This window comes from Dipteris shenzhenensis, chromosome 32 (assembly GCF_047967505.1).
Source record: "Dipteris shenzhenensis isolate YYH24624 ecotype China chromosome 32, Dip_SZ_1.0, whole genome shotgun sequence".
NCBI lineage: Eukaryota > Viridiplantae > Streptophyta > Polypodiopsida > Gleicheniales > Dipteridaceae > Dipteris > Dipteris shenzhenensis.
The window spans coordinates 12,415,331-12,554,854 of NC_141627.1; the positions used below are offsets into that span (position 1 = coordinate 12,415,331).

At 41.6% G+C, this 139,524-nt stretch overlaps 2 protein-coding genes across 3 annotated transcripts; one reads left to right on the forward strand and one right to left on the reverse strand.

Annotated features, from left to right (window-relative positions):
• Nucleotides 1-288: 288 nt before the first annotated feature.
• On the reverse strand, nt 289-40,090 carry LOC147880313 (mitochondrial import receptor subunit TOM20-like). 2 transcript variants are annotated; one of them, XM_087371176.1, is made up of 6 exons: nt 39,753-40,090; nt 39,397-39,475; nt 23,153-23,322; nt 21,921-21,968; nt 2,040-2,120; nt 289-1,150 (listed from the first exon to the last, which is right to left on the reverse strand). In XM_087371176.1, the coding sequence occupies exons 1-6, from the start codon at nt 39,861-39,863 to the stop codon at nt 1,025-1,027; spliced, it is 615 nt and encodes a 204-aa protein (XP_087227302.1). In that variant the 5' UTR covers nt 39,864-40,090; the 3' UTR covers nt 289-1,024. The 2 variants fall into 2 exon arrangements, with proteins under 2 accessions (XP_087227302.1, XP_087227301.1); XM_087371175.1 differs by having other exon boundaries at nt 289-1,147; nt 2,031-2,120.
• A 34,567-nt stretch (nt 40,091-74,657) lies between these two features.
• Nucleotides 74,658-77,729, forward strand: LOC147880314 (pentatricopeptide repeat-containing protein At1g06140, mitochondrial-like). The gene is made up of 3 exons (XM_087371213.1): nt 74,658-75,146; nt 75,253-75,320; nt 75,411-77,729. Exons 1-3 carry the CDS (start codon nt 74,918-74,920, stop codon nt 77,340-77,342), a joined length of 2,229 nt encoding a protein of 742 aa, XP_087227339.1. The 5' UTR covers nt 74,658-74,917; the 3' UTR covers nt 77,343-77,729.
• Nucleotides 77,730-139,524: the final 61,795 nt, after the last annotated feature.

Genomic DNA, 139,524 nt, shown 5'->3' on the forward strand with positions numbered 1-139,524 from the left:
TTCAAAACAGCACGTACTTTAACTGTTGATATACACAAAAACATGCTTGCCACAGGTTTATTTTATGTCCATATGATATTTATGTATTTCATGGTTTGCAATCTCTTATCTGTAAAATATAATATGATATTTCTACTCACAGCACAGCCATTAAAATACCACCAACAGTGTTGTGCAGCCTACAATATCCGTTCTTATGTCCATTTGCTATCTACTTTCAAAATCTGAGAGACTTGACGATAAGCTACACTAAGAGGTTTTTATTCAAGAAAATGATACCAAGGTAGGTGTTCACAATCTTCGAGACTTCAGAAACATCGAAACAGTCTGAATGTTCCCTCAGGGAATAAAACTGAGGTAGGTGTCCACAATCTTCGAGACTTAAGACACTCTGAGCTTTCCCTTTAAAGAAACGTACAGACCCAGCCAGGGACAAGTCATCTCAGCGCTTGAGTAGAAGCTGAAAATTTTTCTTCAAAACAGTAACTGATTCCAACACAAAGCTATAAAAATCATCAACCAAAAAGGCTGGCCATTACACACGACTTTTGCATGCTTGCTGTGCAGCAGATGCATATACAAAATGAAAAACCGTAGTCTCGTTCCTCTACTGTACGACATCCCCGCCCCCCCTTTCCCGGTTGGTGAAATCTTAATTGTGAGACTTCTCTCACATAGCTTTACATTGTCAAGAACTCCATCCGTCATTCAAAAGTTCCAGAATTCACTTGTCAACATGAAACCAGAAATGACGATCAAGTAGGCTTCAATGACATGACATCACCTCATTGTATACATGATCGTAAGATGGAACTTAAAATATTTAAAACGAGGGGAGGTGGCATTCCTAAAATAATAAAGGCCGGTTGCAAACACACCTGTTGTAGATACAATCCTCTCCTAAAACCTGTCATTGTTTGATAAAATGCAACCCAAGAACAAAAGTTCACAACCACTTTCTCATTCCCCCCCTCCCTCATCTGCAAAAATAATACACTTAAGGCAAGGCAAGGCATGTCTTTTGTTATGTGACAGGAGGGGGATGTGGCATGGCTGATTTGGCCATTCCAACCCAAGTTACAACCCCCACAGTGAGTACAATCCATCCAAGAATGTCATACTTCAGATCACTCTTATTCTTTTTCTTCTTCTGCGACACAAGTACAAATCCCAAACATTAAAATGTTAGAAAAGACACTCACACGTGGATATTAACAATCTTTTAAAAGAGAGATTTCCAAACAATTACATAACCCAAAACGTAGGAACATCAGACATAGGAGAATAGTATTTGCATTTAAGAATCTCTGTTAAGCAAAACCTCCGGACAATTTATGTTAGACCATCCATCTGCTGTTGTTTTAATTTTTGGCCCAGGGTAAGATTATTGCAGTCTAGATATCCCTTTTAGCCTGCTACAAAAGTACTGCTATATGGAACGTCTGTACAATACGGACTGTACTGTCTGAAAAATGGCGCTTGGGTCAACCAGTAATTGGAGCATACAGTGGCAAATATTTCTAGATGAATCCAGGAACATGCCCAAACTCGCCCTCTAAATACACAACACAAGTGCAGTTTCAATCTCAAGTTCGAAACCCATTAACATCCATCACGCATGCCCAGACTTTCCGTCAGTCCGGTTACCTTCATGCGTTCAAGTTTAACTTAATGATTTCAACACTGATTTACACACCCTGAATTACTTCAAGGCTAGCCGTACAAGACAAGCAACACTCAGAAGAAACAATTCCAAAGAACTCAGCCCCCATACATGAATATAACTGCTTAATAAAAAAGCATTCCAGATCTCATTGTAGCTGTTCTATCAACACTCTCAGCTAGCAGATGCAATGACCATTCTTCTTAGTCATACAAGAAAGAGCAGAACGCCAAATATGCTACAAAGTGGTACCTCTTTTTTCAAACAATGTTTAGCCATATTTCCACTAAAGGAATCAGTTAACTCTCGCAAAGATATAGTCCAGATAATTTTTATCGTGTTCTTTCATTGGAAAACTAGGGAGCACAATAATCACCTTTGACGAACCTCCACTCGTGGAACCTGGAGCCTGTTGTGAAGCCAGCTGCTTCTGAAGTTCGTGATACAAAGATGGTGCCTGAGATACACATATGAACAGAAGATTCCCGTGCTCTTAAGAGAGGTCAAACGTTAAAAAGCAATCCACTCTTTCAAAAAATGCATTAATATAAATGCATAGAATTCAAACCACAAGCCCTGTTCTGATTCCTCTTACACATTATGAGTACTCGTGCACAAGTACAATTGGCCAATTGACACAGCAAGTAAACATACATATAGTATTACCTTCCTCCCAGACTGATTAAATGCACTAAGAGCTTCAGCGGGTGAACAATCAATGTTAGTGCCAAGGCTTTTTAAGATAGAGACTAAACACCTTGAGCCCCAAATCGAACTCCCAGCCCATAAATCACAATCTGACTTCTCATCCATATAACACGAACAGTTATCATCCCACTAATGACAAGCTGAAAATAACAGGCCTAAGCAAGCATTGTGCACGGGTATACTCTGCCATTAGTCAGAGAAACACTATGCAACCATATCCACTATCTCCACAATTGCAAAGATAGATGCAACTAGATTCCCACACAAAAACTAGATACATGCTTGTACAAGGCAAGGGTTGGTTATTTGAAATTTTTGGAGAATAAAGACCTCAGATTTACTGGAAAAGAAATGAGCCATTAGACACCATTCCTTCCCTTTATTATCATCTTAACGAATCAAATAAACTTACAAATGGCATCAGGGTAGCTTTCTGAAGCCTCTAGAAGGTCCACTTAATGCCTTTCCCCTTCTGCCAGTGGCGGGAGGGCCTTGAGAGCTCCTCATCTATGAAAGGTACCTCCACCTTCTACTAATGCACATGTGACCACCGAGGGAATTGTGCGTCATTTTCCAAGAGTCTCTCTATGGTGGGCAGGCCATGTCTTAGAGCTCTCCCCCGCTCATCGCTGGAGTGCCTGCGTCTCTAACTCAACACAAATACTTAGTATAGCATAGCTACTCATGTGGTCAACTATCCAGCGGAGGATCATCCTCTTGCTGCCAAATCCCTGCTATGGGCTGCTTCCTCCTCCTATGGCAAGGCATCAGGATCCACACCTCCTTCTGAGGGAGTCCTCGATGTGGCTTGGGGGGGGGCAAACAAGGCCTTCCTATTGAGTGGAAGCCTATGTGACAATCGTAGATTTCTGGGACTTCAACGGGAAGTTGGACGAAGAGTAGTTTGTGTCCGTCCCGACGGCAGCCAAAGGCATGACTAGCTCATTCGAATAATCAATTCTTTTAGGATTTAGCTTTCTTTCAATCATCTATGCCATTTTAAAGGCTCCATGTAAGGTAGTAGGGACATGGACTTCTACCACATACCTTATAATAGTTTTTTAGTGATGTGAGATATTTGGTCAAGTTATCACTTTCAGCTTTTCCTTCTCACATTGCCAAAGTCTATCCCATTCGAAAGCGAGGTTCTCTTGATAACTCAAGGGAAGGAAGGTAGCTTTGAGGAGACATAAAACTTGCGATTTCTCCATAGGATTCTCCTCACTTTGACCGACTAGCATAATAATTATAACTTCAATGTTGCCTAATGATAATTTTGTGAGAGATTGAAGAGAGAGAGAGAGCAAGAGAGTGAGAGCTTGAGAGCTGAGTTGCAATAGAAGAGTGTAAAGAGTACAACTCAAAGAGTGAGAGATAAGGTTTTGTCCTAGTGACAAAACCTTAGTAGTCACTAACCATAGTTAGTGAACTAACTGCGGTTAGGGGAAAAAACCTCTTAAAGAGGGAAAAGTGCCCCTAACTAGCTTATTAAATTACATTGGTCACTGCTGAATCATATCTATAATTCTAACACCCCCCTGCAGTGCCAATGTCATGTACAAGGCTGATCAATCACCAAACGGATATAAGTTCAGGGCACTGCGAAATGCCTCAAACTTTTCACGTGGTAGTGCTTTGGTGAAAATATCTGCAACGTTGTCATGTGTGGACACAAAGATCATACTGATCTCTCCTGCATGCAACTTCTCTCTGACGTAGTGATAGTGAACCTCAATGTGCTTTGTGCGAGCATGAAACACAGGATTCTTTGCCACTGCAATGGCACTCTGACTATCAGTGAGAATTGGAGAAGGACCCTCCAAAGACAGATGAAGATCAGCAAATAGACGTCGCAGCCAGACACATTCAACTGTTGCTGTGAAAGCTGCCCTGTACTCAGCTTCACATGATGAGGTAGCCACTGTAGATTGTTTCTTGCTTAGCCAGGAAATGCAAGATTTACCCAAAAAGAAACAATTGCCACTAGTGGACTGCCTAGTGTCATAATCACCAGCCCAATCTGAATCACTGTAGGCATGCATCTGCAAGTCACCCCCCCTGGGAAATAGCAAGCCAAAAGACTTCGTGCCCTGCAAATAACGGAAGATGCGCTTAACTGCCTGCCAATGCATAGTTTTTGGGCTGTGCATGTACCTGCTCACCTGAGATACTGCAAACTGAATATCAGGTCTAGTGTTGCAGAGATATATGAGGCATCCAACAGCCTGACTGTAAAGTGTGGCATCAACTAATTCTCCTGCATCATGCATTGTGAGTTTCAGCCCCGGCTCCATGGGAGTGGCTATGGGCTTACAATCATGCATGTTAAATCTGTCCAAGAGTTTCTGCACATACTTGGACTGAGACATAACAGTGCCACGTCTCTCATGAGAGAACTGGATCCCCAAATAAAACTGAAGCAGCCCCAAATCTGACATGTCAAAGTGAGGTGGTGAAGAGAGAAGGAAGGGAGCAAGAGAGTGAGAGTCAGAGAGAGACACACTAGTGTGGGTGTGAAGTGAAGAGTGAGCCACACCACAAACTCACTTATGTTTTTTATTAGGATTAGGTTTACCCTATGACTGTCTTAAGACAGTCATAGGTGTCCTATCTTTAATTCTTTTAATTAAGGGTAGGCAATGTGCCTTTACCCCAACAACCTCCCACCTAAAGGCCAATGTGCCTAAAGGGGAGAAAAGAATAAAAATTACAGCAATATACAGTTATTGTATACTAGACCATAAAGTAAGAATGGTCTCATCCTAATCCCATGATGTGGCGGCAATGTGCAAACCGCTCTGTAGGCAAGCTCTTAGTGAGCAAATCTGCAGGATTATCATCAGTATGTACTTTCACAAGCTCAAGACGCTTGTCTTCCAGTACCTCCCTGATGAAATGATATTTCACTTCTATGTGCTTGGTCTTCTGATGAAAGACCGGATTCTTTGCCAACATGATAGCACTCTGGCTATCACAATGCAAAACTGGCATGTCACCTGTAATGCCCAAATCTCCCACCAGCCGAGTAAGCCATATTGCTTCCTTGCAAGCCTCAGTGGCTGCAACATATTCAGCTTCTGTGGTTGACAGTGCAACGCATTTCTGCAACCGAGACACCCATGATATAGCACCTCCTGCAAATGTGAAAATATAACCGGTAGTAGACTTCCAGTTATCTGCATTCCCTGCATAGTCTGAATCTGTAAAACCATGCACCAATGCATCCTTCCTACCATAGCATATGCACAAGTCTTTGGTACCTTTGAGATACCTCAAGACACCTTTCACTGCTTCCCAATGCCGCTTGCCTGGATTTGCCATATACCTGCTGATGACTCCCACCGCAAAAGCAATATCCGGACGAGTGGCAACCATGGCATACATCAAAGATCCAACTGCAGATGCATACGGAACCTTGGCCATTTCAGCCTTATCATCATCTGATCTGGGGCTGTCCTTACTGCTGAGTTTTAAATGTGGAGGCAACGGGGTACTAATGGACTTCCCCCCCTCCATTTTAAACCTCTGCAGTACTTTGTCAATATACTCTTTCTGTGATAGAAACAAAAGTCCCTTGGACCTGTCACGAGTAATACGCATGCCAAGAATATGATTTGCATCACCCAAGTCTTTCATGTCAAAAGACTTATGCAGTTGTTTCTTCAAAGCACTAATCTCATGCTGAGATTTACTGGCAATAAGCATGTCATCCACATATAGAATGAGTAGCATCAAACTGCCATCCTTTGCCCGTTTGGTGTATAAGCAATGATCGGTCTCACACCGATGATACCCTTGGGACTGCATGAAGGCATCAAACTTCTTGTACCATTCTCTTGGTGCCTGCTTGAGTCCATACAAGCTCCTTTTGAGCTTACACACAAGCTGCTCTTTCCCTTTAACAGCATATCCCTCTGGCTGACTCATATAGATCTCATCATGGAGATCTCCGTGAAGAAAAGCTGTCTTCACATCCATCTGACATAAATCCATGTCATCATGAGCAACAAGAGCTAACACTGCTCTCAAAGTAGTCATCTTGACTACAGGGGAAAAAATCTCATCAAAATCAATGCCCTTCTCCTGCTTAAATCCCTTGGCAACCAATCTGGCCTTATACCGAGGTAAAGCATTTGAATCCACTTTGACTTTGTAAACCCACTTGCATGGCAAAACCTTTCTACCTGCAGGTAACTGCACCAAGTCCCATGTATCATTCTGAAGTAGGGAGTCCATTTCTGACTGCATGGCTTTCTCCCACTTCTTTTTCTCTGCTCTTCCCATAGCTTCCTTGAAGCTGGAAGGCTCACCACAATCTGTCAGCATGATAAAATCAGCCACATTATTGGCTCCTGGAACAAACCTGACAGGAGGCCGTTGTGCACGGGAGCTCCTCCTAACAAAATGTTCCGGATTAGGCTGCTGTCCAGCCTGTTCTTCATGCATGACAGGTGGCTGTACCACCATATCTGGCTGTGCTACAGCTCCATCTGCTGGCATATCCAGTGGTACATCATTGGCAAAATTATTTGGCTGATTTCCAGCCTGTATACCCTCTTGAACAGGGTGATCTGCAGCAGGCTGCTGCTGCATATAAATGGGCATTCTTTGCTGTCCAACATCATCATAAATAACCCTCCTGTATTCCACAGGTTGCACGGGTTCCTTGTGTACACTATCTTCTTTAAAGATGACATCATTGCTGCGTATAATCTTCCGTTTAACGGGATCCCATAACCTGTACCCCATTTCACCTTCGTCACCATATCCCATAAAGATGCATCTGATAGACTTTGGATCCAGTTTGGTGCGTAGATCTTTGCGTACATGAGCAAAGCACTCGCAGCCAAATACCCGTAAGTGCTTATATGAGGGTGGCTTGCCAGACCACACCTCCTCTGGCACTTTCAACTCCAAAGCCTTATTTGGTGACCTGTTAATAATGTGAACTGCTGTTTGCACGGCTTCTGCCCAAAAGCCATGGGGTAATGCAGCATAAGACAACATACATCGAACCTTCTCCTGAACAGTTCGATTCATCCGCTCACTTGCACCATTTTGAGATGCATTATGAGGGGCTGTGAGTTCCTGTTTGATGCCCTTAGCTTGGCAAAACTGCACAAAAGCATGTGACACATACTCACCCCCATTATCGGATCTGAGGCATTTCAGCCTACGACCTGTCCGATTCTCAACCTGAGCGACAAACCTCTTGAAAGCATCTAGGGCATCTCCCTTATGCTTCAAGAAATAGACCCACACCTTACGTGTGGCATCATCAATGAAAGTAATAAAATATTTGGCACCCCCTAGTGATAACTGTGGCATCTCACACAAATCAGTGTGCACTAGATCAAGTGGTGCTCTATTCTCGGGAGTTCTCCTCCTATGAGGAGTCACAGAATGCTTGCCAAAAATACAATGATCACAAGTAGGCAAATCTGAAAAAGAGAGAGGCGGCAGATAACCCAAACGTGACAGTTCTTGCATTCCCTTAACAGACATGTGTCCCAACCGGCTATGCCACAATGAAACCTTTGGCAGCTCGGTTATGGCAACAACATGGTTACCCACACTGGAAACATAAAGAGGGTACAAGGTATCACTCTTAAAACCCTCAGCCACTACAGTATGGCCATCAGTAATCACCCATTTGGAATCCCCAAATGTGGTGTGGTAACCACTGTCATCCAATAAGCCAGTGCTAATCAGATTTTTCTTGATTTGCGGCACATGACGAACACCATCAAGCATAAATGACTGTCCATCAGGAAATACTATCTGTATACTGCCAATCCCTGCAATCTGACATGCATAGTTGTTCCCAAGATGAACAACTCCATGAGTACCTGTGTAGGAAGTAAACCACTCCCTATGAGGTGTAACATGAAAAGAGGCACCTGAATCCAAGAGCCAGGTGTGCATGTCATGGCCATCAATAACCAAAGCATGTGCTATTACAGCAGAAGAACATAAAACATCATGTATGTCACTGTCACTGTCCTCTGCTGCAACATTCACTGCATCCAAGTCATCTGCCTTGGCCTTGCCTTTGCCTTTGCTTGCATTTCCTGCATCCTTTGTTTCAGCCTTCTTGGCTTTCTGATCCCGTATGAACTTGAAGCACTTCGACTTCACATGTCCTTTCTTGCCACAATAAAAGCATTCAATGTCCTTTTTGCCACGGGACTGACTACGGGATTTGGACTTACTAGCAGATCTCCCCTTCTGCTGAGTCCTGCCTCTATCCTGTACCTGCAAAGCACTTGAAGACTTGCTGCCCGCATTATTCTTCCTGCTCATCTCCTCCATAAGAAGAGAGCTCTCTACATCAGCATAAATAAGAGTGGCATTTGAGTTTGACAGGGTGGTCTTGAAAGTGTCCCAACTCTCAGGAAGAGTACACAACAAGAAAGTAGCCTTGAACTCCTCATCAAGGTCAACCCCTGTGCAATCAGCTGTGTAAAGATAGCATTGAACTCACTCAAGTGTGAGGTCATAGCTGTACCTTCCTTCATGCGAAGATCAACCAGCTTCTTCAGCCAATAAACCTTACTGGCTGAGCTCTTTTGGGCATATAATTCCTCTAGTCTTTGCCATAGACCATAAGAGGTCTTTTCAGCCTGTACATTGAACACAAGAGTGTCTGATATAGTAAGCATGATAGCTGCCCTCGCGGACAAATCAAGGTCTTCCCAGTCATCAGCTGCCATATCAGATGGCTTGACACCCTTAACCCTTATGGGCTTAGCAATCTTCTTTAACAGAAGAACATTCAAGCACTGTTCTGCCCATAATGCATAGTTATGTGCTCCTTCCAGTTTCTTTATGTTCAGAATTGAAGAATCACCTCCTCCTGATGCCATATCAGATGAGGAAAGTACCTGACTCCCTGGAAGTAAAAAAAAGGACTGAATAAAAGTTCTGATTTCTCAGAAAAGCCTGCTCTATTCAAGAGCCAGAAGCACTCTCAAAGGTGCTGTTTTTTACTGTCAGTAAAATCTGCAGCAAAACAGTAAATGTCCCTGCAAATACTGTACCTTCTGACAAACTGTTCTGAGCTCAAAGAGGCATAAAAACAGTAATTTCAGACTGCTGCTGCTGCTCAAAAAAGAGCCTAACAGTGCATACTTATCTGACAAAACCACCAACACTGCTGTAAACACTGCTGTACTGACTGTACTGATCACTTCTCCCACCTCAGATGAGGTATGTCACTGACTGAAATTGCAGAAACCACTTGACAAACATCCAAAAAAAAAATGATCCTTCAGCCTGTTACAAAGCCTGCAACAGAAAATGGGATAAATCCCAAGCAATCACCCTTATACCAAGGGGAGAAAATGCATCTGAAGATCTCTGTCAGTATCCCAAGTGCTGTCAAACAAGGTTTGGGCAAAAGCCCCTTGATCTGACAACTGAATCAAGTGGAGAACACCTCAACACTGAGGTAGCATGCAAAATGAAATCTCTCTGACACTTATACCTGACAATGTGTAATGCATAGACTGCCCCTGTGTACTCGGTAACAACACAACTCACAACGTACAGACACCAAGAAGAAAATCTTTTGAGCACTGTCAACGATGGGCAGTTAGGGACCGAGTAAACTCGATGCGCCCTGACCAAGCGTGGCTCAACTGAGATTTTCAAAGTGCGTACAAAGAATGTGACCTGCAACAAATGTCACCAAATGCACTGCGGAAATAAAGCAAATGTGTGCTCCCTGGCTACACACTGCCTCAAGGCATATACTGCATACACATCCAGGCAAAAGCCCTTTGATAAAATCACCCAAAACTGAGATTTTCACTCAGTAAATGCATAGACTCCTGCTGTACTGCTGTCCTTCTTGTAGCACGCGCTTCCCCCCAAAAAAAAACTTTGTAGCAAAAAACACCAAGTCCTGCTGTTTCTGTACCTGCTGTTTCGACGCCAACTCAGCGTATCTGCAGATGGACTCCACACAGGTGAACTGTCGTCCGTACCCTTTGTACGGCTGTCCGTACGACTGTACGGACAGTCCGTACAGCTGATGTAAGAGCTGCTGTATAACACAGCAGCTATGCTGCTGTACTGCAGCAGGCTGGCGACGCCCACGCTTCCTCAAAGACCTAGCAGCTAGTAGCAGCTGCTTTGTACGGGTACCCGCGACCAGTGACCAGCTCCGACCAGCGACCAGCTCAGAAAAGGCCTGCAGATCTGCGCCGAAATGCGCCCGCCTACGCCGCTCTGATGCCCTCGAAAAACCGCGCCGTCTGGGATGCACACACCCGCGACCACGCTATCGAGCCCGTGACGAAGAAGCCTGCGCACTGTTCGTCGCCGTCAGTCCGTACAGTCGTACGGACGACGTACGGCAGTACGGAACTGGCCGTACGTCCGTACGTGTGGATGAGGATGAGGTTGAGGGAGAGTGAGGGACAGCTCGATGGCTCTGATACCAGTTGAGGTGGTGAAGAGAGAAGGAAGGGAGCAAGAGAGTGAGAGTCAGAGAGAGACACACTAGTGTGGGTGTGAAGTGAAGAGTGAGCCACACCACAAACTCACTTATGTTTTTTATTAGGATTAGGTTTACCCTATGACTGTCTTAAGACAGTCATAGGTGTCCTATCTTTAATTCTTTTAATTAAGGGTAGGCAATGTGCCTTTACCCCAACACAAAGTTGGTCTGCAAATCAACTTTGAAATCTGCAATTTTGTCTTCATTGGACCCTGTGAGCAGTAAGTCATCGACATAAAGAAGGATGACTAAAATTTTCCCCCCATCCATCTTGATGTAGAGGGTGCTCTCAGTAGGACTATTGTGCAGCCCCTTGCTGGTCAAAAAGGCATGAATCTTGGCATACCATGCACGAGGGGGCCTGTTTCAGCCCATACAAAGCTTTGTGTAGCTTGCATACCTGAAGTGCATTTAATTTCAAAGCCTAGAGGTTGTTTGACATACACCTCTTCCAGCAAGTCTCCATTTAAGAAGGCTGTTTTTATGTCCAATTGATGAACATTCCACTCAAAATGTGCAGCCATTGCAATAACTGATCGGATGGTGGTCATCCGGGATGTAGGAGCGAATGTCTCCTCATAATCTATGCCCTTTTTCTGAGCATAGCCTTTAGCAACCAGCCTTGCCTTGTATCTGTCAATGGAGCCATCTGGCTTCCGTTTGACCTTGAAAACCCATCGTGTACCAATGGCATGTCTACCTGGTGGCAGGTCTGATTTTTTTCAATGGACTGCAACTCATCGTGCATGGCATTCATCCAATGCACATTATCCTTTGCCTTTTCGAATGTGGCAGGCTCCTCCTCATCAAGAAGAGTACCTGCATATGCTGATTCCACTGAATTAGCACCTTCCATGTGCCTTGCTGCACTGCGAGTCCTACCAGGTAACGGAGCATCAATTTTACTCTCCCTGAAGTCTGTAACAGCCAGTTTGGGACTGTTTTTGCTGCATGTATGTCTGCAATTTCTTGCTGCACCACCTGTTCCACTGCCTGTGAAGGTGGCAAGACATCTTGTGGCGGAACTAAAGCATCGGGAGGTGGCCGTAAATTCTGATTTGCATCAAAAATATCAACAGGGGAACCCAAGGCAATGGGTAGCAACCCCTCAAAGACATCCTCTGAAGAAGAAGGCATTTGAAATTCAGCCTCAGTGTGAGCTGAATTTTCAACAAATATCACATCTCTACTGACAATGATCTTGCGTGTAGCAGGATTGTAGAGACGGTACCCCTTGCTTTCTGCACTGTACCCAACAAATATGCACTTAATGGCTTTATCTGACAACTTGTGCCTAAATTCAACTGGCACATGAGCATAAGCAAGGCATCCAAAGACTCGGAAATGATCCACTGAAGGCTTTCTCCCATTCCAGACCTCATAGGGAGTTTTTGTTTTTAAAGCCTTAGTGGGAGCCCGATTCAAAATGTAATTGGCACACATCGGCACACATCAGACCCTCAAGCCAGAATTTGTGAGGCATGTGTTTGCTTTTCAGCATACATCTGTCCATCTCCATGAGAGTTCTATTTTTCCTCTTAGCTTTGCCATTTTGCTAAGGGGTCAGCCTCACTGTGAGCTGATGCACAATACCCTTGCCTTTCAGAAAAGCATCAAAATCTACAGACAAGTATTCCCCACCTCTATCTGTGCGCAATGTCTATATCTTGAGTCCGGTTTCATTTTCAACCATGGCTGAAAAGTGTTTAAACACCATGAACACTTCTGATTTGCGCTTCAGCCCAAAGACCCAAGTGAAATTGGAGTAATCATCAATAAATGTAACGAAGTAGAGATGACCACCCAATGATGGAGTCCTCATGGGACCACAGACATCACTATGTATAAGCTGTAATTTGCGGATAGCTTTAACTGAACCATCCTTTTTGAAGGGGAATCTATGCATCTTGCCTAAAATGCACCCTTCACAGGCATGTGGAGGAGGTATCTCAAGAGGTGGCAATGCATCAACCATGGAATGCTTCTGAAGTGTCATCAAGCTGTTGTAATGCATGTGGCCATATCGGGCATGCCATAATTCTGCATTCTGCATGGCAGCAGTAGTGGTAGAAACTGCAAGAGCATGGGCTGCTCTTTTCTCAAAAAGATCAAGCTGAAAAAGCCCACGCAGCAGAGTACCAGATAATCTTAAGGCATAATCATCTTCCCTGTCTCGGACAGCACATTTGTCATCCTCAAAGATGACCTAAAATCCAGCTCTGTTAAGAGTGGACACTGAAAGAAGATTTTTGGTTATACCAGGCACATATAAGACATCTGAAAGTCTGAAAATTAAGCCATCAATGGTAGTAAGCTCAACATCACCTGTGCCACGTACTGAATATGATGAGTTGTTGGCACAAGTGACTTTCTTACCAACGGGAGGTCGATGCAAGGAAGTAAAAAGACACTTCCTAGAAGTGATATGCTTGGATGCACCGCTGTCAAAATACCAAGTGTTCAGTGTTTCATTGACACTGAAAGCAGATGCATCCGTAGAAGAGTCATAACTATAAGTCAAAAATGCATATGTATCATCATTACAAGTGGCTGTACTATCCCGAACATCTGAAGCAACCAGCCTAGTTTCTGAAATGCAAGATAAAAAGGCATAATCTTGTCCAACAAAGTTGGCTGAAGCATCCCCACTGTCAGATGCATGAGGAGCTGAATCTGAAACAGCCATACCGGAGCTGTTTTTCTTCTCTTTTGCAAGCCTTTTCCTGCATTCTGCAATGTGATGACCTGGCTTTTTGCAGTAGTGACAAAACCCCTTCTTCTTGGGCTTACTTGCATCATTTTTAGCCTTTTGTGAAGGCTGTCCTGACCCACTGGAAGGCTGATTTACTGATGTCTTAGCCTGTCCCTTTGTTTTTTATTTAAACTTTGAGAGCATAGCTTGTTCACCTGCACGTGAAGCCAAGTTTTTCTTGGTCTGCTCTTCCTGAAGCAGAAGTCCTATCAACTCATGAAAAGTGAGAGGATTTGCACCCCCCCTCAATGATAAGTTCAGCAAGGTATGAAAGCTGAGATAAGACTCAGAAAGAGAATTCAAAGTGGTAGTAATCATCTCTGAATCAGGAATAATCTCATCTATGTTTAATAATTGCTCTCTGAGATCCTGTAGCTTTGTGAGGTGGACTGACATGGAGTCACCCTCTTCCATATGTGTATTACTTAACTCTCTTTTCAAGAAAGATACCCTTGCATCATTCCGGGCTGCATACATGCTTTCTAAAATATCCCACGCTGCCTTCGAGGTCTTACACGACCGGATATGCGGAATGATAAATCTTTTTACTGAAAGAGAGATGCATGACAAAGCTAAGGCATCCCGTGAATCCCATCTCTTCTGCTCTGGAGTAGAGGCTATAGCTGCACCAACAACTTGTTCTGCAGCTGCACCCTGTGCACGACCTCTTCCACCTCCTTGCTGAGGAGGGGTATTAGGTGCCATACCTGCTGGTCGGATCTCACCCCCATTCACATAATCCCATATATTGCGAGAAATCAGAATATTGCGTACCATAAAACTCCAGAGGGAGTAGTTGGTACCATCCAACTTGTCTTCCTGTGAAAGACGACCGAACTGGAAGTCATTTTGATTTTGTTGGGCCATATCTGAGAAAGAGATTTAAGCAGATACAAATCTGAATTCCCTTACTGGGAATGAAATGCACAACTCCCAAAAAACACAGCCAAGCACTGGCTGTAAATGCAACTCAGATTTCTGCACTTGCACTGTCAGAAATCTGTCCAAGCATCAAAAACTCTCCAGAATCTACCAAAAGTGCTGCAAAACACTTCAAGAAAGGCAGTATGAACTGAAAACTCCAGAAATTGCTCTCCCAACACAAAAGCCCCAAAATAGGCCCAAAATTGCAACCAGAAAGGGGCTAATTGATCAAAAGCCCCAAATGTTGCAAGAATTGCCCTCTGTCTGCAAAAGCCCCAAATTTTACTGCAAAATTGCAGTGTAATCACAAAATCCCCAAATTTCTTCAAGAAATTGTACTACAAAACTGAAAGCCCCAAATTTCGAGCTTGAAATTGCAACCAGAAAGGGGCAGAAGTACAGAAAGCCCCAAATGTTTGGCTAAACCTCTGAATCTGCCTGCAATGTCTGCTTCACAAGCAACAATGAGCCCGAAAATACCCAAATGACTGCAAAGATCTGCAAATGTCTGCACAAATACCACCAGATCTACTGGTACGGTGACTGTACGACAGAGTACTGATTAGAATGTACGGATGTACAAGAGAGTACGGATCAACGGGTACAATTGTACGGTGTAGAAACGTATGAGGGCCTGTACGGAAGCAGGTCCTATACGGAAGCAGGGACGACGACCTGCTGTACGGCTTGTACGTGCAGGTACGGACGGTGACAGCGAACCGTACGCGCAGGTACGGAACTGTACGACGAACCGTACAGTCTAGCAACGGACTGTACGGCTGAAGGTTTGGTTGCTTCGCTTGTACGGATGACGCAGGAGCGGTACGGCAAGTAGCAAGTACGGGTCAAACTTCGAGCATGTACGGACGGGATGTAGCAGCAGGAGCGTGGGCTGTAGGCTGAAGCTGAACGGGGAAGGAGCAGGGAGCAGGATCAATTGCTCTGATACCAAATGTGAGAGATTGAAGAGAGAGAGAGAGCAAGAGAGTGAGAGCTTGAGAGCTGAAAGCTTGAGAGCTGAGTTGCAATAGAAGAGTGTAAAGAGTACAACTCAAAGAGTGAGAGATAAGGTTTTGTCCTAGTGACAAAACCTTAGTAGTCACTAACCATAGTTAGTGAACTAACTGCGGTTAGGGGGAAAAACCTCTTAAAGAGGGAAAAGTGCCCCTAACTAGCTTATTAAATTACATTACATTGGTCACTGCTGAATTATATCTATAATTCTAACAAATTTATCATGCCCACTCCTTTCTTAAGTAGATACTCCAAATGCCTTTGCCTCGTATCAATTTTGGATAGTCGAGGGCCTACCCCTATTTTGGCCGTTGTTGCTACCAGGCTGTAGGTTGGCTTGCACAGGCTCATTCGCCTTGCTTTCCACACTATGTTTTTGGATCATTATTGAATATCCTATTTTCATCACATGCTTATTGACCACATGTGTAGCCTAGATGTCAATTTGCGCACACACTCCTTTAATGGTCTTCCCGTGCATTAGCAAGCAGGTAGATACCATGTTCACAAATGAGAAGCTCTTGGAGGCCCTCAAGGCCCTCCCACTATATAAGTTCCCAAGAGAGGATGGCATGACACAGCCCTTCAAGTGCTTTCGAGAGAGCATTCATGCCCCCCTACAGTTGGCCTTCCAAGAGATCTTGGACTCCAGATTGCTCCCCTAGTTGCTCAATCGTGGCTAGAATTGTTTGATCCCAAAAAAGGGAGACTGCTCATATATTTGTCAGTGGAACGTAATCACCCTTCATGATACTTAGACAGCTTTTGACCAAGAATGCAGCATCCTAGACCAACGTCTTCACCTTGTGGGAGGCAATGGATTGGTCCTCGGAGAAGTCTCGGCCTATCACGATCGTTTGCTTGGATTTCGAGAAGGCTTACGACATGGTGGAGTGGGCTTTTTGGAGGGCACCATGCAGAGGATGGGTTTATCTAACCGATGTATTTCGAGGGTTTCTCCCCTTTATATGGGAACTGCTAATCAATTATCACATGCTTATAGGGAGTCATACAGGGGAGGGTTTTCTCTTTCTTGCTCAATGCACCAAGCTGCGCTTTTGCTCCCTTTTTAGTCCTCTTCATGGTAGAGGCACACTGTCATTTCCTATGCTCTCAAGCGACGGACTTCTGATGTGCCTTTCCATTCGGCAAGATGAGTTACTAGACTCGGAGTTTGTAGATAATACGGCCCTTTTTGTGTGGAGCATACCACAAAGAGTCTAGCTGGAGTTTAGAGTGCCCTAGAGGTATACTGTCAAGCATCTACAGCTAGGATTTACTAGACCAAAGCAATCAGCTTCGTCGGAGCAACTAAGGAGCTTCAAGATGTCTTGCACTGGGGGGGCTCTCTTGCCTTCTATTGGATCCCGCAGGGCCTGGACAAACTTGTAGTGTGTGGTCTCACTCTAGGACCAGATCCTTGGAAGCTTTTGCTTCAGCGACAGCTTCTCATAAATACCCCCCACACAAGAGGATAGTGGCAATAGTCTCATTGTTGGATCTTCTCAGAGGCCCCCTGACAAGGAACGGTCACCATTGATGCAAAGTTTTACATAGGGTTCGACAGCGCTTGTCTAGGGCACTCATTTGAGCCAACGCTCGAGGTCAAGAGGAGTTTGAGCACCTGCCCCTTCTCTGACATCTGGAGGTCCATGACCAAGAGAGATACATGCTAGGTCTAGACGCACATTGGTCAAGTGCAATGGGACACAGTGGCGCTGTTAGTTCTTTAAAACATGGAGTCGGCTCCCCCGAGAGACAAAGGCACATGTGAAAACCCTCTCTAACCTGAGTGGAGCGGGTATAAGGATGTTGGAGATAGATGCTACTATCCCGGACTGCTAGAGGGTTGGTCTACACAAAGCCTTAGCTCCCTCGAGTTCGTATGGAAAATTCTGAGGCAGTCAATAGAGGGAGCAAGAAAAAGTGAGCAAGCCCAAAAAAGCGAGTGACAATTAGTTGAAGTGATTGGAAAATCAAGCAAGCAAAGAAAGAATCTAAGTTTTTTATAAAATAATTGCTTGAAGTATAAAGTATTTAAAAAGCGATTATGTGTCACATTTCTTGAAATTGAGTAGTCTAAAGTTAAGGACTATTGTAACATGACCCCATTTGGGTTTGGCAATTATCCTGGGGGGTCACTCATAAACATGTAACATACCACTTTTGTGCATTGAGGGGTATTTTTTAGTGGGGGGACGTCATGTTGTTTGTGTGCATGAGGGGATTTATAAAATAGCAACTTAATGTAATTTATGTATGTAGATATTTTAAAATGTAAACACATACATGGGTTCAACCATTTACATGACAAAATGTAAATTGCAAGAATAGGGGTAATTTTTAATACATGCTTGCTTGCATATGCTTTATGGGTTTATGAAGAGTGATCCCCAGAGTGCAATTAAAAGGTAGAGGATGTTAAATTTTGGTTTTTTTTTTGCCAAAATAGACAGTGTCTTCTCGCTCCCCATTATGGAAAACCTTGCTTTAAACTTGGTGCAAAAAATTGGACAGAATCTCACAAAATTCATATTCTGATGCACAATTTTTTTAGATGGTGCAAAAAGGCATGATATTGATCTAAATCATGCCTTGTCATTTGATTTGATATGTATGCCATTTATATTTGACAATGAAAAGATGTAGGGAGATTAAAAACTCATCTTTTGGGCCAAAAAAATCATATGTTGACATCTTGCAAAAATACAGGGATGTGAAAATGCCCTCTTTTGGGCCAAAACAGGGAACGCATTAAACTCATCTTTTGGGCCAAAAAAATCATATGTTGACATCTTGCAAAAATATAGGGATGTGAAAATGCCCTCTTTTGTTAACGCGCTCCCTGTTTTGGTCCAAAAGAGGGCATTTTCACATCCCTATATTTTTGCAAGATGTCAACATATGATTTTTTTGGCCCAAAAGATGAGTTTAATGCGTTCCCTGTTTTGGCCCAAAAGAGGGCATTTTCACATCCCTGTATTTTTGCAAGATGTCAACATATGATTTTTTTGGCCCAAAAGATGAGTTTTTAACCTCCCTACCTGTTTTGGTCCAAAAGAGGGCATTTTCACATCCTTAACGCGCTCCCTGTTTTGGTCCAAAAGAGGGCATTTTCACATCCTTGTATCTTTTGATTTACAAGTCCAAACACGGTCATGTTACATATCAAATCAAATGGCAAGGCATACTTTAGATGATTATCATGTCTTTGTGCACCATCTAGTAAAATTTAATGTACCAAAATATGAATTTGTGATTAATTTGATGCATTGGTTAGATTAGTGGTAGCTAAGAATAAATCATTAGGGAATGATATTTTTCCAATAACAAAGAAACATGGGTTTCATTCCAAGAGTGAACAGAGTTAAAAAAGCTAAGCATTTACATATGCATGGTATCTAGACTAATCCATGCAAGGAGTCCTTGGAAACACCCCACCTGTGTGGAAGGTTGCATTGATGATCTCAATTACTCTAGTCGAAAGAGAGAACTTGATTGCAGTTACTGTAGGGTTTGTCTTCAATACAAACAATGAATTGGAAATTGAACATACAAACTATCTCATGGATGATGTGAAATTAGTGTTAGTGGCTCAGAAAGTTATATGCATATTTAACCTTCTAGCATTGAGGAAACATATGGACTTTTGAATAAGTTATTATTTTTTGCTACTAAAATGGGGGATTTATAAATCTTTTATTGTTTTTTATTGCTCGCTTTTTTTGGCTCGCTCGCTTTTTGTCGCTCGCCTTTTGGTAATCCTCGAACTCTAGGACAGAGGTGTACTTAACAATCATTTTACACACCAAGCCCTCAGCGCTTTCCACACCATGCACTACAGAGTGGAGCCAAGGGGTTTTCTCCAACCAGAGACACAGTTGGATGGGATACTGGATATGCTTGAGTGGCAACAATTCGAAGTAAGTGGCTCGTCTTGGTAAGAGTTGGATAATTGACCCACTTCAGTCACCATGGGGTAGGACTGGACGCAATGGTGGCTTTGATTGTGGGAGGGCCACCCGAGTACACTGAAATCCAACGACACTAGTTCTCTCCTTCGAGGGGCACCCGAACAGGATTACAAAGGTGCTCATACACTACACACTGAAGATGTCATCAACTTGATGCGGGTGCCTGGACCCTTTGAGAGAGCGGCATTTGGCACGGCAACAAGTGTCATTTCCAGATTTTGGTCGCATTTGTGGACTAGCCTCCGCCCACAAAAGGTTACATATTTCTTCTAGATGGTGGCCTAGGGGGGATGACCACGGGCCCGTGATTGAAGCAAGTGCGAGTGGATGCGAGGTGCCACCCATGCGCAGATAGGGAACTCGAGACGATTCCATTGTGCATGTGGAGCTGCCCTGGATCACAAAGGATTTGGCAAGGGGCCATCCAAATTGTGGTTAGGACGCAAAGGAGGCAATAGAACTCCACCTAGGGCATGGCAGCCTAGCTAACACAGGCGGGCAATCTACAAGATCTATGGATAAGGGGTCTTCAGAATTGAGGTACTAGACGTGACTTCTCCTTTCCCGCCAACGGCCTGTATCAAATGCCCCAAGGAAAGTCTTTGGGAGATGGTGTCCAGCATTACTGCTTGGGGATGCACATTGCAGGTTAGTGATGGGAAGACAAAAGGTCCCTCACCAACCACCATAGTTGCCATTTGGTAGAATATCATCAGCAATACGTGAGCCAGGGATGTTGGGATCTCGGACGATCGCCTCTCAACAAGCACGTTTCTACAAGGCTTGGCCTGCATGTGTCTTACACATACTCACGGAGCGAGGCATTCACACGTTGTATCGTCCCCACCCTAGTTGTTGGCACCTATCTCGAAGATACCCTTTTCATCGTCAATTCTTCAATCTTTAGTTTGCATGGTTTGTACGTGCAACGTTGTACTTTTTGTTTACTACTTTCACCACATGTCGCCGATGGCAATTGGATAAATGGCTAACCGGTGCTTGGACATCATTGTTTATCTTTATTAACCCGAATTTGATTCAATTAGTAACTAAATTCACAACATTCGGCTTCAATTAACACTTATTATTGGCACGTTTGAAAATTTTGCAATACCAATGTCGTCTATCTAAGACCAAAATATCTTTGAGTGTTATTGTCCCATTATTTATTGGGACAGTATACTCACCAAAGGTTTTCATTTCTTCGGCCTTAGCTTAGAGTAGTAGAGTAAGACTATCATCCCTTCAATGAAGCTTTTGCTTTTAATGTATCAATCATATACTCTTCCTTCTATGGTGGCTATTTTTTTATGACTATTCCCTTCTACCATTCACAGAAATGCCACCCTCTCATTTTTCCCTTTCTTCATTTAGCGCGCTTAGTGATTCCCCAATAGGGTTGCCAAAATATTGATGCCAAAGAACCATCTCTATGCATACAATAGGGTTGGTTTCATATTACAAAACTAGTGACTCACTTTAGAGTGAAGGGTTCTCACAAAAAATTTACCTATTTTGGCATGCTCGATTCCGGCTCCATTACAAATTATGAACATGAAATCGGATCACCATTTTGCTAAACCTATCTTCCCTACCAAGTGTTCTCACTCCAAACCTCAACAGATGTTGGATTCCACCTTTTAGCATTGTATTGCCTCCTTGCACTCCTCATTCATTTGACAAAAACAAGTAATGACCCTCACACATCCCTAACTTTGTGCACTCCATTTAAAAGAGAGACATTCATTTTATAAATAATGAATTCATGGCAGTTAAATTGTCAGAAAGTTCCACATGCAAGATGCATCGCCGCATGTAGAGGCTGCATGTGTCTTGACATATAGAGGTTGGTGATGATGGACATGTCAAAGTTACTAATAGTGAACACAATACAAAATGGATGTATTTCTTTCAAATGGATGCATAGAATTTATGACACTATGAACACCGGTTATAATATAGAGAAATGAGTGAAAGATGGAGTCTTCGGATGTATGAAAACTCTTGTCTGATAAGTAGTTTCAATTTCATTTTGTCTTTTTCAAACATGCCCCCACACATCTTTGTGTGTTCTTCTTCGTAGCTTCATATCAAGGCTTTGTTGACTTTTCATTATGACTTTTTCAAATATGCCCCCACATGTGTCTTCACACATTCTTTCTTCGTAGCTTCAAACCCGATCTATTGAACCGAGATTGGGGGTTCAACAATGGTGAGTGGCTATGTTCGTGTCTGTGTGTGCACTGTGCAGATGCATGAACGTATTGGCATGTATTAACAAGGACAAAAAATGGCAATTAAGTAAAAAAATCCACTCCCATCTTTGACTCTACATGCAAAAATCATGACAGTAACATAAAAACCAAGATGAAAATGGCATACCTTTAATGACATTTCTAGAGCCTTTAAATAGAGCGAGTTATCTTGGTCCTACAAAAACCAAGGAAAAAGTTAGAGCTCAAGAAAACACCCAAGCTTATACAATTTTGTGCATAAGTCAGTTACCAACAATTGCAAAAGATAGGAAGAACTACTATAAGATAGGACCACCAAGAACACGGAGGAGATGGAAGACATACACCGTTACAATGCAAAGCTGAATTTTATACAAAATGCTCAAAGGGGAAAATCTCACTTCACAATCATCTTCCCATAAAAACTTTGTCCCAAACTACTTCCAAAAAATGCATAATCTCCCTCAAGGAATACAATCAAAACTATATTCACGCAATGGTTTTGCAACTTCCCTATTCAAGGCAAATAACCCACAATTTCACACCAAGAACACGAAGGAGATGGAAGACATACACTGTTACAATGCAAAGCTAAATTTTATACAAAATGCTCAAAGGGGAAAATCTCACTTCACAATCATCTTCCCATAAAAACTTTGCCCCAAACTACTTCCAAAAAATGCATAATCTCCCTCAAGGAATACAATCAAATCTATATTCACGCAATGGTTTTGCAACTTGTCTATTCAAGGCAAATAGCCCACAATTTCATGTGCACACATCCCAAACTAATTCCACCCGAAAAAAAAAGCATCATCCTATTAGGCACAGAAAGAGAACCACAAATGAAGACGACAGGGAATCAGCACCACAATCTCCATCGGATCAAAATATGCTTGCACTACAAGCTGAAAAATCTGTTTTCCAAACAAAAAAGGAGCAACAGCCACCTTTCCAAAACTTACAAAACTTAAAACAATCGTACATCTTTACTAAAAGACTATAACACACATGGAGATAAATCACAATTACGCATTTTCCTAATTACATTTATCATCATTTCAAAGATACAAACTTACTAGTTTCCAAGGCTATACACAAAACACCAAAAATAATATTCTCCTCAATTAAATGGACAGGTTCCATTACCTTCATCAAATTTTTGAATCAAAAAGTAGCACCTTTAAACCACGACAGCATCCACAAATTCTGTGTATGTTGTGCTACTTTAAATCTAACCATACAGATCTCCAACAACATAATCCCGATCTTTTAAAAAACTACCTTATTTTTCACATACCCTTGTACAGGGCATCCATTAATGACAGTTTAAGTCCGATTTTCCAACACTTATAGGGAACACCTTTCCTGGTAAATTACCTCATCCAACGCATTCTGAAAGCACTGGGTCGCCTTTCTAAAAAAGGCATAAGCTTTAGCACTATCAGACAATAGAAATCCTTCAGAAGTATAAGCATTGCCCAAGCACCACATAGTATCATGTTTTTTTGGATCATTCTTTAATGCCTCCTCAAACTTTGTTATTGCCTCTACATTCCACAACAGCAAAAATGTCAGTATGTCCCCTTGTTCAATGAAAAACGTCAGAACATTGCAAGCAAACTAATTTCCAAGGTTGAGTGCAATGGACAACAAGAATAGATCCACACAAACAGAAATGGTCTAACACAAGGATTTTACTATCTAGAGGATTACGAAAAGGACCAGCACAAAGCATTCGACCCAAACAAAAGTAAAAAGAAGAGTTCTAAATGGGTAACATGACAGTTCAGTAAAAAACAAAAAAACAAAACAAACACTATATCATGGGAGCTCCAAACAGCTTCTTGATCCCATGGCACCGCACCTACCACTAGTAGAGCCACTCAGGCTGACACAATACATGTTGATATCCTTGTAACTCTCTCTCTCTCTCTCTCTCTCTCTCTCTCTCTCTCTCTCTCGCGTTAGAAATCACTACAGCCTGAGTATATATTTTGCACATCAAATATCACATAAATTGATAAGACCTGAGCGTTGGCGACATTGTAACTCACACAAACCTGAAACTTACTATCACAACTCAAGGACTCAGGGATTGCTACCCGGCTTTCTATAGCTTACAAGACTTTGTAGATGACTTGACGCCCATTAAAGAACATAGAGAACACCATTCATCCCTACAGGGCTTGTTGTGGTGGTTTACAACGACTCGAAGATTGACACAAAGCAACTAAGATGTTACTACATAAAATGACAGATGTAGATTCCCAATGTAATGAAGGGGGAAAAAGGGCTATGTTAGTGGTCCTATAGGTGGGAATTGGGGAGGGACTATCTAAGTCCCCATCCACCCCTCATTTTGTACCTTTTGATGTGGCATCTAATCCTACTACTCTCCTTCTTGCTGCCTATTCCCCCCCCCCCTCTCTCTCTCTCTCTCTCCCCCCATCCTCTTTCTCTCCTAGCCCTTCTCACTCATCCTCCCCCTTCCTCTCTGTCACGAGCATCCACACACCCGTGGCCATGCTAGCTAGTGCCAGCGCAGGCAGCCAAGTCAACGGCCACGACGTCCGTACAACCATTCCGGAAGCCCTGCGCAATCAGCAATCAGCACACAGTCAACAGGCAGTCAGCGCCATCGCAGGTCAAAAGTGCATAGTTGACTTTTTTGTCAAAAGTCAACGCGTTGCCTTTTTGTGACCGACCTGGTCAACAGTTGGCGTTGACCAGCCGACCAGGTCAACGGTCGACGTTGACCAAATCGGCCAGGCTAACCTATCAGCCTATAAAAGGGCAGCCTTTGGCCCCATTCTTCATCCACTCCTCAGGCCTTCAAGCCTTCAGAGCAGCAAGAGTCAGGCCTCCCCGCAGCAGACCAGCAAGGTAGCCTCAGCCTCTTCAAGGATCTAGTGAGGATTCACCTCCTCTAGGTAGTCTAGTCTTCTAGTTTTGCAGTGAGGGTTTCGGTCCCTCCATACAATTGGATTCAGCCCTTTGGGCATTCATTATTCAGTTGTATCTATTTCCTCTTCGGAGGTCCACTACATTCTCTCCCTCTGATTCTCTCACTCACATCCACAGCTCACTTTGTGTATTGAGTGCATCATCTTACAGTTGCAGTTAGTATTGCACCCAAGCGTGTCCCCTCGTGAGTCACTTCATGACAATGATAAGGCTGCTCAGCATGAGTAATTGCCTTTCACAATGGGTGCATCCATTGGTGGTAAAGAGATCCCTACTACTTAGCCTCTCTCCTCCATCTTGGGATGCTCAGACTTGCACAGACTAGCAAATAGACAATGAACCATGCCAGATACAGAATCCACCAAAATAATTTCCGTAGAGGGGGATTATGTGCACTTGCGTCACCATAAGAACCGTTATGCCTCGCTACAAGGAAATACCAATACAAAGCTTGCTCATAGGTATTACAATCCTTACAAAATCATCCGCAAGGTTGGAGAGGTAGCGTATCAATTGGAGCTACCCGTCCAAGATCCATGATGTTTTCCATGTCTCCTTGCTGAAACCACATGTGGGACAATGTGCATGTCCTACCTGAGTTGCCACCTACTATGGATGAGGAGGGTCATATCCTCTATGTTTCCGAGCGCATTGTGGGTTTCAGAGATCGAGTACTCCGCAAAACAGAGTATACATTGAGTACCTCATAAGATGGAAACGCCTCCTAGAGGATGAACAGTCATAGCAGCCAGAGAGTATTGTTCAGAAGTACCCATTTCTTTTACCGGGCTGATCAGCATCACTTGGATATCCCCGCAACCTTGCGTAGCGGCTAGCACATGTAATTTTGAAGGCAAAATTCTCTGGGAAGGGATAGCTGTAATGAAGGGGCAAAAAGGGCCATGTAAGTTAGTGGTCCTTTAAGTGGGAATTATATAAGTCCCCATCCACCCCTTATTTTGTATCTTTTGAAAATCCTACTACTCTGCTTCTTGCTTCCTCTACCTGCTGCCTACTCTCTCTCTCTCTCTCTCTCTCTCTCTCTCTCCCCCCCCCCACCCCATCCCCCTTCTCACTCCTCCCCCTTCCTCTCTCACCCTTCCACTCTTCCATCCCCCTTCCTCTAATCTACCCCTACCCCCTTTTCTACACCCACTCATTGTCTAACAAAGAGACTTTTCCTCTACGCCACACACGCTCACGTAGGACAGCAACAGATAGGGGCGTCACATAGACTTCATGTCATGTGCACGGATTGGTATCTGACGTGTACTAGGTACACAAGACTAGCTCAGGTAGCCTGGGGAGGCTTAGGGCTAGGCAGGCTTGATTCTCGGGTTGAGTGGCAAGGGTACAAACCAGTCAGAGGTCTTCGCTATTTTTGGCGCTTGGGGCCCAAGTTTATACAAGGGGCCCACAGGTTCAGTTCTCACAGAGCCGATGGGAGCAAGTCTCGTTCCCAAGTACTAGGTTTGATCCTAGATTAAGTTGCGGACGCACGCCTACATCATACCATAGCCCAAGGCCCAGTAGCAGATCTCAAGCTTCACAGTGCCACCTCGTGGTATGGGACACCAGGTTGGTTAGAATCTGGTTGGGAGTTCGTGCTAGTAGCTCAGCTCATGGCTCGGAGGGGACATCTCCTGATTCGGGATCGTATCCCATAGATGTCGTGGTTGGGTGGTGAGCAGCCTGCTCAGTTTCCTCACGTTTGGTGTGTTCTTGTGTTTGCTTGCACATCAGAGGTTTCAAGAGTACTAGGGTCGTGTCAATTGTTGGTATCAGAGCCAATTCCTGAGGTAGAAACTTCTGTTACGAGAATTCTGGACGAATTTTTCTCCAGGTATGCCTCAATTTCGAAATTCATGTTCATTGCCCTGCAAGTGCTTGATTGGTTCATCATTAAGGGTAGTGGTTTAGGATTGGGAAAGAAGGAAGGAGGAAGAGAGAGAGGGTGAACTCGAGGCTGATAAGAGGTGTTAGGTGAGAGAGAGTACGAGGTGTAGCTTGGAGAGAGTGGAGAGGATTGAAGGAGAGACGTGAGAGGAGCCGCTAGGCAAGCGATGGGCTAAGGGGAACCCCAGGGGATCCCGTGTGCAGTCCGGGCTGCGCAGGGGTTAGGTGACGCCATTGCAGGAGAGTGTAGAGGGGTGCGCCATAGGCTAGACCAAGATCGCGTCCAGGCTGTTGTTTCAGGGAGGCTAGATGCTAAAAAAAGCACCACCCCTCCAAGTTTAGGAGGGTGGGCTTTCTTAGAAAGCTTAGCTTTCTAAAAGTTTTACCTTCCACATTATAGCCTAGCGAAACCACAGCTTTGCCCCAGCTCATGCTTGCGCACAAGAAGACCCCTCCACATCCTTATTGCGGATTTCATCACTTGGGTACGGCCTGCAGCAGACATCTGTACGGCACAGCCAATAGCCGGAGTATCAGGGTTTACTAACTCGAGCTGATCGTCAGCTCCGTACCTCTTTCATCGGCCAGCCTCTCTTCTCTTTCGTCACCTCCTATCTGGACAGCTTTCTTATGCTCCACTCTCCTCGCTCCGATCCCACCCATTACTTCTCTTCTCTAAGTTTACTCCCTTCATCAGATCAAATTTTAGATATGTCTGATTCCGTAGACCCCGGGCTCGCTATGGGTGATCAAGATATGAACTACCATGCAAATGATGACCAGGGCCTCTACGATGATTTGATCACAAAAACATCCTTCAGTGAATTCACCACTGTTCTCGATGAAAAGTTCGAGCAAGTTAATACGAATCAAACGGGGTTGACACAAATAATCCAAGGGATTCAGACTTCACTCTCACTTTTGACTAGCACTATTCAGGCACTCACGCATGTGGATGCCTTGGCTTCAGTGTTAGATCCGAATATCACTCCAAATCCTTTTCCTAGAAATCAGAAGTCTCGTACCAAGGAGGTGGTTGACACTTGGTTGCACAAGTGGCAAGTACACTTCCACTTTCACCCTTACCCAGATGACAAGAAAATGCAGCTTGCAACAGGGTATATGTCAGGAAAGGCTTTATTGTGGTGGAAGGAACTCCGACCCCAGCCTGCAACATGGATAGAATTCGAAGAGGTCTTCAAGAGAGAGTTTCTGAAGGAGGAGGAAGATTACAATATCGTAGGCAAGCTCAAAGCCCTCGATATGTCCAAGCTGAATCTGACTTTTGAGGTTTATCTTCAAATGTTTCGGGATTTGCAGACCACAGCTACAAAGATGGATCCAGTGACCTTGTTAGATTTCTTTGTGGATGGTTTTCCTAACTCGTACAAGCTACAGATCAAGAACAACAAGTGTACCACTTTGCAAGAGGCCATGAATTATGCGCGCATCTATGATGATACCATGGCCAGCGCAAGGGGAACCACCATTGCCGACACGAGTGGGAAGAACAAGAGGAAGTTCTTCCACCACTGATATCGGGGAGTTGAAGTCTATAGACAACGTCTCCAAGAAGAACTCGACTCAGACGAAGAATGGTCGTGCCCGTTTCCTCCGTACATTGAAGTTAAAGAAAGAAGGATGTTGCTTCATCTGCGTTGAGGAGGGCCACACTCGGAATGATTGTCCTAAGTGCAAGAACTAGATGCAAGCGCCGGGACCGAAGCTCCATGCAGGTCCAGGTATCAAAGCTAAGGGAGCTAATCAAGTTTCGATGACAAGTATTTCTGTAAATGTCATTACCTGCCCACTTTCTTGTAATTGCACTTTTATTAAATCATTATTTGGTTTCCATGATCTTTTCCGAGTTTATGGAGAAGTAAGGGACCAAAGAGTTCACATTCTCTTTAACCCGGGCAGCTCTCACAATTTTGTTAATTACAAACTTGTGCAGAGAATGGGGCTGTCCACGATACCTAGCGATCACACCTACGAGGTGTAGCTTCCAGCTAGGAAGCAATTTTGGGATCACAAGATTGAAGCACTTTCTATCCAGATTCAAGACTACACGGTTGCTCTTACGTGTTATGTCATGCACTTGGAACATGTGGACTTGTTAATCGCAATAGAGTGGTTTAAAACCCACGATATTCGGATTGGATGGAAAGAGCATACCCTTTCTTTTTTGGATAAAGACACCCAATTTTGTATTCAATGTGATAATATTCCCTCTTCTCAGGGGCCTATTGTATCTGCGATGCAGCTTCAGAATATAATAAACACTTCTCATTATGATGTATATCAGTGTGTTTTGATTCCGTTTTCTTCATTCGTTGTCTCTGTTAATAACAAAAATGATTTAAGCGTGTTTGAACACCGTGAATTGAGGACGTTGTTGGATGATTTCATGGATGTATTCCCTGCTCAACTGTCGGAAGGTTTACCTCCAAAACAGGCAATAGACCATCGCATAAATTTAGTACCTGGGGATCAACCTATTAGTGTTCCACCTTTTAGGATGAGCCCGCTTGAGGAGGATGAGTTCGCTTCGCAGCTACAAGATTATCTGAATATGGGCTATATTCGCCCAAGTAAATCACCTTGGGGAGCACCTGTCCTCTTAAGAAAGAAGAAAGATAGTTCGCGGAGAATGTGTATAGATTATAAACGATTGAATAAAGTGACAATTAAGAATCGATACCCTCTTCCTCGTTCCGATGATTTGATAGACCGTTTGGCCAGAGCGAAGTATTTCACTAAGATTGATTTACGTGCGGGTTATCACCAAATCCGTATCTATGCTAAACACATAAATAGAACTGCATTCCGAACTAGGTATGGCCACTCCGAGTTTCTTGTATTACCTTTTGGTTTGACCATTGCGCTACCTTCCAGCAAATGATGAACGATTTGTTCCGAGATTTTCTGGGCAAATTCGTTGTTGTGTTCTTAGATGACATCTTCATTATTCTTAGACAGCATAAGCTCTATGTGTTGGAATGGTCACCTCCCCATCTGTAAGCCCCCAAATGAGGAGAGCGTTGGGGAGGGAGACCTAGGGCAGAATGTGCCCAAGAGGAAAAGAAGAGAGGGGGCTGCCACATGGGCAGCACCTCACATCAAAGAACATGGAAGGTACCCAGAGCTAGGATGGATCTGCATGGCGCTAACATCAGCAGTGTACGGAATTGTACGGCGCTAGAGAAGAGCTTGGCAGAGGGCAGAACCAGCAGGACAGAAAGGCGCTGACATGGCAGGTCAGGAGCACAGGTATACGGGGCTGTATGGGGCCTGGTGGAGCAGCAAATGGGGCTGCCAGTGGGCAGTGGCATGCCTTATATAGGCTGGGCTCCTGCCTAGATTGGAGGGCCAAAAGCCCTAGAAGTGTGGGCCAAAGGGCCCTCGTTTTGTGAGCCCTTAAAGGGCTGTTTTGGGGCAGACTGGTCGGCCCAAACAGACCAGCCAGTCGGCCCATTTAGGGCTGGCTGGTCGGTTAGTTCAAGGGGCCCTTGGGGCCTATAAAAGGAGAGGCTTGTGGCCTCATTTCTCATCCAGCAACCAGCAGTTCCAGGGCAGAAAGGAGCAGCAGGAAGCCTACTCTCTGGGCCTATCTACAGGAGGTGAGAGAGTGCAACAGGTGCTGCAGACTTAGCTCTAGGGAGAGGCTGGACCTTGGCTGTCTTCTAGGGCAGCAAGGTGCTGAGATCATCATACCTTCTGGAGCAGCCATTCACAAGCAGGTTGGAGCAGTGGAACAGGGATCTATGTGCTGCAGACAAAGCTTGGCAGGGGCTGCCTACCTAGGCTGATTCACAGGCAGTAAGGTGAAGAACACATTGGACGGAAAGTCTACAGACGCTCGAGGTGGAGCACGCGGACTCGAGTCTAGAGATAGCCGGCAGATTGGAGGAGGACCTTGTGGTTAGATCAGAGGACCACACCATTGGTGGGACTCTGGATCTATCTCTTTTGTATTGTGTCCATAGTGTTGGACGGAAATATATATTTTGGTGGTTTCTCTATCTGGCTGGTTCATTGTCTATTGATGAGTCTGCACACCTATTTTATGCACATAAGTAAAGAAGTTTGTGATTCCACACACCCACACCACATTGTGTGAGCTCATGGGCATTACTATAAGTCTTCCGCTATGCGTGTACCCTCTGTTGGGTCATTTCTAACATGGTATCAGAGCCCAAGTAGGAGGCTCACAGGTGTGGGATCCTGAAGGCAGGGACCTTGCTGAAGGACGACCATGATTCAGAAGCTCTAGGGAATCGACTTCCACGACTAGAGGATTGTGCCCTTGCGAGAAGGAGGGTGACTCAGGTTCAGTCAGGTGCATTTAAAGTTCGCAGTCCAAGTGATCTGGAGACGTACGCAGACCTTGCCAAAGGAAGGACGGGTTGACCCTCAAAGCATGGTGCCTGGAAGACTCCAAGTTGTTCACTCATTATGAGGGGGACAACTGGAAGATCGTGACGGCTGGATTGCTCGAGTTCAGAGGCGGGAACGTGACTGAAGGAGGTGGTGCCAAGTGCTGCTACTAGAGATCGACCTGTGTATCAGGATGGTGTGCGGAAGCGGAACCAGACCTGGTGGAGCAGGAGCCATTGGATGAAAAGCCAGGAAAAGATTTCGACATCGAAGAGTTCCAGAGGACTACGACCAGTGAGTTACTGGAGCATCTTCATCGATGTGTTGGCATTGGGCCGAGATGTGTCGGTGAGAGGGGGTGTCGGAATGGTCACCTCCCCATCTGTAAGCCCCCAAATGAGGAGAGCATTGGGGAGGGAGACCTAGGGCAGGATGTGCCCAAGAGGAAAAGAAGAGAGGGGGCTGCCACATGGGCAGCACCTCACATCAAAGAACATGGAAGGTACCCGGAGCTAGGATGGATCTACATGGCGCTGACATCAGCAGTGTACGGAATTGTACGGCGCTGGAGAAGAGCCTGGCAGAGGGCAGAACCAGCAGGACAGAAAGGCGCTGACATGGCAGGTCAGGAGCGCAGGTATACGGGGCTGTATGGGGCCTGGTGGAGCAGCAAATGGGGCTGCCAGTGGGCAGTGGCATGCCTTATATAGGCTGGGCTCCTGCCTAGATTGGAGGGCCAAAAGCCCTAGAAGTGTGGGCCAAAGGGCCCTAGTTTTGTGAGCCCTTAAAGGGCTGTTTTGGGGCAGACTGGTCGGCCCAAACAGACCAGCCAGTCGGCCCATTTAGGGCTGGCTGGTCGGTGCCTATAAAAGGAGAGGCTTGTGGCCTCATTTCTCATCCAGCAACCAGCAGTTCCAGGGCAGAAAGGAGCAGCAGGAAGCCTACTCTCTGGGCCTATCTACAGGAGGTGAGAGAGTGCAACAGGTGCTGCAGACTTAGCTCTAGGGAGAGGCTGGACCTTGGCTGTCTTCTAGGGCAGCAAGGTGCTGAGATCATCATACCTTCTGGAGCAGCCATTCACAAGCAGGTTGGAGCAGCGGAACAGGGATCTGTGTGCTGCAGACAAAGCTTGGCAGGGGCTGCCCACCTAGGCTGATTCACAGGCAGTAAGGTGGAGAAGAACACATTGGACGGAAAGTCTACAGACGCTCGAGGTGGAGCACGCGGACTCGAGTCTAGAGATAGCCAGCAGATTGGAGGAGGACCTTGTGGTTAGATCAGAGGACTACACCATTGGTGGGACTCTGGATCTATCTTTTTTGTAGTGTTGGACGGAAATATATATTTTGGTGGTTTCTCTATCTGGCTGGTTCATTGTCTATTGATGAGTCTGCACACCTATTTTATGCACATAAGTAAAGAAGTTTGTGATTCCACACACCCACACCACACTGTGTGAGCTCATGGACATTACTATAAGTCTTCCGTTGTGTGTACCCTCTGTTGGGTAATTTCTAACACTATGCCAAGATGAAAAATGTGACTTCCTTATGAAGAAGATCATTTACTTAGGACACAACATTTCTTCTGAAGGTATTAGCATTGACCCGGATCGTATCCAAAAGGTCTTGGAATGGCCTATCCCTCAGACTGTGAAACAACTTCGTTCTTTCCTAGGATTCACAGTTTTTCTACGGAAGTTTGTGCGTGATTATTCACACATCACGGCACCCCTGACCAACATATTGAAAGGTCGTGGATGCAGGTCTACATAGCCGATCTCTTGGAATGATGCATTGAACAAGGCTTTTGAAACCTTGAAGTTAACTATCAAGGAAGCACCCGTTCTTGCATTACCCGATCCTACCCGACCTTATGTTTTAGAGGCCGATGCGAATGATTTTGCCATTGGGGCAGCTTTATTCCAAGAGGGCAGACCTGTAGCTTTTGAGAGTAAGAAGCTAGACGACACCCAATATCATTGGCCCACACTAGAAAAAGAACTCTATGCAGTTGTGTATGCTCTGAAGGTTTGGAGACACTACTTGTATGGTTCGAAGTTTCTTGTATTGATCGATCACCAGTCAATCAAGTATGTGTGTGACGGGTCTGAATTGAGAGGAAGAAAGGCTAGATGGGCAAAGTTAATGCAAGATTTTAATTTTGAAATACGTTATCGAAAGGGTTCGTTGAATAGTATGGCGGATGCCTTAAGTCGAGTCAAGTTTGTAAATGCTATGTCATTTACGAAAATATCCTCAAACCTATTTCAATCCGTGAGAGGACTTTGCGCAACTGATAGTCATTTCAGTTCTTATTGGCAGAAAGTCCAAGATGGGAGCTCCATGGTTGACCAGGACTCGGGGATTGTGCCACCTACGGTACAGGCGGCGGGAGGTCAGTGGATGATTAGGAACGGCTTGTTGTTCTGGAATGTGAAAATATGTGTGCTAGATGTTTCGGATCTTCGATCCAAGATTCTCTGGGAGTGTCATGATGCTAGACATCCAGGTATACATCGGACTCTGTCTCTTGTGAAACATACCTTCTATTGGCCTAAGATGCGTGCAGTTATTGAAAACTATGTAGTAGGTTGCTGGGTTTGTCAGGTTACTAAGGCAAAAAGCCTTAGGAGCGCGGGTTTATTACATCAATTGCAAATCTCGAGTAATAAATGGAAAAGTATTTCCATGGATTTTATTACCGGTTTGCCTAGTATGCGCAAGGGTCATGACTCCATTTGAGTCATAGTGGACCAACTGACAAAAATGGCTAGATTCTTACCTACTAGAACAACCATCTCAGCTGTTCAGCTGGCTCACGAGTTTGTGAACCACTTGTTTAAGCTGTGTGGTTTGCCGTCTGACATAGTAAGCGACAGGGACTCAAAGTTTACAAGTAACTTCTGGACACTTGTTTTTGAGAAGTTGGAAACTACTCTAAGTATGAGTTCCTTAGATCATGCACAATCTGATGGCAATACGGAGAAGGTCAACCAATTGGAGTTCTTGTCAAATGATTATTGGTGGACTCTCTCTCGCTCGGTCCGCTAGGGCTGCCCCCTAGCTCCCTTTCTTTTTCTTTTTGTGGTGAGGCATTGGGCTACTTCTTGAGATCGCAAGTGGCGGGCCTCACGCCTTAGAGCCTGTGAAGAAAATGATGGATTTTGTCCAATTGATCCATGCTCCCGAGGCCTTGCAATAAATAGCCAAGGCTCCCCGGACTCTCTCCAAGCTCACTATGGTGCCCTCTACATACAGGGATGTGTCATCTGCAAACTCGAAATCTAAAAGCTCCTCCTTCTGTTTGATTGGGAGCCTCAACCCAGACACAAGATTCGAGGGTGGGGGCGTGCCTTTGGGTTTCATTGGATACCACAGGGCTAGACAACGAGATGCCTTGGGTGCCAGGTGGGTATTGATATTACAGCAGAGCAACAGATCGATCCGGTTCTTGAGAGTCCTTTCTACTGGAGCTCAACCAAACTCTCCCTAGCGGGCTGTGCCTTAGTAGCAAACCAGGTTTGGCCTAATACATTGCCTCTTGATGGTGTTGGAAAGGTCACCTCCCCATCTGTAAGCCCCCATATGAGGAGAGCATGGGGGAGGTAGACCAGGGGATATTGGGGCTGCCACATGGGCAGCATATGCTTCAGGCATATGTTTCTAAGACACAGTCTTCATGGGAAGATTATCTACCTATGTAGAATTTGCTTATAACAATGCAAAGCATTCAAGTACTGGTTACAGTCCTTTTATGCTTATGTACGGTTTTCAACCTAAGTCACCAGTTATGGTTGGGTTAAAGGGAATCCAAAATGATGCTGCAAAGACATTCTTGCAAGACATGCAAGAAATGTTGCAGTTTGCCAAGGAGTCTACTAGAAGTGCCCAAGATCGGGACAGATTTTATGCTAATAGACATCGTTCACCTAGAGAGTTCTCTGAAGGAACAATGGTATATTTGCATATTCCCAAGGAATCCAAGAGCCTAAGTACTGGTTTGGTTCCGAAGTTATCCCCTAGATACTGTGGTCCTTTCAAGATTATTAAAAGAATTGGACCAGTTGCATATAAACTAGAATTGCCTCCAGTGTTAAAGTACATCCAGTGTTTCATGTCAGCCGACTGAAAGAGTTACTGGGTGCGGATGATCAACTTGTTTCTACTCAAGAAATAATAGAAGTTACAGATTTGACTTTTATTCCACACGAGCCTGAGAGTATTCTTGAATTTCATGAAAGGCAGATTCGTAATAGAACTATCACGGAATACAAGATCAAGTGGAAGGGTTCACCACACAAGAAAATATATATTTCCTCTACACCACACACACTCACGTAGAAAAGCAACACATAGGGGCGTCACATAGAGTTTGCCACACAAGCGCTCCAAAAACTGATGACTCCCTTGCAACAAGCAGCATGACCTGAACGATCTGCTCCACACAGGATCAAAACGTCTCAAGGTAAGTCCACCACATAGGCTAGAGAGGGAGGGTGACACATGCCTCACACTCACAGCAGCAATAGCAACCTTTATAGAGTGATACCGCCTCATGAGTTGACGGCAAAGCAACTGCCAGCAGCTCGAAGACTTCCAAAATGATCTTCCCAAATTAGACCTGGCTTTCAGGGTAACCAGGTTTTGCTGGCCACGGAATGGTATTATAGAAGTTGGTGATTAGCCCCGTATAACCAGGTGACCTATCCCAGAGCATTATAGAAGTTGGTGATTAGCCCCATATAACCAGGTGACCTCCAAAGGTCAAGTAGCTCTGCACAAACTCGGGACACATCTCCACGAGACTCTCATGGAAGAGTTGAATGATACAAACCACCAGGAAGGAAAGAACCCTGCTTGTCATGAAGAGCTAGTGCTAGAAAACCACGTAGTGAGCTGCACACCCTGCGAAGTTTACCCAGCCAAAAATGCCAACATCTCTCTCTCTCTCTCTCTCCACATTCATCACATTCACTGAAGCCCTTCAGCAAGACAGCGTGGAGTACAAGAGAGGCATGGACTGTTCAACAGAAGATCTCAGCATAGTAATCATCTAGGATTACTGTCTTGTACCCAGCACCTTGGCTGGAAGTTTTGTGCTCTGTTGAGAGCTGTTGTTCCCACTTTTGTGGATGAATCAAGTCTGAGTTGTGTCTCTTCTTCTCTCCTATCTGCTCTATCTCTTGTCATCAGATCTTGTTATCACTCTGAAGGAAGTAGTCCCTCCACGTTAAAAGGCGACCCCGATTCAAACGGAAGGTGTGTGCTGAGCCTGTTTCCTCGTACAGCTGTAATGATGGCATATGAAATGGAGCTACCCAGTACCTCCAAGATTCACAATGTTTTCCATGTGTCCTTGCTGAAGCCCCATGTAGGACAGCATGTCCAAGTTCTTCCTGAGCTACCACCTGTGGATGAGGAGGGTCACATCCTCTATGCCCCGGAGCGAATCGTGGGTTTCAGAGACCACGTGCTCAGAAACAAGATTTACGTAGAGTATCTTATCAAATGGCAAGGTCTCCCTGAGGATGAAAATTCATGGCAGCCAGAAAGCATTGTCCAGGACTACCCCTATCTCCTTCCAGGCTGATTAGTAGTTGTCATGATCTGTGACGTATTCCTTTCTCTATTTCTAGACTTATGGATGGTTTGATGAATGGACACTTGTGGAAGGGTATGCCCTTTCGACGGGACACTTCCTAATGAGGCACAACCCTTGACAAGAGACATTCTAATGAAGAGACATTCCTATTGTAATGTACCCTCTCATCAAGGGTCACACCCTTCACAAGGGGTACACACCTCTTCATGCACATACCCTTTGGAGTACACACCTTTTCATGTGTGACTCTTCACTCTCTATATAAGAGAGGCCCAATTGTATGGATGACAACTACATCTACCCTACAGATATTCAAGCAATACAATTATTCCTTGTTCTCTCCTATCTCAGTCTCTTTTCTGTTCCTTAGCACATTTCTAAATATAGTAAATCTAGGATTTCTTACAGTAGTGGCTGTTTGCTGCACCGTTTGGACAGCCAGGATGTAAAATTTTGTGGGCAAAATTCTATGGGAAGGGATAACTGTAATGAAGGGGGGAAATGGGCTAATTTAGAGGCCCTTTAGAGGGATTTTAGGTGGGACATGTGGAGGGACTATATAAGTCTCCACCCACCACACATTGTACAACCTTGGATGTCACATCTAATCCTATCTACTCCCTCCTCCTTCCTCCTATGTGCTGCCTACTCTTTTTCCCAATCTCTCTCTCTCTCTCTCTCTTACCCTCACTCTTCCTCTCCCTCTACCCCCTTCCTCTCCTTCTCTAATCTGCCCTTCCCCCTTTCATTGCAACAGCAAATTTCCCACTCATTTGTCTGTGATTTCAGAAACTATGACAACAAAAAATTCCAAGGCTTCCAGATGTGGTTCTTTGGCTTCCGGTGGTGGTGCTGCCCCCGTTCCTTCGATTACTGTTCCACAACCACACCTTCTACAACAATTCCAGAAGCAAGGAAGCTTGATGGGACAAACTATCCCATTTGGAAGGTGAAGATCCGTCGCCATCTAGGCGTAGGAAGCTTTGGAAGACCACAATGGGGGCGGATACGATGCCCACAGACATCAAGGAGGCTTCAGGAAAAATTACCATGGCTATAGATCCAGACAAGCTCGAAGCACGGGAAGACAAAGATGCCCAGCCCTTGCACTGATCATAGGGACGACAGTGTGGCCGACTCTATTATCCCACATACTCAGACAGCTGATACGGTCAGGAGAGGCGTGGACAGCTCTGATTAGTACAAGACGGACAACACATCCAGGATCCTATCTCTCCAGCACCAGTTGTTCAACATGAACATGGAGGAAGGGGATCAGGTACATGACCATCTCACGAAGGTGGAGGTGGTGAGAGATCAGCTGGCTCCAGTTGGTCACACGTGGACTCAAGCCAATTAGCATTGCTGGTACTTGGGATGCTTCCAACGAGTTTCAAAAGCTTCGTAGCAGCTATGACAATAGGAGAGACGACAAAGCCTCTAACATTCAAGGAGTTAGGCCCCTTGTTGTTGAGAGAGGAGACTAGATAGCAGCTTTAAATTACAAGGCATTTTGGCAAAGGACAAAGTCAATCCCATCAAAGGGAAGGCTAAAGAAGACTCCAAGCGCGTCAATTCCGGCAAAGGGAAGGCTAAAGAAGACTGCAAGGGTGACAAGTTCAGGGATCAATCAATCACATCCAATGCAGAAGGCACATTACAAATTTGAGAGATTCTCAAATGATGCTATTGTTCAAAAACCTGTTGGCTATAATTGAAAACTAGAAACACAAGCAAACCTTTGGGACAGCTCCCTTTTACAACAAGAAATGGAAATTATGAGTATTTGCAACTGAGGACGAGAAAGTTTCGATCACATTCAAGGAGTTAGGCCCCTTGTTGTTGAGGGAGGAGGCTAGATAGCAGCTTTAAATTACAAGGCATTTTGGCAAAGGACAAAGTCAATCCCATCAAAGGGAACGCTAAAGAAGACTCCAAGAAGACTCCAAGCGCGTCAATCCCGGCAAAGGGAAGGCTAAAGAAGACTGCAAGGGTGACAAATTCGGGGATCAATCAATCACATCCAATGCAGAAGGCACATTACAAATTTGAGAGACTCTCAAATGATGCTATTGTTCAAAAACCTGTTGGCTATAATTGAAAACTAGAAACACAAGCAAACCTTTGGGACAGCTCCCTTTTACAACAAGAAATGGAAATTATGAGTATTTGCAAGTGAGGACGAGAAAGTTTCGATCGTTATACAACGAGTAAGCATTTCCCAAAGAGAGTCTAATCCACAAGAAGGCCAGGAACAATCCCAAGGCATGAATTACAAACTCTGCAACATATGAGAATAGGGTGGCATCTAGCCAATCCAATCTGAAGAAGGTGACAGGAATACTGAGATGTTATTGTTACACATCCCACAACAGCACAGTATGCATTTAAGCAGAATGAATAACAGAACATGCAAATAAAGTAAGGAGCCTGACACCGTACAAACCATTCTAAACTCTGTTATGAGAGGAAAACGTCACCCAAGAGTTTACAATCCTACTCAACCATACCTCCAGACATACATTGAAGGAAATAATATTGCAATTATTATGTACTCTCTCATAAAAGATGGGCTCTAAAGCTACGCACAGCTTCTGTAGAATCGACATGCCACTTTCCTATTCAGTAGCACTCTCAATCAATAGGTCTGCGTGATGTTGGACAATGCTCATTGCAAGAGATCCAAGTATACTTCTTAAAAAGCTCAGCAAAGAGTTAAAACGTGGCCAATAAACACATTGGGAAGAACAAGGTATGAGGAGTCAGGACAGATAACTTACCTTCGATCATATCTATAGCTGCTTGTCCTTGTCTGAATTGGGCCAGTTCCAGCAGCACTCCACCCCACTTTGTTAGGTTCTGCATCAGATTGAAAAGTCTAAGCAGGTCAAGTCTTTGAAGAAAACGATGCCCATATCAACCAAAGACAAGGCAAATGAACCCCTCGTTCATAATGTACACAAAGGCAGAACCGACATCCGTTAAGCCCAGAGGAGAAACACCATAATATACCCACGCCTCAGCTACTTTTTCGAGCTAGCAAATCCCAACAGTTTCAGGGAGGGAAGGCGGTGAACCTTTAGAGGTGACAAGAACTGCGATTGATAGAGAGGGAAAGAGAGAGATATTTGAAGACCTCTGCATCGAGAGGAGACCGGGCATACTCGGCAGCAGCTTTATCGCGGGCATTCTCGAAGAAAAAAAGGCGCTCAATCTCCTCGCGGGGGAGAAGTGAATTGGGATCCATGGGTTGGGATTCTGAGAAGAGCTCGATTCAGTGATGGGTTCGATTAGATTCAATGTTCTTATATACTAAAGCTCTCCAGAATTTGGTTCATATGACAAAAGGCCTTGCCAGTGGGAGTTCATTGGATTTCTTCTCTGTATAGCTGCAAATGGCAGTAGCTTGCATTTTCTTCTTTCACAAAATGCTGTGGGTACTTGTGTAGGACTGCCCTAAGGGGTTTGGCGTATGGGTTTAGTCCACCTCTTTTAGACACATACGGGATACATTACTAGATAAGAGTGTGTGTGATATCAGGATGACATCCTTGATTATTAGATGCATCGGTGATGTGCATCTTGTGAGTTTTTAAAATTGATCCAAGGTCGATTTACAATCTTTCTTCATTGTTGCTCATCATCATCTTGATCACGCAAAAGAGGAGGAAAGCAAAGGATTGCATGCTAAGGATGCCCACCTGCTTCTTGTACTGTGATTTATTTACTTAAGCTAATCATTGAGGCCCATACCACAAGTTCATTCCCACTTCCAATTAAGATAGATCATTAAAGATTTTAAAGATAAGTGTACATGATTGAAGCAAATTAATGTTATACCTCTAAACAACATGGTTAAAAACACTTGAAAACTTAATCCCTCTAAAATAGGTCCCCCAATTGAAAAGAATTCAATAATGTATTACTTGGTCATTTTTCACAACATCTTTTGTAGCCTAGTGGTAATACCTCATGAGTGGCAGTGCATGTTCAAGTGCCCCCTTTGCAAGAAAATTTAAAGCTATTCCTCTGACCTCGGGTCAATTGGATACTTCACCTTTTCACCTAAGAATCAATTGAATTTCTCAATCACAAAATAAAGGCTTTCTCAATTACCTTTCTCTATAGGTTAAATTATATGTATGTAAGAATTTATAAGTACATGGGAAGTATATATATTCACCTCCATAAGCCATGATCAGAGCCTATGCTCTAGAAGTCTATGCAACACTGCATAGTTTACACATCATGTCCACAAGGCCAGACCTACTCTGATACCCTCTTGAAAGCCCATGTAGGGTCACATCATTAGGCCAAGTGTGTCCACATAAGATATGGTAGCTAGTTATTCCTCAACTCCCAAAAGTCAACCTAAGGGATAGATGAAAGTGAGAGCTTTTAGCTTACAAAGCTGTGGAATACGTCAATCCTACTTACCATGTTCAAGGGCCTTGAACCCCTTCTACAATTATGTACCATATTATTTTATCACGAGGAGGCTCACCTTGAACCAAAAACAAGCATTTCGTGAAAACAAAGTTTTTGTTGAAACCACTTGCTACATAATATAATGGTACTAATGGAAAAGGAAATGTGTTATTCAAGTTAATGGTATGCAATTGATCAAGTTATGTTAAGCTCACTAATATGATGTAATGGAAGGTAGGAAAAACCTGTATTCTTTAGTTCTCTTACCCTACCTCAACATGATCAATGAAATATGGTAAGTTTCTCATCACTTGGCCTTTAGGCTACCAAACTCCATTACTCTCTATTTACCCGTTACAAACTTCCACCGAGAATAAGAACTTAGATTTTGACTTCTATACCTACCCCTCATTGGATGTGTCACTTTCGACATTCAAAGGCTCTAGATTAGAGGCCTTCACTTCTTAAAAAATAAATGCACCAAAATAGACTCCACTGTCCTAGCATTCATGCATTTCCCTTCAAGGTTTTCATGAACCCCTTATGGGGTCCTTATGAGAGGGCAGGTGGGGGGTAGCTAGCCCCCTCATGTTTTTGAGCAAAGTACGCCTATCCCCCCCCCCCCCCAAAAAAGAAAGAGATTGAAAGAGAGGCCACTTTGCCCAATCCGTTGATGCCTACACAAAACTACACTCACTTATGTACATAGAGGGTGCAATGATCCCCTAATGATCCTTACATAGAAGTACAGGGATCATTAGTAGAGGGTGCAACAAGACAGATGCCTTGTCATCAACATCCTTACAATCAAGAGACATATGTTGTTTGGATCAACTATGTGAATGAAAGGCCTCATGTAGACGTGCCAACCAACTATCACATTTTTTTAATTTGCAAACCTAGCAAGCTCTTATCACATTAAGAAGATGCATGGATTCCTTTCATTTCTTCCTTTAAGTGTGTAGCTCCTAGTATTCAACTAATCAATGAGCTTTAAGAGTTGGAGCATCAAAGACCATACCAAGGTTCACAAGGTCACTAAGGCTATTATGCCAAACCCAAGTGTTACAAATTGTAACCACTGAATTGCTCACCCTCCTAGATCATGAGGGGCTAGCCAAGGGGGGTGTTGGACTATATTTATGATTTTAGATCATTCAAATGTGCATATGAGTAAATGAAATTAAAAGTGTAGAAAGCGATATTTGAACCAAAGTCATCCACAAGGGAGACACTCGAAATGATCACATTTTGAGACTAGACTCTAGGAGGGAGAGGTGAGATAATTCCGCATGCCCCATCCACTTTTGGCATCCTCTACTTTGAGAGGCTTAGGTACATCTTCATGGATGCCCACAATAGAGGTACTCTTAGCAAGGGTCCTTAGGAGCTGGCCAATAGACTCCTCCCATGGGTCCCACCTCAAACTCATGATGAGAGAGACAAGTAGTCCATCATTTGGAAGGAGTACTTTGTTGACAACCTATGGTGTCCATGACTAGTCTTCTCAAAATACATGCAATGGTCCATATCCAGCCTCCACAATGTGTGCCTAGAGAGCCTTCAAAGAGTTACCCTTACTCGAACATCACATTATCCCTATGGACTTGTAAGGCATGTATTATAGATGTACTCAGCAAATTGATGCACCTATACCTCTAGCTCAAGGGGAAATTTAGATTGTAGGTGGATAGATTAATTAGTTGGTATCTTCTTAGGTATAGATGCCCCTTTACAGCTTATTTATATCCTTTGGGTCCAAGGAGGGGAGACATTTCTTCATGAGGTGGTATAGAGTTGGAGACTAGTTAGACTAACAGAGCAAGCATTTAATGAAGATGTTATTCTCCATATAATCAAAGTGAAATCCATTTGCTCTACTTCTACTGCTTGTTCAAGTGCCCAAAGAATAGAGCAATAATTGATTGAGGATGCCATTCTCATACAATCAAAGTGAAATACATTTGCTCTTCTTCTACTTCTTGATTTGGGAAAAAGAGATTTAACTCATTCTCAACCACACTACCTACTCCACGGCTTAACTGCATAATTACTCAAGACACACAACAAAGCATGTAGCACCAAAACACAACACCAAGCACACACAAACAAAGCACTCACACACTCACATTTCACCCTTAGGCAAATAGTAATAAAATCAATAAGTCTTATGAGCATATCAAACTCTATGCCCAAAGTCATTGTGCAACTATGCAGAGCTATTAGATACAATAATTTCTTAAGCTCAAGGAGAGTTTTGTGACCAATAAAGAGACAATACCTCATCAAGATTGATTCATTGTGGATGAAACCAATACCATTCAAGAAAGTATCAAACCAATACCCTTACAGAAAGATATTATATAGTATTTGTTGTACATCCAAGAAATCATACTATCAATATGGATTTGTCCAAACAGAGGGAGGAAAGACCTCCCATGGGAGATTGAAGATTACCTAAAGCAAAACAACATGAAAAGAAATTTAATACATCATAAATTATTCAGCAAGATTATGTAGGTGTGGAATATATAAACATTCTAAAGCTCAATGTGTCAGTAACATGTGTTCACATGGGGATAAGCTATGAATATTGTTATTTTGGACATGCTCAATGGTGTTGAACCTTGGAATAGAAGTTTTAGGGGTTCAACTTTGGTCAAGTGGGAGCTCACAGACCGAAGCAAAAAATTGGCAAACAAAGCTCCCATATGAAGAGCGAGGAGGGTAGTTGGCCAAATGGATGGACAAAGCTAAGAACAAATTAAATCCTCTCATCCAATCATTGCCGAATAGGAGGAAGCATGGATGGATGTGCATTAAGGTTACCAAGACCATGCACATTAGGCAACAAGTGGCACAACCAAGGACCACGGCGCTAGGCAACAGTAGAAATGATTGTAAATTATAAAAGGGAGTCGGAGGTGAGTGGCCAACATAGTCACCAAGGCTCATGCCATCACACTGATTGACCCTCTCATCAACCAACTGAATGAAGGATGTCATGTGGACATTGTATGAAGGATATGCTTGGGTGAAGGGTGGCGTGGTGATATGATGCAAAGGTGCCTGATTTTCAAACAAGAGCATGACGAACTGTAGTAAATCTGATGGGTACTAACCATCATGAATGTTAGAACATGTTGTGTATTTAAGAATCTAGATTCCTAGGTGATTGGGTTATTTTTGCAACATGGGTATACTATACTGTGTAACATATTTTTGGGTTTATTTTGCAACATGGGTATACTATACTATGTAGAGTGTAGCATAGAGCTATCATATACTTAGGTTGTGGACTGTAGTGCATAGTTGTTGTATCCAATCATTTTTGGCTACATAATAGAAGGGCTATTAAAACACCATGATTGCATATGTTAGGGGGAGGAACCCCCTTAATAGGGACAATCGGCATGTGACTCAAATAACAGTAGAAAAGCACACAACTTAAAATAGATGGAATAGGTGAATTGCATACGAGCCCCCAAACTAGATGTCGATCATTGTGAAAATGAAAATGAGCATATAATGATATATGTAGGGGTCCTCCAACATCTATTTCAACATTCATTTGACCTTCCACAAATGCAAGGAACCACACTCTTTGCCATGCCAAGATACCACCTTAGGTGCCAAGCTCTAGGCCTTACCCTGGTTGGCACCTAACTGTGGTTGGGAATGGATGGGAAGTCAAATTGTTGGACCATTAGACCTCTTGGGCCTCCAACACATTGGTACTCATGGTGGAACAAGAAATCATTAAACCCACAACGATGCGAAATACAATTGCAGTAAGAGGAATTCTAAGTTATACCCAATTTTAGGACACATTGCCAAGGAATGGGAGCCCTAGAATACCATGTTTATAAGAAAACAACTGGTGGATGAGGAAGTCCATTTATGTAGATCTAGCATCTGCTACATGTGGATGTACCATAAATGGTAGAACATCTCGATCACCATGTCACAATAGAACCATTTTTTGTGGACCATGGATACTCAACAAAATTGTCCATCCTCCCTATTGTGTTGGAAAGCACTAGGAGGGGCATTCAACCAACATCCATTGCATCGTATGAGGAGTTTTGTGGCATTTCCTCCTCAGACACACATTCTTAAAAACATTAAGGGTAACATTGTTGAGAATGTGTTGGAACAGTGTAACATCACGACTATTTGAAAAACCATGGAACCTAGATGATGCATAGCTGGGCACATCTGAGAACTCTTAGCTCTTTTGGTTGTCTTGGTTATCCCATGTAGTCTCCTCCCCTGTCATATCTGGATCATAGAAAAATGGCTACGGGCGTTGGCAAAGTTGGATCCGTATCACCTCCTTGGCACTACCTATGGTAGGGCAAAAATCCATCGCACCCACAACCTTGAAAATGAGATCATATCATGGAGCCAATACAATGTTGTATTTTGACCACCATCATTGAGAGGTACATGGCCTTTGTGGTTCTAGTTTGAAAGACACCGAAAAATTATGTGCACCATCACACCTGTTGGGGTACAAGCCTAAAATGACTATGAAAAGAAACAAATAAGGAATAAGCTCACAACCTCGTTCTCACCCTGCTCTCTGGCTTTCTCACATGCACTTTTAGCACATTGTTTCCCACTCTAACCACACACAAGGCATGGGCATTATCTTGGGGTGCTCCCAATGGGGTGTTGCCAACCTCACCATACAAGTTCTAGCCATGCAAGTACATATGGTATGGTTGAATTCTGAGGAAGACACTTTAAGTTCAGGTGCAATAAGACTCAATGAAAAGTGCTATGTACAAAATGTAAATTATTGTATGCCCACTAATTGAGTGAATTACCAAAGTGCATATAGTACAAATGCAGAGTGCTATGTGCTTAAGGGCATGTTCCTTGGTCTTATAATTTTTGGAGAAGAAGCGTGCCAACTCTCCTCCCACACAAACATGTGGTTATGTGCTAAATGCAAAGTATTGTGTGTCCAATTCAAAGTGCAATTTGACTATCTAATACAACAAGTTTGGATCATAGGGTAGGAGTATTAGATCCACAAGTATATATCATATGGTTTGGACCATAGAACCACCTCCACATCCTATTGGTTGCAATCCATTCAGCCTCTCATTGTATGCCAACACAGCATAGGGTTACCCTCTTCCATCTATATATTGAGAGCATGGTGGGATGAGTCCTCATTCCTCTATCCCTAGTTTGGAATCCACTCATGTGTGTTCTCCTTAAGTGCTTGTCTCCCTCTTATGAGTCTTGTTTTTTGCATGTTCCTTTGAGAGTGAGAGTCTTGAGGTTTCTTATGTGCATCAAGACTGGTTGAGGATCCTCATGTGATACAATACATCCTTAAGTGTGGTTTAGAGTAGAAGAGTGTCTTGTGTGATCACTTGAGTGGCATTCCTTTCTTCTCATCTTAGAGGTTATTCATGTGCGATGGTGCATGTGGATGGCACTTCTTGGAGACTCAAATACCCATAAAATCAACAACCCTTCCCCTCCTTTAGCCACTGTTTTGTTTTTATGAGTAGTAGCAGCAAATAAGGCGATGGGATAAAAATTGAAGCTTCACTTCCAACACTCTACATATAGGGGAATGGGCCAAGGTAGGCCTTTCCCATGAGGAAAGTGCCCGGCCCATTGCTGAGTGGCCTGTGGCCGCGAACCATGTGGCTACCACTTTTTGAATGGGAAAGGCCGACCAGAGTCCATTCGCCCACATGGAGGGCCTTTGGGACATGGTGGTGTAGTAAGGGCCTTAGCACATGGATGGGGCTAGCATGGGTTTAGGATGGTCTAGGATGGATTTAAAATGTCACTTTTTCTCCCATCCTGGACCATGGCCTCTACACCCTGGCAGCCAGAATGGGTTCCCCTTTTTTAGTGATTCAAAAACATGGAAGAATGACATGTGTCCTTGTCCTCATGTGGTTGCCACCTCCTAAACACATGAAATGATGCCATGTGTCCTCTTCCTCCTAAACCCATTCCTATTTCTTCCCATGTGTTAAGCCCCTAATTGGAGTGGTACGTGGAGTGGGACGCATGTCGTCTTTGGATTGGGGTGGTTGTTTTTGCATGCATTGGTTTTGATTGGGGGCATGGTGTTTATTCTTCATCTTCATGCTGGTATTCATTGGTGCTTCGGGGCTTCATTGTGGTTGCTGCATTGGGACGATTGTGGCTTCATTGCTGGCTTCATTCGTGTTGCTCCATCGGGAGGTTGTTGGCTTTGTTCACGTTGCTTGTTTTGCACTTTACTGGCTTGAGGTGTTGTGATGCTATCGGAGCTGCGTTTTTGTTGCTTTGACATGGTGGAAATGACTTTTTTTAATCTCTCTACTACTGCACAAATGGCTCTGTTGGCATTGTTTCTTTGGGGGAAGTTAGAGAAATGGATGTAGATGGGGGTGGAGGTTCTAGTGTTGGTGATGTAGGTGGCGGGGATACTTTTGATCCTAGTGGAGTCCTGTTTCTAGATGTCGATCCTGAGATGATGTATGAGGTTTGTAGGGGAGGTGAGAATCATAGTATAATAAAGGATGAATGGGCTCATGGGAGGTTTGATGAATGGAGGGAGAGTAGGGGTTTGGATTGCTCGATGCCAATTGAGAAAATGGATTTGCAGGAGTTGAAGAGTCTCTTCCACGTGTTCTCTCATCAAGTGGTGAAATTGAATGGAAAACCTTATACGGCGGAGAGTCTCATGAACATGTTTTGGTGCTTTAGTAGGATTCTGCGTAAAGAACAGGAAGTCCAAATTGCTCCTACTAGTGTGGTGGAGGTCCCTTTCAATATTTGTGTTAATCCTATTTTTTGGTCTAGTCAAAAGAGTTTAGTGCTGCCATGAATCATTTGGTGAGGCAAGGTTGTAGCAGGGGGCGTTCAAAGTGTTATGTGATTGGTTTGGAGGAGGAGAGGATGATTCTTGGCAACATTGATTTTAGTGTGAGTTCTCCTCGAGGTCTTCAGAGGCATTTGTTATTTTACTGTCTGAGCCGGTTTTGTGTTCGTGGTGGTGCGAAGCTTTACATGCTGGAGAGAAATGATTTCATTTATTTGAGCGATGCCGTCGGACATTTTTTGGAGTATGTTAGATTTTTTGGGTGACTTTTGGGTTTGTTTTGAGCATTGATTTGTGTTTAACCGTTTTCATTTGTAATTGTCGCGTGTTTAGAGGTTTGCATGTTTATAGGTATGTTGAATCTAGTATGTTTAATCGTTTCTGTATGAAATGGTTTGTATGTTTGAATGTTCACTTGTTTTCTATGTGGAATCGATTTTGACTTGCAGGTATAGCAAGAGGTTGTCAAATAATTATAAAGTTGATAAGGAAGAGGATTTTCTTCCTCCTGTTCGTGTTCGGGAATCGGATGTGGTGCTAACCTATTCCCAGTATCAGAAGCATTTACTTGATCAGGATGTTGATGATGTGAATTTGAGAATCTTGTTCCTGCAACCTTTTGCTAATCTGCATGGAATGGTAGGAATTTAGGTTTTGACAGGGCCCGACCCTTTTTCCCATGAAAAAAAGTGGTTGGGGCTGGACGACAAGGAAACGTGCTTGCTTCGGTCGCTGCGCTTCATCGGCTTTCTTTCTGTGTGAAATTTCTTTGGTTGGGATCATTTTTTATTGCGTTTTGTGAATGTGTGTACAATTGGAATTTTATTGAGTGCTCGTTGTTTGGGATTTTTGTGCAGGTCTGGTATAATCGAAATCGTGTGGGAAGGAAAACCTTGGGGTCATCGTCTGTGACATGATGCATACCTACGATTTGGAAGTTGCTAATGTTTCAAATCATAGCTTGTGCAGCACGGCTATGAGTCGGATGATGCTTTGTAACGTGCCAATTGATGTAACGATGCTGGTTACGGGTCATAAAACTGTGGATGCTTTTAGGCATTATGATCGCAGCTCTGATTGCCAAGTTCAAGCTGCTTTGATGTGTTGTCGAATCCTTACGATAGTTTTGGTGATTTGAGAGAGTATAATGAAGTTTTGAAGAAGAAGATTAGTGAATACGCAAGCATAGTGGATGGTGTTCATCCTATATCTGGCGGGGGAGGGGATTCTAGAGAAACTGTGAGTTTCATTGATGCAATATTTTTTTGATTATCGTGTATGTTTCAATGATTTTTTGGTTTTTTCATGTATCTATTCAATGGGAGTTAGTGGATAATAACACAGACGGCTCTGTCATTGTGCCATTGGTTGATGCTGATTCACGTTGTGTTCATGTTTCTTCTACACTTGGAAATCTTTGTCTTGGTGGTTTGGGTGTTCGTGTTGATGCTTTTGTGGGGAATTTTCATGCTGGTAGTGCTTTTGTTGGTGATGTTGGTGTTGTGGATGGTTTTGTTGTTGGTAAAGCTACTGGGGGTGATGAGTCTGGTGGTCTGGTTTTCGAGGGCTTTGTTGGTGTGAAAGGTGATGCTCTAGAGGATTCGTGTAATTCTTCTGGTGTTGCTGAGAGTATAATTGCTGGTGTTGTTGGAGATAATTTCGGTGGTGGTGTAGCTGTTGATGTGGAGAGTGGAATCTAGTGTGGGAGTTGATCTGTTAATGTCAACAACAAATCAAAGCAAGGCAGGAACAAACTCAAGCGCGCTAACATAGCATGTTAGGGAGCTGACTTAGCTAATGTAGCACTGTTGGGATAGCTTGGGACACAAAATTTCCATATTAAGTCATCAAATCTCATTTGCCACTTAGGCATGTCCCATATCATATCTTGGCTTAAAACTCCTCCAAGAAGCTCGCTATCGAAACAGGATGTTGACTTGGCCTGCCATCATGTTGGGATAGCTAAGTTAGTCAACCGAACATTGACTTTAGCCTATCTGGATGCTGACTTAGCTAAGTCAGCAATATGTTTAATGAAGGGCCCCATAACCCTAATGAAAAGCAACGAGGAAGCCCAGTGGTAGGGTTGCTAGCCTATCAGGGTAGCGGCCCTCGTTTGATCCCCTGTGGGAATAGAGGCAGGGCGGGTGCCCCTTGATAGCCTCAAACCGTGTGTGTGAGTTGGGTGTGTGAGTCCCAAAAAAAAAAAAAAAACAACAACAACATTAGAATACATATTCTTATCAGGACGTTGGGATAGCAGGTAGGACGCTGACGTGGCTAAGTCGACGCCATTGGTTAGTGCTATTGACATAGCTACCAGGCCTATAAAGTCACCAGGGCCCCCCCAAATGCTAACTTAGCTGTTACACTATTATGTTATCAAAATTTCTTAAAAAATGTTGGCAATGTCACACCAATAACTCTGCCGATGGACACCCACGCTTAGTGTTAATAGAAAACCTATAAACTATATGCAATGGACTTGTAGCAATTTCATTTCACTTGTAAAAAATATTTTCTCAATTTTGTAAAAATTTAGGCAATGGAGTTATGTTTTAGCTAAAAGATTTGCAAATTCTCATGAAAAACCTTCAAAATTTTGAAAGCTCTAGTTTTGTGATTTGTTGAGAAAATTGTTTTTTGGCTTGCCATGTGCAAGTCTTAGTGAAGGTCTCTTTCAGATGAGGAAATTCATTTTTATCGAATTTTTTTGTTGGCTTTTTTTCTTGGTCTGCACGTGTCACGTTTCCCGCCTCAATTGTTTGACTACACATCCACGTCACTCGTAATTTGGTAGGGCCTTTCATTGCATGCACCTCCAAGTGTTGCCTCTTCATTAATATTTACTTGCATGGCTTCCTTGGCTCCATCTTTCTCGATGTGTTACTTGCCTTGCTTCACTTGCTTGTTCCGTTTGCGTGCAATTGACTTGGATTCAGCTTCCGTCATGAAAGCCTGGCAAGCTCTGCCTCTTCATAGCACCTTCATCATGTGCTAGCTTTGATGTTTCTTATTTTTCTATGTGACCTTCGATGGCTTTTTCCCTCCAGTTATTATGTCATGATTGGGGATCTACTAGCACACGGTTTCTTCTCTTCTCTCACGGTTTCTTCTCTGCTAGATGCTCCTTCCTCCTTCCAACTCGTATGCTTTATCCAGTCTCTGTAGACGGTCCTTCCTCGTCGCAGTTCATCTCGCTATGGATTGATTATACAAGTTCAATAGTAGATTCGAAGAATAATTCTCCAATAGTTGAAGTAAGTTATACAATCACATCGGAAGATTTTAAGGTCAGTTTTTTCGAAACCTGGTTTGTAGAATACAAGGTTGACATTGTGTTTGCAGTTCATGTTCATGCGTATGAAAGAACGATATGTTTCCTCTCAAGTTTCATTAAATTGATTTGTTGCTGTCCATTCTGCTATTGGAATGGTATTGCTTCTAAATCTTTCATTTCTTTCTTCAGAAGAGGACAATACCCACTCATTAGTGGCAAATTTGGTTTGAATTTGTTCCAGGTACATTGATCCTCAGCCTAATAGTCGGCTTCCCAAGAAGCCAACTTTGGTCACGGCATTTTGGATATCACGAATCTGACTGATGCATTTTTCTATTGGCATCACAATCAACATGGAGAATCATTCTTTTCATTGATTCTCATGCATCCTCTTGGAGGAGGAGAAGAAGAAGAAGAAGAAGAAGAACAGAGTTTCTACTTGCATTTCGATTGCACTGGTGATGGCGGAACTGCTCGCTCTTCCTTTGTTGTTGGGAATAATTCGTAGCTCTCCCTCGCCAAGCAACACAAAGAATGGATTCAAGACATTTAGGCTCTCATATGGGGTGTGCTTGCACCACAAGGATGCTATGAGGCTCGCCTATGGCTTTGTTCTGCCATCGGCTCGCTTCTTGTTCCTCGAGACATGCAGGTTCCTCTTTTCCTTGATTTGATCCTGCACTTTTCGCACAGAACTAGGACACAAAGCCAGTTTGTGCTCGTTTATTTCTTTCACGTTACATCAATGGTGTAAGAAGTATACTTGTAGGGGAGTATTGTAGAAGCATCTCATATCCTGCAAAAGTAAGCCTTATAATCATCTTACGAGAAGACCCTACTACTATCGATCATTGTTATTTAGCACTCTAGGAGCTATCAAAGTATTTGGTTTTGTGGCCTAGCATTAAATGTGTTGTCAAAGTCTTCAAAACCAAGGCTTAGTACAAAAGGGAATGCCTTTTAATTTGGGAGGCCACGGTGCATGTTTTAAGGTTGATCTAGATTAAATTTTCAAACTGCAAAAAAGTATAAAGAAATAGTTAAACCTCATCTAACATATGTTGCATTTGTAATTGAAGGTCAATGTGTCAAATATATTCACTTCTAACTTCTTTACCACACACACATATATCAGTGTGTCATATATATTTCACTTCCAAATTCTGTACCACACACATATATTAAGAAAAAATGTTAGAATAGAATTCTTATAGGTCACTATATCAATGCAGACATTCCTTACAATATTTACTGCATTTGTAACTGAAGGCCATTGTTAGGAATATTTTCTTTCAATTTCTATTTGTCTACTAAATAGACATATGAAGCTAAAAATTGTCAATTGTCTATTCTATTTAACTCACATATTGCATCTGATAATGTAGTCAATCATTATCTACATTGTTAATCATGCCAAAAACAATGGAACTACTAAAGTGTTGAATTAATACTCTAATTTCTACCTTTCTTGCACATAATTTTGAAATTGAAAATGCTTTCAAATAAAATATTTCATTATTGATCTCCTAATGTAATATACTTGTATGCAATATCAAAATAGAAACATTTAATAAGTATTTTTCTATGCATTTTACCCTCTTTTCCATGTAAATTAAACATAGATTCACAATCTCAATTCTTTGAAAATTTTACTTGATAGAAAATTAAGAGAGCCAACTTTGGTCGATTTCTCACTTAACTATAGTTGCAATCTTCATATCTTCATTACAAAATAAACACACTTGAGAATCTTTTCATACATTAATAAAAGAGAATCCAAATTTTATTTTCTCAACATTCCAATGAAAATACTTTTCTCCAGACTCCAACTTGAATATTAATCGTGTGAACAAATTGAAAGCATTCACTGTAATAATAACTTTTGCAAATACAAAGGAATCCAACCTTTCATTTCTCTTCATTAAAGAGATTGTGCTTCAAAATAAAGAAGCCTACATAATCTAAGTGAATAAGAATGTGAAATGTGGGGGGTTTCTATAATTGTCTATACAAGCAAGAAACACAAATAAGCTTTAACACTTCAGTAAAATATCTCCACTATAATGTTTCCATGTGAATAAAGGGAGGTATTGGTAAGGCATTCCAAGCCACTCATGTTCTTTTATGTAACGTTAGTCTGCCACATTGCAATAATGTTGCCCAAATTCTTGATGTACCACAATGCAACATGTGCCACACAAAGAAAAAAGAGGAATGCTATATATACGTGAAGGACTTATGAAAGATGAAGCTTTCTTAGGGGGATGAACATTAGCTATTCCAATTTTTGAATGCATTGATGACAATATTCAATTATTGAAGTTATAAGAAAAGTGTGTGGACTTGAGCAAATCATGGGTAGATGTTGAAGATGTTGCATTTCTCATGGAGTGAACTTGGGACCAAAAACTCGTGAGAAACTCATGCATCAATTTTCATCGGGCTTGGAACCCCTCAATGACACTACTAGGGAGGGCGTTGCCAATGAGAGAAGATCCAAGTGATCTTTAAAATTTCTTAGATTGATCATGTATTTTCAATCAACTCTAAAGAGTGCATAGGATGCATTGGCTATAAATGTTTCGATCATGTCTATCATAACGTGTATTCTGACCATATCTTACACCTGTATCTCGCGTCTTCCTTGTCCAACTCCAGGCACTACCCAAACACTTCCTCGTTGACTCGATAATATCCAATCGGGTGCTTTCTTTCTCTTCTCCTATGTGGATCATTTAGAAGTAGAATAAGTATGGGTGTTGGGTTCTAGACATTCTATTTCCATCATCAGGATCGTCTTTCTTGGGACATTCTATGTTGATTCCTACTGATAAGAGACAAGACACAACGCCACAACCTATGAGTAGTCGGGATGAGGAAGAGCAAAGGTCGTGTGATTCTAGGGATACTAGCAGTAGCTAGTTCGAGCTAGGTGGTGACAACGTTTCGAAACATATTTTCATTTTTTGTTTTCTTTATTCCAACCCCACTTTATTTTCCATTTCTTCTTTCACCTTAGACATTATGAGTATTGCAAAAGCACGCCCAGACTGTGTTGACGAGGCGACGCCCACCTATCAAGGTAACTTGTACAAGAAGATGTAAATACATTCCCAAATCTCTGTTGCCTATGTCTCATTCATACATTTCTCTGCAGAAGTTGAGTCCGCAATCACCAAAATATGGACGCCGAAGAAGATGTGACCAACAAGATTATTTGCAGATTAGACATGCCTAGACAAGTCGTGACTAAAGGTGGTGCTTTGCTCATCGTTTGGTCGGAATGTCCATACGTCCATAGGCTTCTACTTTCAGTGGAACACTAAAATCTTGTTTGGTTTACGGTGGGGCATTTGTCACTCCTTGTGTTCCCTGTATCAAAGTCTCCTCCCCAAATACATTCTCCGACACTATTTTTTGCCTCTTGCGGAATAGGTTCTATACAATCTTGTTTAAATTCGACATCCCAGTTGTAAACCTGTGCGATTCCTACATCTTCTCAATACATCATGCTCTACTATTTGAACTTCATTTATATAATTTAGCAACTCACAATTTGCAGCGGTTGTGACTGACACTATTCGAGCTCTCGAGAACCAATGATTTGTTTCGATATCTGGCGGTTGTTTGATAAAAACAAATTTCCCTTCTCTAACACCCACAATCGACATACCACTTGTTTTGATGGTCGCTCAAGCCACAAAGAGAGATGGAAGCTTGCTTCCAGAAACCAGCATTAAGAAAGTTGTAAAGAAGACACTAATGACAACATTTTACTTGGTAGCAAACCAAGCAGGATCAAGCACAGGCTGAAGTTCTTTTCGTTTTTGAGTTTGAAAATATGCATACGATGCTTTTTGCTTATAAGGAAGTACCATCTTTGTTGCCAGTCCGGAAAGAGCTTCGAAAGAGGGGGTGTCTTTCAAGGATGCATTGCAGGATAGAGATGGAGCTTGGCCCATCACTAGTGGAAGAACAATCTGATTCTGAAAGCATTGTCGAGTAGAAAAAAAAGACTTACATGCAACACTATATCTACTATAACATCAAATATGTTAGAATAGGCTTATAGTAGCCTTGGTTGTCAAGGCCTTTACTCTTAGCATATTGTGTGTAGAGCAACTGTGGCCACACAAAGCCAAATATAATCATCTTAGTAATGCAAAAAACTTCATGTTTTTCTTTGCAAAGTTGTGTTGTAGTAGTCACTCACGTTAATAGCAATGCTTGCTTCTAGTTTGTAACACTTGTACTATGTAGGGAACGTTCATGTGCAAGCAATCTCACCTTCTTCCCTCATATTTCGGCAGCTAGTTGTAGCTTGTTGCCCAAGTTTTTTGAATCAAAACCAACAACATCAAACAACCAACACAACCTTGCAAGCAACAATGTTGCAGACTCTGCAAAAGGAAAAGCGATAGTGCCGACTCATCCACCTAAAAACCAGCCCAATGGACTCCTAATCTTGGCCATAGAGTCATAGTCACAGTTTATGCCCTATTGCTTTGTCTTTAAGGGTAAGGTTTTAGCCAAGTACGAGACATTCAAAGCACGTGATGTATCGTACACAATCTTCATGCGTGTTAACCTGACGGATGCTGAATGTTATGAGACCATCACTCTACATGTCCCTCATGTTGTGACAGGAAGTTGGGGGTAATAAACTTCACGCACCTCTTCACTTCCTACTACTTTTGAACTGAGTGACAAAGATATTTATCACTGAGAAAGGGACATTAAAAAGAAGCTTTTATGCCAAGATACCACACCATACTTTCCTCCCTTAGATGAGAATGAAGATGGTAACATCCCAAGTAATGTTGTACTCAAGCATAGGGAGAAGGAAAGGATTAACAAAGGCCATAATCTTAGCAAGCCGATCTGCACCAAAGAGAAGAGCGATACATTGTTAAAAGAAGATCTTGTGGCTCAAGATGACATGAACTAATATATATTGAGGAGTTTGAAAGGGCTGATTGGGTCGGATGTGTAGGTTCCGAGGAAACATTGCACCTCCTTCATAGATACCTTTACAATTAGCTTAAAACACTCTGCAAACTGTCATTAGACACAGAGGCCTATAACTTTCAATAAAGACATGATATCAAAGATTCAAACACATATAGAGATGCACCTAGAGATGGGGTCGCTTTGATATACATTTTGTAAGAAACAAATAAGTGGTCAGAAAGTTATGGGTGGTTTACTACATGGGGGTAAAAACTATCATGAAAATAGACTATCAGACACAGAGACTCATAACTTTTTGCTCTAGTATTTGATTCAAAATCTAATCACATAGAGACATGTGCTTGAAGAGAGCTTTGCGCTGATTTAAGTTTCATCAAAATCGGACTATCGAGCGGAAAGTTATGAGCAAAACACTAACAGGGGGTCAAACTATCATAAAAACTGCCCTCCACCCATGCTAATTTCGCTTGAGCAAGATGCTCCCTCAAGACTCCATCTTCATCAATGATCCACCACTCATAGATTTTGCCTAGTAGAGGGTAAGTAACTTTCTTGGTGGCTCAGGAAATGGATGGACCATGTGTGTGCAATGAGCGGCCGAATAGAAATAACTTTTAAGGCTTTGAAAGAAAGAAAAGGGAAGAGAGACTCAATAGAGGGAATACAAAGTGATCTTCATTGTCAATAGAGTAAGACTCCACTCCAATTCAACTCAAAATACTACAAATACAAGGGAGAAGAAGAGGTTTCATATGTACAAGAGGGAGCGAAAGCTCCAAGACTACTTATAGAGAGAGAATGAACTAGAGAGAGATGGACTCAAGAGTCAACATAAGAGAATATCTACAAGAGGGAGAGAAGGCTCATGGAAGAGGCTTGAGGAGACTAGAGCTACAACATGAGGCCTAATTGTGGAAGAGATGATGAACAAGGGAGAGGAGGGCTCCTTTTATAGAGATTTTGTCACCCTCGTTCACCCATTTACAATTGCTGCCTGTAGATTCTTTTCCCCATCAATCACATAAGTCCATATGTCACCATCCATGTCCTTTTTGGCTACTCTTGCCATGTGTCCCATCAAAAGATGCTCAAGACTATTAAAATATTGAGAAAGTCAAGAGTCTCCCCACATGGAGCCCATAGGGACCCTCTCTTTTCCATATGTCCACATCCTCCTTATTCCACATAGGAATTCTAGAAGGATTCCTCTTGACTCCACACTCCTCCACATGCCTTCCACATGCTTGGCATGTGGCCTCTCTTATATTATTGGAACACATGGACATGAGCCCACCTCTTTATATGACTCACTCTTCCTATTTTCTAAAAACCCCATAATATCCCATACACAAATAACTCACCCCATACCAAGGTATTTATCATTCATACACATGGTATTTACAATGATCCATTCCACTCATCCTCTCAATCCCATACAATATCTTAGAAAATAGAAATAAGTGAGAGCTACTAGGCTATCACTTGATACTCAAACTCTTATCAAACATAGAGAAAAACAATACCAATGCCAAATAAAAAAATTCATTCAAGAGTTTATAGATGAGGGTGTCGTCATGTACATTTCCAAGAACATATCCTACATGCGTGCAAGGCATGCAATCTGGGTCTTCAACTTCACCATCCTTGCCGCAATTTCAGAGCACACTTCGAGCCTCGCTTCACAACGCATTCATCAGCCAAGTTTTCTAGCTAGGCCATGGGAAGAAGGTATCATATCTATTCATTGAGACTGTCATTCCATGCATAATTCTTTGCAACAGAGCCCCTTCAAACTCCTCGATATATATCAATTCATGTCATGTTGAGCCGCAAGATCTTCTTTCAACAATGTATCGCTCTTCTCTTTGGCATAGATCGGCTTGCTGAGATTATGGCCCCTGAATGTGCATGTTGACAAACCGTGCTATTTTGCAATCACTGCACTACCCAAGCTTGGGTGCGTTCGAAGCCCACACAAGCCCATGGTCGTGTTGGCTACACCTATTTTGAAGCTTGGTTACAAAGAAGTAGTCCTCTATTGAGCCTAGAATGGTTTCATCTTTCCAAACCAATGTCTTGAACGCTTGGAACTTGTGTGCATAATATTGTGTAGTTGTGAAGGGGTTTGACCGGATCATCTATTGCAAATGTTGCAATGGGTTGCTTTGACTTGCTCTAGCAGGCTCTTCGCATAGCTTTTGCAAGCATGACAACAATGGTTCCCACCTTTTTCCAGTGGCCAACAAAGTAATGAAAAAGGTAGGTGGACCTAGCTGCCTCAGCATGGCGAAGAGGTTTTTTTTTAGTTTTTGCTTGTAATCTATAGATGTGCACATGCAAATGAAGTCCCCGTAGCCTATTCTAGACTTCAAGAGCTGCTCTATGTTTGTGTCGACGAGAGCTGCCTCTACTTTTAGGCATATTCCTTGCATTTGCCCTTTCCTCATTCGCACCCAGCTCAAGGAGAGGATTTGGCGCACTGAGACTTTCATCATCTTGAAGAACAAATTCTCAATGCAAAGTGTGAATCGGTGGTCCTTGTTTTTGATTTCCCATTTCACAATGTCTTGATAAGTTGTCCCTACTCGTATCGTACTATCTCTCGTTGCTAAAGAAAAGGCTAGGGAAGCCTAGCTCCTCACAGTTCCAATCATAGAACAAGCTTAAAGGTTTGAGTCCCTCCGAAGGGGCCACTACAATTGTTTTGTCTTCATGATCCACTACTTGTTGGGATGTGTATATGCCATGAACCAAAGTATCTGTTGCCTCGTGCTCCTCTAGGTTGGTGTCTTGTTGTTCCTTCATGCTACAGACGTGGCCTCATTCATTGGATTGCATTCCTTCTATATGTGCCAACCAGAGCTGATTCATTTGAACATCATTTTGTTTGTAGAGCGGGCTTTGCACTAACTCGTGCATTGCACACATTGTGCTGTTTGGATGCACCAAACCGTTGATGTAATTGTGATTGTAACTCATGCAATGTTTGACCACAACTGTCACTATTGCACTGTCATCTATGAACCGTGGCAACAATTTATGAGCTCTCTCGACATCTACAAACACGTTAACGACACTTCCATGCAGCCCTAGTTGCCCTTCATATGTTAGTTGATGGATTTGAGTAAAAGGTATTTGTATGGAGACTAGTCTCTCTTCGATCTTGTTTAGCATGGAGGTGTGCTTTGTATTTGTAGCGAAGCTTGTCTTCGCCGTGCTAAATTTAGGGAGTCTTTGTTGTTTGATATGGTCATGGCAAAGAGAGTAGAAGTATTGGCCATCCTTTGATGTTGACTCATCCCACAACCCTTGTAGGTGCATGAAAGTTTCATATGTAGTGGTTGTTGGCTTCATCTTTGATTTGAAAACTAGGGACCCACAACAAGAGCATGTGTGGCTAGATGTGTCTTTCAACTTTGCATAGTACTGCTCTTGCGCTTTGTTTGCTCTCGAACATTCAAGTTTACGCTTTCTTTTAAAACATGAAGCTTGGCTACAGGGATGTGGGCCCTTTCAATTGTTTCAAGAAGGCACACACTAGTTGCAAGTGCTTTGTCATTGTTAAACGTGCGTTGCCATATCCTATATATTTTGTTGCAAACACATTTCTCGTTGAACTTTGAGTTGATGTGCTCCTGCAAGAACCGAGTTGCAATCTCCCTTGCTGGGCCATTAGGTATTGCTGCCATCATGTTGACCAAGGCCTCCTCATCCCTTGCATCCCAATGATTATATGAGCGCCTCTTTTTAAGAGCAAGCAAAGGCATGATTGCCATTGGCGTTGTTGTTTCGTTTAGCAATAGATTGTATGTTGGAGGGTTTCCATCGTTGCCAACTCTTAATTCCTCGAACAAGAAATTGGGATTGTATATTAAAACCTTGAGGCTATATCCAATTTTGCATAGCATGCCAACAAACAATCGTGAACTATGTGATGGTGTTCTTTGATGCGAAGACCCTCCCCTTGGCTAGATAAGCACATGGCAGCATTGATATTGAGCTACTGCGAATGTCCTCATGTAAATTCATCCATTGATTCGTGCAAAACATTAGGACAAAGTGCACATAGGCATTCCAAGATGTCTCCATTTTTTAGCATGCGCTTCTTGAAATACTTGTCGCGGGTCAAACTATACGGCGAAATGTCAGGCATTGAACCCATATTTGTCTTCTTTTTGGGGCCTATACGAATAATGCAGACTCGACCAAGCTGACGTATATTTCCCCTGTACCTGCTTATTATTGGATGAAGAAACAAAAAGTAGATGCTACATAGCGATGCTGATGTCCTTGATGTTTGTGTTAAGCTTTCATAAATCTGTAGGTGTTTCTTGCTAAACTTTGCTGTGCATTACACAAATACGTTGTTGCCAACCCACTGAGCTTTTGTTCTTATGATAAATTTGCTGCAAGTAAATATGCAAAGGGACTTTTATTTATTTTGGAGTACAAAAGGTATGTTGAGCAAAGACAATGGAAGTAACATATGCATAAACCTCTCTTGTGTATGTACATGGTAAAAGCATGGAATGTAGATGTTTTGGACTAGACGATATTGACAAGCAAGCAGTAGTTTGGGGCAAGGAGATTGTGGCAAAGACGCTTTCAAAAGCACTTGATATGCTTGCAGAAAAGGATGTCACAAAGTCGGCACTATTGATGGTGAATTCTCCAGATGCTTTCTTGTCGAACAACATGTTGCACATTGCCATGATGCTTCAACTGTGGAATTTTATGAAAGGTTGATGTATTTTGAGGACATTGTCTACATGGTTCCCATCGATCTACACAATGACTTGAGAACCATCTAGTTCCAGCACGAATCCTTTAAGTCATGGGATGCATGAAATGCTTCTCGTGCCATCACATGTGTAGCAGAATGGTCTCACGGGATCCCTACTAACGCAAGAGCCCAGTGCATTGAAATTCGATGAAAGAGTTGTTGAGGCCGACAAAGTGTAGTATGCCACTCACCTACACATAATTGGGTTTTTCATGGGTCAGATGGGTAGGTTCCGATGAAAAATTGCACCTCCTTCATAGATACCTTTACAATTAGCTCAAAACACTATGCAAACTGTCATTAGACATAGAGGCCTATAACTTTCAATAGAGACATCAAAGATTCAAACACAAATAGAGATGCACCTTGAGCAATGGGTGCTCGCTACTACCGACACACTTACGGGACACCCAAACCCATAGCCACAGGAAAATGTGTTCTAAGCATGGCTTGAAGTGTAGATTTGGGTTCCCTCAGGCCCCATTAAGGAATACATGCATTTTGCAACCACTCAAAGATAGCTAGGACTTGCAAAGCCACACAAAAAAATTCAAGAGCATCCAAGCAATGTTACTACTCAAAGAAACAATGACAATAGACCTTGAAACATTGCTCTTTCAGCTAGGTATGGCTAAGGAAGAATATATTACTGCCCTTCAAAGTAGCATCGGTGAGCCAACGTTGTTTCTACAAAGGGAGCCAAAAGACATATATACAAACAACTTCAACAAAACAATGTCAAAAGTGTGGGAGGTAAACATAGATATCCAATTCATGATCAACCCGCATGGGGCGGCATCATACTGCACGTCCTACATTATAAAAATAGACAAGGAGACCAATGAAGCGGTAAAGTCAGCCAAAGCATGGACAACACGCCTGCGAACGAGCTCATATGCAAGGTGGGCAACACAATCTTGAATACACAACACATTAATGCACAACAAGCAGTATATCTTTGTGTGTCACTACCATTGACAAGTGCAATGAGGGAATTCTCATACATAAACACAAGCCTGCTCGACGAAAGAACACTCCTTTTGAAAAGGTGAAGGGAGTTGGAAACATTAGACCTTGCAAGCACGGACATATTCTTCTATGACATTGTCTCAAAATACATCAAACGAGGCAATAGCCTGGGCACGACATGCCTAGCAACATTTGCAAGTGCGTTCAACTACAAGAACGGCCAGACAAAAGAAAGGAAGCAACAAAAAATAATATGGTTTAACAACTATAGCAAACACACTAACTTGCAGAACCACTACAGGGAGCTATGTCTTCTATACCTACCATTTCAGCTTGAAGAGCATTCCCTTGATGGAGAGGACATGAATTGGCATGACAAGTACATGGCAAACAAAGCGGGAAACAAAGCAGAGATCCAATCGGACGAGGAAATGTTCAACAAATCAAGGGGTCTCCCAAAAGTACTCGACAATAGCTAGAGTAGAGCCACCACATCAAAATTAGTAGAGACATCCACCGCTTCAACAACAGTAGCATTCAACTTGTGTGAAAATCAGCAGAGATATCCACTGCTTCAACAACAACAACATTTGGCTTGCGTGCAGAGATGCGCACAAAAGGAGAGCACAGGTGCCACCACATAACTACCAGTACTTGCACAAGGTCCTACCAAACTCAATGTACTACAAGAACTTTCGTGAAACGAACAAAAGGAAGCGTGCAATCATGGATGACATCATGTTGAAAAAGCGTTTGTGCCCAAATAAAAAATTCCACCTCTTCCTGTTTGGGATGTGGGTTCTGGGAAGACACTACACTATTTGCAGTGCAGGCACTACTACAACTATTCTCACACAATGAAACAAATGACAGACAACTACTGCGTGCACTCCTATTAGCATATACAGGAAAAGCTACCCAAGCGATAGGGGGGAGCACAATACACACTGCATTGCACTTGCCACTGCTAGCTAGCATGTACACCTCCCTCTCCGTAGAAAAGCTACATGCCTTGTTTGAACAATACAAAAACATGGAGCTTATCGTCATCGATGAAATTTCGATGGTCGGGTTGAGCACCTTTGCGGCAGCGGACATGCGGATGTGCAAAATAAAAAAAAACCACGACGAGCCTTTTGGAGGTGTGGATGTGTTGCTATCAGGGGTCCTACGCCAAGCAAGCCCGATCAAGAACTCCTAGGTTTTCACCCATCAGCAAAACCAAACATTAATCCTCAGCTCTTGTTGGCGAACACACATACATTACTTTGAACTCAACGAACCTATGAGGCAAAAACAAGGAGGATTCTTGGAGCTACTAAATAGAATACAGTCAGAAGCCAAACAATTCTTGACATCGACAGGCTGAACAACTTGCACAACAAACTGGTGCCGATAAAACTTACAGTACTACATTTGTTCGACACTAACGTAGCCAAGGATGAGCACAACAATTATGTGTTCGAAACATTGCAAGGAGAACTGCACATTCTAAAATCAGTTGACCACAAGCACAAAACATGTAGCAAGAAAATCAGTATACCTACAGGTGCAAAGAAAATACAAAAATTTGTAAGGGGTTCTTAAGCTGAAACCAGGAATGATTATCGAGATATACATCGGGAACTTTGACGTCGAAGACGAGGTAGTCAATGGGGCCGATGGAGTATTCAAAGGATCAGACACAACCGTGAAACCAAAGGTTGTGTGGATACAGCTCATGGAAGAAACAGCGGGAGCTAAAACCGTAGAGAAAACATCAACATGTACAAAGAAGAAACACCTCGTGAGTGGACACCATTAATGCAGATCAGCCGAGAGCTTCAATAGGTGGGAACCACCTCAATAGTGCTATGAGAACACAATTTCCTATACAAGCAGCACCAGCAAGAACAATACACCACTCCCAAGGGCTATCTATGAACTCGCTAGCTTTCAACCCCAGCAACATCCGCATGCATGGGCTGGTTTACACCGCACTCTCAAGAATAAGAACACAGCAAACCTATTCTTGCTCCAGTAGTTGTAGCAAAAAAAAAATAGGGTGGACAAAGGAGTCTTAAACGAGATGGATAGGCTCTAGGCAGAGTCAGCTTAGATCTTCGAACAACAAAATCAGGAGCCAGAAGGAGATGACAAGGACAAACTGCTAAGCCTCAACACACAATCCTTTAATGCCCACCAACAAGACATTTTGCAAACAAAATTTCTGATGGAAGGAACAATCCTCTGCATCCAAGAGACACAGCCACATTTGACAACACGCATCGGATTATAAGGGTACAAACACACCTCGACAACATCGGGTCATGGACTCGCGTCATTCTACCAACACAAACTGGCAGTAACACAGGGGAGAAATGCAAAACAATGGCTACGAGTGCCTACTGACAGTAGGTACACTGCAAAACAAAGAAATTGCGGTCATCAACATTTACAAGTCACCAACAACTCGTACAAACACGCTACTCAAAACATTGGACGAACGCATGGTCCAAATCCCAGACGATAGCCAAATATACATTGTTGGTGACTTCAATATTAACTTGCAAAGAAACAATGCGAACAAAGTGAACCTTGTTGAATTCATGACATTGAAAGGCATGGAACAATGCATCATAGATCCCAAAACAATCCACGGAAGTACCCTAGACCACATATGGACAAACTCAAATCATTAAAACATGAACCACGGGACTAAATTCATATATTGGTCAGACCACTCATGCATGTACACTGAGTAAACAATAACCTAGACATGGGAAAAATTGAAGAAAGGGCTCGCTTTGCCACAAAAACGACTGCTCTACACCATGGCCAGGTAGGATGGCGAACATCGTAAATCATGAGATACTTTATATATTGGCAAGGGCCAATTCAAACAAAGTTATGCACCCCTTTGGAAGGCCTACACATTTTTACTTGGCCAGCACTAGGACGTTTTTTCAAATTCTGAAATCCTGTGCTTCCACATGGCACAATATACACCCTTAGATTTTTTAAATTCTGAAAGCCCAAAAGCTTTGAAAGCTTTTGAAAAGCTGCGTAAAAAGCCAACTGCGTAAAAAGCCAAGGCAAAACCTTTCAAATTCTGAAATCCTGTGCTTCCACATGGCACAATATACACCCTTAGATTTTTTAAATTCTAAAAGCCCAAAAGCTTTGAAAGCTTTTGAAAAGCTGTGTAAAAAGCCAACTGCGTATAAAGCCAAGGCAAAACCTTTAAATATAGGCGAAACGGATGAACGTAAGCCAAAAACAACGTAGATTGCTTTATGAAGGCTATTGGAACGTAGATTGCTTTATGAAGGCTATTGGTTTGTGAAGAGACCCTCACGTATTGGCTTTCGAATGTTCACGTACCGTCACCATCAGGTTTGCTCCTACTTATACTGAAGCTTGTATTGAGCCACTGCCCATGAATCTCCTTCATTATGCTTTCTGTGTCTTTGAGAGGTTCAACGAAGCTTATGGCTATAGATCGGTCTGTTTAAACTGTTGATAAACTTCAGCGAATTGGGAATCGATGGAAGGATCTAGGGACTTAATTTTGTAGTCGGAACGTGGGCTTGCAACGAGAGATCTTCTAGTTCTTTAGCTATAATTTCTACAATTGCTTCTAATTTTGATCTGTAATTCTCGGGCACTAATGATCATGTGCAACATTTGGGTGGGTAGGAGTGTGACCTCTTGAGACTTTGAGTCATAGAAGAACAGCTTGCGAGAGTCAGACATCTCCATAGTTGCTTCCTCGCTTACGCTGCACACCACCTCTGTCTATCATCAACGCTTGTGCATATCCACCTTGAACATTTGCTTGCCGTAGATATATGACGAGTTCTAGTTGCCATTGGCCGTTGTTGCAACCCATGAACGTTCTTTCATCAACCATCTGGAGTTCATCGACGGACATTGTGCACAATATTCAAGTCCATTCATAGTTACTTCATAGCTCTACATACTGAGGCAAAATCTTCGAGCTCTCCGCCGGTTCTAAAATTGTCCAGGATTCCATAATAGAGACGAAATTGGTAGACAACCTACGTTGATTCAAAATAGTGTTTAGTCGATTTTTTTGTAAGAACAGCTCGGAACTCTACAGCAACGTCATGAATCTAAGCCAAAAAAAGACAGCCCGACCCTGTTGCCTAGACCTACACCATGGCCATCTCTTTGCATCCACAATAGTGTTATACTCCTTTTGCCACTCATGTCAAACATAACTTCACGTTAATTGTGGAAATTGTATTGAATCTAGAGAATTAGTAGTAGGAAGTGCAACGACCAGCCGTGGTGTCTGTATAGGCAACAAAACATGCCTCCGCCACATTCTTTGATAATGATGAAAATCATAGTTTGCTTTTTGGGTATGGGAGGCCTATTGCTGCATACATATACTCGTGCATCTAGCCGTGCATACAGTCTACGTAGTTCTAAAATCCTTCGATCCAATCTCAAATTGAGCTTCCTAACTCTAATAGAAATATGAGGCTCAAAGTTGTGGAGCTAGCAGAGGTCTTAGTTCTATCTCATTGCAGAGACTCTTCACCGTGCGGCGTGGATATTACAAAATCCCTTGTAGTAAAAGTAATGCTTTTGAAGCCTTAGGCATAACTTTGAATTCTCATAATTGCAGGACTTTTTGTGATTGAAAGCCCTGCATGATGCTTACATCCCTTGTGTGCATGGATATTACAGAATCCTTGCATCAAAAATTTTGCTCAAAGCCACACAAGATGAGAGCCAGGACTATTTACTCATGCCAAGAATGCTTATGGTCCTCAATCCCAACTAGGTAAGAGAACTACATTCTCTTGATGGACAACCCTGTTGATTACTCTCCCCCTGGCTGCCATATACTCTATCTTCTTAAGATAGAGGAGTCCAGCCCGACTCCGTGTTGCGCTGGGCAGTTTGATTTACTTGTGCAACACGTGGTCGGACATCAGCTTTGCGACTAGTGTACTAAGCAGGTTTTCCAATAAGCCCCGAGAGAACCATTGGAGGGCAGGGATGCGGGTGCTGAAATACATCAAAGGCACACTTGATTATGGCATCACCTATACCAAGGGCAACATCTTGACTAGATTCTGTGACTCGGATTGGGCAGGAGACGTGGACAGCACTAGACACTCTAGATGATCTTCTCAAGGGCATTTCAGCTTGCTGTCCCACTTGCATATCAGCCACATTTGGAAATTCCAATCAATAGTGCATATAGGTCGATAGACAAAAGTACTAAAACGCTGATGAGAAATTTTGACATTCTCTAGCTCGCTACAAGCTCGCAGCATTGACAAATAATTACTAAAGGAACTAAGCCTCCGAGAGATAGATATCAGCACATGGACGATGTCTGACGTTGGATTGTGTATAGCTTTTGTGCTTGAATTTATCATCTTTAGGAAATTGCACATATGCTAACCAACATATCCAAACATGCAGAACATGAGGAATGCATATTGACTAATCATGATTGTTTTTCAGATTCCAACATTCCAGCAAAGAAATAGGTGACTTCTCGTCGAGCTGTGGACGTCACAAAGGATACTCCACGTAAGTAGAATGTATAGTCATTTCAATTCTGAAATGTTTCTGCACCATCTGTTGCTTTGGTCCGCAATAATGCGCTACACCTCCAACACTGGAGGTGACTATTCAAAACGGGGGGATGGCACGTTCCCCTATGATATATAATTTTTGGAGAGACATGTGCCGGCTCTCCACCATACATTACGTATGGTTTTTTTTTTTTTACACCTCATCTTGAGCACGCACACTTCTTCGCACATTCTGTTTCCACACGGGAACATTACATTTGCTTGGTTCGACCAACATACTAATCATGTCTGCAACACTTCTGTTTTTGAGATGTTTGCAGCCTCCAAACGAGTGTCTTCTCCTAAAGGTACGCACAACAAAATGTATTTGCTTGATTTAAGTTATTTTATCAATTCTTTCACCTTCTAAAGATAGAGTTTCAGTCCATTTTGTTTTTCCTGTTGCGTTTAGACAAAACCACGTGAGTGAAATTGTAGCAAAGTTTCGGATGGTTTTTATTATTAATCCCTGTAGGTGTTTAAACCCGAACATAAGACATCGATTCATGTCACGATGTAGAAATGATCACCGGAAACTCCTTCGAACATGACCATTCGTCAACGCTCAGAGCATCCAAAGGTCGAGCTATTCAACTTGATATAACATCAAGAAAGATGTCCTTGAGGCCAGCTACGTCATCGTGGTTGACCATCGCAGATAGATACAAGCAATGGGTTAGTAATTGCGCGGCTATTTTCTCTAGCCTTCAAATCTGCGGTGTCTGTGGCATAACCACGCTACTGTCTGCAAACCAAAGGATCGTTTCTTCGCAAGGCATAGGCATCTCGAGCCACAGTGCCGCACTCGGAAACATGATACTTTTGGATGCTTGCGAGAATATGGGCATGCAAGTGACTTACTGGAAATGCCAAAGCTGCACACGAGATGCCCAGCGGAGCAGATACATTGTGCGGTTGATGCCACAGTACTCTCGACAGTTGCTTAAAACAAACCACCTCCACATGCAACTGCTAAGCATCATAGATATATCCATTTCAGTTACCACGACTGCAAATGCGATTGCTCGTGGCACACTCGATCGAAGGTCACTTCTAGACAATCCTCTGATATCTTGGCGAAACGTCCCACTAAGCTCGGCTCAAGAAATTGTGACGAACGAGCTGTCAGGTGTGCTCGCATAGAACATCGAGAACAATCCAATATTGCGCAAGTACAATTCTTTAGCAGAGCATGCGGACATCAAGATGGGTATGTGCATCTTGAGTCCTCAAACCATTGCAGGTATCTTGGAACTACACGATGAGACAGCTCCCTTCGAGTTAATGTCAATAGCGGAATCTCAGCCTGAGCTCCTGCTTTTGCAAAACATGGTGGACCCCACGCACCGTCGCGCCTTTGATGCAAGGGACAAGCATGAGTTTGCCTCCATACAGCTACGGGGTACAGAAATGCTTTCAGAGAGGGTCGCTTCATTCCACGTCGACGGAGTAGCAGCAGCTGGCAGTGCGTGCGTTGACATAACCATGGAGTCAACAGTGTTCCCCTTCCTGTTCCCTTTCGGACGGGGCTACTATGATGGCTGCATACAGTTCAGCAACTATGTGAAAATGAGAATATGCACCTTATTCTCTATCTACACGCTCTACAAGCCGTACTTGTTGATCATGTTCCAGTTAAAACAGGCAGTGATGATTGCCAATTCAAGCAACTCTACATGCTTGCAACGAGACATCGACCAATATAGGAAAGACAACCCTACCATGACCGATGAAGACGCAATGAGACACGTGCTTCGCTACAGCATGCCATCAACAATGCCGGGGTCCCCATCGTGGCATCGACGGCAACTGAAGGACCTCATAATGATGGTCGATGCTTGGGGCCTCCCAGATTTCTTTCTGACATTCACTGCAGACGAGGTCACTGATACACGGTGGCAAGAAATTAATGTGATCGAGAGCATTGCAACACATTATAATGCGCAATTCACTTGGAAAGACTGTCCTGTTGAATGCGTGGCACTTTTCCACGCATGCTTCCACATGTTCATGTGCAAGCATTTGCTTTCATCCGATGGTCTGCTTGGCCAAATACAACACCATGTCGTCCATTATGAGATACAAAACAAGGGCTCCCTACACGCCCATGTCATATTGTGAAATCACCATGATGACCGTCAGCGAATTGCAAATGAGATTGCGGCTTACGTCCCCAGGGATGAGGCCCTGGATCCTCGAAACACAAGGCTACGAGAACTAGTTCTCAAGAAGCAGTTGCACGTATGCAGGAAAGCGTGCTACGTCGGACCGTCACACCATAGTTGCAAGCACGGCTTCCCTTTCGCAACACAGCCAGAATATGAACCCATCCTCGACCCTCTGACGCAACGTTGGTTGTATTACCGGCCGGGACATGAGCACCAAAACGTCGTCCCTTACCACCCTTCCGTGTTACTGTTGTGGGGCGCACACATGAACATACAGCGGGTGACAAACTCTTCAATCTCTCACTACCTCCTCAAGTACGCGATGAAATCTGAACCAATGGGCAAACTGAACATCCGTTCAGAAGACGCCTCGCGTTTGGGGTTGCAACATCTCGACGAAGTAAAGCTGAAACTCATCGCCGCAAGCCTCCTATCAAAACCAACCTCTCCAACAGAGGCTGCGCTAAATTGCATGCAGATACCAACAATCACAAGGAGCGAGACCCTTCACTATGTCGACTCCTCGCCACCATCTCTAAGACAACACATCATCTCGTGAAACAACAACGTCACCCTGCACCCCGTCGACATATACTGCGGGAGACCGAGCGTCATCGAGGATAGCACGTTCTACGATTACCATAGGCAATATGTGATCCGAAAGCCCAAGGAAACGCAACATGGAACGGTCGGTCTTGACCTCTTAGGCAACAGGATCGCAAAATGTGAGCGAGTAGTCAGATTCACTTACTACCACCCTAGACATCAACCAGAGGGGTACTTCTACAACGTGCTCTTGTGAAAACTCAGCTTCACGAATGAAACGGAGCTCATATCACCTGCCAACACAACTGGATCCTACTTTGTCGAATGCCAAATGCGCAGCCTCATATTGAGCAACGAGGACCTCGAGATGTATGTGACCGAATACACGCAAAGGAACTTGCTAGCGACTGACCACACGGACCAGTTGATCAATATGATATTGCAAAAGGTTGCGATCATCTGAGACTGCCCGATGGAAGCGCCTAACATCGACCAGCAAACCGTCGAAGGGCCAACACGCGCGAGGATGTTGGAAAAAATGGCCGAGTTTCGCACCGTCGCCAATGCCGCATTGACAGTGGAACAACAAAGAGTCTTCGAAAGCCTAGCTTTAACAAGCTCGGGGCTGCACGTTGTCTGTGGAACACCAGGTAGCAGCAAAAGCTTCTTGATACGGTACTATGTTTTGCATCTGGTAGCGCAAAACAAAACGGCAATACTTTGTGCATCAACAGGGGCGGCTGCAACGCGGCTGAGCGGGATTGCAACCACTATACACTACCAATTCAAGATCCCTGTGCGTAGCAGTCAGTACCCACTGAACATCCATGAGACGGATGAGCGACACCTCGCAATCAAGGAAGCCAACGCGATCATCATTGACGAGATTTCCATGCTAACAAGGATGACTTTCGATCTCGTGGTAAGACAAATCATCAATGTGACTAATGGCACATTGCATGAGCCATTCAAACACAAAATGCTCATAATTTTTGGTGACCTGGCGCAATTACCGCCAGTCTGCAAACACCGTGAGGATCTCTACGAGCCGTGCCACATCACGTCCTCTGCGCACTGGGTTCAAGCGAAAATGTACCACATGCAATTCTCGGTGCGACATGCACGAGACATGCCGTTCCTGGCATTCTTGCATACCATAAGACTCAGGACGCCCACAACTGATGAGATTTCCAACTGTTTGGGGCAGTGCATTGTCGACAAGGAAGGTGCATGCTACTTCATCGATGCCGAAACAACCATCATTTGCACACACAGAGTCGATGTCGCTACCTTCAACGATGAGCTTGTGGAGAAATTCAACACTCCCGAGATGATTGTGCATGTTCAAATACATAGTAACGCCGCGAGCGAACCAGCTCTCAAAGAATGGTTGGAGGACAAAAGCTTCAACGAGATAGGAAAAATTTGCGTGGGTGCGAAGGCAATGATAACGGAAAACATCGACCTCGCAATAGGTACCGCAAATGGAGCAATGTGCAAAATCAAGAGCATCAATGCAACTAGCAGGGGAGAAATCAACGGTATCACTGTCGTCGTGGACACAACAGCGGCCATGCTCACATTACGACGCTCGAAGCATCAGCGAAAGGCAATAAATGGAAAATGGTTCCACAAGTCCACATTTCCACTAACCCTAGCATACGCTATCACGGGACACAAATTCCAAGGCGCAACCATATCCAACAAAGCGCTGCTCATATTTCGAGGAGTGTTTGCCCCTGGCCTAGCATACGTGATGTTGTCCAGAGTGACTGAGAGAACGAGGCTACACATACTACATTGCCCACATCCAGACATATTCAGACCAATTCCACGAGAGTTCTCACAACCGACAACACAACCACGCACATAAAGGTATTCACTACCAGAGATTGAAAAAGGCAGAGACAAGTCATGAATATGTTACACCGAACATGCGTGCAAGGAAAATGGTTTTAATATCTTATCTGTTGTCGAGAATAGGTGCAGAGAATCAGAAAGCTGGGGACATTGCAGCATAAGACATGGACGCAGACAAGGTAAATTCCACCAGCATGAAAGAATCTTTTTTTCTTGAAGATTTAAAAAGACGGCTCATTTGAAAAGACGGTGTAATAAGTCGTGCTTGCAAGCAGCTATTTGAGCTATACAAAAGCAACGCAAAGGCAACAAAACCTCCACTAGCAAAGAGGAGGTTCTTCCTAACCACAAAGCAATTCCGGCTAGCAAACAATGTAGGAGAACGTCCGGGAGCTTACATCAACGGCTTCAACACGTATGCGGAACTACGCGACTTCATTGACAACTGCAATAGGCGTTTGCCAGCTAAAAGAGAGCCGGGAGGCTTGAGATTCGCAAATGGTACGTAATGCTTCCGAAAATTGAAAAAAACCGCAACAATTGAGAAAAAGAATTAAAGAGTTGCAAGAACAACAAACTCATCATGGATTGCACTTCTCCTGCAGGACTCCTCAAAGAGATCCTTGTCGAGCTTGACATTGAGTTCAATGAGACCGATAGGATGATGGAAAGTTTGGAGGGGCAGAAGCTACTAGACACGAAGACGAAAGGGATCACAACGTATGCGTGCGAGCTGCTACATTACGGGTACAACGTATCCTTGGAGTTGCTGAGGGACACGACGCGCGATCAAGGAACGGCTATACTCGAACAATTCATGGAACAATTTGGAGGGACGCACGACGCGACGCACCCGGTGACGACAATGGAGAAGCTTACGTATATTTTCGACAGGGACTTATACGAGGAGCGCTTCGGTATTGGAAACGATCCTTTAATGCCAACAGAGAAAAACCAGGGCAAGTAAATAAATGCATTCTATTATGGACCTCAAACGAAAAAAAAAAGACCGAAAACCTCGATGACTAACGTAATTGTCAATGTTTACGCAGGTACGACATTGAAAGACGCGAGCCTCCAGATGAAGGAGGAGCCTCCACTGAAGCGCCCGCGCAAGGGAATCGCGTGAGCCTCATCGTCTACTGCATCACGTGCAAGCCCAACAACAGAAAATACATAGGGAGCACGACGGACCTGCCGCGGAGGATCAAACAGCACAATAAAAAACCACCGACGAAAATGAAAGAGGACTTGCAGCGTTACAAGCCCTTCAAAGAAAATTTCGAAATCAAAGTTTTGGAAACAACAGACACTGTAGACAAAGCACGAACTTTAGAGCAGTACTACATAAGGAGCCACAACACAGTAGGTCCATTAGGTTACAACATGCTCGAGGGCCATCCGGCTAGAGCACGGAAGTACTATTTCCTAAAGCGTAGGAACATAATTTGACCCAAAAAATAAACATTTGTGCCTTCGAAAAAAGGGATCCAATGAAGTTGCAAATGGTGCTGGAACTTTTGTCGTACATGCAATGCAGCTTTGGGTTTGGATTATTCCTATCACACTTGCATGCTTCTGTCTCAATTTGGTTTTGATTTATTATTTATACATTTCTGAAATACATCTCCCCATCGTTCGCTCGAAGTGAAATGACAATAGATTTGCTTATAGTGCAAAGAATAGGAATTTGTCTTCCTTCGAAAAAAAGAAAAACTACGTTTTACTGTCGACATGAACAACATCACAACATCAAGTGCAAGCAGAACTGGATGATAACGAAATCTCTAGAAAAGGTTGCATGCAATTGAACATCAATCTTCTGCATCATTTCTGACAACGTGACTCATGTGAACCTCAACAAGATAGCAAAAGAGAGAAGTATTCATCAAGAGCCCAGCTGGCCAAGCAATCTAGTTTGCTTTGTTCATTTGAACCGTCATACGTTTCCCTCAAGGCGTTTGAGATTTGTACCTAGTAATGCACATGATGACCATTCTCGAACCACGTCCAGGATCAGCTCATGGCAAAACGCCTCGGAATCACAATAATTCGTGCAGGAAAACGTGGTGGGTGCAGCATGATAAACAGTTTCGGATTTGTGCACTTCAAACTTTTGTATGCAGTAGCCGTGGAGGGATTGAGCGATCACAGAAGAGGCAACCGTCATCACAACACGCAACATGTTCTCTGGCAAGAAAGCATCTACACAGTTCACCATCAACAGCGATAGTTTTGTTGAAAATTTTTTCGGGAGCATCTGACTTGTTCTGGTTGTGAAGTTGGGATCAACCTTTTCAGACATTTTTGGATATAATTTGGAATCTTCCACTGAGGAACGGTGGAATGGGATTTTTTGATACTTCTTTAATTGTCTTGATGCCTGCATGTAGCTCTGCTATCGTACGCAAAGATTATCTGGGTTCGTTCATCTTGACAATTGTTTTACTTTGTCAAGATTCATTCATCTCGACAATTGTTTTACTTTGACAGAACCAATTGAAGGCAGTGCTCAGGAGTACTTGTACTCACTTGTTGAACTGCATTCATTCCCTCTCTCTACTCTTCCATTTCTCTCTCTCACATTCACTCTCTCTCCTCCTTCTTCTCTCTCTCTCTTCTTCTTCTTCTCTCTCTTTGTTGATGAAATTCATGTTGTTCCTCTTTCGTTCTTTCTTTCTTCACTCGCCGCCAACACGGCTGGACAAGTCCGGTTCGAAACAGGTGAAACCGGCTCTTGGCCTACTGGCCGGTGGCGAGATTCACCGGTTGGAATTTCCGGGAATCCGCTCGCTGCCGCCGTCCGGCAGGGACATAGTATCTCGTTCCTTGAAACTTGAATTCTTGTCGAGATGATCATCATCAGCGAGAAGATGATGATGATCACAAATACAAGAGATCCCTGTTACGCGTTTGACACTACAGCAACGAAATTCTGTAGCCCTGGCTCGTTTTTTTCCCGTAGCGGAGATCGACAATCTCACTGGTTGGCAGCTCATCTCTGCAGGCAATCCCGCCCTAGCTCTTACATGGCTTCTCTCCAGAACAGTGGAGCGTCGGTGGAGGAGTGTCCCTGCTCAGGTACTTCGATGATTTAGGGTACACCGTTGATGAAAACACCAACTAAGACTGGGATAGAACGGTACAAGGAGGGCTATCCTTATTTCTACGGGTTTTCGTGTTTCAGGGACCGAGCGCTTATGGAAGGAGTACTTTACGGATCCCTCCCAGTGGTGGGACAACCGAGAGAGCAAAGTAAGTGTGCGACGAGTTCTGACTCCTGAACTGAATGACTTGCACAGATCAAGCACTAGATTGACAAGTCTCTAATGATCTTAACAACAGACAAACTCAAAATCACCAGATTTCAAGCATAAGATTACTAAAGAGTTGCTATGGATAGACGGCTGGTACAATCCAGGTTGGATTAAAGACATGCTTCAGAAGAAAGCCAAAGCATCCTCTGGTCAGGCCCAAGAACTATGTGACAAGAGTGGCTCGGAAATGCTCAGCATAGAGGAGGCACTCACGTCGATGGAACGGACGGCTCAGGTGCCTTCAGTTCAGAATCTTACATGCATCTTGCATAAGTGCAGAACATTGAAAAATCTAGCGTATACTAAGCGCTTGTATGCCTACATGTGCAAAATTGGGTTGGAAGATCACAGAGCTTTTGGGAACTACCTCGTCCCAATGTTGATACAAGTTGGAAGCATGTGCGATGCTCAGCAGCTTTTTAACAAGTTGGTTGCTCGGAATGTGTATTCTTGGACTTCTCTCATCACGGGTTATATTGAATGTGGGGATTCGCAGCATGCCTTCATTCTCTACCAGAAAATGCAAGAGGATTCTGTACATCCTAGCAATTATACCTTCGTGGCCATACTGAAGGCTTGTAGTAGGCTGAACGATACAGAAAGAGGCCGTGAAATACACTCTGAGATTGCCAGAAAGGGATTGGAAATGGATTTTTCCGTTGGCAGAACCTTGGTGGAAATGTATTGCAAATGTGGCTCGCTTGTAGAGGCACGGGAAGCGTTTGACAAGCTGCCACTTCGAAATGTAGTCTTGTGGACTGTACTTATGGCAGGATATGCTGAACACGGGCTCGGTGAGGAAGCGCTGAACTGTCTTGAACAGATGCAACTGGAGGGTCTCTCTCCAGATGCTGTCTCATTTGCTTGCAGCTTGAAAGCTTGTTGCAGCATAGGAGCTATAGAGAAGGGCCGAGAAATACACACTGAAATTGCCAGAAATGGGCTGGAACAAGATCTTTTTTTAGGAAGCACCTTGGTGGATATGTATGCCAAATGTGGCTTGCTTGTAGAAGCCCGGGTAGCATCTGACAAGCTGCCACTTCGAAATGTAGTCTCATGGACTGCACTAATAACAGGATATACTGAACATGGGCTTGGTGAGGAAGCGCTGAACTGTCTTGAACAGATGCAACTTGAGGGTCTCTCTCCAAATGCTGTCACATTTGTTTGCAGCTTGAAAGCGTGTGGCAGCATAGGAGCCATGGATAAGGGCCGAGAAATGCACTCCGAGATTGCCAGAAATGGTCTAGAAAGAGATATTTTTGTTGGCAGTACCTTGGTAGATATGTATGCTAAATGTGGCTCGCTCGAAGAAGCACGGGAAGCTTTTGACAAGCTGCGAGTCCGAAACGAAGTCTCGTGGAATGCGCTAATCGCAGGATATGCCCAGCTAGGAGAAAGTGAGATTGTTTTCCATATGCTGGATAGAATGAGAGGAGAAGGGATAAAGCCAGGTGGGGTCACATTTGCTATTCTTCTTACTGTATGCAGTCACTCGGGTCTAGTTGATCATGGCCAGAAGTACTTTGAGGCCATGAACAAAGACTATGGTGTCACTCCAACTATTGAGCACCACACTGGCATGGTTGATCTCCTTGTCCGTGCAGGCCAATTAGACGAGGCAGTAGCGATGGTGACGAAGATGCCGTTCCATCCTAATCGTGCTGTGTGGCATACGGTGTTGAGTGCCTGTCGAAAGTGGTGCAATGTAGAACTTGGAAGACTGGCCTTTGAACATGCAGTACGATTGGATGAAAAGGATGCTGCAGCTTATATTTTGATGGCTAACATCTATGCAGATGCTCACATGCAGGAGGAAGGAAAGAAGGTTGATGCAATGAGAGTGAAAGAACAAGTATGGGAGAAACCAGAACGTAGTTGGTGGACTGATATTGGCGGGATTGTGCATTCTTTTTTTGTGGAAGACCTTCCTGGAGCAAACATGTATATGCAAAGCTAGAAGATCCTTTCCTCAAAATGAAAGGATCCTCAAAATGAGGAAAGGTATGCCTCAGATTTGCATTGGGCATCAGTAGACATCCATTGATGGAAAGAAAGATGGGATTTTGTGTGCACAAGAGAAGCTGGCTATAGTGTGTGCAATAATCAATAAATTCAAGGGGAAACCCAGTTATACGTGTTGTGAAGAATCTTTGGGTTGGTAATGACTATTACACAGCCACTGCAATGATATCAAAGCAACCGACTATTCTGTCAGATATGCGCTGTTTCATGTCTTCAAGGAAGGAAGTGCGTGTCTGATTCAAATTTTATCCTTCTCTGTTACTATTTCCTCATTCTAGGTTAAGCGCAATCCACTAGCATCTCCAATAGTCACTGTTTTTTGTTTCTGTGAGTAGCCTTTACAAGAGGATGAATCTGTGGCTAAAAACATGGTGGGAATTCGAAATGTGCAGTTTTGAGGTCTAGTCTGCAATTTTATGGCAGGATTTTTTGTGATTCCTGCAAATTATACTTAGTGACTTTTGTGGAGGTGGTGCTTGCATTTTGTCTAACTACAAATTTCTCCTATCCTGTTTGGTTTGGTTGTGATTTTCATGATTGTTCTTTGGAAATTTTCACATTACAAGAGTTTATTACCATGTGATCTCCGAAATTGGACCTAAAGAGTTTTTTTTTTTCAAGAAAAGTACTTCATTAAGTATGAATAAAACGCGTTGAGCAAGCTCAAGTGTGGGAGTACATCATGTCAAGCATGAGAAAAAACAGTTCAGAATGAGCAAACAAAAATCCCAGGTGGCGGCTGAAAATGCCACCTCATCCGTGAAGGAGAGTCAGAGAAGAAAGGACAATCCTTTCAGACTCTTGAGAAAAGCAACCCTCCTAGTAGTAGCAGTCTTGGAGGTTCCTTGTATGTTCGCCCAAATGGCCATCAAAGTGTGTATAGTATCTGCCCAGATACTGGCCATAGTCTGAGAAGGGTGAACCTGGGAGTCCTTCAAAGCCTCTGTACATCTGGCTCTCCAAATATGCCATGCTGTAATACTAGCCAGAATCTCCCAAGATGTGTCTACAGAAACATGGGAGCTTTGAATGGAGTAAACGGAATATCCTGGAGGGAGCATGACTCCACAAGGTGTCGTCGGACAAAAAAAGCTGTGTTTGTGTCATGTCCCTCGAAGAAAGCCTGTGGACCAATGAGTGACAACCAAGCAATTGATCCCCAGGTCATGAAGAAGGGTGCTCTATGAAAAATGCAAAGTATCCTAGCAACACCCTTTCAAATTGTCCTCGTCTGAGTGCACTTCCAAAGGCAGTGCTGCACTGACTCAATTGTTGAGTGGCATCGAGGACATGTAGGGTCAGCCCCGAACTTGGATCTCCACAGGTTCACTACAATCCCTTCATGAATAGTAAGCTAGATGAATAACGTGATTTTCCTATTCTTGAGGGATTTCCTAAGTCTCCTTCAAAAGTTTTTCTACATCTCTGTACAAATCTGAAAAGTATCCCAATGAGGAGCTCTAGAGGACCTCCAGTCTCTACAACTGAGCTGGAATCTCTTGGCATTTCTGACTGTGTAATGAAAGAAGGGGATGCTCTTCTCTTGGTGCCCTGCAACTATCCACTCCCATTCCCCTGAATCCCACTGCAAGGATCTAATAGGGGAACCTCCATACAACCAAAGCCTCCAAGATTCAATAGCCAGGAGAATGGGGTCTGGATCAAGATACCACTGTGAGTCTCTGAGACCCATCTCCATGTATCCTGCAATCTTGACAGGCTGAAAAGGAGCCTCCAAAAGAATGTCCTCTGAAGATCTGTGGAGTCTGCCTCCTGCATGAACCTGAAAGACAAGGGCATCCTCATGTGCATCTTGCAAGGCAATAACCGGCAGAGGGATACCTGTCCTCGAAAAAGCCCCCAACCATGTGGACTCAGAAATAGGCAAATGGTATGTATCCATCCACTCCACTGGTATGGCTGCATCTATCTGTTTTATTCGAGCTGCACTTCCTCTGAGGTGACTAATTGAACGAGCTCTCTGATCCTCTGGAAGCATCCTGAAAGCTTTCCAAGCACCCATCGTGGATGCATGTCCCAACTCCCATCTAGACCACTGCATATATAATGTGACATGCCCAGTGATCTGCCGTGCTCATCTAGTATGCAATCATTCCACATGACGGCGGGCTGCTTGTCAATTTCTTCATGAGAGAAGGGTGGAACACTCCAAAGAGTACTTCTGAAGCTGTCCCAAGTTTTCAGAATGGCAGCCATGAGAGGGGAGGTAGGAGATCTGAGACGGGCTGACGTAAAGATTCATCTAGGGCTGTCCATCCAATCTCCTCCCTTAGAAGGTGTGCATGTCTGTATACTACGTAAGAAAAAATCCTTCCAAGGCTCCTAACCAGTCATCAAACCTCTGACCACCATCTTGCAGAGCAAAGCTCTGCACTGCAAGTCTGGATCAATAATATTGAGACCCCCTTTCTCAGTGGGTAGAATAAGAGTCTCCCAAGCCACCTTGGCTATCACATCTGAAGTGCCGTCTAATCCACTCCACAAAAAATTCCTGATAGGTCTCTTGAGCTGAGTGACACTGCTTGTAGATCGGCACCAACAAGAGCAAACAAACCAGGTTATAGCCAATAGTACTTGGTTTACAACTACCACTTTGGATGCAAGGTCAAGTTTGGCCGAACTCCAAAATAGGAGTTTCCTCCTGATGCTCTCCAACACGGGAGCGAACTACTGTGTTGGAGAAATGCCCACCCCAACCTGGCATCCAAGATATCTGACGGAGACACCCCTCTGAATCCAAGTAAAGCCAATATATGCACCCCAATCTGGAGTGTCCTCATCGCTAATCCAGAAACCATTGGATTTGTTCCAGTTAATGTGAGTCCCTGCTGCAATGCAAAATAAATCCAAGGCTGTCCTGAAAGAGGTGAGTGTCTGTGGAGTGGCATGCAAAAAAATAGCCATGTCATCTACTAGATCACTGACCAGCAACTCCTCTTCCTATCTCAATGGAAGTCTCAGCCCAAAAATATCAGCTTGAGCTCCAATATAAAGGCTCATAGCTTCACCAACATCTGACCCTAGACAATTACCCTTATGAAGGATAGTAAGAGCGGTCCTAAATTCTATGTTGGTGAAGCGTGCATCAAGTGAGGCTCTCATACCTCTATCCATCAATGTGTCCATTGCACTTTGGGAGTTTGAAAACCCCTTCATTCTTGAATTTGGGATCATTTTGTTGGATTTCTGGCTCAGTATCTCTACTTCAACGTTTTTCTACTAGTGTGTTGGAACTCAAGTTTCATGCATTTGCAAATTTGTTAGTTCCGGTGGACTTAGGAGGTCATAAAACTTCTGTGTTGCTCATCATTTACACTCCGGTGGTGTTTACAAGTAGAATTATTTGCTAAAATGTTTTTTGGTCCGGTTTGACCCAGTGATTGGGACTGCGGTTTCCAAAACCGCCTATTCCATTGCGTTCCAAAGGCCCAAAAACCCCTACTTGTCAACTCTTGCACGGTTTTGTGGAGATTTGAAGAAGTTTCGTCTCTCTTGAATGTCGAATCATCTGTTTCTCTATCAAAAATCCATTCAAAGTTTCAAACCTTTGATTTTTTAATTACAGGTCAATTGCAAGGCTTGACTCCCCATTTATCTCAGGTCCTATTTTTAGTAGCAGTCATTGCCATGGGGCCATGATTTTTGGGACATACCTTATGCAGATCACCTTGATTGTAGTTTGAGCCAAGTGCACTCATTAGTGGTTTGCATTGAGTTACAATGGATGCTTTATTGGCCATTTGGATGCATTGCGGTCCTTGTTCTGCATGGATAGCCCAGATTGCCTTGTGGGATGCTATTTTGATGGATGCTTTGCACATGGATGCTATTTTATGCTGAGGGATAACTTTGACACATTGCAGTTGATGCACTGATTGTGCTATGTTTTCTTGGATGAGACATTGATGATGCTTATGCCCATGGAAAGTGTTTATGCTTGAGGCATTTGGCTCTTATTGGCATTGGGTTTGCCATTGTTTTGTCATTGCAGGTTGACATTTTCTTTTGGGCCAGATTTGCTTATATGGATGCGTAGTATATGCACATGAGTCAGATGCATTTTGATTCTTTGAGCCTTTGAGGTTTGGTGATGTTACCTTTGTGCACCTGGTATTTGGTGTGATTCTTTCTTGCAAGCATAGCATTTGGGATTTTGCTTTATTTGCATCATGGCATCCTCTTTCATGTCTGAAAAGGAGTTTTTCAGCATTAAAAAGTTTGATGGGACAAACTTTTCTTTGTGGAAAGAACATATAATAGATGTGCTTATTCAAAAGAAGCAAATTAAACCCTTGGTAAGGATTGCAGCTAAACCTGCAGATATGTCTGAGGATGCATTAGGAAAGTCTGCTGTTAGACTTCATCTTGCAAAGTCAGTTTATTTCACAGTACTAAATGAGAAGACTACTACGGAAGATTTGTAGAAGAAATTATGTGCCACCTATGAGAAGGAAGCTGCCTCTAATAAAGTTTACCTCATGAAGAGGTTGTTTGAGCTACAGATGAAGGAAGGGGTCTCCATTTCTTCTCCCTTGAATGAATTCGATATTATTTTCAGCCAGCTTTAGGCTCAGAAGTTGAATTTTGATGCAGAGACTAAGGCAATATTCCTCTTGTGTTCATTGCCATCCTCATGGGATGCCTTCCGTACAGCTATCTCAGTAACTTTGCACCTGGTGGAGTACTGAAGTTTGATGATGTCATGGGTAGCTTGTTGGTCGAGGAGATTAGACGAGAGTCTATGGATGGCAACAAGCAAGATGTAGCCTTAAATGTGCAAAGGGGCAGTCGGGAAAAGTCCCAAGAAAGAGGGAAGTTTCATAGAAAATCCAGGGCACAGAACATTGAGTGTTACCATTGTGGCAAGAAGGGCCACATGAAAAAGGATTACTACAAGCTGAAAAGAGAGCAAAAGGATAAGAAAAAGAATGCAAATTGGGGTGCAAATATGAAGGAAGAGAGCCCAAGGGAGGACAAAGGAAAAGTGAAGATCGAGGATATCAATGCAATCATTGATAATAGTGACAATGACATTCGCTTCATGTCTGTTCTACCTGCAAAGTTGCTTACCACTTCAGATGATGCATATTCCCAGGATTGGATTTTGGATTCTGGTGCTTCATTCCATGTTACTCCCCATAGGGATTGGTTCTCCACTTATGACAATGGAAAGATAGGTTGTCTGCATCTTAGAAATAACTATGCATGTGACATGGTGGGAGCAGGTGACATAAAGTTTTAATGGGTCTGCATTTATTTTGAAAAATGTGAGACATGTGCCTGAGATGACCAAGAGTGTCATTTCAACGGGTCAGCTGGATGATGTTGGTTATTTATCAGACCACCTTTGGCTTTCAGAGTTGAAAAATTTAGAAGGGCTCTATGGTTTTGGATAGAGGTGCCAAGTGTGGGACATTGTATTCCTTAAATGTATCAAGGGTGTTTGATCATGTTGTTGCAATAACCGAGTAGCCAAGTACTTTGTGGCATTGCCGATTGGGGCACATGAGCTAGAATGGAATGAAACTCTTATGCCATTTGGGTTGTGTATTGATTTGAGTTTTTCTAACTTTGAATTTTGTGAGCATTGTTTGTCTCTAAGAGAAGAAAACTAAATCAGCCCATAAAAGAAGGGGAAAGAAAGAGCTTAAAAAGCTTGATCCGGTGCATTCGATGTAGGTTCCATGCCTACACGGTCATTAGGTGGGGTTGAATACTATGTGACAGTCATTGAGGATGCAACTAGGAAAGTATTGGCTTATGCTATAGCTTGGTGATGCGTTCTAGGTATTTAAAAAATGAATAGCTTTGGCTAAAAATCAAGCATGTATAATGCTTAAATCCCTACAGACTGGCAATGATGGAGAGTTCCTCTCTCATGACTTTCAGCAATTCTGTGATACACATGGGATCAAGAGGGAGCGCTCTCGTACTCTAGAGCAAAATCTAGTTGCAGAATAGATGAACCACACCATTCAAGAAAGGTTGCAATGTATGCTTTCCAATGCAAGTCTTTCTGGTGGTTTTTGGTATGAGGCAATGAAGATTGCAGTGCATGTGATCAATAGATCACCTAGTAAGAGTTTGGATGGTGGTTTTCGAAGAGGCATGGAGTGGCAAGAAGCCCTCTTACTCTCATTTGTGTATATTTGGGTGTGAGGCATATGCACATGTGCCAAAAGAGCTTTGAAAGAAGCTATACCTAAGTCTTGGAAATGCATCTTTCTGGGTTATGGTGAAAGTGAAGAGATGGGCTATTGTTTGTGGGATCCAGAAGCAAAGAAGATCATACTAAGCCATGATGTGCTCTTCAATGAGAAGAAGATGCATAAGACACCCACGAGGGATGTGGAAATGAGGAGAATCACTTTCCAAGATGTGAATCCACCTGCATATGTTGATAGACAACAAGTTGTCCATGCACTGAATGTTCAAGAAATGGTGCCACTAGGTACTCCCATAGGTACACAATCAAAATATGTAGGTAGTACAATAAGATGAAATGCCCCTCATAAGATCAGCTAGAGTGTCTAGGTAGTTCCAGGGGTAGACTGTGTGATGCCTATTGATTGCGGGGACTCTTCTTGCTATAGAGAGGCTATGATGCATGAGGATCAGCGCAAGTGGGAGTATGCTATGCAATCAGAGATGCGTTCACTCATGAACAATACGACTTGGCATTGGTTTCTTTACCACATGGAAAGAAAGCATTGCCATGTAAATGGGTCTATAGGATGGTCACAGGTGATGATGTGCCTAAGTACAAGGCCCATTTGGTTGCTAAAGGGTTCAAGCAAGAGAAGGGTGGGGAATTTGATGAGATATCTCTAGTTGTGAAGATGAACACACTTAGATGTGTGCTTGGACTTGTGGCAGTAGAGGATATGGAGCTTATGCAGATGGATGTCAAGATAGCTTTCTTGCATGGGGATCTGCATGAGGAAATTTACATGTGGGTAGATTTTGCTGAGAGCTTAATTTCCCTGGTTCAATATCAAAACAAGCTCTAGCAAAAGATGAAAAAGTGGGTGAGCAAGAATTTGAAGGAAGATAGTGACAAAAAATCAGCAAACCCTATATCTTCCCAATGAGGTGATTATTTTCTCAGTGGAGGCATTTCTTACGATGGGAGCAGCCAAAGGTTGCCAACCCTAAGCATTGAAGATGATAGGTCCAAGAATTTAAAATCTGCAAAATCACTATTGTAAGATAGACAAGAGAAGCTAGATATGGCAAGGAACAAATACGACAAGGAAATGGTGTCACTTGAAAAAGCAAAATGCTAGTTGCATGGAACTTGAGGCACGAGCGTAGCAACCTAGAAGGTGAAGATGGACATGGATAGGGCCATGGAGGCATATGAGATTACAGTGGATGAGCCAAAAGGCTTTGAAGAGAAGGGCAAATACATTTGGTTTGCAAGCTGAAAAACAGTCTCTATGGCCTTAAGCAAGCGCCTATAGAATGGTATCAAACATTTGATGCTTTCATTTGGTCCCAGGTTTTTAGAAGAAGTGAGATTGATCAATGCCTCAACACTAAAAGGGCTAAGGATAATAGCCTGATACTCCTGGCACTTTATGTGTATATATGCTATTAGCTAGCAAGAACACTTATGAGCTAGAGGCATTGGGAGGCAGTTAAGTGGATCATGAGGTACATGAAGGGTACCAAGGAGATGTGCATCTACTTTGGTAGAGGAGAGATGCATGTACTTGGGTACATAGATTCAGACTATGCAATGCATAGCAGGAAATCCACTTCTAGTTATGTGTTCACCTTTGTAGGTGGTGCAGTGTCATGGATGTCTCGCGCATAGAAGTGCGTTGCTTTGTCTACCACGGTGGTCGAATATGTTGCAACCACAGAGGCCGAGTATGTTACAGCCACCACAGAGGGTAGCAAGGAGGCTATATGGCTTGATTGGCATTGGCTATTTGGAGATTTGGGGAGTCATGTAGGTGTACCAACATGGCCTAGTGATTCCATGAGTGCTATTTAGCTATAGCATGGAATCAGATCTTTCATGCAAAGACTAAACACATTGAGGTTAGGTACCATTTCATTAGGGAGCTACTTGAGGACAAGCACATAGAGCTTGTTAAGGTTCATACAGATGATAACCCTACAGATATGCTGACGAAGAGTCTACCTAGTCAGCGGTTTGAGTATTGTCATGTATTGATGGGCATTGGATAGTATGCTCACTGGCTGTTCTCCCTTAAAGGCACATTGGTCTTTAAGTGGGAGGTTGGGGGGGTTAAAGGCCATTGTGCCTTAACCTTGGTTATGTACAATACTCAAAAACACACATATATATGGGTGAGATATAAGATTAGGGTGTTCTGCACCCACCAAAACTTGTGTGGCTCTCTTTTCTGGCTCTCCCTCTGTCTCACCCTCTTTTGTTTTGCTTCCATTGTTGAGATCTCTCACTTCAACAAACCACCCTCCTCCCTACCATGTCACACATCATATGTAACTCTGCAATTTCCAAACAAATTTGTGCATTTTGGAATCTCCGATTGACTCGAAATAATGTTAACTTTATTCATCAAACATTTTATATTTGGCGTTCTCTTGGGACCCAACGCCTCCCTTGTTTGACACTATGTTGCAACCAAAATACAACTCCTTAACTCCCTATGGAGGACTTCCAAGAAGCACATCTCCTTGTCTTCTTGACATGTTGAACCTCTTTTGTGAGACTTGAGACCTCTACCTTGTCACGCTTGAGAGTCCTAGCCTCTAAATATCTATAAAACTAGTCGAACATTTCGTGTAGTGCGCATTGCTTTACACAACGATACCACCCTCATGCCTTGTCTGTCATGTGATTTCTCCATGCCTTGAGTATTCCAAATGGACAAAGGACCCCATTGCTCCACAAATCACAATAAAGGATATGATTTAAAGAACAATATCGTATTAGAAGCATAAACTGACCCAAGGTAAATGCACAAAATTTAAACCTAAAGAGGATTACCATGTAATGTATAATATGTGACTCTCAAGGATGATTTTTTCACGTTAGTTTCGTTAATAAGCGAAAGTTTTATATGGCTTGTGAAAGTTTATATGCTTTTATAAAAATAGAAGCTCAGTATATTTGCCACAATTTGAAACTAAAATTAAAAAAAGATCTAGGTTTAGCTTTAAGATTATAATATTATAAATAAAGTCCATGAAAATTCGCCAAAGTTTTATATAATAAATAAATATATTTGAAAAATTTTGCCTAGCATATTAAATATAACATTTAAAAATTTGGCTAGATCTATTGAATTAAGCACAAAAAAGAAGACTTGTGCAATCAAGTACAATCTAGTGTTAACATTTAATGTTTGCTAGAGTATTATTTGAACATGAAGCGATTTGATATTGCATAAAATGTAAATGCAATGTACTATTGTCACCAATATATTCGAGATAGTACAAATTGAATTCAATACTTAATCAATACCTTAACTGGACCAATGTGTGGCCTTATATCCAATGTATATTTGGCTAACTTAAGCCTATGGTACACCCAGCACTAGCACTATGCCTACCCCTCGTCAAGTCATATAGTAGGTATACATGTCTTCATGCTTCTATCTTCAACAAGGACATGGAATGATCATAGTACAGTGTACATAATAGTCACAGTGAGACACACACACACACACACCTCCCCTTGATTCTCCTTGTACTAATTGGTAATGTGACACCCTTTTAGATAGTAATGGAAACTGCCTAAAAATTTCCCAAGGGGGATACGGTATGAAGATAGAGGATGGAGGATTACCTGCGGACATTTTTGCATTTACGCAAATTGCTTTAATAATTTTAGGCCCTTATAAGCCTCTTATGGCATTGCGTTTATGCAAATTACTTTAATAATTTTAGGCCCTTATAAGCCTCTTATGGCATTTTCAACTCTGAAAAGGGCCGGACTTTGTCTCTCTTATATATGGACCTTAAGGGGATGTGGAGTACTATTGGATTACATGACACTTGAGTAGCCCTTGTATATTGGGTCTTTTATGGCATGGAGCATATGCATAATGGTACCATATGTACAAAATATCCCTATCTTGAAACATGACAAGTGGAAGTCCATAACTTGGTTCCATGGATTGAATTAAATTCATATCATGGATATACGTCAAAATATATTCATTTACATACTTAGCAGTGCCTAGTGAATGGGGGAATACCCCAATGTAAGACAGGGATTCACTTGGAATTCTTCTTGCAGCTAGCTCGTCCCCCTGATCCATAGTGAAGAGTACAGCCTGCGCAAGATTGCCTTGGCGACCATTTAGAGACAAATGAGAGCACATTACCGGGGCTGCTGCGCTCTTCTTGGTCTCGTGGGGCTTGCCCAGCCTTTCGAAGAAGGAAGATTAGCAGCTTGAATTGATGATCTAGCCTGGGAGGAAGGTAGAGACAGATCAGAAGATTGAGGCGTCGAAGGGCCTATGGATTGGAAGGCATGATCAGGAGTGATGGATCACGATGTAGAAACACACATCAATCATATTCCATCCATAGTCCTCCATAGCTTTCGCATTCCGTAAGCTTCGCGATTCTCTTGCCCTTGGATTATCCTTCGAGGTACATGAATCATCAGCTTTCGAACCTCTTCCATCGCTTTTGGAGTCTCCGACGAAATTCGAGTAAATCCGTCGAATGACTCTCGATTTGATTCCTTCGATGATGGATCCAGACGGATTTCGCACTTCCATCGACTTGTCTACTTTTCTACTCCTTCCAAAAGATGAGACTCGACGCAAGGAGATTTCCTTCTCTACGCTGAGGTCCACGCTCCTGCTTATAATGGAGGAGGCCTTCGCATTGCCAATACCAGGCCACCTGTGTTGATCAATTCTAGAGCTCACATTCTGGTAAGGCGTAGAGTTTGAAAAGAGCATGTAAAAGTTCACAACTCTTCATAAGTGACTCGAGTCTTGACAATCTTACCGTTTACAAGTGCTCACTGCTAATGGGCTTATTCTTGGGAATGTTTCAACGCACCAAAGGTCCCAAGACTCAACCGTTGGGAATGTTCAACAAACAGGATTCGTATTAGAGCTCAAGGCTTCCTGAAGAAATGCGCACAGACCTCAGAAATAGAATCATGCTTTTCTATGGGTAAATAGGAATGTATGGATAATGGGAGCCACTCACTCGGCAGTTGTTGAATCTTGAATTCTTGGTTCTTGTTGATAATGTGCCGCTTAAACTATTCTCTTTTTGGTTTGAAATTTTCCATTACTAATTTACTATATAGAAACGAGGAATTAGGATCCAATTCCAAATCCTTGAAGTACTAAGGCTCCCAAGTGAGTCTTCTTTGGTGCTTAAGTGCATAAATCTAACCTAATTTTAGAAATTCATATTTAATATGATGGCGAAAGTTTCAAATATATATATTTATTATATAAAACTTTGGCAATAGGTGTCCCAGTCTGCGATATTCCCAAAAGTAGTTTGTAGCATGGGAGCCAGAGAGATTCCGGACATAAATTCTCTTGGGAAGTGGTGGTCCAAGTAGCACAACTTAGAGTTACTTGGACCACCACTTCCCAATTGATCCCAACTGACTGGGTGGACCTGGTGGTCCAATGTCCCACACGTGCCCTCCTTCTAATAGATAATTTTAACAGGTAAATTCAATCAACTCCATGATGATTAACTCCAAGGGCTGCCATGGCCAATCATATTTGCATGGGTCAAAAACTCCAAGGACTGCCATGGCCAATCATATTTGCATGGATCAAAAACTTTTGCTAGTTACACCCATTAACGTGTGTAAAACTGTATGCACATCCATTGATCACAAGGATCCCCAAGGCTGTGTGTGTGTGTGTGTTTTGTAGTAAGCAGAATGGCAGAATATAACAAGTGAAGTGTTGAGTAAAGTGAGTGTGAAGAAATACTCCTGAAGTTGAAGAAATACTCTCTTGTCATATTCAGGACAGTCCTATGATTCACTTGGACAATCTACAATATAGTGCAAAAATTTTCTTTCTTAAAAAACAATGGTCTAAGATTGTCATAACATATTGTGGTGCCATCTTAATGGCCATTTGTTCAAACCTCCATGGGTACCTATGAAATGTTATCATTAACAACTTGCATTTAAATCCATTTATGCAAAGGAGGAAAGGGCCTAAAGTATTTTCATCTCACTATCATGTCAATTATTTGAATTCTCCCCACTGGGATTCATATAGTAATAAAAATCAAAGGGTTCCAATTATTGTCATGGTACTCCCAATTCACATTACTAAATGGTTCTTTGATGGGGGACCACATGAAATGCCATACAAAATCCCATAAAATGTATCAAAGAATTTCCCTAGATCGACTGCGGTTGCTGCACAATCGATGGTTGCAGTGGGGGTTTGTGAATGCTAGGGTTGAGCACACCATTGACAAACAGAAAGATCTAGCAGAGGTTGGTGAGATGTACTCTATAGCTCGACATGGTTATCATCACCTCATTACTGTATCCTTTGAATACATGATTGTTGATTTACAGAACTCTCCACACCGTTTGCCAATGAAGATCTTAGTTGCTCGCTTCTCTAGCTCAACAAAACAACGCCAACAAAACAAGATCAACAAGCTCTCAAGTTGAATTCAGTGATTCATCCCATGTAATTTCAATTTAAGTTCTCAAGTTGAATTCGGTGATTGCATCCCATGTAAGGCACCTCCCTCTATCACTCTCTACTGACCATACAGACCAAATTGTCTGGATGCAAAATCATTCCTGTCCAAACTCGTAGGACTTTGTCCCATACATCATCTAATAGGTCTAGCCTATAACTTGCAATCTGTCAGTGAAGATGATCAACCTGTATGAATCCAATAGAATTATTTTTATGGCAAAGCAGCTTGTTAACCTCTCCCATTAATTTTCTACACTCCAGGCAATCTATCAGTGAAGCTCAATCTAAGCAATTTTTTGTCTGAAAAGTAGCAAAAGTTAGTAGCAAAAGTTAGCCTATGACATTGTCCATGAATTGTCATCTAACTACAAATTGAATCTTCAATGAAGTTTAATGCTTATAATCCCTGTTCAAGTCTTATCATGTTATGTCTCATGTTTCGCACTTCTTGTGACAAGGTCTGTGATTCCCTTGGTAAAATGCACACAAAATGTAGTCCTCTTAGGGCATGTAATCTAAGCAATTCAACCTCAGGAGCACTCCAGTCTCTTGATATGGTTTACAATTCCCCCGGTAGAGCGCACATGAGAAGAAATACATTTATTTCATTATCTTTAAGCAATTTGTCCTCAAGAGCACTCCAATCTCTTATATATCGTGGTCTACTTATGTGCTTTGCCAATGTTCTGGAAAGGCTTGGTTCAGGAAGTGGTGTCTGATTCCTACGCTCAGGGGCACCATGACCTAGGACCAAGTTTTTTAGATCTAGCTGACAACTGGAAGAAAAATATGCTTATTTGTTTTTTAAAAGTTTATGTTGTGGATATGCATATGCAGCATTGCTGGTATGCATGATGTGATGTGCTTTTTCTTTTTTAATGTATTTATTGGTCCTTTCTATAATGTAAGTTGAAATTGGTTTGGCGTGCTTTATATAGTGTAGTATTATGCTTTCAAACATGAAAGAAGGGCTTGGTTTAGGAAGTGGTGTTTGGTTCCTGCGCTCACAAGGCAAGGGGCTAAGAAGCACCACAACCTAGGACCAAGTTTCTTAGATCTAATTGACAACCTGAAGAAATATATGCTTATTTACTTTTTAAAAGTTTTTGTTGTGAATATGCATATGCATCATTGTTTGTGATGTGTCTGTGATGTGCTCTTTCTTTTTTAATGTATTTATTGGTGCTTTGTATAGAGTAAGTTGAAATTGGTTTGGCATGCTTTATGTAGTGTAGTATTATGATTTTAAACATGAAAGAAGGGCTTGGTTCAGGAAGTGGTGTCTGGTTCCTAAGCTCACAAGGCATAAGGCTAAGGGGCACCATGACCTAGGACTCAAGTTTCTTAGATCTGGCTGACAACCTGAAGAAATATATGCTTATTTATTTTTTTAAAATTTATGTTGTGAATATGCATATGCATTATTATTTGGTATGCATGATGTAATGCGATCCTTCTTTTTTTAATAAGTTGATATCAATTTCATGTATGTTGGGTTGCTATGATAAAGTTGTTCAATTTCTTAGATTTAAAGCTATTTTTGAATGCTCTTTTGTTTTGATATTGCATATGGTTTAGGAATGGAAAGATCTAAGTGTAAGGCTATTGATTTTGAGTTATCTAAAGCTCAATTGAAGTATGTCAATCAGATCCTTCGAGATGAGCTTCTTGTAGAGATAAATAACATGAGTTCAAAGGAGATGGAGAAGACCATAGAAAGTACTTCTAGATTGCATGCTCTAAAGAGCAAAGTTGTTTTAAATACAAGGCATCAAGTAGAACTGGATCCTAATAGGAATCACCTTGTAGGGATCACAATATGGGACACTGATGTTATGCTATGGGTAGAGAGTAACATTGGGAATGTCTTGGCTTGGTTTCATGAAGCATGTGCAAGGAACCCAGCATTTGCAAATGATGTTAACGAGACAAAGATGCATTTATGGAATTCCTTTTGGGCTAAAAATAAGAGAAAGGTTATAAGGTCGGATGTGAAAACCATAGTAGCTACAAGTTGGGAGAAAAAGTTAGCAATTGCTTTCGGCAGGGCAGAGGAAGTAGCAAAAGGAGAAGAAAGTGCAAGGATTTTTAATGAAAAAATGTGAGAAGTGCAAGGTAGTGATTCTCAAAAGCTACAGATCAGGGCAAGTCATATAAGCAATGTGTCCTTCGTGATGTACATAACTGAAAATGAGATCCAAGTTGGTGAAAAGATGGATTGCGGCACATATAGATTTTTCTACAAAGTACGACTCACAGTGCTTCAGGATGATTACAGCATATATGCTATCTTGGAAAGAGATATAAGGGTGACATAGGGAATCGTACACGAGAGGCAAGGAAGAAGGGACAAATGCAAATTTGGCATCTTGTGCTTGTTCATGTTATTGCAACAACTCCAGAAGAGCCCTTGTGGACCATCACACCATATTTTAACGGTGGTAGCTTGATGCACTTCATGAGAACTTTACCATATGAGCAAGTTAAGTCTATGCACTATGTTGACATAGTCCTAAAAAGAGGCATAGAAACAAAGGCAGGGGCACAAGGAACATTGGAAGATGTATGAACAAGGGAGCAAATAGAGCAAATTAACTACTTTAGTTCAAATGTGCACCACATTATACGTGCACTCATTGCTGGATTAGCAAGGTTACATAAGGGTCAATGGATTTAGAGACTTACATCTTGGTAACATTCTATCAGATTTCATAGCAAATAGTGCATGTAGAGTTGGCATAATTGATTGGGGGATGGCACTAGTTTCTTTAGAGACTAAAAAAGCTTTCAAGGATATGAAGAAGACATCTCTAGAGACTGACTAGCAATTTACACAAAGGAAGAATAAGGGATTGTTGTGCAATTCAATGGGAAAGCTTGTAGACACCAAGGAAAGGCATTGGGATAGGCACTTGGTAGAAGTTTTATGGGCTTATAGAACCACACACAAGTTAGCTATTGGGTTTACACCATTCCAACTAGTGTATGGAATAGAAGCCATTTTGCCCATTGAATTAGAGATACATAATCTTTACACTGCTGTTGCAAGAAAAGAAGGATAGGAGGATGCTTATGCTCAACACTTGGTACAGCTAGAAGCCTTGGATGAATGCAGATTATAGGCCTTACAAAATTTGGAAGCTTCTCAAAAAAGGAGCAAGGCCCGTTTTGACACCAAATTATGCAAGAAGAAAGATATTGTAGAAGGAGATTTGGTCATGAGATTTGATAGCTGTCTGGACAAGTGGCTAGACAAAAAGTTTATCAGCCGATGGGAGGGACAATATTGAGTCAGAAAGAAGTTCACGAATGGAACCTATCAGCTTGAGGATGTTGATGGCATGGTGATACCCGGACGCATCAATGAGTATCGCCTTAAATTTTTCTAGGCTCAACCACATTGAGGGCCAAGAGACCCTCTCTATCACTAGAGAGGATTTGCTAGAGGGGGAAAGATGTGACACCAAAAATTGATATTTTTTTATTTGGCATTGGTATTGTTTTCTTCTATGTTTGATAAGAGTTTGAGTATCAAGTGATAGCCTAGGAGCTCTCACTTATTTCTATTTTCTAAGATATTGTATGGGATTGAGAGGATGAGTAGAATGGATCATTGTAAATACCATGTGTATGAATGATAAATACCTCGGTATGGGGTGAGAGTTATTTGTGTATAGGATATTATGGGGTTTTTAGAAAATAGGAAGAGACTCATATAAAGAGGTGGGCTCATGTCCATGTGTTCCAATAATATAAGAGAGATCACATGCCAAGCGTGTGGAAGGCATGTGGAGGAGTTTGGAGTCAAGAGGAATCCTTCTAGAATTCCTATGTGGAATAAGGAGGATGTGGACATATGGAAAAGAGAGGGTCCCTATGGACTCCATGTGGGGAGACTCTTGACTTTCTCAATATTTTAAGAGTCTTGAGCATCTTTTGATAGGACACATGGCAAGAGTAGCCAAAAAGGACATGGATGGTGACATACGGGCTTATGTGATTGATGGGGAAAGGAATCTACGGGCATCAGTTGTAAATGGGTGAAGGAGGGTGACAAAATCTCTATAAAAGAAGCCGTCCTCTCCCTTGTTCAACATCTCTTCCACCATTAGGCCTCATGTTGCTATAGCTCTAGTCTCCTTAAGCCTCTTCCATGAGCCGTCTCTCCCTCTTGTAGATATTCTCTTATGTAGACTCTTAAGTCCATCTCTCTCTAGTTCATTCTCTCTCTATGAGTAGTCTTGGAGCTTCCGCTCCCTCTTGTACATATGAAACCTCTTCTTCTCCCTTGTGTTTGTAGTATTTTGAGTTGCATTAGAGTGGAGTCTCACTCTATTGGTAATGAAGGTCACTTCAAGTTCTCTCTCTTGAGTGTCGCTTTCTTTTTTCCATTGTTTTCTCTTCCAAAGTGCTCAAAGTGTTGTCTATTCGGCCAGTCATTGTGCATACATGGTTTATCTATTTCCCAAGTCACAAAGGGAGCTCTTCCTTCCCTCCTAGGCGACCTCTAAGGGACTTGGATCGTTGATGAAGTCTAATCATGGAGGTAGGATTCTCCCAAGTTGGCACCAATAGAAGGAGTAGGTGTTTTTCATGACAGTTTGACCCCCTGTCAGTATTTTGCTCATAACTTTTTGCTCAATGGTCCGATTCGAACGAAACTTATATCAACGCGAAGCTTTTTATTTTTGAGATAGTTTTTACCCCCATCCAGTAAACTACCCATATCTTTTTGACTACTTCTCTCTTTCTTACAAAACTTACATCAGATCAAAGCCCATTTCAAGGCACATCTCAATATGTATTTGAATATTTGATGTCATGTCTTTGCTGAAAGTTATGGGTCTCTGTGTCTTAGGATATTTGTGAGAGTGTTTTGAGGTAATTGTAAAGGTATCTATGAAGGAGGTGCAATGTTTCCCCGAAAATGACCCATCCGACCCAATCATCCCCTTCAAACTCCTCAATATATATCAGTTCATGTCATGTTGAGCTGCAAGATCTTCTTTCAACAATGTATCACTCTTCTCTTTGGCGCAGACCGGCTTGTTGAGATTATGGCCTCCACTAATCCTTTCCTTCTCCCTATGCTTGAGTACAACATCACTTGGGATGTTACCATCTTCATTCTCATCTACGGGAGGATAATATGGTGTGGTCTCTTAGTATAAAAGCTTCTTTTTAATGTCTCTTTCCCAGTGATGAATATCTCTATCACTCAATTCGAAAGCAATAGGAAGTGAAGAGGTCATGAAGTTTATTACCCCCAACTTCATGTCACACTATCATAAGTAGGGAGGATAGTATGGTGTGGTCTCTTGGTGTAAAAGCTTCTTTTTAATGTCTCTTTCCCAGTGATGAATATCTCTATCACTCAATTTGAAAGCAGTAGGAAGTGAAGAGGTGCGTGAAGTAGGAATTCTTGACTTGACTGGATTTGCATGAAAAACATAAAATTGAGCACATTCTCCATTAAACCAATGTACACACAAGAAAGAAAAGTTAACATGATTGCAATTTTTAAAACAACATCATATGAAAATGAAAGAAGGAGGTACCCATCATACAAAAGATCTTACAAATCATTATGTATTGCATCCTCATTTGTATCAACACCCTTAAGTTCCTCACTATCAGCATCATCATCACTAGGAGATGAAGTTGATGATCCATCCTCCTCAGCATTATCAACAATCCCATTATCCTCATCCCTATGCAATCCTAATGTTGCTTCTAATTGTCTTCGAGTAACTCTAGAAGGGGGTCTAGCTTTATCAATGCATTTCTTTGAGGAAGCTTTTGTTTAATGATGCCAATTGTCTCCTTGCAAAGATGTCTAGCATTGGTCAATTGAAACTCATAAACAAGAATGTCAACCTCATTAAGAACAAGCACATTGACATGTGGTTGATTTTTTGCTCCTCTTCACTTTCCCCTACCATGAGCATTTGTGACCATTTCAGGGGTGTACTTTCCATTGTACGCATCATGACTCTTGGTTTTAAACCAATGTGCTTTAAGGGATTTGATCAAACCAATCAGCTTTGCAATCCAAAATAAATGGCCAAGAGGATCCTCATCTTTGAGTGTTGTAACAACCATGGAGAGCACCTTTATATCTTGCATACTTCCACTCCACATTTCTATAAGTTGCTCTTGTCTTTTATGAGGCCTCCGTGCACCCAAATACATTTCTCTTGGCTGTACACATTAATCATACCTTGCAATTGTGTATGAGGAGAAGTTGTCACCTTTCCAACTGGAGTTGCATGAAATGATGGCCAATAGAAAGGAACATTTAGAGTGACATCATTATGCTGAAACCTGGAAAGAATTTGGGATTGATCTTCAAAGAACTCATTCCTCCATTGTGTCCTCATCCCTTGCATTTGTGTGGGCCTTTTCAACGATATCCTTCTTTTCTTGAAGGCATCTATGTTAATCAATGTCTCTTAAGGCTTTGAGCCCATTGTACTTTTCATAAAACCTCCAATGGATCTTGCAAAGAAACACAAATCATACAATCAAGAATGAAAGATAGAAATAGCAATCTATTCTCTAGTAGCCATGTTGGAGATGAAGAGTATTGCTTGCCATCCATATATGTTTTTCCATCTCTCATCTTTATGCAAAATTGATGCTGAAAGCTTAGATCGTTTAGCTATTGAATACATGTGTCAGATGAATTTGAACCATTCACAAACTTTACAATCAAATGTGTCTTTCAAGTATAGCACATGAGGATGTGGTGTATATGCTTCAGCTCTATAAGTGAAATCATTACTGTCAAACAAAAGGCATCGTGTCATGCTAGCTTCTTTGAGAATGTGCTAAACATCTAATCAATTTGATCATGTGTGTGACCAACCAATAGAAACCCAAGTTTGACCTTAGTGAAGGTACCTTTCTGCACCAACATATTCAAAAATGTAAGCAAAGTTTGATTCTTGTTCTCTCTACCCATGTTGTCCAATTGCAAATACAAGACCAAAGGAAGAGGCCCCATGTTGTCATTATATGATGAATACTGGTGATTGTTAGATTGGCATCATTATGGACATTTGGATATGTCAAAAATACTTTTGATAAAAGCTACTTCAAATCTTGTGTAGTTGTCAGTTAAGTGTATTTTTTCTGTGGTTGGCATTATCTCTGCATGTTCCTTAAAATAAGTTTCCATCCATGAAACAATAAACCTTCCACAAGGTCCAATCAACTTTCCATAATGGCAATTGCTCCATAGACCATCCTTCAAAGACCTAGATTGAATCCATTGGCATCTATCATTTCTAAGAGTGAGTGCATGCTTGAATGCTCCTCTACAAATTGATATATGGTCAAGGTAGTATTCAAACACATCTTCGGTAGTTCGCATGATCAATCAACATAGATAAGCATCTTGCTCTTCACAATTAAGACTGAGATAGTCAGATCTAATGGACTTGATCTTCCCAGCTCCTAGATGTCTCAATCAACCATTATGGCAACAATATACCTTAGATGTCTCAGAGAGTTGAGTTGCAGTATTATAGTTGGAATGTCTTCTATTGATATATAGAGGCACTTCTTGATGTACAACCATGTGATCATCATTGCTATCCAAAGTTGCCCTTGTGCTCCGTTGACATGTTTCACTAGCTGGTGGTGGATTCCTAGACATGACCTCCACATTGCCAGATGAATGGAGGCCTCTCAAGAGGGAAGTCAATATCCTTGAGTGGTTGTGGCTCCAATGATTCAACATATGATTCCAATGATGACTATAAGAGTAAACACCCTTGTTCTTATTTTCCATAGAGCAGGGAGACTCAATATATGATTCCAATGATGACTCTTGCTAAAAACGATGATCATTGTTACTTGCCCTATGCACAGGGGATTCCACATCAAGTGCCAAGAAGTTGGATTGGACATGGATCACCACATTTTGTGGTGAAGAAGACTCAATATATGTGTCTAGTGAAGACCCATCCTTTTGAGTTGAGGTTGATGGAGAACTAGAATGGTAGGATGGAAGAGAAGTAATGCTCCTAGTCATTTGTTCTTGAGAAATGAGGAGAATGAAAGAATGGAGGAAAATGCACATAACTTAATGTGCAAGAGAGTGAAGGATCATTGTTTGGTATGTCCTAACCCTAAACCCTTATTTTAGAAGCCCTGGAATCCAAAATTTCAAAAACGAAAAAATTAAGCAATGCATTGTTTGGGACGTCCTAACCTAAACCCTAATTGTAGAAGCTTGGGAATCCAAAAGTTAAAAACAAAAATAAAAAAAATTCAAATACATAGAGCATGTAATAGAGGCCCCACAAGCACATTCCCCATTTGCAATGTTTATCTGTGCTCTTACTCATACCAAGCTAGAGACAATATTTTAGAGCAAATTTGAGGAGTGAATTGTAGTTTAGAGCTCAACACTTCAAAAGGAAGAGAATGGCTGGGTACGTATTTCTATGAAAATATGGAATCAAAATATTACTTTTTGAAAAGTAATTAGAGCTATATTTATGCTAGGATTATTGCTTGGTTCTTGTAGGGCATATGTGTTGGCTAGATGGAATTTCCTTCTACAAGGAATTTTGTAGAAGGTAATGACCCCAAAAAGAAGCCATCAAGTTTTTGTTAAAACATGTTTTCCTCAGGATCTATGGAGCACTCTAAGGTGGATGGGACCTGTGTGGAGACATGATGAAGAGAATGCTCATGACATGTACCTCAAGTCAATTAGGTTCCAAGATAGATTAGCTTGGACTCATAAACAAAATCTTGAGTGAATGGGCATTCCTCTATTGCAATGTGTGTTCAACAATACATGATAGGCCTCTTATAGAGAGTGCCCTTTGATTAGTCAACATCTGTTGGATTCTTTGGTCCACATCTCTCCTTGTGGATATCCTCAATCCACATCTCCACATCATGTAGTCCACATCCTAGGGTGGCTACTTTGATTCTTTCCTATACCATACCTTAGCCTTTAATCTATGTGCTCATGGCACCATATCTCAACACCTCCCCTTGGTGCCATGATCCATTGGCTACCACAAGGTGGTCAGATGTGAGTTTATACATGTCAATACCTCCCCTGGGTGCTTTCATAGCTACTCTCAGGTGCTACTCTCAGGTGGTCACGCTTGATTTACAAACGTGTGGGTTGAAGGTGGCAAGGATTTTGCTTTTTAATGCTTCATGTCGATGGCGTTCGTTTCTTCACTTGATGTAGCTTGATGCATGATGCTTTGTTCTTCCATGTGCCTTAATGCTTTATGTGTGGATGCCATGTTCTATGCTATGGTAATCTCATGCACTTGTGCTTTTGGCATGTTTTTTGTGTTCATGCGTTGATTTGTCATTTGTTGTTGCAAAGGTCTTACTAATTGATTTCTTTAAAAAATTGGCAGTGTCTAATTGCTAACAATGACTCTGATCTAACAAGCATGTAGAGCTTGAATGGACAATCACTTTTCCTTTTTGGAGCATGTGTAAATTCCTCCTGGATTGCAAGTTACGCCTTGTCAAAATTTTGTGTGAAGAAGAGGGGGCCTTGATGATGTGGCACAGGAGTTCATATGCTGAATACAAATTGTGCTTGGCAGGGGCTATGTGCTTAGGTGGCACTTAACTAACCCTAAACTTAAATCTAACCATGGTTTAGTGTGGGTTGAGTTGACCATACTTGGGTTTATTTAATGATTGACCAAGGTAGAGATTGGCTTGGACTCATAAACAAAATCTTGAGTGAATGTGCATTCCTCTATTGCAATGTGTGTTCAACAATACATGATAGGCCTCTTATAGAGAGTGCCCTTTGAATAGTCAACATCTGTTGGATCCTCTGGTCCACATCTCTCCTTGTGTATATCCTCAATCCACATCTCCACATCATGTAGTCCACTTCCTAAGGTGGCTACTTTGATTCTTTCCTATACCATACATTAGCCTTTAATCTATGTGCTCATGGCACCGTATCTCAACAATTTTTTGTAACAATTCAGGGAAAGCAAGACCCAACTCGATGATGTTATCAAACTTATGATAGAACTTGATAAGATCATCAAGTTTTGATAACATATGACAAAACTTGATAAAACCATTAAGTTTGATGAAAGATTTATTAACACAGTACAATAAGAGGTACTTGGCCATGCTCTTGGAAAGAAAATGTCAACAAAGTGTACATATTCTAAAAAATCCAATCAAGGAAGGTAGCCTCACGATGAGTTTGACTCACCAATTGGCAGAAAGGGTATGAAGGAAAGGGCCTGATAGAAGGATAAGGACATTGAGTCACCTCTTGTTGGGAGAGGAAAAGCTCAAGGATAAAGGAGGCAGTAGCAAGGCTATGTTGAGGCAGATCTAACACCTCCTCTCAAGAAGAGTTTTAGAAATGGAGAATGAGCAAGAGCAAGTGAGCAAACGAGAGCAATAGCAAGTATGATTTCATTCATGAGTAGAGTTACATATAGTGGAATGCCCCTGAGTAGGTGGCTCCAGATCGATGATTATCTCCCTGATTGTCTCCATTAGTAACACCCCCAAGTCCTCCATCAAACTAGCCACCAAGTCCCTAACTTATCTCAATCATACCAACATAGGTGACACTTAACTGAGTCACCTGACACACCTACCATGGTGCTCACTAGCACTCACACCATGTCCTACACAAGCACTAGCACACTAGCACACACACACCACATGACCATGTCCATAAGTGTGTCCCCTAAACATCAATTTATCCAAAACCCCCTTAAATTGATGACCTTGTACCCTAGTAGTAGCCCTTCATGTCTCACTCCAGTTGCATTGGCAGTAGGCACATGTGGATGCCCTAGCTCCACCCATGGCCTCACTCCAAATCTGTTTACCTCAGTTTACAACAAGAGAGTCCACTTGGAATATGTGTCTTTGGGAATCACCATAGGTATGACTCAAAGCAGAGGAAAACATAAAATGGAAATAACATATCATTTTAGGATGGACTATCCATGGCAAAGCACCTTATTAACTCAATCACACAACATAAAACTAGGTGATAGGGTCAATGCTTGACAAAACATGTGTGCCTCAGGATCTATGGAGCGCTCTAAGGTGGATGAAACCTGTGTGGAAACATGATGAAGAGAGTGCTCATGACATGTATCTCAAGTCAATTAGGTTCCAAGATAGATTAGCTTGGACTCATAAAGAGAATCTTGAGATAGTGCAAAGTGCTTGATTGATATTCCTTCAAATGAACCTCCCTTTTATAGGTGAGGGTACTTACATCCATTTGCTTGCTCACATGTGGGATATCTCCTCCATGCCATGTGGCAGCTTACCCTTTGCTCATACCTTTGCTCTACAAGTGCTCATGGCACCACAACTCTCAACACCTCCCCTTGGTGCCATGATTCTTTTGGCTACTGCAAGGTGGTCAGATGTGAGTTACAAATCCATCACCTCCCCTTAGTGCATACATTGCTACTTAAGGTGGACAAGTGTGGCTTTTACATGTCAATACCTCCCCTGGGTGCTTTCATAGCTACTCTCAGGTGGTCAGGCTTGATTTACAAAATATAGGCAAGGTTGGCAAGGTTTTTGCTTTTCAATACATTCCATTGATGTCACCTTTTGGCTCATGGCTTGATGACGACTCGTTTGCTTCTTTGCTTGGTGTAGCTACCTGCATGATGCTTTGTTCTACCATATGCCTTGATGCTTTATGTGTGGATGCCATGCTTTCTGCTATGGTCATCTCATGCACTTGTGCTTTCGGCTTGCTTTGTGCATTCATGCTTTGCTTTTCCATTTGTTCCAAAGGTCTTACCAATTGATTTCTTTCAATATTGGCAGTGTCTAATTGCATACAATGATTTTGACTTAACAGGCGCGTAGAGCTTGAAAAGACGATCACTTTTCCTTTTTGGAGCGTGTGCAAATTCTTTCTAGATTGCAAGTTATGGCTTGTTGAAGCTTTTGTGAAGAAGAGGGGCCTTTGATGATGTGGCACAGGGATTCACATGCTGAATTCCATACTGTGCTTAACAAGAGGCTGTGTGCTTAGAAGGCACTGTGGTGACCTTTGAACCCAACTTGGTTACACCCAAGGTTTACACAAACTTTACCATAGTTCAACTAATCCAAGTAGCTGAACCTAACCATAGTTAATTTGATCACCTTATCTGCCACGTGGCAGAAGGAGGTTTAGAGAGAGAAGCTGGCTGGCTTCTTCATAGTGGAGGCGAGGACGGAGTCGTTCTACACCCCTGCTCTGTGTGGTTGAAGCTATCGTTGAGGCCGTCGTCGGGCGTGATTGAAGCTATCGTAGGGAGCCTTCAATGGAGCGAGGAGTTTGATGCTTGTTCGATGAAGGCGTTGGCTTTTGGAGCAGTCCGATGCAGAGAGCCTTCCCGATGCTGCCTCAGCTCTAGCCGTTGCACTTGCTGCAGGAGATTGCTATGAGGAGGCTGTAGTTGGTCATTGTGGACGTTGAGCTAGGCTGAGCTGCCTTGGAAGCTGTCTCGCATCGACTGAGCATCTGTGTCTCACTTTGGAACGTTGTGGCTGAAGGCTACCTTTGGAGGAAGCTGCGCTTGAGCCGCCTTTCCCATTGGAGGTGTTGCATGGAGTGCCTTGTGGGCGACAAGGAGCCTGAGTAACTGAGTGAGCAGCTCCCCTGCGAGGTCGTAGGCTCTGCTGGTATGAGCTGTGGCACACTGCTTGTTGGAGGTCACTTAGAGGCGCTTCTTTGGCTGTTGGAGAGCGTTGAGGATGGTCGGTCAGTAGCACGCTATGGAAGGGCCCTTGCTGGAAGAAGTTAATTGTTAGCCCTAGCTCCCTGCTCAACATGCAACGCCTCTAGCTATATGAGCAGTCAGCAAGCAATTGCGGGTGTTGTGGGCTGTGGCTTATGGAACAGACTAGTTGGAGCAGACTAGATGTGAACAGTCAAGCAGGAGCTTGTAGGAGTGGCTTGCAAGATGTAGAAAGCCAGTTACAGAGTGCTTTGCGGGAGGCTGATGCAGCTAAGGTTGCTGAAGTTGCTGCAATTGACGGTGTTAAGTCCTTATCTGTGAAGATGCATGCCACGAGAGCTTCAGAGGTATTACAGGTAGAAGGTAAATGGGCCGTGGTGCTAGAGTCGCCTGGTTTGGGAGGCCTTTCTCTTGCATATAGTTGCACAGTTTCCTATGTTGCATTTATGCTCTCTGTTTCTCTTACAAAACCTTTGAAAACGTTCCCTATCTCACTCTCTCTTGCAATAAGGAGAATATAGATGCTCTCTCAATCATAATTCTATCAAAGAAATGAAGGAGCATATCTCTCTCTCTCTCACATGAACGGAAATATGTTCTCAATCTAAAACTAAAACTAACCTAGGAGAAAAACATGAGCTCCTAAGACATGCCTACAACTAATCTAGGAATGGAAGCAATCCTAGTGAACTACTAATGAGCTAAACTAGGAGAGCTAAACCTATGCTCTGATACCATGACAAAACATGTGTGCCTCAGGATCTATGGAGCGCTCTAAGGTGGATGAAACCTGTGTGGAAACATGATGAAGAGAGTGCTCATGACATGTATCTCAAGTCAATTAGGTTCCAAGATAGATTAGCTTGGACTCATAAAGAGAATCTTGAGATAGTGCAAAGTGCTTGATTGATATTCCTTCAAATGAACCTCCCTTTTATAGGTGAGGGTACTTACATCCATTTGCTTGTTCACATGTGGGATATCTCCTCCATGCCATGTGGCAGCTTACCCTTTGCTCATACCTTTGCTCTACAAGTGCTCATGGCACCACAACTCTCAACAATGCTCCCCTAGATGAAATCCTCCGTGATAGAGCACCTTTTTATTTCTTCAATGTTGGTGAAGTTATCCTTTTCTTCATAGTTTCCAAGAGAACAAGCATATCAATATTAATGTAACTCTTTTGCTCTTTGTCCTACTCCACACTCTTTAATGCGTCTTGTCCACATTCTGCAATACAAGATCCTTGTAGTCGTTTACCTTCTTCAAGTGTCCAAGCCTTAAAAACATTTTGTGAATCATATGGACTAAAGAGGGTCTTACCACTTGTCATGCAAGGGCAGTGTCTACCCTTGTACAAGAGGAGGTCATGATTGTATGGCAAAGTATAGTCAATTAAATACAAGTTCATTTCATACATCATGAAAGATGTTGAAACCATAACTATGGCATCTTCAAAATAAGCAACATAATGGTTGTAGTTGAAACCTTTGTTCCAATCATATCCATTGGAAACCATCATGCAAGTCATGATATACTATTTCTTCATGAAAATGGTATTTTATGGACATGAAACTTTGTAAAAGCCTTAAAATAGGTGATTTCATGGCCTGTACAAAGTATCATGACCATCTCATGTCATTTTCATGGCTTGGAATGGATATTTCCTAGTTTTTCAGCATGCATCATGCATGAGCATTGAAAAGCATGCATTGGTGTGCTTCTAACCATAAAAATAGTATTTTTTAGGAGTGATACTTTGCACAAGCCTTAAACAAGGCAATTTCAATGCCTATGCAAAGTATCATGCCCATCTAATGTCAATTGCATGGCTTGGAATGGATATGTCAATCGCATGGCTTGGAATGGATATTTCCTAGTTGTTCACCATACATCATGCATGAGCATTGAAATACATGCATCGGTGTGCTTCTAGCCATGAAAAATTAAAAAAAAAAGACCCTTGCAAAGTTTGGAGCTGATCCGATGGTGGGATATATGGATGCGGATGTCCATTGTGCATTTTTCCTTCACATACATAGCATCCACATGCAAATATGGGCATTCTAATCCGCTGGTGTCACATCTGACATCCAATGCACCTTACACTTTGCAAGGACATTAAAACAACTTGTTATTAAGACCCTTGCAAAGTTTGTTGCTAATGATGGTGTGGTATACAGATGTCGGTGTCCGTTGCTCTTGTTTCCTTCATATACATAGCATCCACATGCGAATATGAGCATTCTTGTTCCCCGGTGGCACATTCGGCATCCAACGCACCTTACACTTTGCAAGGGCATTAAAACAACTTTTTTTAATACCCTTGCAAATTTTGGTGCTAATCCGATGGTGGAATATACAGATGTCGGTGTCCGTTGCACATTTTTCCTTCATATCGCGTAGCATCCACATGCGAAAATGTGCATTCTTGTTCCATGGTGTCACATACGGCATCCAATCCACCTGATACTTTGGAAGGACATTAAAATCAAAATTTTCAAGACCCTTGTAAAGTTTGTTGCTGATCTGATGGTGGGATATACGGACACGGATGTCCATTGTGCATTTTTCCTTCACATACATAGCATCCACATGCAAATATGGGCATTCTTGTTCCCCGATGTCACACTCGGCATCCAATGCACCTTACACTTTGCAAGGAAATTTTAAAAACTTGTTTTAAAGCCCTTGCAAAGTTTGGTGCTGATCCGATTGTGAGGTATATGGATCTCGATGTCCGTTGCACATTTTTGCTTCATATCGAGGAGCATCCACGTGCGAATATGTGCATTCTTGCTCCCTAGTGGCAATACGGCATTCGATCCATGTGATACTTTGGAAGGAAATTAAAACCAATTTTTTTAAGGCCCTTGGAAAGTTTGGATCTGCTCCAATGGTGGGATATACGGGTGCAGATGTCCATTATGCATTTTTCCTTTACATACATAGCATCCACATGTAAATATGGGCATTCTTGTTCCCTAGTGTCACATCCGGCATCCAATGCACCTTACACTTTGCAAGACATTAAAAAAAATTGTTTTAATTCCCTTGCAAAATTTGGTGCTGATCCGACAGTGTGGTATACAGATATCGGTGTCTATTGCACTTGTTTCCTTCATATACATAGCATCCACATGCGAATATGAGCATTCTTGTTCCCTGCCGTCACATCCAAATTTGAAGATTTAATGCGCAAGGCAAAGAAACCACTTTTTGATGAATGCAAAGTGAGCTCATTGTTAACTACTCTTTTACTCTACAATTTGAAGGTGATGCATGGATGGTCACAAACTAGCTTTAGTGAGCTCCTTTATCTTCTAAAAGATAAGATTCTTCCATGGAATAATTATCTTCCTTCATCATCATATGAGGCCAAAAGTAAAATTCACGAGTTGGGCTTACAATATGATAATATCCATGCTTGTGTCAACGATTGCATTTTATATCGTGGGGAGTATGCAAGTTTGGAAGTGTGTCCCAAGTGCAATGAAAGTCGATGAAAGTTAAGTGGCAAGTCAAAGGTTCCTCAAAAAATATTACGGCACTTTCCTTTGATTCCATGACTTCTTAGATAATACAAGTATGTAAATTGTGGATCTTATATTTGACCTTATGCTATTACATGCTGACATGCATTTTTATGCTCTAATGTTGAAAAATTTTAACAGATGTCCTCTTATTGCCAAAAACATGAAATGGCATGTTGGTGCAAGAAGTCAAGATGGTTTATGTAGGCATCCAGTGGATTCATTAGCATGGAAGCATGTGGATAGTACATGGCTAGAATTTGCAAGAGAGATAAGAAATGTACGATTAGCCCTTGCAATTGATGGTGTGAATCCATTTTCAGATCTACATAGTGTGTGGAGCACACGGCCTGTGTTGATTGTGAACTACAATCTACCACCATGGTTGGAAACCAAGAAGTTCTTTTTGAAGCTCTCACTTTTAATACTAGGTCCAAAACAAGTTCCTTCAGAAAAAATTAATGTGTACTTGTAGGTAATGCAATCTTTATGCATATCAGCATCAAAAAATTTCACAAGTGGTATAGATGTATGTAGTATTTTGCTTTAGTTGTAAAATTGCATGAAAAATAATATTTCAAGTTTTATGTTCTAGGTTCTCATTGATGAGCTTCAAGTCTTATGGATTGGAGTAAATGCATATGATGCAAGTGAATCTGATATAAGAAGAACAATATTCACTTTGAGGGGAATCTTGCTATGGACCATCCATGACTTTCCAGCTTATGGGCTTACTTTTGGTTGCTACACAAAGGGATACAATGCTTGTCCTATATGTACTCATCATGCCTTAAGAAGATGGAATATATAGGCCATAGGCACTTTCTTCCAATGGACCATAGATTCAAAAGTTTAAGAATTGCATTAAATGGCACCACTGAATATAGAGAGCATCCTATATATCTATCAAAGAAATAAAATAATTTTGCAGACAAAGGGAGAAGTGGCTATCAAAAAGTAATAGGAGGCCTAAAGAAGATCCGGGGTTATTGACTAGGTGGAAAGGATGGTCAATATTTTATACATTGCCATATTGGGAGGTAAGCACTCATGCTTCTACATGAAATTTTTAATATTGTATTCTTTTCCATGTAGCACCTTCTTATTCATAACACTCTTGATGTGATGCATGTGGAGAAAAATATTGCTAAAAATGTTTAAAAGACACTCTTACAAGAATCAAATAAAGATTCAGAAGAGTTCATCTAGACATGAAGGATATGAAAATATGACCAGAATTATGGCCTCAAGTAGTCCATGGAAGAAATGACAAGTTCAAAATGCCAGCTGCGTCATATAGATTTACAAAGACGGAAGAGGATGATTTTTTTGCATTTGTGGTACTCAGCATCTTTGCAAAAGCATGTTCTTAGAAAAAAGCTACAAGGAATGAAAACACATGATTATCATATTTTCCTTCAGTAGATACTACCACTAGCAATAAGACATTCTTTGACTGATTCTGTTCAGTCCACTATTATGAGACTAAGTCTTGTGTTTCATAGAACATCTGTAAGAGCTTTGGACATGACACAATGGGATGCAATGTATGAAGAAGCCATGTATGTTTTATGTTTAATGGAAAAAGTATTTGCTCCTTCCTTCTTTGACATTATGACACACTTACTCATTCATGTAGTTGAGGAATTGAGAGTTTGTGGACCTATTAGTATCAAATGGATGTATCCTTTTGAGAGAAATATGAGGACTTTGAAACAATATGTGAAAAATAAGGCAAGGCTAGAAGGAAGTATGGCTGAGGGATATGCAATCATAGAAGCTATGGGATTCTTCTTAGAGTATATCAACAAGTTTGATGGATCATGCAGAAGAGTATGGGATTTAGAGGAGCATGAAACTTTTTACAATGAGGAGTTGAAAGGGAATGGAGTGGAGATTATACTTGATGACTTGACAAGACATCAAGCCCATCTTTGTGTCTTGGGAAATAGCGAAATCATCATGAAATGGAAAAGGTAATTGCTTTAACCAACTTGAACATCCAATCATGTTCTTTAAAATATTATGCAATTACATTCTTTTTATTATGATATTCTAATAGGATATTTGAAGAGGAGGCTGAAGTGATGTTTCAACATTCAAGAAAGAAGGTCTCTCATAATGAAAGAATGAAATAGTTGGGAACTTTTCCAGTGTGGTTGAAACAAAAGGTGAGTAACAATACCCTTGATTTCCATCCACATGAAGATTTGTTGGACTAAAGATAGTTCTAACTTTATTTATGTTCTTCCTATAGGTCACCAACTTAGTTCAAAGTGGAAGCTTTGAAGGTGATGACTATTTTACACTTCTTGATTTGGCAGAAGGGCCTAGTCATAAGGCAGTTTCTCACCAACAAATGTGTGTCAATGGATACCATCTATGGACAAAAGATGGAGATATTGGGAAAAAAACAGAAAATTGTGGAGTTTCAACATATTTCAATATGCTAAGCCAAAGTAGTATCAAAGATCAAAATCCAACACGAAGCTTTATTCATTTTTTTGGAAAGGTTGAGAAGATACTTTAATTGGATTTTGGGTCTTTCACAAACCATCTTATTGTACTGTGATTGGTTCAAATCCGGTACCAAAGGAAAGAATGCTACAATGAAAATAGATAAGTATGGATTCGAACTAGTCAACACAACAAGGAAAATGAGCTCTTCAAATGTTGATGACTAACCCTTTGTCATGGCTGCATATGTACAACAAGTTTTTTATGTGCCTAACCCAAAGGAGCAAAATTGGAGTGTTGTGCTTGATCACATTCCAAGAGCAGGGGCAGATAGCGATTTCATTGTTGATTTCTCTACGTCTAGAGATTTCTCATGCCCATCATCATTTCCACATGATATATTAGATACTTATGATGGACCTAGAGAGGGAGAGGAACCAATTTTAGCTGACTTGGTGAATATTGGAGATGATGGTGATGATGATGATGTAATCGATGAGGATTAAGCAATCATGTCACTTGGGTGATTTCTTTAAATCTTGTTACAATTAGAGAGAGAGAGAGAGAGAGAGAGAGAGAGAGAGAGAGAGAGAGAGAGAGAGGAAGATTTTGTCCATGGATGATCTTGCCTTGTATTTGACTAATGTTTGGCTTGAAATGATACTTGAAAATTTAGGAGAATATTGTATAGAATTGTTGAATATTGAAGATAATAGTGATAATGATAACATTATTAATTAGGATCAATCAATTATGTTAGTTGAGAATGTTCTAAAACTTTTCAAAGTTGCATCATATAGAATTCATCTATATGTGTGTGCATATGGAGAGAGAGAGAGAGAGAGAGAGAGAGAGAGAGAGATGTATGCTTAATAAATAACTTTTAATTAAATGAATAGATACTATAGTCATGGATAATATTGCTCGCCATTTGGCAAATGTTTGGGCTGAAAGGATACCAAAAAATTTAGGAAAATATTGTAAGAGAACTAGAAGAGGATCTAGATTTAATCAAGATAAAGAGACACTTTCTTCTTTGATAGCCCACTCATCATCATCATCAGGATATGAAAATGACCAATGGCATATCATGGAAGGCTATCATTGTCAACATCAACTTAATAATTCAAAGAATAATGATATATTAGATATTTAACATTCCATACTTTCTTTATTTGTATTATTATTTGGATTGATTTTGATTGATTTCAATATCTTGACATTTTGTGTGACTTATTTTTCTTATTTTTGCTATAACTTTTTTCTAGAAAAATTTCCAAATAATGTTCATGATGAAGAAGTTACATCATCGATAACCAAAAAAGGAAGAATATTAAAGGATGATGCAATCATAGAAAGAGAAAGATATCTTAGAAGGGCATGTAGAGAGGCCAAGAAAGAAAAATTTATTGAGATGGGACATTGTATTAAGGTGGATGTAAATGAGGAACAAGTTCCTTGTGGAATACACAAAGATTCATATGCTCAGACAATAACTCAAGCCGTTCGTAGGCATATGGATCTCTCATTGCAATCAGTTGAAGTTGTACTAATCATTCAAAAGGAGGCAGTGAGAAGATATGTTGATGTAAGGCTTGACTTTTTCTTGATATCTTTCGATGGTCTTACTTTTAAATGTTTAGTCTTTAAATTTTCTTTTATATTGATGAATACTTTTGTGTATATTTAATTGTATTTGTGGGCTCGATATGAATGTAATATTAGTGACAAATGCTAGAAAACTAAAGTCTCAAAAGCATTCAGAGTGAACAAACATGTAGATCTCTAAACTTCAAAGGTCTCCTTCATATCGAGAGGTGTTTTTAGAAGCTCATACCTCCAAAGGATATGGGATGAAAGGAAGAGCAATACTATCTGACTATGCATTGTCTAAAGAGACCAATGGTGTTGTTTCATTAGAGGTACTTCATGTTCTCTTTGTTTTATGAATAAAAATTATTAATAAATGAAATATAATATCAATTTGAAATATTTCATGTTTTTTATTGTGTAGGATCCTAATCCAAATGACAATGGGGATAATAACATTTCTAGTCCAAGACTGGTTGTACCTACTAAAAAGATTACTTGTGGCAAAACAAAATTTGCAATCAGTGATTTAAACCAAGTGATACATGAGAAGACTGCTGAGTTGAAAAGAAAGATTCATGACAAGGATAAGGCTATGGATGCCTTGCAAGAACAACTTAATGATTTGAGGAAAAGCATTTTTGCTCTACCTTTGGTAAATTTCATGCCTACTTCATGATAATTTTCATAAAAAAGATAATTCATGCTCACACCGACACACACACACACACACACACACACACATGCATGCATGCATGTATTGTAGATATTTTTTTGAAAAGGTTTATGGATCTTTGAGTAGAGTAGAAAGCATTCACATGAAGCATTATTAAGTATCATATTTACTTTATTTTAAAAAGGTTCATCAATCAACAATTGGAGTAGAAAAGATAGCATCACAAACAAATGACATACATGTTTTCGAAGTAAGTTAAATTTATTTCTTTTTCTTAATTAGTATGGCAATGACCATAACATTTTTGGATATTTTCATAAGGATATTTTAAATAAATATTCTACTAATGATCTCTTGAATGTATCTTTGTAGGTTGATGCTTTTCAAAGGGGACAATGAGTAAGGATCTTACATTAGGACTCAAAAGACATAGTTGGAATAGGGACAATAATTAGTTTAGATCCTTCATTTAGAGTTCATATTATACCAATAGGAGTTGGTTATGTAGCAGTACGAGTTAATGATGCAATCATTAAGGATGCTTGTATATTCAAAGCAAATGATGAGATTCAGACATTGGGTCAAGCTGTAGGCTTGAATGTTGCTTGGAAAAATCTTTGTGTAATGCCTTTATAATTTTATATTCTATTTTCTTATGCAAAAATTGAATTATTTATTTCTCAATCAACTATCGAATAATATTTGTTATCAAGTAAAATGTGTGTGTTATAAAAGGTAAAAGTTATCCTTAGAATTTTAGATGACTTCTTCACACTGTGTAATATGAGTACTGATGCACTTAAGACTTTTGATTAATCTTTCACACTTAGACAATAAATTTTATTCATGTATACCAAGTATCAAATGTAAAATTTTAGTCATTTAAGATTCCAATGCCATGTAACTTTTTAGCCCATTTTAAAAGCTAGTAGAAGTTAAATGTTTTTGCCCATTTTGAATGCTATTATTTATAAAAGAAGAAATGGCAATTGTGATTCCATTTCTTTTCATTTGTAACATAATAACCGGCATTTTGTATGTCACTTTATTTCCATTTTCAACATGAAATCTTGCAAATTTTAAGTCATCTTTTGCCATTTTGAATATAATAAGTGACAATTTTTATGTCACCTTTTGCCATTTCTTTCACAGTTGGTCTATGATTGTAGCACCATTTCATGCATTAAAAATGGCAAAAATATATGGTACTTTTGGTTGCCATTTCAATTGTGGAAATGGCAAAACTATATGGCACTTTTAGCTGCCATTTCATATGTAAAAATGGTAGAATATATGGCACTTTTGGTTGCCATTTCAGACATCAAAATGGCAAAAATATATGGCACTTTTAATTGCCATTTCTGCATGGAAGTGGCAATACTATATGGCACTTTTGGTTGCCATTTCATACATAAAAATGGCAAAATATATGGCACTTTTGGTTGCCATTTCAGACATTTTGGTTGCCATTTTGCATGTGGAAATGGCAATACTATATGGCACTTTTAGTTGCCATTTCAAACATAAAAATGGCAAAATATATGGCACTTTTGGTTGCCATTTAAGAGATAAAATGGAAAAAATATATGGAACTTTTGGTTGCCATTTTGCATGTGGAAATGGCAAAACTACATGGCACTTTTAGTTGCCATTTAATACGTAAAAATGGCAAAATATATAGCACTTACGGTTGCCATTTTAGACACAAAAATGGTTGAAATATATGGCACTCTTGGTTGCCATTTTGTATGTGGAAATGGCAAAACTATATGGTAGTTTTATCGCCATTTCATACGTAGAAATGGCAAAATATATGGCACTTTTGGTTGCCATTATGGACATAGAAATGGAAAAAATATATGGCACTTTTGGTTGCCATTTCCAAAAAAATGGCACATGTGGAAATGGTGACAAGAAAGTGCCATTTAATAATGTAGAAATGTCAATTTTGGGCTGCATTTCCACCTAGTTTTGTAGTAGTGAGTTATGGGCATTTTACTAGAAGGGGGTAAAAACTATTTGAAAAATAACAGTCACACAAAGACTTATAACTTTTGGATTTCACACTTGAGACAGAAACTAAAAAATACGGTGATGTCTCTTAAAGAGAGCTTTGCGTTGATATAAGTTTCGTCAAATGAGTAGATAGTTATAAGCAAATTATTGACAGGGGGTCAAACAGTCATGAAAAACACCTACTCCTTCTACGGATGCCGATTTAGGAGAATACTCCCTCCATGCTCAAACTTCATCAATGATCCAATTCCCATAGAGGTCACCTAGGAGGGAAGTAAGATCTCCCTTTGTGGCTTGGGAAATGGATAAACCATGTATGCGCAATGAGGGCGACCGAATAGACAACACTTTTGAAAACTTTGGAAGAGAGAGCAATGAAAAAAGGGGAGAGACACTCTGGAGAGAGAACGTGAAGTGACCTTCATTACTAATAGAGTGACACTCCACTCAAAAGCAACACAAAATACTACAAATACAAGGGAGAAGAAGAGGTTTCATACATACAAGAGGGAGCAGGAACTCCAAGACTACTCATAGAAAGAGAATGAACTAGAGAGATATGGACTCAAGAGTCTACATAAGAGGATATCTACAAGAGGGAGAAACAAGGCTCATGGAAGAGGCTTGAAGAGACTAGAGCTATAGCAACATGACACTCAATGGTGGAAGAGATATTGAACAAGGGAGAGGAGGGCTCCTTTTATAGAGATTTTATCACCCTCCTTTACCGATTTACAATTGCTACATGTAGGTTCCTTTCCCCATCAAGTACATAAGCCTATATGTCACCATCGATGTCCTTTTTGGCTACCCTGGTTGGGTTGAAAAATGGAATATGTCGCACCAAAATGAGTTTGAAATCCTTAGCACTAATAGGGTAGTTATGGATAGGCTAACACACACATACACACACACACACACACAAAAAGCCAAGGTCAAAATTGAAAAGAATGCCGTACTACTACTAACTTCAAAATGATATGCTAAGAATAGATGGAGACTACAAGGAAATTACAAACAACCATGACCAAGTGTGTATCATGGGGTGTGATAGATCATAATCCACCTTATGAAATTTAGGCAAAGTTCAACGAACTTTGATGTTTACGACCTCAATAATGGATAAATTATTCATGGCATCTGGCCTAAATGAAGTCTTTTAGCTTATTCCACAAAACGATAAATGTTGCGTATCGACTACAAATTTGATGAACATACATCCACAAAACATATTTCTTGTCCATAATAATTATCCACGGTATGCGATTAGGATTGGTTATGATTTTGACTCTTAGCATGGCTTTTGAGTTCCTTTTCCTCTCCTTAGGTGCATATTCTTTCACTGGTGGATGTTTTGTTCTAGTCTTTTATTTAAGAATTTTTAAGAATTTTGTTCCCCGTCAGACTTTGATTCGGCCTTATGATTGTTCTTGTTTTTTGTGATAATGAACCCTTATTTCTTATAGCTACATATATCTTTATTTAATTCTATAGTGACCCCTTAGTTTTTTGGTAGGCATTCTATTAATTTATAAAGTTCTAAAGTGGATACATTATATGACTTCTTTGTGGTGAGGTGTGGAGGAATATATTGGATTGTCATGGTGTATGGGTTGATATTTTGTGATTCTTAATTTGAACATCATGGTTCGTAGATCTTCCAATGGTTTGTATTGTGAGTGTCTTGGCTAGGAGGTGTAGTATTGACATAGTTTAGAATAGTATGGTGAGATTCTAAAGTGTGCTTTTTCATTTGTAGGGAAGGACTTATGTTTGGTCTTAGATTATTGGGTTCGTTTGCCTTACTATTCCTTTATATGATTTTATTTAATGTTGCTCAAGCTTGGGTTACTTCTCTTGTTTTGATTTCTCTTCTATTTTTAAGGCTTTGTTTGGTGGTTTTTTGGACTTTGATGTCAACCATAGATAGGTGGTGTTGCATGGAGTTAATTTCCCTTTATCTCGCTAGTTGATTATGTGGAATAGTTTATTGGTTATAAGTCCTTGTTTTTTGCGGTTAATATAATCGTGTGATTGTATGTTTTTTTCACTCTTCTCATTGGCACATTTTGATTATGGTTGCTTGGTTGTGTTAAGGTCTGCCTAGCTCGACTACCACAAATTAAGTGGTGGTGGTTTGCTTTAGCGTCGTTGTGTGGCATATCAAACGGTTCTCATGCTCTGTTGTCTCTATGGTTGTTCCTATGGTTTTGGAGTATTCATTTGGTCATGCCTTTGTTGCTAGAGGCATTATGGTTTGAGAGCAACAACATCTCATCGTGAATGGCACTTCATGCTTTACGTATTTCCTTTGGCTGTAGTGTAGTGTGACACCTAAAAATCAGCAACAACGATGAGTAGCCTTTTTAGCCTGAAGGTGGTGCTTCCTTCTCAAGCTCTATAGGTTTTTGAATCCTTATCAAGAGCTCTATATTGTGGCAGTTCATGCTGATTATCTCTATGTGGCCCCCTCCGAGTTTGTCTGGAGGCTCTCTACTCATGGTACAATCATGTTGGCAAGGGCCGTTAAAGCTTGCTTCATAGTTTCATGCTCTTTGCACTTCCTCATATTGGGGCTTGTAGCTTATATGCTCCTCTCATATTAGGTTCATCAGTGGTGTGTGGTTCTCTCAACCTTCTTTGTCCTCGATGTGGCCCCTCGGGCCTCCTCAACAAGCAAGTTGTCTTGTTTCCTTAAGGTGGATAGATCTACCATAAAGAGTTGCCTTCTCCTCCCTCGTATGTGGCTTCGACTTGGCCACTGGCTAAGTTTCTTCCTTACTGCTTATTTTTATTAATTTTGGTCTCTTGTCATTAGTGCTATGCTCTTGCTATTCTTGCCTATGTAAAGCCATATTTTCTTCTGGTCATATCTTCACAAGGCCTCACCATTCAGCTCTTTTGATCCTTAGAGTATCCCTCCATCACTTTGTGGCTCTTTCCTTGATCCCACGGGGTGGCCAGGTGCCACGTTCCATTAGTGAAGGTTGTTTGTCATTGGATGTTGGTTCTCTAGAGGGGTTCGATCAATCAATAGGCTAGGTTATCATGTTGTTTGTCATTGGATCTTATTAACACGTCTGTCAACTCTCGGATGTTCCTTTACATATGGATAGAGTAGTAGTGCATTTTTTTAAAGTTATGGATTTCTTTTGATTTGGTGTTTCTACGGGGTGGATGTTCAATGACTTGGCTTGCTATATATTGGTTTTTATAGTCGTGAGTGAAATTTAAAATTGGAGATTTTATGTAGTTTCTCCTATGGATTTTTTATCTCAAAATATATCCCATTTTTTAAGGCTTCTTTTTTCTTCTCTTATCTATCTTTAAGTCTTGAGTTGCTTTTTAATAATATTAACTAATTATTTTATTTATAGTGTTAATTTAAATGTCTAGATATTCATATAGAATTGTTTTAGGATACTGATTCAAAAGGTTGTAAACGGTGCCCATCTTTGCTTAAGATCTCAAATGGAATTTAATAGTCTAAGTTTGATAGCTTTGACTTTTTGATTTTGTACCTTTTGATTTTTAATTTCTGATCTTCTAATTGAGGTTTGTAGTGTCTCATTTATGGTAGTCTTCTGATTGTATGTTTATTTTTTATGATTATTTATTTCTATATGTTTAATATATTTATATTTCATTGTACAAATGGAAAGCTAGTATTTGTTATAAAAATGGATGAAGCTGAGTTGGTGAAAGAGCACAAGCTAGAGAGGGTGAGCATTCGTATTATGAATGACGCCTTGCGTTTTGCTCAAGGGGATGCGAAAGCTGAGTAGGGTTTCTCAGTCCAATATGAGAAGGACATATGGTGGCTTGCAACATTTGAGACCCTAAAGGAGCACCACGAGACATTAAAGTGGGTTTTGAAGAGAACTGGCATCCCATGAATTATTCAAAGACAAGAGGCAAGGCAAACATTGATAGTGGATGGGCATGGAAAGTTTCAAGTTGAATGGCATCTAGCTAGTGATTTGAAGACTCTCAAGTGCTTATATGGTTGTGATACAAGTGCAGATGCAAAATGGACATGCTTGTATTGCACCCACTCTAAAAGGGAAGCCTACAGTGGGAAAATGGCATCCTTTCTTACAACCAAAGTGCAGCCCCTAATCATCACAAAAAGGATCCTAAGTGGGACCCCATTTTACTGATTCCATTGGAGGGGGTACATGTGTGTAATTTGCATGCTGGACTATGCATACTTTACACATTACTATATCTCCATCTAGTTTATTCTTGGAATTTGAGGCCTCCACAAGTCTCTACCCAATACGTTCTACTCTCATTGATGGGCCTTCATGGACATAATGTGAAGCTTAGGCAAGACAAGAAACAGTCAGGCAAGACACAAAATATTCCCGTTAAAGTGTCCATCGGTGGGGGAAAAGCAAGGAGGTTCTTGTCCAACCACAAAGCTAATAAAGAAAAACATACATTAGGTTGAGATTACTAGAAAGATTTGTGCGAGTGCACTATGAATCAAGCTTCACATCCGTGAATTGCTACTTTGAGAGAAATATTGTGGTAAAGCTTGATGCATTTATAAAGTTTCTTAGATAGGGTCAAATGGATGAGCTTTATTATAAGAGATTCAAGACAGTATTGGGAGAATTTATGTCATTGATGGTAGAAGCATGGGGAGAGTCACCAGGGATGTTTTTATCGAAGGTATAGAAATATAGTATTATAATATACTGGCAAAATTTTTCATAAAAAAAGTTTCAAAGCATTGGCGAATTATATCTTTTGTTATAAATTTTATTTCAAAACTTGGCTAAATATTCTAGAGCATTTAAAAAACTTTCAATTTTCACAAATATACTAAAAACTAGTTATATTGAAAACTCTCTTTTCCATTTTACATAATTTCAAAATACATGAAATAGCTAGCATTCAGGATGCTGTAGAGTATGCAAAACATAAAATTGTTTAAGAATAATGAGTATCCTTCAAATCCAATGGGGAAAGAAAATTCTCAAAGTCTAGTTTAAATAGTCCCAAAAAGCTAATTATAGCCTTTTCTTTTATAGCTTGACTTCCAGAGTGCTAATGCTCTATCATATGGAAAGCTACTAACATCATAAGAACAAGAGTATAATCTCAAGCTAAGATCTTAGTTATCATCTAGCTTCTTACGAAGCTTATTCTTCCAAGTAACCGAGAGTACTAAAACACCTTTCATCCTCACATGAGCCAAGAATAAAGGTTTGACATAAATTCGCAAGTTGGAAGTACTCAGAAATGTTATCTTGTAGGAATGTACTGCGAGAGAGCTCGTTCCAAATTCGAACCATCGAATCTTGCATTTAAACATTTTCCATTAAATTACTTTGCTAGTGCATAACTTCTCCAAAAAGGAAAGAGAGTATATTTTTGAACACAACAATAAGATATTTTTGTAAGAGAGGATATTTTATATGTTGCTAGCTTTAAAGCAACATTCATCTCATCAAGGGGTTGCATTGCTAGACTTGGATTACATCCAAATGTTGATAGGATACTGTAGGTATCCATAAGTGCTATTCTCTCTATAGAATTCTCAGTCATCATCTTTTCAAAGGCATGTTTTTTAATACACTTTAATAATGTACTATTAGGCATGTGGCAAGACAGTTCAAAATACCCAACTGCATCTTTCCAAAACTATATAATCTTTGTGATCATCCATCCTAATGCATATATGTCTGACTAAGGGCTATACACGTCTCTCCTAGAAAAACATTGAAGCTCAGGTGCAAGCCACTTCTTTCATGCATGCTCTTGCTCTTTCTTATTCTTCCTTTGTGTAAATTGCTAGTCAGTCTCTAGAGATGTCTTCTTCATATCCTTGAAAGCTTTTCTAGTCTCTGAAGAAACTAGTGCCATCCCCCAATCAATTATGCCAACTCTACATGCACTATTTGCTATGAAATCAGACAGAATGTTACCAAGATGTAAGTCTCTTGAAATCCATTGACCCTTATGTAACCTTGCTAATCCAGCAATGAGTGCACATATAATGTGGTGCACATTTGAACTAAAGTAGTTAATTTGCTCTATTTTCTCCCTTGTGCATACATCTTCCAATGTTCCTTGTGCCCGTGCCTTCGTTTCTATGCCTCTTTTTAGGACTATGTCAACATAGTGTGTAAACCTAACTTGCTCATATGGTAAAGTTCTCATGAAGTGCATCAAGCTACCACAGTTAAAATATGGTGTGATGGTCCACAAGGGCTCTTCTGGAGTTGTTGCAATAACACGAACAAGCACAAGATGCCAAATTTGCATTTGTCCCTTCTTCCTTGCCTCTCGTGTACAATTCCCTATGTCACCCTTATATCGCTTTCCAACATAGCATATATGCTGTAATAACCCTGAAGCACTGTGAGTCGTACTTTGTAGACAAATCTATATGTGCTGTAATCCATCTTTTCACCAACTTGGATCTCATTTTCAGTTATGTACATCACGGACATATTGCTTATATGACTTGCCCTGATCTGTAGCTTTTGAGCATTGCTACCTTGCATTTCTCATAACTTTTTCTCCCAACTTGTAGCTACTATGGTTTTCACATCCGACCTTATAACCTTTCTCTTATTTTTAGCCCAAAAGGAATTCCAAAAATGCATCTTTGTCTCATTAACATCATTTGCAAATGTTGGGTTCCTTGTGCATGCTTTATGAAACCAAGCCAAGACATTCCCAATGTTGCTCTCTACCCATAGCACAACATCAGTGTCCCATATTGTGATCCCTACAAGGTGATTCCTGTTAGGATCCAGTTCTACTTAACACCTTGTATTCAAAACAACTTTGCTCTTTAGAGCATGCAATCTAGAAGTACTTTCTATGGTCTTCTCCATCTCCTTTGAACTCATGTTATTTATCTCTACAAGAAGCTCGTCTCGAAGGATCTGATTGACATACTTCGGTTGCTCAAAATCAATAGCCTTACGCTTAGATCCTTCCATTCCTAAACCATATGTAGGATTAAAACAAAAGAGTATTCAAAAAACAATGGTCTAAGATTGTCCTAATCATAACACATTGTGGTGCCATCTTAATGGCCATTTGTTCAAACCTCCATGGGTACCTGTGAAATGCTATCATTAACAACTTGCATTTAAATCCATTTATGCAAAGGAGGAAAGGGCCTAAAGTATTTTCATCTCACTATCATGTCAATTATTTGAATTCTCCCCACTGGGATTCATATAGTAATAAAAATCAAAGGGTTCCAATTATTGTCATGGTACTCCCAATTCACATTACTAAATGGTTCTCCGATGGGGGACCACACAAAATGCCATACAAAATCCCAGAAAATGTATCAGTGAATGTAAAAAATTCCAAGTGAATCCTTGTCTTACATTGGGGTATTCCCCCATTCACTAGGCATTGCTCAAGTATGTAAATGAATATATTTTGATGTATATCCATGATATGAATTTAATGCAATCCATGGAACCAAGTTATGGACTTCCACTTGTCATGTTTCAAGATAGGGATATTTTGTACATATGGTACCATTATGCATATGCTCCATGCCATAAAAGACCCAATATACAAGGGCTAGTCAAGTGTCATGTAATCCATAGTACTCCACATCCCCTTAAGGTCCATATATAAGAGAGACAAAGTCCAACCCATTTTAGAGTTGAAAATGCCATAAGAGGCTTATAAGGGCCTAAAATTATTAAAGTAATTTTCATAAACGCAATGCCATAAGAGGCTTATAAGGGCCTAAAACTATTAAAGCAATTTGTGTAAATGCAAAAATGTTCGCAGGTAATCCTCCACCCTCTATCTTCATACCATATCCCCCTTGGGGAATTTTTAGGCAGTTTCCATTACTATCTAAAAGGGTGTCACATTACCAATTAGTACAAGGAGAATCAAGGGGAGGGGTGTGTGTGTGTGTGTGTGTGTGTCTCATTGTGACTATTATGTACACTATACTATGATCATTCCATGTCCTTGTTGAGGTTAGAAGCATGAAGACATATATACCTACTATATGACTTGACGAGGGGTAGGCATAGTACTGGTGCTGGGTGTACCATAGGCTTAAGTTAGCCAAATATACATTGGATATAAAAACACACATTGGTCCAGTTAAGGTATTGATTGAGTATTGAATTCAATTTGTACTATCTCGGATATATTGGCGACAATAGTACATTGCATTTACATTTTATGCAATATCAAATGGCTTCGTGTTCAAATAGTACTCTAGCAAACATTAAATGTTAACACTAGATTGTACTTGATTGCACAAGTCTTCTTTTTGGTGCTTAATTCAATAGATCTAGCCAAATTTTTAAATGTTATATTTAATATGCTGGGCAAAATTTTTCAAATATATATATTTATTATATAAAACTTTGGTGAATTTTCATGGACTTTATTTATAATATTATAATCTTAAAGGCTAAGCCTAGATCTTTTTTTTATTTTAGTTTCAAATTGTGGCAAATATACTGAGTTTTTATTTTTATAAAAGCATATAAACTTTCACAAGCTATATAAAACTTTCGCTTATTAACGAAACTAATGTGAAAAAATCATCCCTGAGAGTCACAAATTACACATTACATGGTAATCCTCCTTAGGTTGAAATTTTGTGCATGTACCTTGGGTCAGTTTATGTTTCTAATAAGATGTTGTTCTTTACATCGTATCCTTTATGCACATGCATTGTGTTTGTGGAGCAATGGGGTCCTTTGTCCATTTGGAATACTCAAGGCATGGAGAAATCACATGACAGACAAGGCATGAGGGTGGTATCGTTGTGCAAAGCAATGCGCACTACACGAAATGATCGACTGGTTTTATAGATGTTCAAAGGCCAGGATTCTCAAGCGTGACAAGGTAGAGGTCTCAAGTCTCACAAAAGAGGTACTACATGTCAAGAAGACAAGGAGATGTGCCCTCCACAGGGAGTCAAGGAGTTGTATTTTGGTTGCAATGTAGAGTCAGACAAGGGAGGCGTTGGGTCCCAAGAGAATGCCAAATATAAAATGTTTGATGAATAAAGTTAACATTATTTCGAGTCAATCGCAGATTCCAAAATGCACAAATTTGTTTGGAAATTGTAGAGTTACATATGATGTGTGACATGGTAGGGAGGAGGGTATTTTGAAGTGAGAGATCTCAACAATGAAAGCAAAACAAAAGAGGGTGAGAGAGAGGGAGAGCCAGAAAAGAGAGTCACACAAGTTTTGGTGGCTGCAGAACACCCTAATCTTATATCTCATCCATATATATATGTGTGTTTGAGTATTGTACATAACCAAGGTTAAGGCACAATGGCCTTTAACCCTCCTAACCTCCCACTTAAAGACCAATGTGCCTTTAAGGGAGAATAGCCAGTGAGCATACTATCCAATGCCCATCAATACATGACAATACTCAAACCGCTGACTAGGTAGACTCTTCGCTAGCATATCTGTAGGGTTATCATCTGTATGAACCTTGACAAGCCCTATGTGCTTGTCCTCAAGTAGCTCTCTGATGAAATGGTACCTAATCTCAATGTGTTTAGTCTTTGCATGAAAGACTTGATTCCATGCTATAGCTGAATAGCACTCATGGAATCACTATGCAATGTTGGTACACCTACATGACTCCCTAAATCTCCAAATAGCCAACCAAGCCATATAGCCTCCTTGCTACCCTTTGTGGTGGCTATAACATACTTGTCCTCTGTGGTTGCAACATACTCGACCGCTGTGGTAAACAAAGCAACGCACTTCTATGCATGATACATCCATGACACTGCACCACCTACAAAGGTGAACACATAACTAGAAGTGGATTCCTTGCTATCCACATGCCTGGCATAGTCTGAATCTATGTACCCAAGTACATGCATCTCTCCTCTACCAAAGTAGATGCACATCACCTTGGTACCCTTCATGTACCTCATGATGCACTTAATTGCCTCCCAATGCCTCTAGCTCATAAGTGTTCTTGCTAGCTAATAGCATATATACACATAAAGTGCCAGGAGTATCAGGCTATTATCCTTAGCCCTTTTAGTGTTGAGGCATTGATCAATCTCACTTCTTCTAAAACCCTGGGACCAAATGAAAGCATCAAATGTTTGATATCATTCTATAGGCACTTGCTTAAGGCCATAGAGACTCTTTTTCAGGTTGCAAACCAAATGTTATTTGCCCTTTTCTTCAAAGCCTTTCGGCTCATCAATTGTAATCTCATATGCTTCCATGGCCCTATCCGTGTCCATCTTCACCTTCTGGGTTGCTGTGCTCGTGCCTCAAGTTCCATGCAACTGGCATTTTGCCTTTTCAAGTGACACCATTTCCTTGTCGTATTTGTCCCTTGCCATATCTAGCTTCTCTTGTCTATCTTGCAATAGTGATTTTGCAGATTTTAAATTCTTGGACCTATCATCTTTAGTGCTTAGGGTTGGCAACCTTTGGCTGCTCCCATCGTAACAAATGCCTCCACTGAGAAAATAATCACCTAATTGGGAAGATACAGGGTTTGCGGATTTTTTGTCACTATCTTCCTTCAAATTCCTGCTCACCCAATTTTTCATTTTTTGCTAGAGCTTGTTTTGATGTTAAACCAAGGAAATTAAGCTCTCAGCAAAATCTACCCACATGTAAATTTCCTCATGTAGATCCCCATGCAAGGAAGCTATCTTAACATCCATCTGCATAAGCTCCATATCCTCTACTGCCACAAGTCCAAGCACACATCTAAGTGTGTTCATCTTCACAACTAGAGATATCTCATAAAATTCCACACCCTTCTCTTGCTTGAACCCTTTAGCAACCAAATGGGCCTTGTACTTAGGCACATCATCACCTTTGACCATCCTATAGACCCATTTACATGGCAATGCTTTCTTTCCATGTGGTAAAGAAACCAAGTCCCAAGTCTTATTCTTCATGAGTGAACACATCTCTGATTGCATAGAACACTCCCACTTGCACTGATCCTCGTGCATCATATCCTCTCTATAGCAAGAAGAGTCCCTGCAATCAATAGGCATCACACAGTCTACCCCTGGAACAAATCTCTCAGGTGGTCTAGACACTCTAGCTGATCTTATGAGGGCATTGCATCTTATTGTACTACCTACATATTTTGATTGTGTACCTATGGGAGTACCTAGTGGCACCATTTCTTGAACATTCAGTGCATGGAAAACTTGTTGTCTATCAACATATGCAGGTGGATTCACATCTTGGAAAGTGATTCTCCTCATTTCCACATCCCTCATGGGTGTCTTATGCATCTTCTTCTCATTGAAGAGCACATCATGGCTTAGTATGATCTTCTTTGCTTCTGGATCCCACAAACAATAGCCCATCTCTTCACGTTCACCATAACCCAGAAAGATGCATTTCCAAGACTTAGGTCTACCTTCTTTCAAAGCTCTTTTGGCACATGTGCATATGCCTCACACCCAAATATACGCAAATGAGAGTAAGAGGGCTTCTTGACACTCCATGCCTCTTCAGAAATACCACCATCCAAACTCTTACTAGGTGATCTATTGATCACATGTACTGCAATCTTCATTGCCTCATACCAAAAACCACTAGAAAGACTTGCATTGGAAAGCATACATTGCAACCTTTCTTGAATGGTGCGGTTCATCTATTCTGTAACTAGATTTTGCTCTAGAGTATGAGGGAGCTCCCTTTTGATCCCATGTGTATCACAAAATTGCTAAAAGTCATGAGAGAGATACTCTCCACCATTGCCAGTCTATAGGAATTTAAGCATTCTACATGCTTGAGCTAGACATTTTTAAAATACCTAGAATGCATCGCCAAGCTATAGCATAAGCCAATACTTTCCTAGTTGCATCCTCAATGACTATCACCTCTTTGCCAGGAGTACAAAGAACTGTCGAGGAGGGGCTTCGACCCATCTATTGGTATGTACATATTAGAAGTTACTACAGCACTCATAAGTTCAATTCCATTTTTTACTCCATAGTTGAGCTTATCTATGTGATGCGTTTCTTCTCTCAGGTTGGGGGGCTCATGCAGCAAGGTTGACGACGGCTCCTCAGCCACCTTTCATGAACAGATAGCCACTTAAAACAGCACAGAGGGCTCCTTTCCTCATTTCCCAGCAGGCTTGTACCTGGCTTGGCCTATATGGTGTGGCTTAGAGTTATGGTTATTGATCATGTCCTTGCTATTTAGAAGTACCTTTTGCTTTGGGACTCTATTCATGAAGCATTTAACATCCCCTACATCACTTGAAATATCATGAAACTTACACCCAAATGCTATTCCTTGATTGATGCCATCAATTCATTGTGTAGATTCTATTTCTTGATTGCTTCCACAATTCATTATACTCAACATTTTAGATTGTCAACTTGACTTGCTCTCTACTATGCAGAATGAGCTGTAGTATTCAACCCCACCTAATGACCGTGTAGGCATGGGACCTACATTGAATGCACCAGATCAAGCTTTTAAGGCTCTTTCTTTCCCCTTCTTTTATGGGCTGATTTAGTTTGCTGCTCTTAGAGACAAACAATGCTCACAAAATTCAAAGTTAGAAAAACTCAAATGCGATACACAACCCAAATGGCGCAATGAGCGACCGAATAGACAACACTTTTGAGCACTTTGGAAGAGAAAACAATGGAAAAAGGGAAGCGACACTCAAGAGAGAGAACCTGAAGTGACCTTCATTACCAATAGAGTGAGAGTCCACTCCAATGCAGCTCAAAATACTACAAACACAAGGGAGAAGAAGAGGTTTCATACGTACAAGAGGGAGCGGAAGCTCCAAGACTACTCATAGAGAGAGAATGAACTAGAGAGAGATGGACTCAAGAGTCTACATAAGAGAATACCTACAAGAGGGAGAGAAGGCTCATGGAAGAGGCTTGAGGAGACTAGAGCTACAGCAACATGAGGCCTAATGGTGGAAGAGATGTTGAACAACGCAGAGGAGGGCTCCTTTTATAGAGATTTTGTCACCCTCCTTCACCCATTTACAATTGCTGCTTGTAGATTCCTTTCCCCATCAATCACATAAGCCCGTATGTCACCATCCATTCCTTTTTGGCTACTCTTGCCATGTGTCCCATCAAAAGATGCTCAAGACTCTTAAAATATTGAGAAAGTCAAGAGTCTCCCCACATGGAGCCCATAGGGACCCTCTCTTTTCCATATGTCCACATCCTCCTTATTCCACATAGGAATTCTAGAAGGATTCCTCTTGACTCCAAACTCCTCCACATGCCTTCCACATGCTTGGCATGTGATCTCTCTTATATTATTGGAACACATGGACATGGAGCCCATAGGGACCCTCTCTTTTCCATATGTCCACATCCTCCTTATTCCACATAGGAATTATAGAAGGATTCCTCTTGACTCCACACTCCTCCACATGCCTTCTACATGCTTGGCATGTGATCTCTCTTATATTATTGGAACACATGGACATGATCCCACCTCTTTATATGACTCACTCTTCCTATTTTCTAAAAACCCCATAATATACCATACACAAATAACTCTCACCCCATACCAAGGTATTTATCATTCATACACATAGTATTTACAATGATCCATTCCACTCATCCTCTCAATCCCATACAGTATCTTAGAAAATAGAAATAAGTAAGAGCCGCTAGGCTATCACTTGATACTCAAACTCTTATCAGACATAGAAGAAAACAATACCAATGCCAAATAAAAAAATATCAATTTTTTGCATCACATCTTTCTCCCACCAGCAGATCCTCTCTAGTGATAGAGAGGGTCCCTTGGCCCTCAAGGTGGTCGAGCATAGAAGAATTTAAGGTGATACTCATTGGTGCATCTGGGTATCACCATGCCATCTACATCCTCAAGCTGATAGGTTCCATTCATGAGCTTCTTTCTGACTCGATATGGTCCCTCCCATCGACCGATAAACTTTTTGTCTAACCGCTTGTCTAGATGGCTATCAAATCTCATGACCAAATCTCCTTCTGCAATATCTTTCTTCTTGCATAATTTGGAGTCAAAACGGACCTTGCACCTTTTTTGAGAAGCTTCCAAGTTTTGTAAGGCCTATAATCTGCATTCATCCAAGGCTTCTAGCTGTACCAACCATTGAGCATAGGCATCCTCCTGTCCTTCTTTTCTTGCCACAGCAGTGCAAAGATTATGTATCTCCAATTCAATGGGCAAAATGGCTTCTATTCCATACACTAGTTGGAATGGTGTAAACCCAATAGCTAGCTTGTGTGTGGTTCTGTAAGCCCATAAAACTTTTGCCAACTGCCTATCCCAATGCCTTTTCTTGGTGTCTACAAGCTTTCCCATTGAATTACACAACAATCCATTTGTTTTCTCAGCCAAGCCATTACATTGGGGATAATATGGTGTGGGCATGCTATGCTTTATATTTAGCTTATGCACCACATCTTCAATTAGTTCATTTCTAAAAGAGGTTCCTCCATCAGTGAGAATTTCCAAAGGACAACTTAAGCGTGAACAAATTTGATCAAAGAGAAATTTTGCAACTATGCTTGCCTTGCTATTGACTGTGGCCTTGGCCTCTGCCCACCGAGTCGCATAATCTGTGGCCACCAATAAATAATGCTTGCCCTGAGATGAGCAAGGCAGTGGTCCCACAAAGTCTAACCCCCACCTCTCAAATGGTCCATATGTTGGAATAAGCTTCAAGGGCCCAAGAATCAACTGTCACCTTCCAAACTTTTGGCATACTTTACAACTTTGATACCATTCATATACATCCTTATGGAGGCGTGGCCAAAAGTAACCTGAATTCTCCTAGCTGTGCTTGCTGAAGCAAAATGACCAGAGCATTCATGACACATTTCTAGGATTCTCCTAGTCTCTGTGGGATGGACCACCCGACGGAGCACCTTATCTTTTCCCAATTTATAAAGAATGGCATCAGCAATAGTATAGGGACAAGCCTTCCTTACCAATCTCTGCTTATGTTGTGGAGTTAACTCTCGAGGAAACATGCCTTCTTCCACATATTGCTAAACATCTTGTAGTTCTGGCCATAGAGTGTCTACCAAAGAAACCACCCCCCATCTTGTACTACAATGGCTTGAGTAGCTAACTCATCTGCCCTTTGATTTTCTTTTCTGTTTATATGAACAAACTTGCAAAAATCAAATTGACTACATAGTGCCATAGCCTTTTGATTAAGCTCCTTCAAATGAGGACTTCTTGTCTTGTAATGCCCTTGCATTTGCTTTATAATAGGCTAAGAATCTCCTATTACTTTCAATTATTTAACTTGACTTTGAAGACAACCTTCCAAACCAAGAATCAAAGCATCATACTCAGCTTCATTGTTAGTTGTTACCTGGAAACTCTTGTCCTCTTGCCCACACCTCTTGACCTTTAGAATTCATCAAGACTATCCCCTCGGCTCCTTGTTGGCATGAAGGACTAAAAGCTCCATCAAAATAAAAACCAAGAAGTGTTGGTGGTGAATACTTTAATCTTTAATGTTCTCCTTACATTTCTTTTCTTCTCCTAGATCCTCCCGTCTTGTGAGCAAATCTGCCATAGTGGACCTAGTGGTATATCCAATGACAAAAGAGAAAGAGAACTCTTGAAGCTCTGACAAACCATTTTGCAAATCTCCCCCTAGGATTAGGCTTGTGAACTAGATATGCTAATATAGACTGAGAGGTAAGGAAGAAAAATGGCTGAGGTGATAAATAGGAGCGAAACTTTCTGACTGAAAACACCAAAGAGAGAGCTTGCTACTCCATTTCTTCATACCTTGTTTCCACATCTGTAAGCTATCGGTTGGCATAATAGATGAGTTGCATTCTACCTACCTCTCCTTTTTGTAGCAATACAGCACCAACTGAATGCAAAGATACACTTGGATTTACATAAAAGTCTTGAGACCACCAATCAGGGGGCTTTAATATTGAGCCCTTACTCATGGCCTCCTTAAGTTGTTGAAAAGACTCTTGTTGCTCCACACCCCATTGGAAAGAAACTCCTTTTTTTGTCAACAAGTTCATGGGATGCACTATCTCTGTGAAATCATCACAAAAGCATTGGTAATACTTGTTTTTTCCTAGAATTCGTTGATAATACTTGGATTTACATAAAAGTCTTGAGACCAATTAGGGGGCTTCAATATTGGGCCCTTACTCATGGCCTTCTTAAGTTGTTGAAAATACTCTTGTTGCTTCACACCCCATTGGAAAGAAACTCCTTTTCTTGTCAATAAGTTCATGGGATGCACTATCTCTGTGAAATCATCACAAAAGCGTTGATAATACTTGTTTTTTCCTAGAATTTTGCGAACACTAGTGACACTCTCAGGACTTGGCAATTCCATGATTGCTTAAACCTTATCAGGATCCATTTGCAGGCCTTCTTCAAACACAATATGCCCTAAAAAGACTACTTTTGGTTGAGCCAAATGACACTTGCTAGGATTTAGACACCCTTTTGCTTCATCAATCCTAGCTAAGGCCATAATAAATGCAAAAATCATCCAAAAACACCCTTATGAACTTTTCTAAGTAAGGCTCGAGCACTTGACTCATGAACCTTTGAAATGTAGCCGGTGGATTGGTCAACCCAAAAGGCATCACTTTGTAAGAAAAAACTCCCCAAGGTGTGACAAATGATGTTTTCTTTTGATCTTTCTCCCGAATACGAATTTGAAAGTACCCAGAATACCCATCACATACAGAATACATCTCATGCCCTACTACTTGGTCTAGTATTTCATCTTGGAATGGCAAAGGAAAATACGAAAGTCCACACAAACCCGCCACTTACTTCCTTTCTTTGGTGTGACAACTACAGGAGATATCCATTTTGAATCATCAATAGGAAAGATGAATCCCACCTCAAGTAGTTGTGTTACCTCTTTCTTTAGTGCCTCAGCTTGGATCACCCCCAATCGCCTTAAGCGTTACACAACTGACTTGCTTTCTAGCTTCAACTCAATCTTGTGCTCCACAAGAGAGACTGGTCGAACTTGTGAATAGCTTGTTGCAAAGAGCTTCTCAGTACCTGATAAAGAATCACCAAGAAGCTCTTCATTGCATTGGCATCGTTTAGTGTGCTCCACATCCTCCACATGAAGTGTCTCTATAGGATCTCCTTGTACCACCACCTTGTTCCCTCTTGCCTCATCCCGATCAGCACCAAGACAAAGACCAAAGGACACTCCTTCCACCTCACCCTCTGAGCTCGACTCCTTGGAGCTACACCCTATCTCTTCTTCTTCATCGGTTAATTCAGATCTCGAACTCTCTGATGTTGAAGACTCCTCCTTGACAACTTTATTTTTGCAACTTCTAATGTTGTAGCACACCTTCTTATCATTTCCCTGCAAAATCAATTCTCTCATATCCCACTTTTGAACATCCTTCACCTTGCATAGCCAAGGCCTTCCCAAAATCAATGGATAGGCATGTGCATCTAGCTTGGTAGAGATCACCTGAAAAGTAGTTGGCACAGAAATTCCATACACATCCACTTCTAGACTCTTCACAACTCCGAAGGTCTTTACCCTAGTGTTGTCATCCAATTTGATGCGATAAGGAGAGGTAGTACTAGAGTATTTTAAATTAGCATCTATTATGGTCTTCTCACTCATGACATTAATCGATGCACCTCCATTAATATAAACATTAGAAATCACTTGATGCCATCAATGATCACATCAACCACAGTTACATCATCACAAGCCTCTATATCTACCTTTTGAACAACAAGAATGGTACTTTTCTTCTTTTTCTTCTTTGACACTCTTGTGCTTGCTAGCTTTCCCCATTCCTTCCGTAGTTTTGGAGACAAAGCCAGTAATTAACCAAAGGTGATATGAGCTTCCTTTTCTTTAAGGTCAGACAACAAGTCATAGCTTCCAATGCCTCGTCCTAAAGGGAAGTCTGACTGGCTAATTCTCCTTCTAGATGCCTTCTTTTTCTTGCTATGGTGTTCCTCTTCCTGATGTTCCTCATCTACTTCTTCCTTGCTTTCTTCTTCTTCTTTTGCTTTACCACACCCCCGTTTAGCCATCATTACCTCTCTTTCCTCATCCCCTGAAGAAGCTTCTAACAAGGATACTTTCTTTTCTTCTTTCTTTCTCAATCTAGGACACTCAGGGCGATAGTGACCTTTTTCATTACATTCATAGCAAGTGATCCCACTCTTATCTTGAGGCCTATTCTCACTCTTTGGTGCTCTAGGTTGTCATGCATTGACCAAATGCAATTGTAAATTAGCACACTTTGCCATCAATTGGGAGATATTATGATTTAGCTCAAAGGACTTTGGTACCTGAGGAGTGCCCATTACCTCCACCTTAGAAGTTGAAGCTATTGAAGACACAAAAGAGGATTTGATCTTTAGAGAAGCTTCTTTTTTGGTCGCAATGCGAAGCACCTCCACGCATGTTATTGGATCTTTACTCATTACCTTCGAAGACGAGGCTCCAAAGCCATAACAAATTTGCTCATCTTTAAGTGCTCCATCCCTACGAGACTTTGAGGGGCCGATGATGCACATGCCATAGCTCGCAAAGCTGCCCTTTCACACTTTGTCCATAAAGTTTCATATCAGATTGCCAAAGTAAAGACTATCTCACCCTCTCCTTGATAGCACCGGTCCAACTACAACATCAAAGCATTTGGTGACTCCACTGCCCCAAATCTCTGCTTCATTGCAGCCATCACTTGGTCCCAGTCCTCCTTGGTAGAGTCACAGGTAAGGCCTCATACTAATTCAAGGCTACACCTTCAAGAAAATCATGCAAAATCTCTGCCCAATCCTTCATGGACCATCCAAAAAGCCGGCATCCTCAAATAAAATCCCGAAGATAAGACTTCGGGTCTTCCCCTTGGGTCCCTCGAAACATTGGAATCTTCACCACGATGAAACACAAAAGGGAAACACCAAGATCCAAATAATATCCCAAACAAGATCCCACAGAGCCTTAGTATACCAAGACCAACTTATAATGCATAACCACTTGTTGAAAACCCTCCACAATGTGATCCTCAACAAAATATTCAAAAATGAGTGACCAACCAGCACCATGAAAACTTTGTGTATACATGCATTCAAGAATCACCCTTGTCACAATTGGAAGTGCACATAAAGCTTCAAGATATTATACTCTTCATCATTTTCATAGCAAAAGAAGTTGAAAGCAAATGAGAATCACCACTCCACTGTTATAGTCAAAAACTACCCAAAGACTCAACTCTTCTTCACACCAAGCTGCTAGTGCATGAAACAATCCCCAATCTATCATTGTGCCTACTGATGGCATTGTCAATTCACCAACATATTCAAGAGTGCAAACATAAAGGATATGATCATGATGACCGTGCGGGTTGCAATCTCTTTTAACGGAGTTCTTCCACGCATCTTCTTTATCACATCAGAAAACACATGCCTATACTAGGCATAACATGCAATCAAGTACACTCGAGACCATTTAGTAAGGTGGGATAAATCAAATACCAAACGTACCCAACGTCTCCACCAAAAAGATGTGACATGAAGTTGGGGGTAATAAACTTCACACACCTCTATACTTCCTACTGCTTTTGAACTAAGTGATAGATATATTCATCACTAGGAATGAGACATTAAAAAGAAGCTTTTATACTAGGATACCACACCATACTATCCTCCCTTAGATGAGAAAGAAGATGGTAACATCCCAAGTGATGTACTCAAGCATAGGGAGAAGGAAAGGATCAGCGAAGACCATAATCTCAGCAAGCTGGTCTGACAAAAGAGAAGAGCAATACGTTGTTGAAAGAAGATCTTGTGGCTCAACATGACATGAACTGATATATATCAAGGAGTTTGAAGGGGATGATTGGGTTGGATAGGTAGGTTCTGGGTAAACATTGCACCTCCTTCATAGATACCTTTACAATTACCTAAAAACACTCTCCAAAATATCATAATACATAAAGACCCATAACTTTTAGCAAAGACCATGCTAAATGAAAAAGATCTACCAGATTATTATTGGGCTGAAGCAGTTGCTACAGCAGTTTATATAATGAACAGGACTCCCACTGTAGCAATACATGGCATGACGCCAGAGGAGATTTATACTGGTAGGAAACCAGACATTTCTCATTTGAAAATTTTTGGTTGCATTGCCTATGTTCATGTGCCAGATGAGTTGAGGTCCAAGTTGGATCCAAAGGCTGAGAAGTGCATCTTTATTGGTTATTCTCTGCAGCAGAAAGGGTATAGATGCTATAATCCTTCTACACGTAAGTTCACAGTGAGCAGAGATGTTTTTGATGAGATGAGCAGCTGGTATAAACCAGTAAATGTGATGATTGATGTAGATGCACAAAATGGTAATGCTGCACAAAATTCACAGCAGCAATCACAAAATATCAGTGGACCTGCAATGTCCTCTAGCAGTGGTTCACATACTTCGCCATGGACAGGTAGATTGAGATCAGGAGAATCTCCTCAAAGCAATGCAGATAGTGGTATGCAGGTATCACGAAAAGGAAAAGAGAAGGTAGATCAGCCCATGTTTGATGTGAATGCAGGTCACTCTTATGTGGATGGTGAATCCAGTGGCTCAGAGCAGAGCATTGATGATGAGTTGGGTATTCCTTCTGTTGTTACACTTGGAGTAAGGAAGACCAGGGATGTTTTGAGAGCACCTAGAAGTGAGCCTATTTTGCACAGGTCTACCAGGGTTAGGTATCCTATGGATAGGCTGAAATATGATGGATTTACAACCATTCACTATGCCTATATGGTCAAAGTGATACAAGAACCAGAACCCACTTCTTTTGAGCAAGCCATGGGAAATGAAAAATGGGAGAAAGCCATGGATGAAGAAATGGATGCCTTGGATGCAAATGCTACATGGGAATTGGTGCCTTTGCCTAAAGACAAGAATGCAATTGGCTGTAAGTGGGTTTATAAGATCAAGCACAATGCAGATGGTTCTGTGAATAGATACAAGGCAAGATTAGTTGTCAAGGGGTATGCACAGACATATGGCATTGATTATGAAGAAACTTTCAGCCCGGTTGCAAGGATGGCAACCGTAAGAGCAGCCATTGCTATGGCTGCATCAAAGGGATGGTCTTTACATCAGATGGATGTAAAGAATGCCTTCTTGCATGGTGAGTTGCAAGAAGAGGTCTTTATGGAGCAGCCAGCAGGTTATGTTCATGCTATTCATCCTGAGTTTGTTTGCAGGTTGAAGAAAGCCTTGTATGGCTTGAAGCAAGCACCTAGAGCATGGTCTGACAAGATAGGACAGTATCTTGTCACTATTGGCTTTCAGATTTCCAAGGCAGATTTCTCACTCTATGTGAGAAAAACAGAGAAAGGGATTATGCTGCTTGTCATTTATGTTGATGATTTGATCATCACAGGTGATAGTGATGAAGATATCCTTCATGTGAAAATGCTATTGAGGCAGAAGTTTGAGATGAAGGATTTGGGAGAGCTACGTTATTTCTTGGGCATTGAGGTGATTAGATCACCAAGTGGGATACAGCTCTTGCAGAGGCAGTATGGACTGGACATGCTGTCCAAATATGGGATGACAGGCTGTAAGCCTATTTCAGTTCCTTTGGAGCAGAATGTGAAGCTGAGCGCAGATGCAGGTGAGCTTCTGGAAGACCCTACTATGTACAGACGCATAGTAGGAAGTTTAATTTACATGACTATTACCAGGCCAGATTTGAGCTATGCTGTTGGGTTGGTAAGTCAGTTTATGCAAGCTCCAAGGAAACCGCATTTGGATGCGGCTAGACGCATACTCAGGTATGTGAAGTCCACATTGTAGTATGGACTATTTTATGAGGCTGGGGTTCAGATACAGTTGCATGGATACACTGATGCTGATTGGGCTGGTAGTATTTCTGATAAACGATCTACCAGTGGATATGTGTTCTCTTTTGGCAGTGCTGCAGTCACTTGGAGCAGCAAGAAACAACCTACAGTTGCCTTGTCGAGCATAGAGGTTGAGTACAGGGGTGCAACAATGGCTGCATGTGAGGTAGCTTGGTTGCATAAGCTACTCTATGATATGCATCAGTCTACAAATGGGCCAGTTGTCATTTATTGTGACAACATGAGCAGTATACACTTGGCAAATAACCGAGTCTATCATGCTAGAACAAAGCACATTGAGGTGCATTATCACTATGTGCGGGAGAAGGTTTTACTAGGTCTTATTGATCTAGTTTATGTCAGCACAGAGGATCAGGTAGCTGACATATTCACGAAGGCATTGGGCGTAGAGAAGCTGCGCAAGTTCAGAGACCTGCTTGTGCAGGAATTGGGATTGAGCTCGAGGGGGAGTGTTGAGATATCGAGCTCCACTCGCGATATGCCAGGGTGACCGTTGTGCATTTATGTCACCAACTTGTTAGCTACAGATGTGGTTGGTACACCGCCCACAAATAATAGTTGGATGACAGCTATCCTTATCTACACTAGTTCGTGGCTCAATTAGTATGCCACCTTAGTTAGTTGAGTTTGGTTTGAGACCCACATATAGGGTTCTTCTATTTCTTTGTACTAGAGTTCTTTTGGCTTTCGCAACTCAGAAGAGGAAAACTGTTTTCAGCCTCCACCTTTGTGTGTATTCCCCCATTGTGCTTGTGAGAAAGCCTCAAGTGAGACTCCTTCCCTCTCTCCCACTAGCTTCACACTCTTCCCCCTTTGGTATGAGAGAAACTCCACCATGTTTAAGTCACCTCCAATAATCCATGAGTCTATAATGGGGGTCCAAGAGAGAAGTTACTTCTAGGGAAGGGCACAATCCCCTATAATATTGAGTGCATAACGCTTCAGAAGACCAACGTTATGTCCTCCAATGAACATCATGTTCCATTGTGCTCTAGCAAGATGATGTCCTATTGATAGGAAAACCATGACCCGCATTACCAAAGGTGAAGGGCACAAACTCTACCTTTCCAAAACTAGCAAGGGAGAAAGAGTTCCTCTAGACTAAGTATTGCAGCGAAGTCTATATAATCCCTTCTTGCAAGGCTAGAGTGACATCCTCCCTACACAATCAATGGATGTTGTCTAAAGAACTAACGTGGAAGGGGGCTCCAATAGGAGAAGGGACTGAAGGAACATCATCCCTAGCCTTCACCAAAGCTGGGGCCATGACTTGAATTCGATTAGAGGAATCACTAGCCACAACTAGATTGGAATATCGCTAACCCCGATCAGAGCAGGGTCCAAGGCAAGAGAGGGGGCCTTCTAATCTGCAGGTGGTAGAGGGGCCTTCCAACTCTAATGACAAACCAAAGTAGGGCAAAAGGTATAGGATGTGTAGTGGGTGCTTTGTGTGTAGGATGTTCCTGAGGAACACTCTGTGGAGGACGAGGAGGGACTACACCATAAAGCTTATTGGGCTTTTCCTTATTCATTAGACAATCCCTAGCGAAAGCCCAAAGGTCCTACATATCCGACATTGATCCCACAACCCATGATCTCAACTCTTTGCTACCATCAAGATGCTCGAGCATGATGTGACCATAAAAAATATTATGGTCAAACACAATGACCCTACTCTAGGAACCCCATCTAATCTAATTGCCTTTGTTGCAGAAGAGGGTAAACTACTGAGAGGGGAATCTCTTTAACTAGCCAAAATGCAATTCCAATCATGGCAAGGAGTCGACGCAATAAACTTGTGAAAGACTAGGGAATTTGATGAAGGGTGGTGTCAGCCAACTATCCTTCTACATTGGGTCAAAAACCAATTGAAAGGAGTAAGGAAAATTCACTTGGGCTCGAGCACCAAGGGGTTGCACTGTGCTTGGCTCTGAGAGAATCAAAAGCGACCTGAAGAAACCTCGTACCAATAATCAAACACCAAAATGGTGGGGTGAGGTCTGAAGGTAAGGCAACAAGCATCTAAATTCCCTAGCTTCTGATGTGGAAGGGTGGAACGGATGGATGTGTGAAAAGAGGGTGGTGGAGCTCTTGAATACCACATTCTTTTGGAGCTACAACTTGTCTTTTGAAAAACATGCAGGTTCTAGCAGACAATGGTAGTGGTCAAGGATTGGCTGGATAGGAATAGATTCGTCAATCAGAGGTGGAAGGTTGACTCAAACACAATGAGTTTCCATCCATTACTAGCTGTAAAGATGAAGGGGAGGGTGGAAGAGGAAAGGAAGGGAGAGGCTGAAGGGGGGAAGAAGAGGCTGAAGGGGGCTGAGAGGAGAAGGGGCAGGAGAGGGGCCAAGATGAGGGGGAGAAGTGATGAGAGGAGGGGAGGGAAAAGATAAGAGAAAAAGAGGGAAGATCGAGAGGAGGAGTGGAGGGAGATAGGTATGAAGGCCAATTAGTACTAGTAGGTTAGTGGGCAGGTCAATAGGCGGGTTAGGAGTGGGTGACCAGCAACAAGTGGCTTGCAGGCAGTGGATAGAAAACAAGAAAAATGCATGACATGAGGCAAAGGTGCTCATAGTAGGTAGAGAGAGACAATGCGCATCAACAAGGTGCAATGAGAGACAACAAGAGGGAGAGGGTGAGGGAGGACTATAGGAGGGAGGGGAGTTGTAAACAGGGAGGATCAATTACATTCGCTATTTCATAGATTGAGTGGGGGCTATTACATATAGATCGAGTATAAACTGTGTGCCAATGTTTGATTCCCATATTAGAATAGCTAATCTTCCACGCTTGTTTGTCCATATATTTAAAAACAAGAGACTGGTAGGCAAATGGGCAAAAAACAGAAGCAAGAAGCAAGCATGACAGGAGGCAAAGGGGCTTGTAGTAGGGGGAGAGAGAGAGAGAGAGAGAGAGAGAGAGAGAGAGAGAGAACGAATGCGCAACAGTAGGGTACGAGGAGAGGCAGCAGGAGGGATAGGGTGAGGGAGGACAGGAGTGGGGCTAATAGGGAAGGCAAGCAATATGGAGGGTGGCTAGCTATAGCAAGGGAGGATCTGTTAGATTTCCTATTTCATAAATTGAGTGCAATATGATATAGATCGAGTATAAACTGTGTGTCGATGTTTGATTCCCCTACTAGAGTAGCTAATCTTCCACATTTGTTTGTCCATTAATAAAAACACAATTAGCCTCTTTAAGTTAGATTGTAAGGCTATGATGTACATTCTTTTTTGGTAATTATAGCTCTTGTATTAAATCATTGAAATTATACGTATGTCTAGAAGTACTCTCATTCAAAATCTTGTAGATTTCCCTACAGAGTGTCCATGGCATTTGTGCTTACTCGAAATGGCATAATATGTCCATTAGAGGTAATGGAAAATGGAATCCATAATAGCATTGTCTTTTTTTAGCACATTCATGAATATTTATGTTGTTGCATTGTTTGTAATGTTGTGGGGTGTAACGAAACATCGCAAGATAAATATCATTTAGCAAACTTTATTATTTCTTTGTTTGTTTCTCTCCAGAACTTAATGAATCAACTTGCTCAAATGACTTTTTTAGGGAACTGATTGGATTTATCAAGTTACAAGAGAGTGGAACTTAACGAATCGGATTGCTCACTGACTTCTAAAGGGAACTGATTGGATTTATGACCCATAAGGGATTAAGTCAATAGAGTTCGCTTGCATGAGCACTCGAACAATTCAAACTACCTATGTGGTTGAGGTGGAGTGGACAATCGAGACCCCTACTTCAATTGCATCAAAGTGCTATCCAAAGCTTTCATCACTCTTTAAAAAAAAGCCTAGTCAATTTTTATGGGCTCATACTTCTTAGCTATTTATAGGTATTTGAATACACTTGTTAGCTATTTGTAGGTATTTGAATGCACTTGACCCAGTGAAGTACAAGTAGGTCTTTGCTATCCATGGATGTGTTTGCTATGCATTGTTGACACGATGTCACCATAAAGAAATTAGAGAATTCTCTAAAGATTTAATAGTCCTTTAGTAAGATCCTTTAAAAAATTTTGTTTGGTTGTCAAAGTTACATGCACATGTGATTGGGTCATCACAAATTAATTGGCATATCAAAATTTTGGTATTGTGAGGTTGGTCTACTTGTGTAAAGATTTGAAGGCATCAATTGGTTTCTCCACTTGTGAAAGTGACAAAGAATGTTGGCAATTCTCCTCGATGAATCATGGCATATAGACTTTTTGTAAATGTTGTACTGTTCTTATTGATTCTAGCTCCTCATAACCTATGTCTTATTTGAGCAGTGAGTTAGAAATTTTTTTTTTCCATACTGCAATATATTCCATTCAAAACTAGCAACATTATAGCAGAGGTGGGATAGTCCTCCATCCCAAGCCTCAATAGCATCAAAACCAAAAAGTTGTGAGGTGGGAGATAAAATCAATCCCAAATCCTCACTATAGATCTCTAAAAAGCAAAACAAATCCAAATAAAACTACTAAGGCTTGGGCGGGGCGTTTGTTTCTCAAGACATGCCTACTTTCCAACCCTCGCAAGGGAGCCATTTGG

Bases quoted from the DNA above. Each gene is read 5' to 3' on its own strand.
- LOC147880313 (XM_087371175.1), bottom strand. From the start codon at position 39,863: ATGGATCCCAATTCACTTCTCCCCCGCGAGGAGATTGAGCGCCTTTTT. The intron at 23,323-39,396 runs GTAAGTTATCTG...TGTGGAATGTAG, and splicing joins AGCTATAGATATGATCGAAG to AGGCAATAACAAAGTTTGAG. The intron at 21,969-23,152 runs GTAATTTACCAG...TGGTTTTTGTAG, and splicing joins TTCAGAATGCGTTGGATGAG to GACCAAGATAACTCGCTCTA.
- LOC147880314 (XM_087371213.1), top strand. From the start codon at position 74,918: ATGATCATCATCAGCGAGAAGATGATGATGATCACAAATACAAGAGAT. The intron at 75,147-75,252 runs GTACTTCGATGA...TTCGTGTTTCAG, and splicing joins GGAGGAGTGTCCCTGCTCAG to GGACCGAGCGCTTATGGAAG. The intron at 75,321-75,410 runs GTAAGTGTGCGA...TCTTAACAACAG, and splicing joins GGGACAACCGAGAGAGCAAA to ACAAACTCAAAATCACCAGA.